The 144,179-nt window shown below is 45.5% G+C and overlaps 2 protein-coding genes across 3 annotated transcripts; one reads left to right on the forward strand and one right to left on the reverse strand.

Annotated features, from left to right (window-relative positions):
- Nucleotides 1-7,945: 7,945 nt before the first annotated feature.
- On the forward strand, nt 7,946-60,788 carry LOC309543125 (uncharacterized protein). Of its 2 annotated transcripts, none has more exons than XM_082242507.1 (8): nt 7,946-8,050; nt 30,199-30,329; nt 31,599-31,828; nt 46,188-46,277; nt 47,918-48,083; nt 51,263-51,436; nt 54,660-55,202; nt 60,455-60,788. In XM_082242507.1, exons 1-8 carry the CDS (start codon nt 7,978-7,980, stop codon nt 60,629-60,631), a joined length of 1,584 nt encoding a protein of 527 aa, XP_082098633.1. In that variant the 5' UTR covers nt 7,946-7,977; the 3' UTR covers nt 60,632-60,788. The 2 variants fall into 2 exon arrangements, with proteins under 2 accessions (XP_082098633.1, XP_082098634.1); XM_082242508.1 differs by lacking the exon at nt 7,946-8,050 and adding an exon at nt 23,311-23,377.
- Nucleotides 60,789-78,110: 17,322 nt separating this feature from the next.
- Nucleotides 78,111-106,413, reverse strand: LOC309569067 (uncharacterized protein; the record flags this gene model as incomplete). The annotated part of the gene is given in 8 exon segments (XM_082274829.1): nt 78,111-78,484; nt 81,065-81,130; nt 81,225-81,368; nt 91,981-92,079; nt 93,952-94,515; nt 99,075-99,122; nt 105,059-106,356; nt 106,359-106,413. Coding segments are annotated over 8 exon segments (2,361 nt in total). The 3' UTR covers nt 78,111-78,397.
- Nucleotides 106,414-144,179: the final 37,766 nt, after the last annotated feature.

Here is a 144,179-nt window from a genome sequence, read left to right on the forward strand (position 1 = left end):
GAGTTCGACCATCCCTGTGCTGCGTTCCTTGGTCTGTACACCTGCTGTGCCCATTATAAGGGGTTCCCGCCATGCCAAGTTCCCGGGTTGTCCTCATTATGAGGGGTTCCCACCATCTCAATGCTGATTTCCTGGGTTGTCCTCAATATGAGGGGTTCCCACCATCCCTCCTATCCTCTGTCTGTTGTAGAAGTAAATTATGAATGTAGCAGTGACAATCTTCGCCAGATATCTGAACACGATTATTTTTATTGGGTTCTGGCAGACAATACGATGTCATAGATGTTCTGTTGGTATTTCCAGTAAAAAAAAGGTATAAAGGAATATTTCTCTCCAAGCCTCAATGTGAGTCTTGCAGGAAGAAGAGCAGGGAACATACAATGAAGAAGGAGGAAATTCCATCATAGACAAGGGAGAATACACAGAAAAAAAATGCTGTGAAGACAGTGACCACATGGTGGCAGTATAACCATAAACTGTGAATTAGATGGAAAGACATAGGCAGTATACATAGATGCTGTAAAAACAGTGACCACATGGTGGCAGTATAACAATAAACTATGTATTAGTTGTAAAGACATAGGTAGTATACATAGATGCTGTAAAAACAGTGACCACATGGTGGCAGTATAACCATAAACTATGAATTAGGTGGAAAGACATAGGCAGTATACATATGGCGCTTTTCCACTGCATTGAACCGAACGGTTTGGCTCACTTTTGTGCTTTTCCACTGCATGGTACCGCATTATACGGTGTTGGAATAGTTCAGTACGGTACGGTACGGCGGCGCTTTTCCATATACAGGTACCATATCCCACAATCCTTTGCATGCAGCCTTGACTGTTTGTCACTACTAGCCACTGATTGGTCAGAGATTCGTTGTTATCCCACCCACTTACTATTAGTGGAAAAGCAAACCGTACCAAACCGTAACAGTAAACTATGAATTAGTTGGAAAGACATAGGCAGTATACATAGATGCAATTGAATTGCCCAAATATTTGCACATCAGCATTGATTGGACTGATCTTTTAAAAATCAAGAGAAGGGGAGGAGTTTCTAAAGAGTTATTTTAAGGCTGTTTGTGGAATCTTGAAATCAGATTTAACCGCTTTAGCACTAGCCACTGTGCTGCTACTGCGGCACAGTGGCTCGTTATCGTCTAGCGACGTAGACCTACGTCGCTAGAATCCTCCCCTGTAGGCAGCGCTCGCGCGCCGCCGGAGGCGCGCTCCCGCTGTTTTCATTCACAGCGGAAGTCGGGCCAGGGGAGGAGCGGCGGCGATCGCCGCTGCTCTGCCCCGATCGTCGGGGAATCCAGTTTGGAGATCCGCCCGCCTGTGTAAACAGAGCGGGCGGATCTCCTAAGTGACAGGGAGTGACAGATCGGAGTGTTCAGCATAGCTGAACATCCGATCTGTCCCTGGCTCACTCAGTCACCTCCCCCCCCCCACACGTTAGTAAGCACCAGGCATACATTAACCCCTCCCTCTCCAATAAAATTAACCCCTTCCCTGCCAGTGTCATTTTTACAGTAACAGTGCATATATATAGCACTGATTACTGCAGTAATGTCACTGGTACCCCCAAAAGTGTCAAAAATGTCAGTCAAGGGTCCGATCTGTCCGCCGCAATGTCGCAGTCCCGCAAAAAAAAATCGCAGATCGCCGCCATTACGCGTTAAAAAAAAACCCACCAAAAATGACATAAATCTTTCCCTTAGTTAGTAAACGCAATAACTTTTGCGCAAACCAATCAAAATACGCTTATTGCGATTTTTTTTTACCAAACATAGGTAGCAGAAAACAAATTGGCCCAAAATTTAAAAAAAAAATAGGTTTTTACATCTTTTTTGGGGGGAATTTCATGTAAAAAATGTTAAAAATATTATTTTTTCAAAATAAACGCACTTTTTTGTTTATCGCGCAAAAAGTAGAAATCGCAGAGGTGATCAAATACCACCAAAAGAAAGCTCTGTTTGTGGGAAAAAAAGGACGTTAATTTCGTTTGGGTACGGCGTCGCATGACCGTGCAATTGTCAGTTAAAGTCGCACAGCGCCGAATCGCAAAAAGTGGCCCAGACGTAAGACAGCAAAATGCTCTAGTGGTAAAGTGGTTAAAGATTGCTCTGATTGGCCCTTGACCATTAGAACAGGATTTAACCCCTTCACTGTTTTTGCATTTTTTTTGCACATGTTAACTTGCAAAATTTAGGCCTGAAGATTAGTCAAACCCCCAACTCCCCCCCGCCCCCCCCGCCCCCCCCACACACACATTACATTTTTAACCTGTGAACACAAAGCTTTCAGTGGTTGGGTATGGATGCGTCTATGGGAAAGAAACGTCTGTGCGCTGAGGGCGTGGGAAAATCGTTCACATCTTTTCTAAGTGACTGCAGCTTTTTAATAACCAACACAGACAAGAAAAAAAAAGGAAGTTTTTTTTTTTCGTTTTACTTAATGCTTCTGCTTTTGGGGTCTCGACATCCCCAGGCAATCTGTCAGCTCCTAAACCAAGCCAAAGTCACGCGTCACATGGGGCCGGGTCCCCACGTTTGCGCATTGGCTGAAGCACCGGCAGGGGTTTTTTGTGATTGCTGGAGGGATATATTTACAGGTGAAGCTGTTACATTCCAAGTGATTTGATAAAGAGTTGTTTGTAGCCCTTTAAATCTGCAGGTCTCTTTAAAATAACCCCTGTTGATCCTGCCATTAAGGATCATTGCTCAGGCACTTCCTGTTATAGAGTGACACCTGTCTCCCGGGTGTTATCCTGTGTTGTCACCTGTCACACGCCCTTATTAAAGACTACAAGCAGACGCTTAAACTGGAGAGTGCAGAATCTAGTGCAGCTGTGCATGGTGGCCAATCAGCTTCTAACTTCAGCTTCTTCAATTGGGCTTTGACAATAAAAGCTGGAATCTGATTGGTTCAATTCACAGCTGCACCAGATTTTGCACTCCCCCAGTCTTGGTAAAGCAACCTCATATTGTCGCCAGCCTAGACCAGTGGTTTTCACCCAGAGTTTCCCTTTAGGGTTCTCCTAGGGTGCCGCAAGCACAAGAATAAATATGCCTTGGATCAGGGATGGATGAGAGAACTCTGTGATCCATGGGGGACTCAGATGTGATAGGGGTGCTCTGTCCTGAGGTACACTGATATGATGAGGGCTGACATGTGTAGGGTGGACTCTGATGTGATAGATGGACTCTGTGATGCAGGTGCTCTGAGGTGATGGGGGGGCTCTGATGTATAGCAGGGACTCTGATATGATGGGGCACTCTGTTGCGGGGGGTACTGTTGTGTATAGGGGGGACTCTAATGTAACAGGGGGGGCTCCTGGCTCTGTGATAGAGACACTCTGTGGTGATGGGGGGCCTCTGATGTATAGCAGGGACTTTGATGTGGTAGGGAGACTCTGATGTGATAGTTGTGCTCTGTTGTGGGGCTACTCTGATGTGATGGGGGCTGACATGTATAGGCGGGACTCTGATGTGATGAGAGGACTCTGATTGGGGGCCTCTGATATATATCAGGGACTCTGATGTGAAGAGGAGACTCTACAGTGATGGGGTATTTTGTTGTGGGGGTACTCTCGTGTATAGGGGGGGGACTCTGATGTGATGGGGGATTCTGAAGCTGTAATGGAGGCACTTTGTTGTGATAGGTGACTCTGTGATAGGGAGACCCTGATGTAATGGGGTACGCTGCTGTGTGGGTACTCTTCTGTTTTAGGGAGCTTTCATTTATAGGGGAGACTCTGATGTGATGGGGGATTCTGACGCTGTGATGGAGGCACTTTGTTGTGATGGGGGACTCTGTGATAGGGAGACCCTGATGCGATGGGGTACACTGTTGTGCGGGTACTCTGCTGTTATCGGGAGCTTTCATTTATTGGGGAGACTCTGATGTGATGGAGGCGCTCTGTGGTGATGGGGGGTCTGTTGTATAGGGGGGTCCTCTGATGTGATGAATGGCTCTTGTGTATAGGGGGGGGGGGTCTCTGATGTGATGGGGGACTCTGACACTGTGATGGAAGCCCTCTGTGGTGATAGGGAGCCTCTGATGTCAGGGGAGATACTGACATGAAAGGGAGACTTGGATGTGATGGGGTACTCTGCTGTGATGGGGGGGGCTCTCATTTATAGGGGACTTTGACTCTGTTAAGATACTCTGTGGTGATGGGGGGGGGGCTCTGTGATTGGGGCTTCCTATGTGAAAGAGGGACTCCCCATGGTGGGATGGGTATACTTTGATTTGATGGCAGTACTCTTTTGTGGGGGTACTCTGCTTTAATAGGGGGCTGTCATGTATAGGGGGGGACTCTAATGTGATGAGAGGACTCTGGCTCTCTTATGGAGGGACTTTGGTGATGGGGGGCCTCTGATATTTAGCAGGGGCTCTGATGTAATGTTGTGGGGGTACTCTGCTTTAATGGGGGCTGTCATGTATAGGAAGACTCTGCCTTCATGATGGAGACATTCTGTGGGGTTGGGGGGCCTCTGATGTATAGCAGGGACTCTGATGTGAAGAGGAAACTCTGATGTAATGGGGCACTCTGTTGTGAGGGGGGGGGGGTGCTCTTATTTATAGGGAGGCACTCTAATTTGATAAGGGACTCTGATGGGATGGGGAGATTCTGATTTGACGGGGGGTACTCTGTTTTGGGGATACTATGCTTTAATAGGGAACTGTCATGTATAGAGGGGGACTCCAATGTGATGGGGGGACTCAGCAGCACTCTATATGGTTAAAGTTAAAGAGAAAATGTCCAGATTGGCCCCAAAGTGACAATATTTTGTGTGGCCGCCACTATTTTCCAGCACTGCCTTAACCCTCTTGGGCATGGAGTTCACCAGAGCATCACAGGTTGCCACTGGAGTCCTCTTCTACTCCTCCATGATGACATCACGGAGCTGGTGGATGTTAGAGACTTTGCACTCCTCCACCTTCTGTTTGAGAATGCCCCACAGATGCTCAATAGGGTTTAGGTCTGGAGACATGCTTGGCCAGTCCATCACCTTTACCCTCAGCTTCTTTAGCAAGGCAGTGGTCATCTTGGAGGTGTTTGGGGTCGTTATGTTGGAATACTGCCCTGTGGCCCAGTCTCTGAAGGGAGGGGATCATGCTCTGCTTCAGTATGTCACAGTACATGTTGGCATTCATGGTTCCCGCAATGAACTGTAGCTCCCCAGTGCCGGCAGCACTCATGCAGACCCAGACCATGACACTCCCACCACCATGCTTGACTGTAGGAAGACACACTTGTCTTTGTACTCCTCACCTGGTTGCCGCCACACACGCCTGACACCATCTGAACCAAATAAGTTTATCTTGGTCTAATCAGACCACAGGAGATGGTTCCAGTAATCCATGTCCTTAGTCTGCTTGTCTTCAGCAAACTGTTTGTGGGCTTTCTTGTGAATCATCTTTAGAAGAGGCTTCCTTCTGGGACGACAGCCATGCAGACCAGTTTGATGCAGTGTGCGGCGTATGGTCTGAGCGCTGACAGGCTGACCCCCCACCCCTTCAACCTCTGCAGCAATGCTGGCAGCACTCATACTTCTATTTCCCAAAGACAACCTCTGGATATGACGCTGAGTACGTGCACTCAACTTCTTTGGTCGACCATGGCGAGGCCTGTTCTGGGTGGAACCTGTCCTGTTAAACCGCTGTATGGTCTTGGCCACCGTGCTGCAGCTCAGTTTCAGGGTCTTGGCAATCTTCTTTTCAGCCTAGGCCATCTTTATGTAGAGCAACAATTCTTTTTTTCAGATCCTCAGAGAGTTCTTTGCCATGAGGTGCCATGTTGAATTTCCAGTGACCAGTTTGAGAGAGTGAGAGCTATAACACCAAATTTAACACACCTGCCCCCCATTCACACCTGAGACCTTCTAACACTAACGAGTCACATGACACCGGGGAGGGAAAATGGCTAATTGGGCCCAATTTGTACATTTTCACTTAGGGGTGTACTCACTTTTGTTGCCAGCAGTTTAGACATTAATGGCTGTGTATATATATATATATATATATATGAGAATTGCTGCGCATCACATATATCATACGCTCGATTAAATTAAATTCATATAGCTGCCAGCATCTAATCCTGAATTAGAAAAAACGGATCAAAAGGATAGTAGTAGTAGTGAATGATGCAGCGCTATAAATACAAGATATATATGAACAGATTGTCCTTCAGTCCATAAAGTAATCAGGCACACTGAGTTAATACATAATCATAATGTTGAGGAGATTCCACAAAAGTGCAGTCCAAATGAAATCATGCAGATAATCCACCAATCCAAGCAAGATGTGATGATAGCCACCACCATGAAGATTAGATTAGCCTCTTACCAGAGCGCCATGATCCCCATTACAGGGATCATGAACAGCGGGAGAAACAAATCCTGGAAACAGCAAGGTATCTCATACCAGCTCCTTCAACCGCCGCACTTGCTCCTCTCATAACCATTACATATAGAGAGAAAAGACGACTTCCATGGTGTAATAACGTCAAAGGACTTTAATTATAAATAAAACATACAGATGGCAACTCACATTTTAAGCTGAGAAGGCAGGCATGTATCGTAGAGGATCCTCAACCCGGTATCCTACCGGAAAGATGGCCGCCGCGTCCCCTCGCTGTTAGCAACGTGACGTACCGCAGGCTTCTCCTACGCGTTTCGTCAGACTAATGACGTCGTCAGGGGGTGAGATACCTTGCTGTTTCCAGGATTTGTTTACAGGGATCATGAACAGCGGGAGAAACAAATCCTGGAAACAGCAAGGTATCTCACCCCCTGACGACGTCATTAGTCTGACGAAACGCGTAGGAGGAGCCTGTGGCACGTCACGTTGCTAACAGCGAGGGGACGCGGCGGCCATCTTTCCGGTAGGATCCCGGGTTGAGGATCCTCTATGATACATGCCTGCCTTCTCAGCTTAAAATGTGAGTTGCCATCTGTATGTTTTATTTATAATTAAAGTCCTTTGACGTTATTACACCATGGAAGTCGTTTTTTCTCTCTATATGTAATGGTTATGAGAGGAGCGAGTGCGGCGGTTGAAGGAGCTGGTGTGAGATACCTTGCTGTTTCCAGGATTTGTTTCTCCCGCTGTTCATGAACCCTGTAATGGGGATCATGGCGCTCTGGTAAGAGGCTAATCTAATCTTCATGGTGGTGGCTATCCTCACATCTTGCTTGGATTGGTGGATTGTCTGCATGATTTCCATTTGGACTGCACTTTTGTGGAATCTCCTCAACATTATGATTATGTATTAACTCGGTGTGCATGATTACTTTATGGACTGAAAGACAATCTGTTCATATATATCTTGTACTTATAGCGCTGCATCATTCACTACTATTAATGGCTGTGTGTTGAGTTATTTTGAGAGGACAGCAAATTTACACTGTTATACAAGCTGTACACTCACTACTTTACATTGTAGCAAAGTGTCATTTCTTCAGTGTTGTCACATGAAAAGGTATAATAAAATATTTAAAAAAATGTGAGGGGTGTACTCACTTTTGTAAGATACTGTATGTATCTCATAGTGGTCAGTTGCTGCCATCTTCTGGTGAAAAATGATACTGTATGTGAGCTGTACCAATCTTATGTAGAAAACCAACTCTGATCTATATAAAACTGCAGGAATGGGAAATCTGTGCTTCTAATAGTAACTCTATATAAATAAAAAACAAATCTCTAAGCAATCCTCGCCGCCTCTGCAACAACATCTTGTTTCAGGAGAAAATTGCCTAATCAACAGCAGCCGCCCAAAATGTGAGAAGTTATCACAAGTGAAAACCTCAGCAGCTCTGAGAAAAGTTTCCAAGACGTCACTTCGTTTTATTTTTTGTACTCAGCTCGGCTGCGTGCCTGCCTGTGTCGCGAGCTGTGGGCTTATTTCCTGTGTGTGTGGCTACGAGCGCCCTGTGCAGCACATCACATTGTAGGCAATCGACAAATGAGACACAGATCGCCGACAGCGTGCAGCAACGACGGGGCCATGGCATATGGGTGCCAGGATTACGAACATGGTAGGTGCCATGAATCTTTTATTATGCTAAACTGCCCCTGGTCATTGCTCATTTTAATAAAAAAAAAAAAAAAAGCTTTAGGAAATATAGAAAATAGGATTTTTTTTCTTCAATTGATTTGTACTATATATATATATATATATATATATATATATATATATATATATATATATATATAAATATATAAATAAAAAATTTTAAATTATATTATTTATTTTTATTAATTTAATATTATTATTATAATTTTTTTATTTTAGTATTATTATTATTATTATTACTTTTATTATTTTAGTACCTTATATATATATATATATATATATATATATATATATATATATATATATATATATATATATATATATATATTTTTTTTTTTTTTTTTTAATTATATTATTTATTTTTATTATTTTATTAATTTAATATTATTATTATAATTTTTTTATTTTAGTATTATTATTATTATTACTTTTATTATTTTAGTACCTTATATATATATATATATATATATATATATATATTTTTTTTTTTTTTAATTATATTATTTATTTTTATTATTTTATTAATTTAATATTATTATAATTTTTTTATTTTACTATTATTATTATTATTATTATTACTTTTATTATTTTAGTACCATATATATATATATATATATATATATATATATATATATATATTTTTTTTTTTTTTTAATTATATTATTTATTTTTATTATTTTATTAATTTAATATTATTATTAGTAAAATAAAAAATAAAAATAATATTATTATTATTATTCCTTTTATTATTTTATTATATAGTGCCAATAATTTACACAGTGCTGTAGCTACTGTACATTTATTTCAGTCCCTTCCCTAAATTTGCTCACCATCTAAGGACCCCCATATCGCCTGCATACATGCACAGAGTAGGGCTAATTAAATCAGGCGCCAATTAACCCACCAGCATGTCTTTGGAGTGGTAGAACAAACCTATGCATGCATGTGGAGAACATGCAAACTCCATGCAGGTAATGTCCTGGTCCTGGAATGTAAGAAGTGTTCTTCCCACTGACCACCAATGTAAGAGGCATTCCTCCCACTGACCACCAATATAAGAGGCATTCCTCCCACTGACCATCAATGTAAGGGGCATTCTTCTCACTGACCACCAATATAAGGGGCATTCTTCCCACTGACCACCAATGTAAAAGGCATTCCTCCCAATGATCACCAATGTAAGGGACATTCTTCCCACTGACCATCAATGTAAGGGACATTCTTCCCACTGATCACCAATGTAAGGGACATTCTTCCCACTGATCACCAATTTAAGGAACATTCTTCCCACTGACCACCAATGTAAGGGAACATTCTTCCCACTGATCACCAATGTAAGGGACATTCTTCCCACTGATCACCAATTTAAGGAACATTCTTCCCACTGACCACCAATGTAAGGAACTTTGTTCCCACTGACCATCAATTCAAGGAGCATTCTTCTCACTGACCACCAATGTAAGGGACATTCTTCTCACTGACCACCAATGTATGGGACATTCTTCCCACTGACCACCAATGTAAGGGACATTCTTCTCACTGACCAATTTAAGGAGCATTCTTCCCACTGATCACCAATGTAAGGAGCATTCTTCCCACTGACCACCAATGTAGGGGACATTCTTCTCACTGATGTAAGGGACATTCTTCTCACTGACCAATTTAAGGAGCATTCTTCCCACTGATCACCAATGTAAGGAACATTCTTCCCAATGACCACCGATGAATTGGTTTAAGTAGAAGACTGGAAAATTATTTTAGGGGCTCTTCTGGGGGGGGGGGGGGGGAGGGAAGGTTGCAGAAGACTGCGCTAAACAGTAATGGAAAAATTTACTATTATATTTTTATAGAAAGATTTAGCCAACACGTAGAGCGTATTTTTATAATGAATATTTTATAGATAAAGATACGTTTAGCTACAATTTCCCATTTTTCCCCATGTATGGGGACTTTTGGGACACCCTGCAATATCTTCTAGCTTAGTTCAATTTTGAGAACATAAAATAAAATAGAGGTGTGGTATTTAGGAAAATAAAAATTTTGTGGGGAAAAGTATTATTACCCGAGAAATAAAGGCTTGCAGTATTTGCCGCATGCAAAGGAATTTCCACATCAACTTGACATTTGGAACGTCAACTGAACATTTTGATGATTATCGTTGGCTAAAATGACGAATGTGTCTCAGATAACTCACATAGCTTTGTGGAATTTTGTCAAGCTAATTTATCGTGGAGACTATGACACCATTTCCAGTCCTTACCATATTTTCCTTAGGGGCTTCAACTTTGCCTCCCTTAGTAGAATGACCTGCTCCTGATTATACACTACTACCAGTGCATAAAATAGGTATGAAAAGTTAAAATGGAGAGCCGGCAGCTCGTTCTTCCAAATGGATTGCTTTATGGTAGCAGGACTTATGATTAAGGCTTATTGACGAAACGCGTAAGCTGCTGTATTTTTTACATTCTGCCTGCTACCATAAAGCAATCTATTTGGAAGAATGAGCTGAAGGCTTTCCATTTTACTGTCTCATGCTACATTTCGGTGTTAGGAAGACACTATGAGCTAGAGCAGTGGTCTCCAGACCGTGGCCCTGAGGCTGATTGCGGCCCTTTAACTTGCCTTTGTATGGACATTGTTGCACTATTCTTCCCACTGAAACCACCAATGGGGTACAATTCCTCCCACTGATACCACCAATGGGGCACTATTCCTTCCACTGACACCACTAATGGGGGCACTATTCCTCCCACTGACACCACCAATGGGGGCACTATTCCTCCCACTGACACCACTAATGGGGGCACTATTCCTCCCACTGACACCATCAATGGGGGCACTATTCCTCCCACTGACACCACCAATGGGGGCACTATTCCTCCCACTGACGCCATTAATGGGGGCACTATTCCTTCCACTGACACCACCAATGAGGCACTATTCCTCCCACTGACACCAGCAATGGGCCACTATTCCTCCCACTGACACCACCAATGGGCCACTATTCCTTCCACTGACACCACCAATGGGGCACTATTCCTTCCACTGACACCACTAATAAGGGCACTATTCCTTCCACTGACATCACCAATGAGGCACTATTCCTCCCACTGACACCACCAATGGGGCACTATTCCTCCCACTGACACCACCAATGGGGGCACTATTCCTCCCACTAACACCACTAATGGGGGCACTATTCCTCCCACTGACACCACTAATGGGGGCACTATTCCTCCCACTGACACCACCAATGGGGGCACTATTCCTCCCACTGACACCACCAATGGGGGCACTATTCCTCCCACTAACACCACCAATGGGGCACTATTCCGCCCACTGACACCAACAATGGGGCACTATTTCTCCCACAGACACAAATGATGGGGCACTAATAACTCCTCTAATACCAAAGATGAGACATTGTTTTCTCCCACTGGCCATAATACAGCCCCCCCCCCCCCCTAAAGTCGGAAGTACAGTAGACTGGCCCTTTGTTTAGAAAGTTTGGAGACCCCTGAGCTAGAGCACTGTTTGTCTGCCTCCTTGGAGAATTCTTCTGGGCATTGTTTCCTTTTCCTCTATCATAAAAAAAAGTACATAGAAGGGATTGATGGGAGTGCTGCCAATAGCTTCTCTAGAAATCCTAGAAGGTTTTTGCTATAAATGGGTTATGTTAAACAAATTAGAAGCAACATTAAACATAAAAGGTCCCTTTTATCGAGGTGTAAAAGACATGTGGTCCATGTTTCAGCTATTCATAGGGGCAGAATTGAAGCCCCTATGGAAATAACTGCAGGGTCAGGAATTGGTGCCATATTCTCTAAGGCAGGGTTTCACAGCCAGGGTTCCTCCAGAGCAACCTTTCTCAACCTTTCCAACACAGAGGAACCCTTAAAATAACTTTCCAGTCTCAGGGAACCCCTGCTAGAAATTACGATATCTACAGCTCATGATACATTATTGTGATGGCCAGTGGGAAGAGTGCTCCTTACATTTGTTGTCATTGGCAATACTTTCCGCCTTATAGATAGCTTAAAAGATCAATAATGTCAGTGGGAATTTATCTGAGATGCAGAAGTTGCCCCTTGCTCAAGGAACCCCTAGTAACCTGTGGTGGTTACCCCCTTACCATTTTTTCCTTAGGGGCTTCAATTTTGCCTCCCTTAGTAGCATGACCTGTTCCTGATTATACACTACTACCAGTGCATAAAATAAGTATGAAATGGTAAAATGGAGAGCCGGCAGCTCATTCTTCCAAATAGATTGCTTTATTGTACCAGGCATAGTGTACAAAATACAGCAGCTTACGTGTTTCGGCCATAAGTTTTAATCATATGATTAAGGCTTATGGCCGAAACGCATAAGCTGCTGTATTTTGTACACTCTGCCTGCTACCATAAAGCAATCTATTCAGAAGAATGAGCTGAAGGCTTTCCATTTTTACTGTCTCATGCTACGATTTGGTGTTAGGAAGACACTATGAGCTAGAGCAGTGGTCTCCAGACTGTGGCCCTGGGGCTGAAGGCGGCCCTTTAACTTGCCTTTGTATGGACCTTGTGGCACTATTCTTCCCACTGAAACCACCAATGGGGTACTATTCCTCCCACTGACACCACCAATGGGGCACTATTCCTCCCACTGACACCACCAATGGGGGCACTATTCCTCCCACTGACACCACCAATGGGGGCACTATTCCTCCCACTGACACCACCAATGGGGGCACTATTCCTCCCACTGATACCACTAATGGGGGCACTATTCCTCCCACTGAGACCACCAATGGGGGCACTATTCCTCCCACTGAGACCACCAATGGGGGCACTATTCCTCCCACTGAGACCACCAATGGGGGCACTATTCCTCCCACTGAGACCACCAATGGGGGCACTATTCCTCCCACTGAGACCACCAATGGGGGCACTATTCCTCCCACTGACACCACCAACGGGGCACTATTCCTCCCACTGACACCACCAATGGGGCACTATTCGTCCCACTGACACTACTAATGGGGGCACTATTCCTCCCACTGACACCACCAATGGGGCACTATTCCTCCCACTGACACCACCAATGGGGCACTATTCATGCCACTGACACCACCAATGGGGGCACTATTCATCCCACTGACACCACCAATGGGGGCACTATTCATGCCACTGACACCACCAATGGGGGCACTATTCCTCCCACTGACACCACCAATGGGGGCACTATTCCTCCCACTGACACCACCACTTACTAGAGACTAGAGACTAGAGAGTGAAGAGGAAAGATAACTTAGCTATACTATTTAGAAGGCACACAAGATAATGTTTTTAATGTTTTTGATCTCAAAGAACCAATAAACATCTCTAGAGTGTTAGATGGTGGCCCCATGAAGTCTGTGGGAATTTCTCCAATAACTATCAGCCTGTACATTGTTAGATGTTGGCTCCGTGAACATCTCTGTGGGTTTCTTCATTAACCATCAGTCTGCAGAGCAATAGATGTCAGCTTCATGAATGTCTGCAGAGGTTTCTCCACTGACTGTCAGTCAATAGAGTATTCCTTGTTGGCCCCAATAACATCTAAGGGGGTTTCTCTATTTAACGTCAGTCTGTAGATTGTTGAATGTTGCCCCCCTGAATGTCTATAGGGGTTTCTTCAACGATCAGTCAGTAGAATGTTAGATGCCAGCCCCATAAACATCTGTGGAGGTTTCTCTATTAGCCATCAGTCTGCAGAGCAGTAGATGTCAGCCTAATGAATGTCTGTGGAGGTTTCTCCATTGACCGTCAGTCTGCAGATTGATAGATGTTGGCCCCATGAACGCCTTTTGGGGGTTTCTTCATTACCTGTCAGTCTGTAGCGTGTTAGACGTTGGTCCCTTGAATGTCTGCGGGTGTTTCTTCATTCATCGTTATTTAATAGAGTATTTGATATTAACCACATGAAAGCCTGTGGGGTGGGGTTTTTCCATTTACCATCAGTCTGCAGAGCATCACATGTCAGCCTCATGATTGTCTGTTGGAGTTTCTCCATTAACCGTCCATCTGTATAGTGTTAGATGTTTGCCCCATGAATGTCTATGGGGGTTTCTTCATTACCATTAGTCTATGGAAAATTAGATGTCAGCCTCATGAATGTCTGAGGGGGTTTCCCATTAACTAATACTCTGTAGAGTGTAAGATGTTGGCCCCATGAAGTCTGTGGGATTTTCTCCAATAACTATCAGCCTGTATATTGTTAGATGTTGGCCCCATGAACGTCTCTTCATTATCTATCAGTCTGTAAAGTGTTAAATGGCCCCATGAACATCAATGGGGGTTACTCTAGTAAACGTCAGTCTGAAAAGTAGTAGATGTCAGCCTCGTGTTGTGAATGTCTTTGGGGTTTCTCCATTCACAGTCAGCTTGTATAGTATTACAGTCTAGATGTTGGCCCCATTTATGTCTATGGGGGTTTCTTCAAAAACCATTAGTCTGCGGAACATTAGATGTCTGCCTCATGAATGTCTGTGGGCGTTTCCCCATTAACCATCAGTCTGTAGAGTATTGGATGTTGATCCCATAAATGTCTTTGTTGGTTTCTCCATTAATCATCAGTATGTAGAGTTAGGTTTCATAGCTCTAAATGTCTGTGGGGATTTCTCCATCAACCGTCATTCTGTAGGGTGTTAGATGTTGGCCCCCATGAATGCCTGTGGGGTTTTCTCCATTAACTGTAAGTCTGTAAAGTGTTAGATCTTGGCCTCATGAATGTCCTTTGGGGCTTTCTGTATTAGCTCAGTCTGTAAAGTGTTCAATATTGGCACCATGAAGGTCTTTGGGGGTTTTTCCATTAACTGTCATTCTGTAGAGGGTTAAGCCCCGTACACACGAGTAGAAATTTGGCAGGGAATTTTCGTCCGACGACCGATTTGCCGATTTTCGGCTTGTTGGTATGTTGCTTCCGACAACCGACTCCGACTTTTCGTCCGAAAAAATCCTGGTGTACAGGCTATATAATTTTTGTCCGCCGTCAAAACACGGCCGATTTTCGTGCAGTCAGTACAGATTTCGACAGGGAAAAATCTAATGAGCAAGACTGGGCATGCTCAGAGAAGAAAGAACACAAAGAAAGCAAACCAACACATGACATCACTTCTGAAGTAGAATTTTGTTGGGCGAGAAAATTTGTGTGCAGTCTAGAGCACATTCCAACCAACAGGCACCACTCTGGACAAAAGACGGACGACCGGTCGGCAGAAATTCGTTGCGTGTGTACGAGGCTTTAGATGTTGGCCCCATGAACGCTTGTGGGGTTCCTCCTCTAACTGTTGGCTGTAAAGTGGCATGTTAGAAGCTAGACAGAGTAGAAGTATGCTGCTGCAAAATAGCAGGCGGTAGGGCTTATGTTGATAGAGAAATGTAGTTGCTTTCAGGTGCGTTTAGCTTTTATTTTTAAGATCAGTTTAACCGGTTGCCGACCGCCGCACGACTATATACGGCGGCGGTCAGCCCCGGCCAGGCAAAGTGACGTATATATACATCACTCGCCTTTCACTTGCTTAGGAGCCAATAGCGGAGGCGCGCTCCCGCCCCGGCTCGTTCCCTAGCAAGTCCGTGCGTGTGAGCGGCGGACCCGATGTCCGCCGGTCACTCGCCGATCGTCGGTGCAGAGGGAGAAAGACAGGCGGCTAATGTAAACAAGCCGCCTGTCATTCTCCCCTGTGTAGGAATGGTGATCATATGATTCTACTATGTAGGACCGTTGATCACTGTTCCTTCACTAGTAGCCACAGCCAATCACAGTAAGAATCACGCCCCTAGGGACACACTTAACCCCTCCTTCCCAAATAAAGTTAACCCCTTCACTACCAGTGTCATTTTGCAGTAACAGTACATATGTATAGCACTGATTACTGCAGTAATGTCACTGGTATCCCCAAAAGTGTCAAAAATGTCAGTCAAGGGTCCGATCTGTCCGCCACAATGTCGCAGTCCCGCAAAAAAAATCGCAGATCGCCGCCATTACGCGTTAAAAAAAAAAACACCAAAAATGACACAAATTTTTCCCTTAGTTAGTAAACACAATAACTGTTGCGCAAACCAATCAAAATACGCTTTTTGCAATTTTTTTTTTTTTTTACCAAACATATGTAGCAGAAAACAAATTGACAAAAAATGTTAAAAAATTTTGATTTTTACATTTTTTTGGGGGGGAATCCATATAAAAAAATGTGAAAAATATTGTTGTTTTTTCAAAATTTACGCTCTTTTTTTGTTTATAGCGCAAAAAGTAATAATCGCACATTTGATCAAATACCACCAAAAGAAAGCTCTGTTTGTGGGAAAAAAAGGACGTCAAATTCGTTTAGGTACAGTGTTGCACGACCGCGCAATTGTCCGTTAAAGTCACGCAGTAAAAAATCGCAAAAAACCCCCTGGTCAGGAAGGGGGTAAAATCTTCCGGGGCTTAAGTGTTTAAGAGGCTTTTGAGATCCTTCAGAGTTCTTTCACAGGTGCATTTGACTCCTTTCTAAGTTGCATCAATCTGCATTTCCATTCTTTATGACTAGTAAGATTACAAACACGTGCCTGTATACACAGCCCCCCGAGGTCCCCTTTGTGCTTATTTATTCTGTTGCAGTGCGCTATTTTGCGGTTTAACATAGGTTGCATTAAGGGAGTCCCATTTATTCAAAATGGCCTTCAAAATGCATGGTATTGGAAGGGAAATCAAACTATGTGATTTCACGGTTGAATGCATGCTTTGCCAGGTCCAACGGCAACTTAAGAAGACTCTTATGGCGCTTTTCCACTGCATGGAACCGAACGGTTCGGCTCGCTTTTGTGCTTTTCCACTGCTGGTACCGCATGGTACGTTGTAGGAACGGTTCGGTATGGTACGGTACGGCGGCGCTTTTCCACTGCATGGAACCGAATGGTACGGCTCTCTAAAACTGTACCACCTCGATTGTGGTTCCAAGAGGTACCATACAGGTACCATATCCCACAATCCTTTGCATGCAGTCACTACTAGCCACTGATTGGTCAGAGAATCGTTGTTATCCCACCCACTTAACTTTAGTACTACTTTAGAGGAAAAGCAAACCATATCGTACCGTACCGAACCGTTCCAACACCGTACCATGCGGTACCAGCAGTGGAAAAGCAAACCGGGCCAAGCAGGGCCGAGTAGAGCCGAGCCGGTACTTGCAGTGGAAAAGTGCCATTAGTTTGCCTGTTCATTGTCAAATGAGAGGTTTCCTTATCAGAACCATCCAGTGATGTGAGTAGGTGGGGGATTTCTTCATGCAACAAGACCATGATCAAAGACACAATTCGGGTCATAACATTCGACTTACAGAAGTTTGCAATCTAGTGGAATAACAGCACACTCACAAAAAAAATAAAAATAAATACTACAACACATAAATGCGACAGTTTATATGGGTTACACACAGCAGAGATATTACATTATGGTTTCCTGTGGTATCAGGAGCTGTGGGAGGCAGGGTAGACAGTCTGTAAGAAGAGATGGGTTACTCACGTCACATCGCCCCCAACACTGGGTATCCCCAAAGTAACGACACCTGTAGAAAGATTTCTTGTGGTTACCAATCCATTTGCAGGCTTGTCAAGTATTGATCTGATGTTTCCAACTACTACAGAAGTGTGACCGCAAATTACATATCTGGAGATGCTCGGGTTTATGCTAATTTTATTTGGTGGAATAGTGGAAGATATTCTCCAGAACGCCAACACTCTGAATTATGTATGTACATGTCTGTCTCCAAAGAAGTCTAAAGCCTAGTACACACGCAACGAATTTCCGCCAACCGGTCGTCCGTCTTTTGTCCAGAGTGGTGTTTTGTTGGTTGGAATGTGCCTAGACTGCACACAAATTTTCCCGCACGACAAAATTCTACTTCAGAAGTGATGTCATGTGTTGGATTGCTTTCTTTGTGTTCTTTCTTCTCTGAGCATGCCCAGTCTTGCTCATAAGATTTTTCCCTGTCGAAATCTGTACTGACTGCACGAAAATCGGACGTGTTTGACGGAGGACAAAAATTTTATAGCCTGCACACCAGATTTTTTTTGGCCGAAAAGTCGGAGTCGGTTGTCGAAAGCATCATACTAACAAGCCGAAAATCGGCAGATCAGTCGTCGGACGAAAATTCCCGGCCGAATTTCGATTTGTGTGTACGGGGCTTAAAGGTTCCTCTAAAGCCAGTTTGGTTAGTAGCTGACTGGGTTGGGTTGGGTTTCATAAAGACTCCATTTTTGCTATTTTAAAAATTGGTTGCACCAGCTTAAAGCAGATCTTGCGCTTAAAAAACCCCAGCACAGAAAAAAGGGTTACAGTACTCAAAAGGTTCCCTTCCAAGATTTCCAGGATTCCTAGGACCTCCATTATCTCCTGGACTTCCAGGGTTCTCAGTAATAATGCAGGGAGTGTTCTCATACCAGGAAGGTATTAAAGCACCAACAGGTTGGTGCTGTGTCTTATCATAAGCTACATGAGAGCCCACAATTTGTCTCTTGGAGCCGAAATAGTAGATGTTAATACATTACACTGTGCCAGCGTCATTTCAAAAAGGGCACCAGTAGAGAGCTCTACATGTGTATGGCCATTAATGCTGTCATGCATGTGCATATCGCTGGGGTTCCGAGATCAGTGCATGGCTTATGTGGATGGGGCCAATGGTCAGACCAAAGGAAATGCTGGTACTTCCCTTTATCAGGGGTGCATGGGACACTCCCCTGTGCCTCTCTACAGAGATCAGTGCACAGCTCATATGGCCAATGGTCAGACCACAGGAAATCCTGGTGCTTCCATGTACTGGAGGAGCATGGGATTCTCTCCTCTGCCTCTCTACAGAGATCAGTCAGTGCATGGCTTATGTGACCAATGGTCAGACTAGAGGAAATCCTGGTACTTCTGTGTACCGGAGAATCATGGGACACTCATTTGCCTCTCTACAGAGATCATTGAATGGCTCATGTGGCCAATGGTCCGACTACAGTAAATTCTGATACATCCGCATACCGTGGGAGCATGGGACTCTCCTCTGCCTCTCCACAGAGATCAGTGTGTGGTTTGCATGGCCAATGGTCAGACCAGGGAAAATTCCAGTACTTCTGTATGCTGGGAGAGCACTGGACTCTCTCCTCTGCATTTCTACCGAGATCAGTGCGTGGCTTACATAGCAAATGGCCAGACTAGAAAAAAATCTAGGTACTTCCATGTACCAGATGAGCAAGGGATTCCCCTCTGCCTGTCTACAGAGATCAATGTGTGGCTTATGTGGCCATTGGTCAGACTGAGGAAATCTTGGTACTTCCATATCCCGGAAGGGCATGAGACTTTCCTCCACCTCTCTACAGAGATCAGCGCATGGCTCATGTGGCCAATGGTCTGGCCAGAGGAAATCTTGGTACTACCATGTACAGGAAAAGCATTGGACATTCCTTTGCCTCTCTACAGAGATCTGTGCACAGCTCATATGACCTATAGTCAGACCACAGGAAATCCTGGTACTTCCATGTACCAGAGGAGGCATTCCCCTCTGCCTGTCTACAGAGATCAATGTGTGGCTTATGTGGCCATATGACCTATAGTCAGACCACAGGAAATCCTGGTACTTCCATGTACCAGAGGAGGCATTCCCCTCTGCCTGTCTACAGAGATCAATGTGTGGCTTATGTGGCCATTGGTCAAACTGAGGAAATCTTGGTACTTCCATGTCCCAAAAGGGCATGAGACTTTCCTCTGCCTCTCTACAGAGATCAGCGCATGGCTCATGTGGCCAATGGTCTGACCAGAGAAAACCCTGCTACTTCTGTATACCTCCTCTCTACAGAGATAAGTGTGTGGTTTGCATGGCCCATGGTCAGACCAGGGAAAATTCTAGTGCTTCTGTATGCTGGGAGAGCAATGAACTCTCTCTTCTGCATCTCTACAGAACTCAGTGCGTGGCTTACATAGCCAATGGTCAACCCAAACAAAATCCTGATACTTCCATGTACCAGAGGAGCAGGAGAGTCTCCTCTGCCTCTCCGCAGAGATCAGTGTGTGACTTTGCCATTGGTCAGACTAGAGAAAATCTTGGTACTTCCATATACTGAAGGAGCATGAGACTCTCCTCTGCCTCTCCACAGAGATCAGTGTGTGACTCACGTGGCCAATGGTCAGACCAGAGAGAATACCGGTTTGCGTGGCCAACGGTCAGACCAGGAAAAATTCCAGTACTTCCATATACTGAAGGAGCATAGGGATCTCCTCTTCCTCTCCACAGTGATCAGTGCAAGGCTCATGTGGCCAATGGTCAAACCAGAGAAAACCCTGGTATTTCCATATACTGGAGGAGCATGGGATTCCCTCCTGGGCCTCTCCACAGTGATCAGTGCAAGGCTCATGTGGCCAATGGTCAAACCAGAGAAAACCCTGGTATTTCCATATACTGGAGGAGCATGGGATTCTCTCCTGGGCCTCTCCACAGTCATCAGTGCATGGCTCATGTGGCCAATGGTCAGACCAGAGGAAAGCCTGGTATTTCCATATACCGGTGGAGCATGGGACTCTCTCCTGGGCCTATCCACAGTGATCAGTGCAAGGCTTATGTGGCCAATGGTCAGGCCAGAGGAAAGCCTGGTATTTCCATATACCGGAGGAGCATGGGATTCTCTTCTGGGCCTCTCCACAGTGATCAGTGCATGGCTCATGTGGCCAATGGTCAGACCAGGGGAAAGCCTGGTATTTCCATATACCGGAGGAGCATGGGATTCTCTTCTGGGCCTCTCCACAGTGATCAGTGCAAGGCTCATGTGGCCAATGGTCAGACCAGAGGAAAGGCTGGTATTTCCATATACCGGAGGAGCATGGGATTCTCTCCTGGGCCTCTCCACAGTGATCAGCGCATGGCTCATGTGGCCAATGGTCAGACCAGAGAAATCCCTGGTTTGCATGGCCAATTATGAGACCAGGAACAATCCCAGTACTGCCATATACCAGGGGAGAATGGCGTTCTTCTCTGCCTCCCCACAGAGATCAGTGTGTGTTCATGTGGGGAGGCTCCTCAGTATTGGCTTCCTCAAATTAATCTTAGATGCTAAGATGTTTTTTTTTTTTATGCCATCTTTTTTTATTTTTGCATGTCACTGACTCAGCTTTGACGAACTGTTTATTAAAAAAGACACCACCACTTCCTGTTTTTGTGCCATCTAATACTTCTTTTGAAGTAGTTGTCACTTTTCAATTCTTAGCAACAAGGATATAAATACGAATCATGGGGCCCCATAGAAAAATGTCGGCAGTACCTGGCAGTTTAGTACCTTTAAGGGACAAAAATATACATTGTAATTTCCCTCTAATTGATCTTGTATGCAGAGCAGCATGTACAGTATCTCACAAAAGTGAGTACACCCCTCACATTTTTGTAAATATTTTATTATCTCTTTTCATGTGACAACACTGAAGAAATGACACTTTGCTACAATGTAAAGTAGTGAGTGTACAGCTTGTATAACAGTGTAAATTTGCTGTCCCCGCAAAATAACTCAACAAACAGCCGTTAATGTCTAAAACGCTGGCAACAAAAGTGAGTACACCCCTAAGTGAAAATGTCCAAATTGGGCCCAAAGTGTTAATATTTTGTGTGGCCACCATTATTTTCCAGCAGTGCCTTAACCCTCTTGGGCATGGAGTTCACCAGAGCTTCACAGGTTGCCACTGGCAGTCCTCTTCCTCTCCTCCATGATGACATCACGGAGCTGGTGGATGTTAGAGACCTTGCACTCCTCCACCTTCTGTTTGAGAATACCCCTCAGATGCTCAATAGGGTTTAGGTCTGGAGACATGCTTGGTCAGTCCATCACCTTTACCTTCAGCTTCTTTAGCAAGGCAATGGTCGTCTCGGAGGTGTGTTTGGGGTCCTTATCATGTCGGAATACTGCCCTGTGGCCCAGTCTCTGAAGGGAGGGGATCATGTTCTGCTTCAGTATGTCACAGTACATGTTGGCATTCATGGTTCCCTCAATGAACTGTAGCTCCCCAGTGCCGGTAGCACTCACGCAGCACCAGACCATGACTCTCCCACCACCATGCTTGACTGTAGGTAAGACACACTTGTCTTTGTACTCCTCACCTGGTTGCCGCCACACACGCTTGACACCATCTGAACCAAATAAGTTTATCTTGGTCTCATCAGACCACAGGACATGGTTCCAGTAATCCATGTCCTTAGTCTGCTTGTCTTCAGCAAACTGTTTGCGGGCTTTCTTGTGCATCATCTTTAGAAGAGGCTTCCTTCTGGGACGACAGCCATGCAGACCAATTTGATGCAGTGTGCGGCGTATGGTCTGAGCACTGACAGGCTGACCCCCCACCCCTTCAACCTCTGCAGCAATGCTGGCAGCACTCATACCTCTATTTCCCAAAGACAACCTCTGGATATGACGCTGAGCATGTGCACTCAACTTCTTTGGTGGACCATGGCGAGGCCTGTTCTGAGTGGAACCTGTCCTGTTAAACTGCTGTATGGTCTTGGTCACCGTGCTGCAGCTCAGTTTCAGGGTCTTGGCAATCTTCTTATAGCCTAGGCCATCTTTATGTAGAGCACTGATTCTTTTTCTCAGATCCTCAGAGAGTTCTTTGCCATGGGGTGCCATGTTGAACTTCCAGTGACCAGTATGAGAGAGTGAGAGCGATGACACCAAAACACACCTGCTCCCAATTCACATCTGAGACCTTGTAACACTAACGAGTCACATGACACCGGGGAGGGAAAATGGCTAATTGGGCCCAACTTGGTATTTTCACTTAGGGGTGTACTCACTTTTGTTGCCAGCAGTTTAGACATTAATGGCTGTGTGTTGAGTTATTTTGAGGGGACAGCAAATTTACACTGTTTGCAAAGTGTAATTTCTTCAGTGTTGTCACATGAAAAGATAGAATAAAATATTTACAAAAATGTGAGGGGTGTACTTACTTTTGTGAAATACTGTATGTTCGGTGTACTGGATACCCCTTTTTGGCTGTACCTTTTTGTACAACATCCTGTTAAATTGTGGTGAATTGAATTTTTGACGTACATTGCTCATCCTTGTAACCTTACATATACGCTGACACTGCTGACCGGGTCGTGACTCTTTTACGTGATGTAACTTTGTGTTCCTGCCGCGCTGGTTGCATGTACAGGAAATGCCAACAACCCTCAACTGCCATCTGCCAGTTTACTGTAATCTCTTGTGCCTGCTACTTTGATGGGAGCTGCCAACTGTTTCCAGAGATAACTTTATATTTACAAGGTTGTAAGGTATATCCCTGGCTGGAGTTTTTTTATTTTGTATATAGTGTACAGTATATTTACGGAATAGTGATTGAAATATATATATACAAAAAAAATGTGTGTGTGTGTGGGAGAGAGAGAGAGATAGAAGAGAGAAAAGAGAGAAGAGAGAGAAGAGAGAAGCGTGAGAGAAGAGAGAGAGAGAGAAGAGAGAAGGAGAGAGAAGAAGAGAGAGAGAAGAGAGAGAGAGAGAAGAGAGAGAAGAAGAAGAGAGAGAGAAGAGAGAGAAGAAGAGAGAGAGAAGAGAGAGAGAGAGAAGAGAGAGAAGAAGAAGAGAGAGAGAAGAGAGAGAAGAAGAGAGAAGAAGAGAGAAGAAGAGAGAAGAGAGAGAAGAAGAGAGAGAGAAGAGAGAGAGAGAGAAGAGAGAGAAGAAGAAGAGAGAGAGAAGAGAGAGAGAGAGAAGAGAGAAGGAGAGAGAAGAAGAGAGAGAGAAGAGAGAGAGAGAGAAGAGAGAGAAGAAGAAGAGAGAGAGAAGAGAGAGAAGAAGAGAGAGAGAAGAGAGAGAGAGAGAAGAGAGAGAAGAAGAAGAGAGAGAGAAGAGAGAGAAGAAGAGAGAAGAAGAGAGAAGAAGAGAGAAGAGAGAGAAGAAGAGAGAGAGAAGAGAGAGAGAGAGAAGAGAGAGAAGAAGAAGAGAGAGAGAAGAGAGAAGAGAGAGAAGAAGAGAGAAGAAGAGAGAAGAAGAGAGAAGAAGAGAGAGAGAAGAGAGAGAGAGAGAAGAGAGAGAAGAAGAAGAGAGAGAAGAAGAAGAGAGAGAGAAGAGAGAAGAAGAGAAAAGAGAGAAGAAGAGAGAGAAGCGAGAGAGATGAGAGAGAGAGGAGAGAGAGGAGAGAGAAGAAGAGAGACGAGAGAGAAGAGAGAAGAAGAGAGAGAGAGAAGAGAGAGAAGAGAGAGAGAGAAGAGATAGAAGAGAGAGAAGAAGGGAGAGGAAAGAGAGGGAGAGGGAGAGAGATTTTTTTTCAGCAGGAACGCAGTTCTGCCACCTTCAGCCGGGGATCAGTTGTCGCTAGTGAGGGGTATCTATTGTTGCTGGTGAGGGATATTTTGTTACTGGGGAATCAATTGTTGGTGGGAGGGATCTACGTTTGAAGGACGGGCCTATTATTGCTGGCTGCTAGGGGATCTACTGCTACTGGTGGGGGTCTCTTGTTGCTAGGGTGGATATATGGTTGTTGACTGAGGGGGGGTATACTGTTGCTAGGGAATCTATCATTGCTGGGGGTTCTACTGTGGCTAGACGGGGTCTATTGTTGCTAGGGTGGATCTATGGTTGTTGACTGAGGGGGGGGGGGGGTATACTGTTGCTAGGGGATCTATCATTGCTGGGGGTTCTACTGTGGCTAGACGGGGTCTATTGTTGCTAGGGTGGATCTATGGTTGCTGACTGAGAGGGTCTACTGTTGCCAGGCATGTCTACTGTTGCTAGGGGGGATCTATTGTTGCTGGGGGTTATACTGTTGCTAGGAGGGGTCTATTGTTGCTGGCTGCACTTCAAAATTATACTTGGTTCTGGATTCTCTAAATGGGGCTGTACTGGGAGGTGGGATCAATGGACGGTGCTCGGAGTTGGGTAGGGGGTGGAACCAAGGGACAGTGCTCAGAGGTGGATTGGGGTGACTCAAAAGTGGGGAATTCCTGCACCTATTCTACAAGGATAAAAGCTAGCAATAGATAGCTAGATATTTGAAATAATATCTATCTATCTATCTATCTATCTATCTATCTATCTATCTATCTATCTATCTATCTATTCCATATCTATCTATCTATCTAATCTAATCTATCATAATATATATAATATTAATTATATTATAATATATATAATATTAATTATAATATAATATATATATAACATTAATTATAATATTAATTATAATATATATATATATATTAATTATAATATAATATTAATTATAAAATATATAATATTAATTATAATATATATTTTTTTTGTATAAATTCATATCTTCCAACTTTCTAAGATAGCAAAAATAGACCCCTTTTAGAGCTAAGTATGCAGGCAAGGGACACACCCCCTGCTACACCCCCCAGAGACACCATAATTTAAGAATAAGTGAATACGTGCACAAAAATATAATTGGTTTTACCCATCATTTTTTTTCAATAATTTTTTATTTTTTTTCCATAATGACCCATAATTATCTATAATAACTATATCCATTAATTTTGGGGTTGTATAGAAGGTTTAAAACAGGCTAACATGTTTAATAGTTAAACAAGGGTGGGGTGTATTTAAAAAAAAAATAAGGCTTAAACCGTGAATCTGCATCTACATTCATTCTGTTGAGAAGGGTCAAAGTTGAATGTTATTAGACTATTTTCTGTCCAGGTCGAGCATTTTTCATTCATAAAAAAATTGAGTGGAATCAATATAGGGTTATATTTAATGAAGGTTCAACATTTAGCAACTCACATGGTTGATGATTAAAAGAGGCACATCTAAGTATGCAGGCATCCGGGGTAAAGCTGTCCACATAGACCAGTGATGGTGAACCTTGGCCCTCTAGATGTTTTGGAACCGCATTTCCCATGATGCTCACCTAGGCTGCAGAGTGCATGAGCATCTTGGGAAATGTACTTCCAAAACATCTGGGGTGCCAAGGTTTGCCATCACTGACATAGACCATCCTCACAGTCGTCAGTCTGCAATCGTGACCGGGAAGACCACCCTGCAGTAGAGCGATCTGAAAGCGAGGCTTGGAGCACTCGTGGAAGGGATGACGTAGATGGCAGTGTGGAGGACGGTCTATGTGGACAGCTTTACCCCAGATACCTGCATACTTAGATGTGCCTCTTTTAATCATCAACCATGTGAGTTGCTAAATGTTGTACCTTCATTAAATGTAACCATATTGCTACACTTAGAGGCGCCTCTCTTCTCTTTTATACTCAGTTGTCACGTGACGTGACGTGACGCTACTTGTATATCAAGACATCGCTTGTTTATCAAGTCAAAGTTTTTCAAAAAATTTTGCTTGTCTTGAAAAACGCTCTCATACCAAGTTACTCCCAATCCAAGGTTTTACTATATTTTATGTTTAAGACCGACCTAAAGTTGCGATTGGGAATTAACCACTTGCCGACCGCCGCAAGTACATATACTGCGGTGGTCAGCTCCCCTGGGCAAAGTGACATACCGATACGTCACTCGCCCGCGAGCCGGAGGCTCTCCCTCCCCCGCTCGTTCACTGGGATCCCCGCGCGAGTGACCGGTGGCTCCGATGTCCGCCGTTCACTCGCGATCTCCCACTGTAGAGGGAGAAAGGCAGGCGGCTGATGTAAACAAAGCCGCCTGTCATTCTCCCTGGTGTAACTGCAGAGATCATACGATCCTGCTATGTAGGATCGTATGTCTCTGTGGTTACATGAAAAGCCACGCCACTTGACAGTTAGAATCACGCCCCTAGGGACTCACTTAACCCCTTGTTCACCAATAAAGTTAACCCCTTCCCTGCCAGTGTAATTTTTACAGTAACAGTGTATATGTATAGCACTGATTACTGTAGTAATGTCACTGGTCCCCCCAAAAGTGTCAAAAATGTCAGTCATGGGTCCGATCTGTCCGCTGCAATGTCGCAGTCCCGCAAAAAAATCGCAGATCGCCGCCATTACTCGTTAAAAAAAATGACAAAAATCTTTCCCTTAGTTAGTAAACGCAATAACGTTTGCGCAAACCAATCAAAATACGCTTATTGCGATTTTTCTTTTTACCAAAAATATGTAGCAGAACACAAATTGGCCTAAAATGTTAAAAAATTTTGATTTTTACTTTTTTTTTGGGGAATTTCATATAAAAAAATTAGAAAAATATTGTTATTATTTCATGATTCTCGCTCTTTTTTTGTTTATAGCACAAAAAGTAAAAATCGCACAGGTGATCAAAAAGCACCAAAAGAAAGCTCTGTTTGTGGGAAAAAAAGGACATCAATTTCATTTGGGTACAGCGTCGCACGACCGCGCAATTGTCCGTTTAAAGTCACGCAGTGCCGAATCGCAAAATAAGCTCTGGTCTTTGAGCAGCCAAATCCTCCGGGGCTAAAGTGGTTAAGCTTATATGAGATTTTAGTGATTGGGTGTACATATGGTTTAGGGACTAGTGGACATGGGCTTCTTACTCAAAACCACTCAAAGTTGGGCTTTAAAGTCTACCTAAACCCAAAACCAAAAATGTAATTTTTAAGAAATGATTTATTATTATTTTTATTATTGGTAGTATTACATCTTACCGGTCTTTGGTGACTGCATACTTTTTGTTTTTTCAGGCTTTTCCCCCTTTATTTCCACCTGGTATTCCTGCTAAAAACACTTCTCCTGTCCCTGGGTACGCTCAATCCTCCACTATATTTATGGAGGAAGCCATAGTTGCCACCCAGACTGGTGTGAGAACACCTCAGCTTTTGTTCATCTCTATTATATGGAGTTTGATAAGATTACTAAGTTTATAATAGAAAGAGAACATTGTTTTGCTGTCTGTTCAACCCACCGGAAGTGACAAGAACGCGGCATTTTTCAATCGTTTTTTTTCTGTAAATTTTCTTAGTCTGAAAAAAAGAAAACAATTGCAGCCACTACATCTAAAAACTAGTAAGCTGCAATAGATGAAATTTTTTGTTTTTGGGTATCCTTAAGTGCCGGTTCACACTGAAGCGGCATGACTTCGGGGGCGACCTGTGAAGTCGCGTGCACCGCGACTTCGGCACGACTTGCACGGACTTCATAAAATGAATGTCTATGCAAGTCGCTCCAGGTCGCCCCGGAGTAGTACAGGACCCTTTTTCTAAGTCGGAGCGACTTGTGTCGCTCCTATTAGAACCGTTCCTGTAGCAGTCAATGGACCACGACGGTGCGTGACTTGTCAGGCTGACCAAGTCGCCTGACAAGTCGTACTAGTGTGAATGGAGACTTAAGGTCATCTTTTTTTAGAACAAGTTATCTGCACAAAGTCTCTCGCTCTTGGTGAAGGAATCCTTCTTGAAAGACTGGCGGTCTTGGGAGTACACAGCTTTGTTTTGTAGAACTGAAGACAAGGTCCACTTCCCTATTTAAAAAATGCTCAGATTTATTGGTATGCTCTCTTTAGGAGTGTGTGGTTTAGCAGTGTGTCTATGGGAACGTTTGACCATTCTTCCAGAAGTGCATTTGTGAGGTCCGGTACTAATGTGGACAAGAAGGCCTGGCTAGTGGCTTGCAGTCTCCACTCTTATTCATCCCAAAGGTGTTCTATCGGGTTGAGGTCAGCAGGACCAGTCAAGTTCCTCCACCCCAAACTCACTCATCCATGTCTTTATGGACCTTGCTTTGTGCACTGGTGCGCAGTCATATTGGAACAGGAAGGGGCCATCCCCAAACTTTTCCCACAAAGTTGGGAGCATGAAATTGTCCAAAATGTTTTGGTTTGTGGACACCTTAAGAGTTTCCTTCACTGGAACTAAGGGGCCAAGCCCAACCCCTGAAAAACAACCCCACACCATAATCCCCCCCTCCACCAAATGATTTGGACCAGTGCACAAAGCAAGGTCCATAAAGACATGGATGAGTGAGTTTGGGGTGGAGGAACTTGACTGGCCTGCACAAAGTCCTGACCTCAACCCGATAGAACACCTTTGGGATGAATAAGTGTCTAGACTGCTAGCCAGGCCTTCTCGTCTAATATCAGTGCCTGACCTCCCAAAAGCCCAACCCCTGAAAAACAACCCCACACCATAATCCCCCCCTCCACCAAATGATTTGGACCAGTGCACAAAGCAAGGTCCATAAAGACATGAATGAGCGAGTTTGGGGTGGAGGAATTTGACTGGCCTACACAAAGTCCTGACCTCAACCTGATAGAACACCTTTGGGGTGAATAAGAGTGCAGACTGCTATCCAGCTCTTCTCGTCTAACATCAGTACCCGACCTCACAAATGCGCTTCTGGAAGAATGGTCAAACATTCCCATAGACACACTCCTAACCCTTGTGGATAGCCTTCCCAGAAGAGTTGAAGATGTTATAGCTGCAAAGGGTGGGCCAACTCAATATTGAACCCTACAGACGAAGACTGGGATGCCATTAAAGTTCATGTGCGTGTAAAGGCAGTTGTCCCAATACTTTTGGTAATATAGTTTGGATTTACCCTCCTTACTGCCTATTGTAACCCAGCAAATGACAACCCAATGTGCCGGGATTGCAGAGCCGCCTCATTCACTTATAGGGTGCCAACCCCGAATGCAACACGCTGCCTAATTTTTGCCACGATTCTGTAGATGTGTACAGGTCTGAGCGGCCGCATGCCCTTGTTTATGTTACCATCAATGTACTGGTAATGCAGGAGGCCATGGTGTTACCACCTTAGGGGTTGGCTCCAAGACCCCCCCTGAATTTAATTAAAGTATGCCTTTAGTCTTCTGACACTGGGCGTCATTCAGCCTGGTAAAATGAGAACATCTTGTGGCAGAGAAGTGCTACTGATAGGAACAACTCAAGATTAAAGGTTAGGATTGCTGCTAAAACAGCTTTTTTTTTAAACCTTAAAGGGGACTTAAAATACAAAACTTAGTCTGGAGATGGGCTTTATCCTCTATCCTACAACTTAACTCTAATCCTTAACCTAACCATAACTCCAGACCTAATCCTTGGTCAAACTCCTCACCCTAAATCTAACCATAACCCCCAGCTCTAACCCCTTAATCCTTCAGTCTATCTTTAACTCTTCAAACAAATTGCAACAAAATTAACCATTATGGATTATTGGTTTCCTAAAATTTATTAATCCTCATTTGTTTTTTGCAGATTTTCCTCCTGTACTCTTCAGCACTTTCAGGCCTCTTCCTCAGAACATGGAAGAACCGACAAGTCTTGGTACCAGCGACACCACACTCAAGCATGCAGCAGAGCCAACGCCTGAGGCCCCTAAAGACAAGGTACACTAGCGACTCCTTTGGTGCAGAAGCCATAATAATGTTAGAATAATATTATAATGATATTATCTGCTGTTACCTATACACCTCATCCGTAGCTATTCGTAGTTCCTCATTGCAGCTGTTTACTACGAAACCTTTACCAGTTGGTGCCCCGTAAAGGAACCTAAAGTCAAATGTACCAACCACACATACAGGCTAACTGATGCCAACTATAAATTGTAGGCAGTTAGTCTGTCAGTCTGCTCTTGGTGGCAGGGGCGTAGATGGAGGGGGGGTTGGACCCCCCTGACCCCCCCCCCTTTATCTACGCCCCTGCCACCAAGCAGGGGGCGTAGATAAAGGGGGGGTCAGGGGGGCACAACCCCCCCCCCCCCCGAGCATCGGTCAATTTCACAGCAGCTAGGCTAGTGTAGCCTATCCGCTGCGGGAGCTGCACTGCCACTGGGAAGACCACCTGTCTCATCCACGAGGCTGAAAGGCAGGGCCCGGCTAACATTGAAGCCATGTTTACTTTTTGCTTCACTAAAAGGTGGGCCTGATGGGGGTGCTGTATATACTGTATATATACACACCGCCGCCATTTGTCACTGCGTGGCAGGCGTGCTAATTATTGTTCTCTGGGTACTCAAGGCTGATCCCCCCACAGGAAAAAAAATGATCTACGGCCCTGCTTGGTGGATGGTTATGGTGGAAACCAGAGAACTCTAAGCAAATCAAAAGGAATATACAAACTCAATGCAGATAGTGTACTTGGAGACACATGAACCCAGAACCCAGTCGGGTTTCAGTGACGGTTCATACGTTGGAGTTATTATATCCAACATCTTCCATTGGGTAAGAGTCAATGGTTGTAAAATGTGGTCACTACCGGAATTCTGGCTACAGCATGACACACATAATATTACGGGGTTAGAGGGCAACTTCACACAAATAAATAAATAAATAAATATATATATATATATATATATATATATATAATTATATAAATATATAAGCTCTGACTGGTTGCAAGTAGGGTGAATAACAAGCTTTCTCTACTATCTCTCAATTGTGACCTTCTCACCAAAATGGCAGCCACTACAAAGACAAAAGATGGCATAAAACTTCCATGATGTCCTTGTGGGGTTGCAGAGATGTACATTTCTTTGGAGAAATCTAAAAAAATCACAAAAAAATTAAGCCCGGCTTTGTCTTTCTAATGGATCCTCCACGTTCGATGCTTCTTGATGTGAATATGAGACTGACTGGTATGTCCTATTCCTTGCTTAGGATAAACACGGGACCCCTAAGAACACACCACCCATAGATATAACAGTAAAGCCAGGAATGAAGCAGGAAAAACATGGGACCTCTAAGAATACACCAGCTAAAGACCTAACAGTAAAACCAGGAGTGAAGCTCAAAGAACATACCTATCAGTGGTTTGAGAAGACTCAGAGGAAGAAGCTGGTCAAGATGGGTCAATTTCCGGAATGGTTCCATGGGTTCGTCACACGCAAGTAAGTGACTGTCTTTTAAAGTAACATAACTATAAATGGTCCACAAGTAGACACCACATCCTATATACAGTACATTTGCTAGGATAAAGAGTACCACTGGTAGGTAATTAAAAGTATTTTATGGTATGAATTGGATATTTTCTGTAAATTGGTAGAACATTTATTAACCACTTAAGCCCCGGAAGATTTTACCCCCTTCCTGACCAGGGGGTATTTTGCGATTCGGCACTGCGTGACTTTAACGGACAATTGCGCAGTCGTGCGACGTTGTACCTAAACAAATTTAACGTCCTTTTTCCCCCACAAACAGAGCTTTCTTTTGGTGGTATTTGATCACCTGTGCGATTTTTTGATCATGCGCTATAAACAAAAAAAGAGCGTTAATTTTGCAAAAATAACAATATTTTTCACATTTTTTTATATGAAATTCCCCCAAAAAAAAAAGTAAAAATCTAAATTTTTTAACATTTTTGGCCAATTTGTTTTCTGCTACATATGTTTGGTAAAAAAAAATCGCAAAAAGCGTATTTTGATTGGTTTGCGCAAAAGTTATTGCATTTACTAACAAAGGGGAAAGATTTTTGTCATTTTTGTTGTTTTTTTTTTTAACGAGTAATGGCGGCGATCTGCGATTTTATTTTGCGGGACTGACATTTTTGACACTTTTGGGGTTACCAGTGACATTACTACAGTAATCAGTTCTATACATATGCACTGTTACTGTAAAATGACACTGGTAGCGAAGGGGTTAACTTTATTTGAGAGCGAGGGGCGGTGTGTGTCCCTAGGGGCGTGATTCTTACTGTGATTGGCTGTGGCTTGAAGTGTAGGAACAGTGATCAACGGTCCTACATAGTAGAACCGAATGATCCCTGTTCATACACAGGGGAGAATGACAGGCGGCTTGTTTACATCAGCCGCCTGCCTTTCTCCCGCTGTCATGGACGATCGCGAGTGGCCGATGTTCGCCGGGCACACGCGCGGGGGGGCCCGTGACCGCGCGGGAGCGCGCCTCCGGCGGCGCGCGCTCGCTCCCCAGAGCCTCACAGGCTAGTGATGTACCCATACGTCACTTTGCCTGTGAGGGGCTGACCGCCGCAGTATATGTACTCAAGTGGTTAACCTCTAAAGTGGTTCTCTTTGTCTTGAAAAGAAAAATTGGGATAAGAGGAGACAGGTTGTCTGACCACACTGCTCAGCAACCACAGGACAGATCAGAATGGGGCCAAGCGCTACATGCACGCTGCTCACAAGGAGAGGCATACTTAGTGATGGCTGAATGACAGCACTCATCCCTAGCAGCAGGCCCACAGTGATGGGCCGAACACCCCCCTGTTCAGTTTGCACCAGAACATCTCAAACAAGGGACCCATTGCTATACCATCATCCCTCTCAGTGCAGGTTTTTGAGAAGACTTGAGGTATAGTAGGGGAAGAGATCCCAGATGAGGAGCAAGGAGAAGTCTGCATTTTATTATGATGTGGGTCTTATATCTTGTCAAGCATGTGGTGCCCAAGTGGCTGGTGTTCTGGCCACACTTGATCTGCTTCAGACAGAGATTGCAAACTGCAACGCTGTGGTCTGCTGCACATGTGTTGAAAAAAGCCCACACCAATGAACTTTTGGAAGTCAGAGGGGAGTTAGCAGCGCCCTGCACCTGTGAAGCCCCGTGGTGTGATGCAATAGGGTGACTGCCCTTAAGCCGGCCCCTGGAGGACATCTTGTCTCGTTGGAGTTGTGCCGCCTCCTCCTCCTCACTTTCCTCCTCTATTCTCTCAGGCACCCAAGTATGGTCAGTGACCTCATCATCCCCTCCCTCCTCATCACTGGAGCAAACTGGGCAGTATGCTGCAGCTTTTGGAACATAACTGCTAGTTTCTTGTCCGTCATTGTCACCCCCCTCTCTCTAGGCTGACGTTATTCCCTTCCTCAACCTGGGAACCAACATCGGTGCATTCAAATTGCTGCGCATCCTCCAGCATCATGTAACTGACACTATGAATGAATAATTCAGGTGACTCCTCCGTGCAAGATGGTGAGGCTATAGAAGGAGTAGCTATAGACAAGGAGCCTATGGAACGGGCCTCTTTGGCAGCTGTGGTGGAAGGCAAACTAGTATGAGCCTGGGTGACAAAGGATGAGGAGGATGAGGATGGCTTAGTTATTCACTCCACCAACTCTTCTGCATGTTGTGGCTCAATAACACGGCCAGCACCGGAAAAAAAGGACAAGGGTTTCCCCCGCCTGCAGAGGATGCACCATGTCCGTGAGCACCACTTTTCACTGTGGACACAGAGGCTGCTTGCCCCCTTTTAGTGGCCTGTGAGCATCTGCCTCTCCTTGTTGGCCTTTCGGACACGATGGGGATTTTTTTTTGGGGGTGGGGGTTATAACTTTTTATTTTAGAATGTGGGATGGAAAAATGATACTTGGGTGCAATACCTTTTGTGATTGGTGCACTATAAACTGTTTTATTATTTTTTTTTATTTTTTGGGGGTATTTTTATAACTTTTTATTGTAGAGTGTGAGAAGGGAATATGGTGCTTGGATACAATACTTTTGTACTTGGTGCACTTGTTTGTACTTGATGTTTTATTATAGTTGTTTTTTTTTTTTATAAAGAAAAACTTAATTAAGCCAAAAAAAAAAAAGAAAACCCCTGCTGATGCAGAAGGAATAGCACCTATGATGCAAAAGGGGGGGGGGGGCAGCAATTATGCCCTAAATAAAATTGGCGCTGCTGCACTGCAAAAAAAAACCCCTGCTAATGCAGAAGGAATAGCACCTGGCGGGACAGCAGAAGGTGGGGCAGCAATTATGCCCTAAATATTATTCGTGCTGCTGTGCCACGAAAAAAAAAATAAACCAATGCTGACGAAGAAGGAATAGCACCTGCGATGCAGAAGAGGAGACAGCAGTTATGCCCTAAATAATATTAGTGCTGCTGTGCCACAAGAAAAAAAAAACACTGCTGACGCAGAAGGAATAGCACCTGCAATGCAGAAAGGGAGACAGCAATAATGCCCTAAATATTATAAGTCCTGCTGTGCCACGAAAAAAAAAACTCACTGCTGGCACAGAAGGAATAGCACCTACAACACAAAACTGGGGGACAGCAATTATGCCCTAAATATTATTAGTCCTGCTGTGCCACGAAAACTCCCAAAAAATCATTGCTGACGCAGAAGTAATAGCACCTGTGACACAGAAGGGGTAGTACTAATATTGCAGCAACAGAACCTGATGCTGCTAAAAAAAAAAAAATCAATGAAAAGAAAATGGGATCAGTGGGGTGACACAGACGTGTTGTATACACCAACATTCAGTGGCCCCACTACACTGTGTTACACAAGAAGCGCAGCGCTACACTGACTGCAATACACTGTGTTACACAAGAATCAGCACAGCACTACACTACACTCACTGCAGTACACTGTGTTACACAAGAATCGTCCCTACACTACACTGCACTGACTGCATTAAACATCAAAGCAAAATCCACTAACTACCTGCCTAATCTCCACTCCTAACACACTACACACGACTGCAATGTAAGCAGCCTTACAGTATATAGTGTGGGGCATGCACTTGCCCGTGAGCTATGATTGGCTAAAGGCACCCTGCCTTTGGTAATCATGGCTTTGACAGGACATTGTGCTGTGATTGGCCAAAACATACAGGTCAGGTGCATGCTTTGGCCAATCACAAGCAATTAATGCACTGCAATCGCTCAGTGCATTATGGGGCGTTCATCGGTGGGCCAACTTCTGGCCGAGCGCCCCATTTGTTAGTGTATTCAGTGAACACACGAACACCTGATGTTCAAGTCGAACTTACGTTTGACTTGAACGTTAGGCCCATCACTACAGGCCCACTGTAGAGTTGAGCACTGTGATTAAGCACAGCAGGTTAAGGCTCCATTCATAACAAGCCACTAGTAAAAGATCAGTCAGTGTTGCAGGACTGTGTGATATATCTGCAATATGCTAGTAAATATCCACTGCACTAGAAGATAGATCACACAAACCCTTAGTGTTGACTGATCTTTGATTTTGTAATTGAACAGTCAGAACTGGCGGGGCTGTGTGACATATCTGCCCATGCAGTGGATGGTGGACAAATCATGCAGCTTTGCAGTGCTGGCTGTTCATTCACAATAGTAAATGATCAGTCCGGTGGCAGTGCCTAGGGCTGTTCTGTAGCTCCCAAAAAGAACACTCATAAATTGGGCTTCAGCCTGGGGTGGAGCTACAACAAAGCACAAGCAAAAATTAAAAATGTAATTTATATGCACACGGGCCACAGATCACTACTTCATGTACCTGTCTCATGGAGGGTTCAAGAAGGAATTTTAATTAGTGCCGATTACTTCTTGCTCAAAGTGTAGTTTTCTGGCGCCTAGCACATCTACGTCCACCAATACCATTTCATCACCACGGCTAACATGAAGCACAGGAAGAAAATCTCATACTGGTTTAAGGAAACACAGCATTTTTTTGGTTCCTGATTCAGTTACAAACAAGGTGGATTGGCCACCCGAAAGCTCCTAATTTGTTTGAATTCTTTCACCAGCATATGACTGTTTGAGAGACATTTTCTCTTCTCATATTAAAAAGGATACTGTTTTCTGGAAATGACGCCGGCATCATGTATGTGGCCAGTTTAGGTACAGATAGCGCAGAATTTATCTTTACTTAACAATCTGCATTCTTTTAATCAGGGGAACGCTAGTCGAGTAATTTTGAATGTGCTGGCAGTGGCCGATGGGCAGAGCTGAAACTTTTGTTACATTTAAAAGCCTACAATAGAGAACTTGCAAGCTTCGACAGGATGTAACTGCGGTTTTTCAAAGGTTTCTAAAAACAGTGGTAGAGTCATAAAGATCTGGTACCCTGTGAATAGATAGTCGAGGAAGATAATGCTATTTTAGTGACATCTTGAAAGTTGCGGTGAACACAGAGCTGTGTTCTCGGGGAGTAGAATTTTGTTATAGAAGCACTTCCATTGTACCCTCGCATGTGAGAAAAACAGGAAATGAAATGTGTTTGTAGAAATATATTTTGTATATGTTCATACACATAGACTGAGTAATGTGTTAGGATCTATACTGGTATGGACTGGGTAATGTGTTAGAATCTATACTGGTATGGACTGGGTAATGTGTTAGGATCTATACTGGTATGGACTGGGTAATGTGTTAGAATCTATACTGGTATGGACTGGGTAATGTGTTGGAATCTATACTGGTATGAACTGGGTAATGTGTTAGGATCTATACTGGTATGGACTGGGTCATGTGTTAGGATCTATACTGGTATGGACTGGGTCATGTGTTAGGATCTATACTGGTATGGACTGGGTCATGTGTTAGGATCTATACTGGTATGGACTGGGTCATGTGTTAGGATCTATACTGGTATGGACTGGGTCATGTGTTAGGATCTATACTGGTATGGACTGGGTCATGTGTTAGAATCTATACTGGTATGGACTGGGTCATGTGTTAGGATCTATACTGGTATGGACTGGGTCATGTGTTAGGATCTATACTGGTATGGACTGGGTCATGTGTTAGGATCTATACTGGTATGGACTGGGTAATGTGTTAGGATCTATACTGGTATGGACTGGGTAATGTGTTAGGATCTATACTGGTATGGACTGGGTCATGTGTTAGGATCTATACTGGTATGGACTGGGTCATGTGTTAGGATCTATACTGGTATGGACTGGGTCATGTGTTAGGATCTATACTGGTATGGACTGGGTCATGTGTTAGGATCTATACTGGTATGGACTGGGTCATGTGTTAGGATCTATACTAGTATGGACTGGGTCATGTGTTAGGATCTATACTGGTATGGACTAGGTCATGTGTTAGGATCTATACTGGTATGGACTGGGTAATGTGTTATTATCTATACTGGTATGGACTGGGTAATGTGTTAGGATCTATACTGGTATGGACTGGGTAATGTGTTAGGATCTATACTGGTATTGACTGGGTCATGTGTTAGGATCTATACTAGTATGGACTGGGTCATGTGTTAGGATCTATACTGGTATGGACTGGGTAATGTGTTATTATCTATACTGGTATGGACTGGGTAATGTGTTAGGATCTATACTGGTATGGACTGGGTAATGTGTTAGGATCTATACTGGTATGGGCTGGGTAATGTGTTAGGATCTATACTGGTATAGACTAGGTAATCTGTTAGGATCTATACTGATATGGACTGGGTAATGTGTTAGGAATGAAAGGACGCCACATTAATTGATGGAAATGAAAATGATCACCATACAGAGGGCTGAATTCAAAGAAACCCGAAAATCAAAGCGAAAAAAAAACAAAAAGGATGCAGCAGGCTCGTCCATTTTGCTGAAATTTCTTTGCAGCAACTCAGAATGGTCCTCAGTAGTGTGTATGGCCCCCACCTGCTTGTTTGCATGCCTGACAACTTTGGGGCATCCTCCTAATGAGATGAGGGATGGTGTCCTGGGGTATTTCCTCCCAGATCTGGACCAGGGCATCACTGAGCTCCTGAACAGACTGAGGTGCAACCTGGTGGCGTCAGATGGACCAAAACCTAATGTCCCAGGGGTGTTCTATTGGATTTAGGTGAGGCGAGCATGGGGGCCATTCAATGGATTCAATTCCTTCATCCTCTGAGAACTGACTGCATACTCTCACCACATAAGGCCGGGCATTGTTGTGCACCAGAAGGAACCCAGGACCCACTGCACCAGCGTAGGGTCTGACAATGGGTCCAAGGATTTAATCCAGATACCTAATGGCAGTCAGAGTTCCATTGTCTAGCCTGTATAGGTCTGTGCGTCCCTCCATAGATATGCCTCCCCAGACCATCACTGACCCACCACTATACCGGTCATGCTGAACGATGTTACAGACAGCATAACATTTTTCCACGGCTTCTCCAGACCATTTCACCTCTGTCATATGTGCTCAGGGTGAACCTGCTCTCATCTGTGAAAAGCACAGGGTGCCAGTGGCAGACCTGCCAATTCTGGTGTTCAATGTATGTATGCATGTATGTTCAGGGCTGTCTTTAACACAGGGCAAAAGGGGCAGCTGCCCCGGGTCTAGTCATTGTTGTGGGGCCCAAAGCAGCTTCCCCTTGAGCCCCCAAATAGTTGATAAGTGGATTCAAGAGGGCCCAAGAAAATGTTTGCCCAGGGTCCAATCAAGAATAAAGACGGCCCTGTGTATGTATGTATGTATGTATGTGTGCATCTCATAAAATAAGAATATCATCAAAAAGTTAATTTATTTCAGTAATTCAATTTAAAAAGTGAAACTCATATATTTTATATAGATGCATTACACACATATTGATATAGTTCAAGCATTTTTTTTCTTTTAATTTCGTGGAGTATGGCTTACAGCTAGTGAAAACCCAAAATTCAGTATTTTGGAAAACTAGAATATTACATAAGACCAATATAAAAATGAATTTTTAATACAGAAATGTTGGCCTACTAAAAAGTCTGTCCACGTACAGTATAGTATGCACTCGATACTTGGTCGGGGCTCCTTTTGCATGAATTACTGCATCAATGCGGCGTGGCATGGAGGCGATCAGCCTGTGGCACTGCTGAGGTGTTATGGAAGCCCAGGTTGCTTTGATAGCGGCCTTCAGCTCATCTGCATTGTTGGGTCTGGTGTCTCTTATCTTCCTCTTGACAATAACCCACAGATTCTCTATGGGGTTTAGGTCAGGTGAGTTTGCTGGCTAATCAAGCACAGTGATACCATGATCATGTGACCAGGTATTGGTAGTTTTGGCAGTGTGGGCGCTGCCAAGTCCTGCTGGGAAATGAAATCAGCACCTCCATAAAGCTGGTCAGCAGAGGGAAGCATGAAGTGTTCTCGAATTTCCAGGTAGAGGGCTGCGCTGACTTTGGACTTGATAAAACACGGTGGACCAACACCAGCAGATGACCTGGCTCCCCAAATCCTCACTGACTGCCATTTTCTCTACATAGACCACCACCCTCCACCAGATTCATGAAATCAGTGCTGTTGGTCAAGAGTAGCCCTCCACCAGATTCATAAAACCAGTGCTGTTGATCAAGAGTAGCCCTCCACCGGATTCCTGAAACCAGTGCTGTTGGTCAACGTTAGCCCTCCACCAGATTCATAAAACCAGTGCTGTTGATCAAGAGTAGCCCTCCACCAGATTTGTGAAACCAGTGCTGTAGGTCAAGAGTAGCCCTCCACCAGATTCATGAAACCGGTGCTGTTGGTCAAGAGTAGCCCTCCACCAGATTCATGAAACCAGTGCTGTTGGTCAAGAATAGCCCTCCACTGGATTCCTGAAACCAGTGCTGTTGGTCAAGAGAAGCCCTCCACCAGATTCATGAAACCAGTGCTGTTGGTCAAGAGTAGCCCTCCACTGGATTCCTGAAACCGGTGCTGTTGGTCAAGAGAAGCCCTCCACCAGATTCGTGAAACCAGTGCTGTTGATCAAGAGTAGTCCTCCACCAGATTCATAAAACCAGTGCTGTTGGTCAAGAATAGCCCTCCATTGGATTCCTGAAACCGGTGCTGTTGGTCAAGAGAAGCCCTCCACCAGATTCATGAAACCAGTGCTGTTGGTCAAGAATAGCCCTCCACTGGATTCCTGAAACCGATGCTGTTGGTCAAGAGAAGCCCTCCACCAGATTCATGAAACCAGTGCTGTTGGTCAAGAGTAGCCCTCCACCGGATTTTCTTTTTGCTCTGGTGACATCCTCTCATTTCTTGTCCTGGTGTCCCCAGGACAAGAAGTGGGAGGAATACACCCTTATAGAATAGTGCTTTAATATTGTATTTCATGAGATAAGGGTGGGCCATCTCTGGTGAAGGAGAGGCTCCAGGCCTTGAATGGGCAGTATCATTTTAGGAGACATAACATGGAAGTCATTTTTTCAAGATGTGCTCATTGAGCCTAACACCAAAAGGTCTGGGTGATTCTGTGCAGACACTGAGGATTACTGCAGGGGAGACTGAATACTGGTATTCTGCAGGGAACCAGATCACTAAAAATGTAGACAGTACGTTTCCTCCTGTCTATGCCAAACTTCCTCCCCTCACACAAGAGCATAGAGGCATACCACTATTAGAGAATATTATAAGAACAGCTAAAACCTCTTCCTGTCTCTTGAAGTGACATAAATGGCTATCTGGCAGCTTGATTGTCACGGGCATAAAAGCAACACAACCATACTGATCAAGCCAAACCACCAATTATTTCTCTCGAAACTCAGAAAAAATAAAAATTTCTAATGCTGCATTGCCTTGATCCATCCATTCATTTTTCTAAAAGGTGAAAGTAGTTGGAAGCACCTGAATATACTAAAAAAGAAGGATGGCGCTCTCTGGCATATATATAAGAAATAGCTATATGGATGACAGACTGGAGAATGTCTCTGGCTGACTATAAAAATTTAATGAAATCATGTGGTAAAAATAAATGAACATATAAATTAAAAAGTCTGCCAAACCAGTCCCAGAACTTCCGAATCTCCTTAAGGTGCTGTGGGAGTCCCTGGTGGTGAAGGAAGGGAAATCCCGTAACATCAGATGGTACCAAATACAGGGAAGCGATCCTGTGAGGCCCAATGTGTCACCGTGGTGATCACCGGCTAAACGGGTACTGTGTGCGGCCGCTACACAGACCGAGAGCCGAGTTGTCCTCCGTCGCCGGATCTTCCGCGGTAACCGGAAGTGATCCATGGATGACGTCACTGGAAGTGACCGCCAAAAACCAGAAAGCTTGCGAGTCATTGCTCATAACCAGCCCAGCATCCTATCGAGTTTTTGGCCGTCACTTCCGGTTACGTCATCCGTGGATCACTTCCGGTTACCGCGGAGGATTCGGCGATGGAGGACAACTTGGCTCTCGGTCTGTGTAGCGAAAAGACCGCCAGTGACATATTGTCTATCTCTGACATTGAAGTACAATACACATTATCCGAAGTGTAAACACAGAACCCATTTGAAGCAATCCAAACCATATTCTCAGTGTCCATTAAGTATCTATCTTTCACTCCCAGTGACGGTGAGTACCGTTACACCCAACATGACGTGACATTTATCTTTTATTTTAGCATAGAAAAATCTGATTAGACTGAAAAAAAAAAAAAAACCACTCTATTGTCTTTAAAAAAACATGGAATCCAAGATCTGACCAAAAATGTAGATCTGGAAATAAATAAAATGTGAATGATTTCGACACCTTCAATAAGTATTTCATCCTCGATTTATTATCTGTGTGTTTTGGCACCTATACATGGATTTGTAAGGCTGTGAAAAGATATGACATGCGACCTCATATGTGATTACTTAGTATTATGCAAGGTGGGACTGGGGACATTTGATCTAGGAGGCAAACCCAACCAACTAGCCCTTTCAGGAAAATCATTTTAGATACATTTAAGATGTCTTCATGCAAAGAGGGACTGGGGAAAATTGGCCTAGTAGGCCATCTCAACCAACTATCTTTTCAAGAAAAAAAATTTGGATACATTTGAGATACCTTTACATAAGATAGGACAAAGACATTTGACCCAGGAGGCAAAACCAACGGCCCCTTCAGGGAAAAAGCTTTGGATATATTTGAGATGCTTTCATACATGGAACGACTGGGAGCATTTGACCTGGGAGGCCAAATGAACTGGCCTAATGAGACGTAATGAACTGGCCTTTTCAGGGCAACCGTTTTTGGATACAACTGAGATGCCTCAATGCAAGGGGGAATTTGGCCTAGAGATCAAACCCAACCAACTGGCCCTGTCGGTGAAATAAATTTAGTTACATTTGAGGTGCATTTTATGCAAGGTGGGACTGGGGACATTTGGCCTAGGAGGCAAACCCAACCAACTAGCCCTTTCAGGAAAATCATTTTAGATACATTTTGCAAAGAGGGACTATGGAAATTTGGCCTAGTAGGCCATCTCAACCAACTATCTTTTCAAGAAAAAAAATTTGGATACATTTGAGATACCTTTACTTAAGATAGGACAAAGACATTTGACCCAGGAGGCAAAACCAACGGCCCCTTCAGGGAAAAAGCTTTGGATATATTTGAGATGCTTTCATACATGGAACGACTGGGAGCATTTGGCCTGGGAGGCCAAATGAACTGGCCCTTTCAGGGCAACCATTTTTGGATACAATTGAGATGCCTCCATGCAAGGGGGAATTTGGCCTAGAGATCAAACCCAACCAACTGGCCCTGTCAGTGAAATACATTTAGTTACATTTGAGGTGCCTTTATGCAAGGAAGGACTGGGGACATTTGGCCTGGGGGGCAAGTTCAATGACCTGGTCCTTTCATGGTATTGAAAGTGTACTATGCAAAGTGTGCTGTGTTTCTGCAGCAATTGGTGGTAATTGTGAATTTTGGGCGTTTTTCCTAAGGAACATTTTTATTTTTTTGTAACAAAATGTTTCAGAAACACAAAAGAATTTTAGAGGATGAATCTATAAAAAAAAAGGCTTTAAGAGCTGGAAAAGATGACTGGTGCTTTGTGATGTGGACTAATCTAAATAAAATTGTATACTATGTTAATATACCCAAAATTCCTGATCATTCTGCTTCCTTTAACCACTTAAGCCCCAGAGGATTTGGCTGCTCAAAGACCAGGGCCTATTTTGCGATTCTGCACTGCGTGACTTTAACGGACAATTGCGCGGTCGTGCGACGCTGTACCCAAATGAAATTGACGTCCTTTTTTTCCCACAACCAGAGCTTTCTTTTGGTGGTATTTGATCACCTGTGCGATTTTTACTTTTTGCGCTATAAACAAAAAAAGAGCGACAATTTTGAAAAAATAACAATATTTTTCACATTTTTTTTATGAGATTCCCGAAAAAATGTAAAAATCCAAATTTTTTAACATTTTAGGCCAATTTGTTTTCTGCTACATATGTTTGGTAAAAAATATTGCAATAAGCGTATTTTGATTGGTTTGCGCAAAAGTTATTGCGTTTACTAACTAAGGGAAAGATTTTTGTCATTTTTTTTTTTTTAACGAGTAATGGCGGCGATCTGCGATTTTTTTTTTTTGCGGGACTGCGACATTGCGGCGGACAGATCGGACCATTGACTGACATTTTTGACACTTTTGGGGGTACCAGTGACATTACTACAGTAATCAGTGCTATATATATGCACTGTTACTGTAAATATGACACTGGCAGGGAAGGGGTTAACTTTATTAGAGAGCAAGGGGTTAAGTGTGTCCCTAGGGGCGTGCTTCTAACTGTAAAGGGGCGTGGTTTTTGATGTAACCACAGAGACATACGATTCTACATAGCAGGATCGTATGATCTCTGCTGTTACATCAGGGAGAATGACAGGCAGCTTTGTTTACATCAGCCGCCTGCCTTTCTCCCTCTCTAACGGGAGATCGCAAATGACCGGCGGACATCGGACCCGCCAGTCACTCGCACGGGGATGCCCGTGAAAGAGCGGGGGGTGCGCTCACCTTCAGCGGTGTGCGCTCGCCCCCTATTGGCTCGCAGGCGAGTGACGTACCCATACGTCACTTTGCCTGCACGGGGCTGTCAGCAAGTGGTTAAAAGACAGGCAAAGCACATTTGCATTCTTCCAGCATTGATCTACTTTGCATCTCTTGTCCTACTTTGCAGCTCTTGCCATTTGGTCACATAAGACTTAAAAACCACAAAGGAAGCCGATGTGTGGAAAGTTCACAGGTCTGAACCAGAAGCTGATAGATATATAACTCCCAATATCTGTCCCCAACTGCAGGTCCTGCATACCTCCCAAATTTTTGAGATGGGAACGAAAGACACCTATTCGCAAAATTATGTAGGCATAGGACACCCTCCGCCTGCTTAAAGGAGAATTATCCAAAAAAATTGATTTGGTAACCCCACAAGTGCTTTTTTTTTTTTTTTTTTTTACCGCTACTATTTCCTTATGCTGGCTTTTGAAATTTACAAATGCAGCAATTTAGAAATTGGATGAAAAGTTTAGCACTGGGAAACACTTTTTGAAAAATAGTGCATTTTATGTACAACTATATAAATCAAACCAAAATGAGGGATAAATGAAGAGGAAAGGGGGACAGAGGGACTTTGTTCCAAATCAGAGACAGTCCGTTGAAATCAAGGACAGTTGGGAGCTATGGGTCTTGCTCCTGATTGACTCCTGAATGGTATTTCCCCTCTTTAGGACCATAACTTAAATGACCTTCGTCTTACGGTGCTGATGGTTAAGTTTAAATCTCAAAAAGAGAGATTGGAGTGGAAATGCAAATTCACAGGAAAATTTAGCACTCTCTGGAACATGTCCTAGAAACTGAAATTGTATGTGCCATTATGTCTACTGTCTGCAGGTGCCCCAAAGGCTCCACAGTATGTGCCAAAGGGCCAAGTGTGGCCCGTGGGGCTCACATTGGGCACTAGGATTCTAACATTTAATAATGTTCCCAGTGTAACGGAAGCAGAACCATGACCCACACTGTTTGTGGGCTTCCGTCAGTATATGGCTTCCTTCAGTCTTGAACATAGATATCAGATTTTCCAGTCGCCCCCATACAAAGCTAGCCAACAACTTAGCTTGTACTGGAACCTTCTTCTTTTTTGAACAGTCACACAGTTTATATACAGCATGGACATCCCCCTCCTGATCAGATTGCCTCACACAGGTCAGGGGTTGCCTGATTAGATTATCATTTGCAGATGAAATTGTATACAGAAATAGAATTAACCTGAACTCATTATCTAGCCACCTGGACAGAAACAATATGTAAGTTCATTAACAATTAACAATGGGACAGACAATTAACAATGGGACAGACAGGCTTAACAGAATCCACATCACACCTCAATACACAGACAATAGGAAAAGACCGCCAGTGACAGATTATCTGTCTCTGACATTAAAGTAAAATACACATTATCAGAAGTGTAAACACATAACCCATTTGAAGCAATCCAAACCATATTCTCAGTGTCCATTAAGTATCTGTCTTTCACTCCCAGTGACGGTGAGTACCGTTACACCCAACATGATGTGACATTTATCTTTTATTTTAGCATAGAAAAATCTGATTAGACTGAAAAAGCAAACCACTCTATGGTCTTTAAAAAAAACATGGAATCCAAGATCTGACCAAAAATGTAGATATGGAAATAAATAAAATGTGAATGATTTCGACACCTTCAATAAGTATTTCATCCTCGATTTATTATCTGTGTGTTTTTGCACCTATACATGGATTTGTAAGGCTGTGAAAAGATATGACATGCGACCTTATATGTGATTATTTAGTATTATGTATATTTCTGAAAGTCACAATATGTCATATCTGTCTCTATCACAGCCGAGCGGAGGACATGCTGCAGGACAAGCCACTGGGATGCTTCCTGGTTCGTTTCTGTGAGAGTCGTGTCGGATTTGTCCTATCTTACAGGTAAGGAGGGTATCTCTGATTGTTAAACTCAGCTGTCAATTGCAACCTATCAACTGCTGCCTTAGGTTTTCTTGCTTGCATTAGAACAATGACCATTGGGATCTGATTGGTTGTGAAATTCCACCTATTGCTGAAATTCACAATACACATCAACCTACAGGGCACATGTCCATAAAAATCATAATTTCAAGTAAAAAAGAACCCATTGTTTGCTGGGGATACAAAAATGCCTTTGATCATCAGGAGCACTGTGAGCATTTCATGTCGTTAGAGTTTGCAGAAAATCTGTTTTTGGTCAGACAAAGCCTGTCTGGTGGGCTTGTGGTGCCTTACCAGGATCAACAAGCCCCAATCAGGAAGCAGAGCCTGCTCCCACTGCTGTATTTTGGCCTAGGCCAACAAGGCCCAGGCCTAGGGCAGCACTTTGCAGGGGGGCAGCAAAAAAGCCACCCCCCCTCCACCTGAGACTTTATTGTCCACTGGTTGCTAGAGCTGCCTCTCTCACCCCCTCTCTCACCCCCTCTCTCTCATCCCCCCCTCTCATCCCCCTCTCTCTCAAACCCATCTCTCATCCCCCCTCTCTCTCTCTCTAATCCCCCCTCTGTCTCATCCCCCCTCTCTCTCTCTCTCTCATTCCTCTCTCTCTCTCATCCCCCCTCTCTCTCTCTCTCTCTCATCCCCTCTCTCTATCCCCTCTCTCTCTCTCTCATCTCCCCCTCTCTCATCTCCCCCTCTCTCTCTCTCATCTCCCCCTCTCTATCATCCCCCTCTCTCTCTCATCCCCCCTCTCTCTCTCATCCCCCCTCTCTCGCTCTCTCTCTCATCCCTCTCTCTCTCATCCCCCCCTCTCTCTCTCTCTCATCTCCCCCTCTCTCTCATCTCCCCCTCTCTCTCTCACTCCCCCCCTCTTTCGCGCTCTCTCTCATCCCCCCTCTCTCTATAATCTCCCCCCTCTCTCTCTCTCATGCCCTCTCTCATCATTTCACTCTCTGATCCCCCCCTCTCTCTCTCTTTCTCTTACCCCCTCCCTCTTTCATCCCCCACCTCTCTCTCCATCACCCCCCCCCCTCTCCCACCCCCTTCTCTCTCTCCCCCCCCCCCTTCGTGAGATCTCAGAGGTTGGTGCTGGTACTTGTAGCCCTTAAATTTTGGAGGGAGTCCAAAAAAGGAGTGGGGCAGATTTACATGGGGGGGCGCCCAATTTTGGTCTTGCCTAGGGCAGCACAAAACCAAAATACACCACTGCCTGCTGCTGTAATGAACAAATATGACTGCCCCATGTACTTATAAAATTACAAACTACACATAGAAGCAAAGGTATTTAAAAGGCCATACTTCTCTTTAAATGAAACCTGTCATTCTAGCACTTGCATGAGCTTAAATCCAGTGCTGAAGGCTACCACTGACCAACTCCTGGAAACAGTGCTGGTCTTGTCCTTGGGTAGAACAGGTTTCTGTGTGTAAAGCAGAAAAGTTATGTTCTGCCAAAAAGTTAGCACATTTCTGGGAATCTGACATTGGTGCCCATCAGAGTTGGAAAGGAGCTTTGGTTGTGATACAGTACATATCAAGTGTCCAGACAGATATATATTAGAGAACAACATGGCCACTTTATATTTCAGTTTCCTCCTTTGTTTCAGGGGTGTCGAGCGCTGTCGTCATTTTGTGCTGAATCAGCGAGATGATGAGATGTATGTGATCGAAGGGGAGACCCGTGCCCACCCTCAGCTAGAAGACCTGATCAACTTCTACTGCACGTACCCTGTGGAACCCTACAAAGAACTGCTGACCACACCCTGTTCTAAGGTGACCACAAGATCTCTATGTAGATATGACTAAAGCCTCGTACACACGCAACGAATTTCCGCCGACCGGTCGTCCGTCTTTTGTCCAGAGTGGTGTCTGTTGGTTGGAATGTGCTCTAGACTGCACACAAATTTTCCCGCACGACAGAATTCTACTTCAGAAGTGATGTCATGTGTTGGATTGCTTTCTTTGTGTTCTTTCATCTCTGAGCATGCCTAGTCTTGCTCATAAGATTTTTTCCCATCGAAATCTGTACTAACGAGACGAAAATCGGACGTGTTTTGATGGTCGATAAAAATTATATAGCCTGCACACCAGGATTTTTTCAGCCGAAAAGTCGGAGTCGGTTGTCGGAAGCATCATACTAACAAGCCGAAAATCGGCAGTATGGTCGTCGGACGAAAATTCCCGGCCGAATTTCGACTCGTGTGTACGGGGCTTTAGACTTAAAAGGAATCGGTCAAGAGCTGATGGTGGACCAAGGATAGAGAAAGCAGAGTGAGAGCTGATTGTTGTCCAAGAATAGAGAAGGAAGACAGAGAACTGATTGTAGACTAAAGATAGAAGAGGCTAAGTGAAAGTTCATTGTAGACTAAGAATAGAGGAGGCAGAGTCAGAGCTGATTGTAGACCAAGGATAGCGGAAGTACAGTTGGAGCTGACTGAAAGCCAAGATAGGGGAGGCAAAGTGAGAGCTGACTGTAGTCCAAGGACAGAGGAGGCTGAACGAGAACTGACTGTAGACTGAAGATGGAGGCTGAGTGAGAGCTGATTGTAGGCCAAGGATAGAGAAGGAAGAGTGAGAAATGAATGTGGACCAAGGATAGAGGGAGAGAGTGAGAGCTAATTGTGGACCAAGAATAGTGGAAGTAGAGTGAAGGCTGATTGTAGACTATGACTAGAAGAGGAGGTAGAGTGAGAGCTGACTGTAGACCAAGGATAGAGGAGGTAGAGTGAGAGCTGACTGTAGACCAAGGATAGAGGAGGTAGAGTGAAAGCTGATTGTAGACCAAGGATAGAGGAGGTAGAGTGAGAGCTGACTGTAGACCAAGGAAAGAGGAGGTAGAGTGAGAGCTGATTGTAGACCAAGGATAGAGGAGGTAGAGTGAGAGCTGACTGTAGACCAAGGATAGAGGAGGTAGAGTGCAAGCTGACTGTATACCAAGTACAGAGGATTGGTGTGAGAGATGATTGTAGGCAAAGGATAGAAGAGGGAGAGTGGAGGTAGAGTGAGAGATGAATGTAGGTCAAGAATAAAGCAGGGAGTGTAAGAGTTGATTGAAGCCCAAGAATAGCGAAAGTTGAGTGTGCATGGTGAAAAAGAGCCTCCAATCCCCGCCAATTTATTTATGTCTCAACTCCAATGTATACAATTGATCTGTGTATTCTGATTCTTTTTTTTGTTTAATCCACTAATTGAACAAAAAAAAAAAAACTGAATTATCTATGGTCAGCTTGAGTAAGAGCTGATTGTAGGCCAAGGATAATGGAGGCTGAATGAGAGCTGCTTGTATGCCAAGGAGAGAGGAGGCTGGATGAGAGATGATGGTAGGCCAAGGAGAGAGGAGGCTGAATGAAAGCTGATTGTATGCCAAGGAGAGAGGAGGCTGAATGAGAGCTGATTGTAGGCCAAGGAGAGAGGAGGCTGAATGAGAGCTGGTTGTTGGCCAAGGAGAGAGGAGGCTGAATGAGAGCTGGTTGTTGGCCAAGGAGAGAGGAGGCTGAATGAGAGCTAGTTGTTGGCCAAGGAGAGAGGAGGCTGAATGAGAGCTGATTGTATGCCAAGAAGAGAGGAGGCTGAATGAGAGCTGGTTGTATGCCAAGAAGAGAGGAGACTGAATGAGAGCTGGTTGTAGGCCAAGGATAGAGGAGGCTGAATGAGATCTGGTTGTATGCCAAGGAGAGAGGAGGCTGAATGACAGCTGGTTGTATGCCAAGGAGAGAGGAGGCTGAATAAGAGCTGATTGTAGGCCAAGGGGAGAGGAGGCTGAATGAGAGCTGATTGTATGCCAAGGAGAGAGGAGGATGAATGAGAGCTGATTGTATGCCAAGGAGAGAGGAGGCTGAATGAGAGCTGATGGTAGGCCAAGGAGAGAGGAGGCTGAATGAGAGCGGATGGTAGGCCAAGGGGAGAGGAGGCTGAATGAGAGCTGATTGTATGCCAAGGAGAGAGGAGGCTGAATGAGAGCTGATTGTATGCCAAGAAGAGAGGAGGCTGAATGAAAACTGGTTGTAGGCCAAGGGGAGAGGAGGCTGAATGAGAGCTGATTGTATGCCAAGGAGAGAGGAGGCTGAATGAGAGCTGATTGTATGCCAAGAAGAGAGGAGGCTGAATGAAAGCTGGTTGTAGGCCAAGGGGAGAGGAGGCTGAATGAGAGCTGGTTGTAGGCCAAGGAGAGAGGAGGCTGAATGAGAGCTGGTTGTAAACCAAGGAGAGAGGAGGCTGAATGAGAACTGATTGTAGGCCAAGGGGAGAGGAGACTGAATGAGAGCTGGTTGTAAACCAAGGAGAGAGGAGGCTGAATGAGAGCTGGTTGTAGGCCAAGGGGAGAGGAGGCTGAGTGAGAGTTGGTTGTATGCCAAGGAGAGAGGAGGCTGAATGAGAGCTGGTTGTAGGCCAAGTGGAGAGGAGGCCGAATGACAGCTGGTTGTAGGCCAAGGAGAGAGGAGGCTGAATGAGAGCTGGTTGTAGGCCAAGGGGAGAAGAGGCTGAACGAGAGCTGGTTGTATGCCAAGGAGAGAGGAGGCTGAAGGAGAGCTGGTTGTAGGCCAAGGGGAGAAGAGGCTGAACGAGAGCTGGTTGTATGCCAAGGAGAGAGGAGGCTGAATGAGAGCTGGTTGTAGGCCAAGTGGAGAGGAGGCTGAATGACAGCTGGTTGTAGGCCAAGGAGAGAGGAGGCTGAATGAGAGCTGCAGATCAACAGCGGAAGCATTACAAAGTAGGAAGCAAAGTCTCCAAATGTATTACACAAATGAGGTTTCCCCATCTACATATAGAAGTACAAGTTATGCAAAGAAATATGACTTTTAAAAATCCTAACATACTGTAAAGTAAAGAAATTATTTGCACCAAGCTGATTTCTTTTACAGTTCATCTAAAAAAGAAACGTCTGTACATTCCCTTTTTAAAAGCTACACTATATTTAATAACATGCAGGATTTCTTTTCAATAACCCTTAGAACCCGAGGAAGTCTGACTCTCCGGGCACATCAAGAAACTCTCCCAGCTCACCTACGGCTGGTCCCATGTACGGGAAGATCACCAAACCAAGCAGAGAGATACTGGATGCTGGTACGGCTTTGGCCACGTCACCTAAAGACAGGACCAGGCACGTCTCAAATGGAAAATTACAGGTATGGCTTGTAACAAAAAATAGAAAATTCCCCTCAACCTTGTTTAGACTACAAGAGATCCAAATCAACCTTGCTGTTTTTTTCTAATACTGGCAAAATATTCAATGTTTTCAATAAGTCTTGCTTGCATCAAGACACGAGAACCTTAATGAAAATTCTCAGATGAGTTGCGCTTGCAATTGCTATATGCAACTTTACAGGAGGTAAAGTAAAAAGTACCCCAATGGAGAACATTTATTAGTGCAATATGTATTAGCAGGGCTTTTTTTCTCCAAGAATAGGTGCAGGTACTCCTCTCTTCTGAGTCACCCCTTGAGTCCACCCCCTACCCACCTCCGAGCACTGTTCTTTGGTCCCACCCTCTACCCACCTCCCAGTACCCCCATTTTAGAGAATACAGAACCAAGTATCAAGTTGTGGTTCTAGGTAATTTGTATAGAATTTGTTAATGATAACTAGAAAAGCAGTAAAATAGATCCCCTGGAATCAGCAGCAATAGACCCCCCCCCCCCCAACAATAGATCCCCCCATCAACAATAAATCTTCCCCTGCAACAATAGAAAAAAAACAGTAAAATAAATCCCCTGCAATCAGCAACAATAGCCCCCCCCCCCAACAATAATAGCCCCCAAGCAACAATAAATCCTCCCCTGCAACAATCCCCCCCCCCCCAATAAATCCTCCCCTGCAAAAATAGACCCCCCCCCTGTTGGAGATACAACAGCTTTCAGTTTAGCAGATTAACTGCAGTTCACAAATAGGACACTAGATGTCGCTAATGCAAAGTGATATGCTATGCATTTCTATGATGTGTTGTAATATCCTGTACACTGTACTGAACTTGTTGGTTGTCTCTTCCTGTTCTGTTGTTCTTATTACAATGAGGTGACATCTTTGATTTCTGTGTTATGTTCCAATAAAGAAGCCAGTTCCTGTTTACTCCACAATGTCTGATCTGAATGGACTCCGCTGCACCCAGTGATCGCACTCTGCAACACCCCCAACAACAATAGCCACTCAGCAACAAAAATTCCCCCAAGCAACAATAAAACCTCCACTGCAACGGTAGCCTCTCCCCCCCCCCCCCCACCCCCCCAAAACAAAATGCCCTCCAGCAACAATAGATTCACCCCAGCAACAATAGATTCCCCAGCAGCCAGCATCAATAGACCATTTAGCTCACCCCACTGACCCCAGCACCCCTTTGCCATTGCATACATTCAGACTGGAGGTCCCGGAACTGCGTTCCCCCACGTTACCGCTGAAAAAAAGCCCTGTGTATTAGTACAGGACAAATAGAGAGGGTGAATCTCCCTGATGGGGCACAGCAATAAAAAACCTCTTAGGGCCTCTCATCTCTGCTCTATCCAAAACCAACAAAAATGCCTTTAGTTATACTTGGCAATAAATATAAAATTGCACTTTAATATTTAAACCAAAACAGTCTTTGGTGGGAGGTTTCCTGTAAATTCCTGCACCAGGGACACAACATAAAGTGAGAAGAAAATATCTTCTGTTTGAGTGAAAATCCCCACATAGTTGTCAACAGAACGGCAATCCCACTGGAAAATTACCACTCGCATCCTATGACTTTCTGGTGACCATGGCTAATAGAGAGGTTGAGTCTCCCTAGCTGGAGACACAGCGGACGGCAATAAAAAAAAAACAAGGTTCTAACCCTCTCCTATTCTAGTAAAAACTTCTGAACCAACTACAATATGAAAACTAAAATGTTCTCCCATTGTTCTAGGGCATAAGTCTCCAAACTGTGGTCGGTGGGCCAGATGCGGCCCTTTGCTTGCCTTTATCCAGCCCTTGGGGCACTATTCCTCTCACTCATATCACCAGTGGGGCAGTATTTCTTCCACTAACACCAATGATGAGGCACTATTTCTTTTCACTTCACAAATGATGGGGGACTATTCCTTCTACTTCACTAACAATGGGGCACTATTCCTCCCACTGATATGAGGCACTATTAGTCCCACTGTTATTAACAGTGGGACACTATTCCTTCCACTATCACCAATGATGGGGCACTAACCTTCCACTTCACCAATGATGGTGGCACTATTCCTCCCACTGAAACCAGCTATGGGACACTATTCCTCCTACTAATACCAATGATGGGGCATTATTTCTCCCAGTCATACCAATGATGGGCCACTATTCTTTCCACTTCACCAATAGTAGGGCACTATTCTTTCCACTTCACTAATGATTGGCCAGTATTCCTTCCACTAACACCAATGATAGGGCACTATTACTTCCACTATCACCAATGATGGGACACTATTCCTCCCGCTAATACTAATGATGAGGCACTATTACTCCTACCGATACCAATGATGGGGCACTATTCCTCCCATTGCTATCAATAATGAGGCACTGTTCCTCCTACTGATATCAATGATTGGACACTATTCCTCCCACTGATACCAATGATGGGGCACTATTCCTCCCATTGCTATCAATAATGAGGCACTGTTCCTCCTACTGATATCAATGATTGGACACTATTCCTCCCACTTATACTAATGATGAGGCACTATTACTCTTACCGATACCAATGATGGGGCACTATTCCTCCCATTGCTATCAATAATGAGGCACTATTCCTACTACTGATACCAATGATGGGGCACTATTCCTCCCATTGCTATCAATAATGAGGCACTATTCCTACTACTGATACCAATGATGGGGCACTATTCCTCCCATTGCTATCAATGATGGGGCACTATTCCTCCCATTGCTATCAATGATGGGGCACTATTCCTCCCATTGCTATCAATGATGGGGCACTATTCCTCCCATTGCTATCAATGATGGGGCACTATTCCTCCCATTGCTATCAATGATGGGGCACTATTCCTCCCATTGCTATCAATGATGAGGCACTAACTATTCCTACTACTGATATCAATGATGGAGTGCTATTCCTCCCACTGAAACCAATGATGGTGCACTTTTCCTTCTCCCGCTGACCACAGGCGCTATGTAATCTTTTTTTACTCCCACTGACTATCAAGTCTGAGACATTTCCACTCCCACTGATGGTGGGGATTTTCTACTCCCATTGGCAACAGCCTGGCCTGCCTAAAGGACAGTAAACTGGCCCTTTATGTAGAAAGTATGGAGACCCCTGTCCTAGGGAAACCAAATTATATTTGATATACAGTACATTGGCCCATCTAATTAATATATTTGCATTTTTCCTTAGGCTGAACATCAGTCCTCTTTACTAGGATGGAAACTTCCAGCGTTTCCTGAACCAAACTTTATTTCAAGTCAAGAAGACCCGGAAGACCCAGTAGTGGACTACACACCATTCAGTAAGCCCTCAGAAAGCCCCGAAGGAACTGATGATGAAGAGAATCCGGCGAGAGGTCCTACCTATGCCTCAGTAGATGAATTCAATCCATACTCAGAGCCTGCCCAGTGGGTCACACCTGCAGGGAGTAACAGTGACAATGGACATGAAGACATAGCCTTTTATGCTATGGGCCGTGGGTCATGCCGAGGCAACCTGGATAATGTATATAGTGAGGTGGATGTACATTCCATGCCATCTTACGGCTCCAAAGCAGCCAAGAGTGCCAATACTAACTTTTCTACCCTTCCTACTGCTATCAACAAAACTTCACGTGCTCAGAAACCTTCAGCTTTCCATTCTTCATTCCGTTCCAACAAGATGTCAGGTTTCCCACAAGAAGAAATACCCATAGCACAAGGGAAGCCTGCCAAACAGGCCTCCAAGCTAAAGGTAAGAGTTGTACGGGACTTAGAAAACCTACAAAATTATGTCTCCAGCATGGGCGTCCGCAGAACTTTTTTCAGGGGGGGGGCATCATTTTAACCACTTAAGCCCCGGAGGATTTGGCTGCTCAAAGACCAGGGGGTATTTTGCGATTCGGCACTGCGTGACTTTAATGGACAATTGCGCAGTCGTGCGACGTTGTACCTAAACGAATTTGACTTTTTTTCCCACAAACAGAGCTTTCTTTTGGTGGTATTTGATCACCTGTTCGATTTTTTGATCATGCGCTATAAACAAAAAAAGAGCGTAAATTTTGCAAAAATAACAATATTTTCACATATGAAATTCCCCTCCCCCCCAAAAAAAAGTAAAAATCAAAATTTTTTAACATTTTCGGCCAATTTGTTTTATGCTACATATGTTTGATAAAAAAAATCGCAAAAAGTGTATTTTGATTGGTTTGCGCAAAAGTTATCGCGTTTACTAACAAAGGGAAAGATTTTGGTCATTTTTGTTGTTTTTTTTTTAACGCGTAATGGCGGCGATCTGCAATTTTTTTTTTGCGGTACTGCGACATTGGGGCGGACAGATCGGACCCTTGACTGACATTTTTGACACTTTTGGGGTTACCAGTGACATTTCTACAGTAATCAGTGCTATATATATGCACTGTTACTGTAAAAATACACTGGCAGTGAAGGGGTTAACTTTTTTTGAGAGGGAGGGGCTGTGTGTGTCCCTAGGGGCGTGATTCTAACTGTGATTGGCTGTGGCTTGAGGTGTAGGAACAATGATCAACGGTCCTACATAGTAGAACCGTATGATCACTTTTTCTACACAGGGGAGGATGACAGGTGGCTTGTTTACATCAGCCGCCTGCCTTTCTCCCTCTCCCCCAACGATCGCAGAGTGAGCGGCGGACATCCGGTCCGCCGGTCACACGCGCGGGGGGGGTCCGTGACCGCGTGGGAGCTCCCCAGAGCCTCACAGGCTAGTGACGTACCGATACGTCACTCTGCCTGTGAGGGGCTGACCGCCGCAGTATATGTACTTGTGGCGGTCGGCAAGCAGTTAAGGTCACCCATGCCCCGCCCCTTTTCAACTATGTCATGAAGGGGAGGGGCTTAGTAATCCTCTCCTCACAATTTTTATTTTTAAAATAAAATGTATACCATAAATTTAACCCAAAATATATTATTTTAATAAATCAAACTTTTTAATATTTTAAAGACTTTTATAGTGTAATAATAGGAGTTATCAGTTTATATATTTTTTCTGCTGATGGACATATATTTACTGACATGTTTTCTAGTTTAATTATATATACATTGAGTGATTTTAAAGTAACAGCATATTCTTACAATTATTTACTTATTCATTGATGGTTTTTTGATATTTATAGGATACATTATGACATATACAATACTTCACTTCCGGGTTCGGGATTTTAGGATGCATTCTTATAGTTTTTTAAAAAAAAATTTCCAACTTATAAATAATCAGCAATTTTAAAAGTGAAATTATACTAAGTAACAGCATATTCTTAAAATTATTTACTTATTCATTGATGGTTTTTTGATATTTATAGGATACATTATGACATATACAATACTTCACTTCCGGGTTCGGGATTTTAGGATGCATTCTTATAGTTTTTTAAAAAAAAATTTCCAACTTATAAATAATCAGCAATTTTAAAAGTGAAATTATACTTGGACCATAGTAATATGGCTGCTGGACTCTCTGGCTTGTCCCAGAATGTAGTAAATACGAAGCTGAATATTGATAATATGGTTAGGGAGATTTTCAAAGATGGCTTCCTGGCCATTTCCGGTTAACATACTCACGTGACCCGCCGCCTCTCCCCTCCTCTCCCCCTCCCCTCCTCTTCCCATCCCGACTGACGACAGCGAGGAATCCTCGGCCCCACCCGCTGCAGGCAGCTGTCAAACGGGGAGAGAAGAGAGCCAACGGGTCACGTGAGCAGCGCTCAGCGCTCTGAAAACTGGTAAAGAACGCCTTATTTTTTTAAAACACATACACAGACACAGGGGCACACAGAATTATTAAACAGACCAGACAGGATGGTATAAAGTGGCTTAACAACCACTTTAAAGGGGAAGTTGAGATTCCAGGGGGGCATTTGCCCCCCCCCCCCTTGCCCCTTCCTGCGGATGCCCATGGTCTCCAGGTCAGGAGTTTAGCTTTGGTTAAAGCGGGGTAATAAAATAGACCATCTTTCAGGGTAATATTGCCCACTGGGGAGATTTTCCATCACTTCCTGTTAGAACAACGTTTTAGTAGATTGAGAACGGGTTATAACTCCTGGCAATGTTTTTATTGATATCCTCCTTTTCCTGATGACAGCCACCACTCCTTCCCTTATTTATTGTACGGGCTTTATAGAGATAGGGAGTAATGGGGATTTACAGAAATTGTAACTCTTCCCCGTTCCATGCAAAACAAATAAGAAAAATTGGCTGGAGTAATGCCTCGTACACACGCAACGATTATCAGCCGACCGATCGGCCGACTTTTGTCCAGTGTTGTTGTGTTGGTTGGAATGTGCTCTAGACTGCACACGAATTTTCTCGGCCAACAAAAATCTACTTCAGAACTGATGTCATGTGATGGTTTACTTTCCGTGTGTTTTTTCTTCTCTGAGCATGCCCAGTCTTGCTCATCAGATTTTTGTCTGCCGAAATCTGTACTGACTGACGGAAAATCGGCCGTTGTGTTGATGGCCAACAAAAATTTTATAGCCTGCACACCAGATTTTTTTCGGCCGAAAAGTCGGTGTCGGTTGTCGGCAGCATCATACTAACAAGCCGAAAAACGGCCGATCGGACGTTGGCCGAAAATTCACGGCCGATAATCGTTGCATGTGTATGAGGCATTAGGCTTTCAGGGAGTGGGAATGTTATGTCATCCTAGAGCTCCGGTCCAGTGACTTTACCTAGGCTGAGACAACGCCATCAGTCTGCCGCAGGCAGGAGGAAGCATTTTCCCAGTCTCTTCTACCCCAGTGATTACTCAGGCAGTACATTGCAACTTTGTAGCAAGTCCCAAGATGAGAGGCTGCAGCAGGGGATGATCTGTGTCAGAAATTTGTGAACAGACAAGAACTGCAAAGGAACCAGTATTTACATAGCTGTCACCTCAGAGACTGGCATCTCAGTCCAGGAAGTAGCTGCTGACCCTGGATCATGCCTGAACAAAGATGGCTCTGTCCTTCTGGGTAGAAAAGCAGATATACACTGTTTCCCAGTGTCATTCAACCTGGGTGATACTGGACAAACTGTGCATCATGGGCCTGTCCCTTTAAGGCAGTGGTCTCCAAACTGTGGCCCAGGGGACCAGAAGCAGCCCTTTGTTTGCCTTGGGGCACTATTCCTCCCACTGACACCAAGAATGAGGCACAATTCCTTCTACTGACACCAACAATGGGGCATTGTTATTTCTACTAATACCAACAACGAGGCACTATTCCTCCCACTGACACCAATAATGGGGTACGATTCCTCCCACTTACACCAATAATGGGGTACGATTCCTCTCACCGATACCAATGATGGGGTACGATTCCTCCCACTGATACCAATGATGAGGTACTATTCCTCCCACTGATACCAATGATGAGGTACTATTCCTCCCAATGATGGGCCACTAATACTCCCACTGACACCAACAATGGGGCACCATTTCTCTCACTGACACCAATGATGGGGCACTATGCCTCCCACTGACACCAAGAATGAGGCACAATTCCTTCTACTGACACCAACAATGGGGCATTGTTATTTCTACTAATACCAACAATGAGGCACTATTCCTCCCACTGACAACAATAATGGGGTACGTTTCTTTCCACTGATACCAATGATGGGGTACGATTCCTCCCACTGATACCAATGATGGAGTACAATTCCTCCCACTGATACCAATGATGGAGCACTATTCCTCCCACTGATACCAATGATGGGGTACGATTCCACCCACTGATACCAATGATGGGGCACTATTCCTCCCACTGATACCAATGATGGGGTATGATTCCTCCCACTGATACCAATGATGGGGTACGATTCCTCCCACTGACACCAAGAATGAGGCACAATTCCTTCTACTGACAGCAACAATGGGGCATTGTTATTTCTACTAATACCAACAACGAGGCACTATTCTTCCCACTGACACCAATAATGGGGTACGATTCTTCCCACTGATACCAATGATGGGGCACTATTCCTCCCACTAAAACTAATGATGGGGTACGATTCCTCCCACTGATACCAATGATGAGGTACGATTCCACCCAATGATGGGCCACTATTACTCCCACACCAGCAATGGGGTACAATTTCTCTCACTGACACCAATGATGGGGCACTATTCCTTCCACTGACACCAGCAGTGGGGCACTATTCCTCTCACTAATACCAATGATGGGGTACCACCATTCCTCCCACTAACACCAGCAGTGGGGCACTATTTTACCTACTGACACCAACAATGGGGTATGATTAGACCCACTCGTTCCAACGATGGGGCACTATTCCTCCCATTAACACCAGCGATGGGACACTATTCCTCCCACTGACACCAACGATGGGCACTATTCCTCCCACTGACACCAACGATGGGCACTATTCCTCCCACTGACACCAACGATGGGACACTATTCTTTCCACTGACACAAAGGTTGGAGCACTATTCCTTTCCTTAATACCAAAGATGGTGCATTGTTTACTCCCATGGCAGGACATTTTATACTTCCACTGGACTCACTCCGCTCCCCCCCCCCTCAAAGTCTGAAGTACAGTAAACTTGGCACTTTGTTTAGACAGTTTGGAGTGGAGACCCCAGCATTAGGGGGTGCTGCCATGGTACCCTGTACTCCATTTAATCATGCAGAAATTGGCTCTACCATCAACACTCCAGAGTTTCATTCTGCATCAATGAGGACTGCCAAACCTACAGAAGAGATCTTCTCTTCTCCAGGTTTGGCAGTCCTCATTGATGCTGAATGAAACTCTGGAGTAGACGCTGCAAATTACATGATCAGCATGTAGACATCTGGAAAAGGTAAGTATAAAGAAAAAAAAGAACGTAAAAGGACATTGTAGGGTGAAGTGGTCCTCGGGGGTGGACTTGGGGGCTTGGAGTTGGGCTTCAATTATTCACCACACTGCAAAACTGAAAAATAAAACATTTTGGTTTGAGATATACTTTAATTATTTTTTTTTTTTTTCTTTTAGACCAAACCGCAGATTCCTGTTCAGTTTGATGACCCATCATATGGAAAGACCACCGTCCATCACATAAATTCTTCACATCCTCCACTCCTGGACGAACAGGAGAACATCTACGAGAGGATCCCAGAAAATTACCCAGTCAAGGTGAAAAATATTCGGCCACCAAAGAAGGCCAGCTGATATCGATGCAGCCTGATCTTCATAAATCAAATGGACCGACAGGCAACTAAGAGTTACTTGGGCTGCATTAAAGTGACTGCAAACCCGATATGTGGTAAACAAAAAAAGGCACTTTTGAGTCTGACCCAACAAGAACACGCAGGTCAATGTATCAGTACCTAGACAAGCAGTGGTACGCTGGTTCTATGGTTAGCGTTCTCGCCTACCATTAGGGGAGCCCCGGGTTCGATTCCTGGCTACTGCACCAAAAAAAAAAAAAGAACCTAGACAACATAAACTATATCGGCAACAGTATGTGGACAACTGACCATCAAACCTACATGAGCCTAATGGATATCCCGTCTCAAAATGATGGACATTAAAATGAAGTTGGTCTCCCTTTGTTGCCATAAGATTTCATAGTGTGTCTGTAAGATTTGGGCCGTTTGGCCACAAGAACATTTGTGAGGTTGGGTACTGGATGGGAAGACCTGGCTCACTATTGGTATTCCTATTTATCCCAAAGACTTCCAGTAGAGTTGAAGTCGAGGGTCTGTGTAGGCCACTGGAGTTCCTCCACTCCATGTCATCAAATTATATTTTTATGGAGGTGATTTGGGGAACAGTCAAAATGGAATATTAAAGGGTTGTTCCTTTGGAAAGTTGGGAGAGCACAATGCAGTGGTGTATTTTGGTTTTGTGCTGCCCTAGGCAAGACTAAAATTGGGCACCTATGTAAATTTGTCCCACTCATTTTTAACGGATATGACTCCCTCCAAAATTGAAGGACTACAAGTCCCAGCATGAACCTCTGAGATCTCCCGAGGGGGGGGGGGTGAGAGGGGGTGGGAGAGAGAGAGAGAGAAGGGTGAGGGAGAGAGAGAAGGGGGTGGGTGAGGGAGGGAGGGAGAGAGAGAGGGGGGATGAGAGAGAGAGAGGCAGGGATGAAAGAGAGGGGGGTGAGAGAGAGGGGGGAATCAAAGAGTGAGAGAAAGGATAATAGAGAGAGGGGGGATGAGAGAGAGTGGGTTGAGAGAGGGGGATGAGAGAGAGAGGGGGATGAGAGAGAGAGAGGGGGGTGAGAGAGAGAGAGAGGGGGGTGAGAGAGAGGGGGATGAGAGAGAGGAGGGGTGAGAGAGAGGGGGGGAGAGAGGCGGCTATAGCAACCAGTGACCAATAGAGTCTCAGGTGGAGGGGGGGGCAGCTTTCTTGCTGCCCCCTTGCAAAGTGCCGCCCTAGGCCTGGGCCTTGTTGGCCTAGGCCAAAATACAGCACTAGCACAATGGTCTAACTTGTTGTTGTATGCTGTAGTATTAACTGTACCCTTCACTGCTAATGCCTGAACTCATTTGGAGGGGGGTCCAAATACTTTTGGTCACCTAGTATTATTGATGCAAGAAGAGACAACCTTTATGTTATCTAATTTTCATGAATATGAAGTCTGTTGGCTTACTGCAAACTAATGATTTCACTGAGATAGAAAGTGAGATCACCAGGAACAAGACAATTTATTGGCTCAGTAAGGACCTTTAAATACGAATTCTGCAGGGTTGTCAGATATTTAAAGAAAATCACTAAAAGTTAATTGTAGCTTTAACATGCTAATGTAAATAAAAATGTTTTTGACCTATTAAAAATTGCCATTTTTCTTTAAAAGAAAACCTGGTGACCCTGCCATGATGTTCTTTGTTTAGACACTTCCTGTTATGGGTTGACAACTGTCTCCCAATTGTGGTCCTGGTGTGGACTACTAGCAGCCGTGGTGACAATATGCTCAGCAGAGTGTACAATTCTAGCATCTGCTGAGTCCCAGGAATGATCCTCCACTATTCCTTCCATTGACACCAATATTGGGATACGATTCCTCCCACTGACGCCAATGCTGGGGCACTATTCTTTCCACTGACACCAATGATAAGGTACGATTTCTCCCACTGACACTAACAATGGGGCACTATTCCTCCCACTGCTATCAACGATGGGGCACTATTCCTCCCACTGACACCAAGGATGAGGCACTATTCCTCCCACTGACACCAATAATGGGGCACTATTCCTCCCACTGACACCAATGATGAGGCACCATTCTATCCACTAACACCAATGATGAGGCACTATTCCTCCCACAGACACCAAGGATGAGGCACTATTCCTCCCACTGACACCAAGGATGAGGCACTATTCCTCCCACTGACACCAATGATGGGGCACTATTCCTCCCACTGACACCAATAATGGGGCATTATTCCTCCCACTGCTATTAACGATGGGGCACTATTCCTCCCACTGACACCAATAATGGGGCATTATTCCTCCCACTGACAGTAACAATTGGGCACTATTCCTCCCCCTAATACCAAAGATGGGGCATTGTTTACTCCCACTGATATCAGAAGATTTTCTACTTCCACTGGCCAAACTCCGTCCCCCCTAAAGTCTGCAGGACAGTAAACTTGGCCCTTTGTTTAGAATGTTTGGAGGCCTCTGGTCTAGGGGAAAGAAGAAAGGGCTTTAGTCTAGCTATATACTAGTAGATCTATGAATGAACATTCATGCTAAAATATTTTGTATATTCGATTACTGGACAGATGTTGTTCAAAAGTACTTCAAGATTTTGTTTGTTTTTAGCATTCGATTTTGGATTGATAGTAATTTCCCAAATGAAAACCACATTCACTGTTAGAATTGTATTAGTTCAAGAAAAAATTCTTCAATTTAATATTTTCTCATCACTGCAGCCAAAAATTGTCGATTTGACCCCATGAATGATTAGACAATTGAAGGAACATTCTGAAAAAAATTTTGCTGAATTTTTTACTTGCGTATAGCTAATTTTACTTACCTGATCCTGCACTCCGACAGGCAGTGTTCCTTTTTGATCTGTGGACTGTCCCTCAGTGTCCTCATGCCCAGTGTAGGGCTATGAATCTTGTTCTGATATTGATGGTGTCAGGATCCTAGGCTGCTAGAGCATTGGGGAGAAGACACTGCAGGGAGGACTGGATAAATAAACCTTCTATTGTTCCCTAGACCTAAATGAGTAATCAACCCTTGGAGTGAGGGTACTACATCCCCACTAAAAGAGATCATTTTTTAGTTCTCTGAGCTAGGCTTTGACATGCCGTGTGGCCACTGGTGTGAACGAGCCCTAGATCCCTACAGATGCTGGTATTCCTATTCTCAGAGTATTCTCTGAACCTGCAAAAAAAGTGCTAAAAGCAGACACAACATGAAAAGTTAAACTGCAGTGCCACCTTGTGTTCTTTCAGTGATACTACATTAACAACAACTGAACGACTATATGTGAATCTGATCTGTTTAAAGGGTATCTGGTTATTTTTTTAAGGGGCATCTACGTCATTTTATTTTTTATAGAGTAGGAAGATTTAGAAGCTCTGTTAGATTTGTATTTCTGTGTCCCTATTGGGCAGATTCACCCTATTCATTGTGGTGGCCATTGTAACAGGAACAGAAAGTGATGGAAAAAAATTCAAAATTTAAGGCCCCTTTCACACAGATTGTCCGTTTTTTTGGCAGATCTGAACGGTCCCCCCATGCATCTCTATGGGGCATCGGATGTCAGCGGAGACATGTCCACTGACATCCGATCCGTCAAATCTGGACAGATGGAAACCCTATTCTCCGTCCGTCCAGCGGATCGGATCGGATGAGAACGGACCGACGGTCCGTTCCCATCCGATTTCCCCCATAGAGATGAATGGGGAACTGACAGCTGTGTCTCCGCACACAGCGCAGAGACACAGCTGTCATCCTCCTGCTCAGCGGGGGATCGGCGGATCGATCCCCCGCTGTGAAAGGGGCCTTAAAGTTGTTTCAGAACAGGAGGGGAAGGAAAATCTTCCATTGTGGACACCTGTTCTGGTGAAAAATAGATTTCCCCTCACTTTAGAGAGATTTCCATTTGCTTCCCAATTTGTTTCTGGTACAGGAAGTAAAGTAATATCTCCCCAATAAAAAAATAAATACATATATGCCTTGATAACGGAGGACTGGGCTCCACTAAAATGTTGCCATTGGACTGGTTTGCTCTCCCTTAGCTCTGCCGATTATGGCCCAGAGTATGCTGCCATGATGTGCCAGGAAACTGTATAATAACCTTCCGTAATTTATTTTCCCTGGAGCATCTTCATGGTAGCATACCATACTTATTACATAGTACATACATAGTTACATAGTAGTTGAGGTTGAATGAAGTCAACAGTCCATCCAGTTCGACCTGTGCAGGGGTGTGTGTCAGTGTCATATTCATTTCCCATAACCCTGAATGTTGTGATCTTTGAGATACTCCCACCCAAATTCATGGCTTATAATAGTCATTAGGGTGAGGCCATCTTGGGTGCGGGAGAAATGAGCTGGTTCTATGGGTTTGAGGGGAAGAACCTAACCTGGAGTATGTTGCCATGAAGATGCTGCCATGATGTGCAGGAAAACGTATACTCACCTTCTGTAAATTTTCTTTCATGGGGCATCTTCATAGCAGTATACCATACTCCCACCCAAATTTAAGGCTTGTAATAGTCATTAGGCTGAGGGAGAATTTTAGTTAACTGGTTTTATGGGTTTTAGGGGAAGAACCTAACCTAAAGCATGTTGCCATGAAGTTTAAAGGGAAAATACTCCCCTTAGATTTTTCTTTCATGGGGCATTCTCATAGCAGCATACCATACTCCCACCCAAATTAATGCCTTGTAATTCGGCGGAGGACTGGGCCAGGGGGCAATTGCCCCCTGGGCCACTCTGATACACTGTAAAAAGGCTGCTCTACTTCTGCCACAGACATCTTTAAAGGATTCCTGGTAAAGTGAAGTAAAAAGTCCCCGCTGCTGACCTACTGAGTGCAGGATGAAGACCAGGAAAGAGCGCAGCATGGATGATGTAAACTGTGTCTGAGCAGAGGCCAGTTCCATGCCCCTCTGGAGACTCTCCCCAGGCAAGCCCCAACCAAGCTTATCCCAGCTTCCCCCAACCGCCCCCTGCTGGCCAGGTTGGGAACCCGGAGTGGGCCGGTGGGTAGAGAGTATCTGGAGCAGAGCTTGGAATAGGGGTCAGAAGGAGGCCGGGAAGAGGAAGAGTGGGAGGGGGGGGGGCCAAGTCCCTGCACCATGGACCTCTGGATTGTACTTGCCCCCTGGGCTGAAAGTTGCCAGTCAGCCCTGCTTGTAATAGCCATTAGGCTGAGGCCATCTTGGGTGGGGTAGAACTTAACTGGTTTCTTTGGGGTTGAGGGGAAGAACCTAACTTGGATTATGTTGCGATGAAGATGCTGCCGTGATGTGCCATGAAAACCGTATACTCCCCTTCTGTCATGTCTCTTAACTGGAACATCTTCATAGCAGTATACCATACTCCCACCCAAATTCATGGTTTGTAATAGTCATTAGGCTGAGGCCATCTTGAGTGGTGGAGAAAAATAGTTAACTGGTTCTATAGGTTTGAGAGGAAGAACCTAACCTGGAGTAGGTTGCCATGAAGATACTGCCATGGGGCATCTTCATAGCAGTATACCAAACTCCCACCCACTTTCATGGCTTGTAATAACTAAAATTCTCCCTCAGCCTAATGGCTATTACAAGCTACGAATGTGGGTGGGAGTTTGGTATACTGCTATGAAGATGCCCCATGGCAGTAGCTTCATGGCAACATACTCCAGGTTAGGTTCTTCCTCTCAAACCTATAGAACCAGTTAACTAAAATTCTCCCTCAGCCTAATGGCTAACTGGTTCTATGGGTTTGAGGGGAAGAACCTAACCTGAAGCATGTTGTCATGAAGTTTGAGGGAAAACGGTATACTCCCCTTGTAAAAGTCATTAGACTGAGGCCATCTTGGGTGGGGGAGAAGGTAACTGGTTTCTTTGGGGATGAGGGGAAGAACCTAACTTGGATTATGTTGCCATGAAGATGCTGCCGTGATGTGCCATGAAACCCGTATACTCACCTTCTGTCATGTCTCTTAACTGGAACATCTTCATAGCAGTATACCATACTCCCACCCAAGTTCATGGTTTGTAATAGTCATTAGGCTGAGGCCATCTTGAGTGGGGGAGAAATATAGTTAACTGGTTCTATAGGTTTGAGAGGAAGAACCTAACCTGGAGTATGTTGCCATGAAGATACTGGCATGGGGCATCTTCATAGCAGTATACCAAACTCCCACCCACATTCATGGCTTGTAATAACTAAAATTCTCCCTCAGCCTAATGGCTAACTGGTTCTATGGGTTTGAGGGGAAGAACCTAACCTGAAGCATGTTGCCATGAAGTTTGAGGGAAAACGGTATACTCCCCTTGTAAAAGTCATTAGACTGAGGCCATCTTGGGTGGGGGAGAAGGTAACTGGTTTCTTTGGGGATGAGGGGAAGAACCTAACTTGGATTATGTTGTCATGAAGATGCTGCCGTGATGTGCCAGGAAAATCGTATACTCAACTTCTGTCATTTGTCTAACTTTATAGCAGTATACCATACTCCCACCCAAATTCATGGTTTGTAATAGTCATTAGGCTGAGGCCATCTTGAGTGGGGGAGAAATATAGTTAACTGGTTCTATAGGTTTGAGAGGAAGAACGAGTATGTTGCCATGAAGATAGTGCCATGATGTGTCAGGAAAACTGTAGATTCATCTACCATAATTTTTTTTTTTCATGGGGCATTTCATAGCAACATAGGATACTCCCACCCACCCAAATTCATGGCTTGTATTAGTCATTAGTCAGAGGCCATCTTGAGTGGGGGAGAATTATAGTTAACTGGCTCTATGGGGTTGAGGGGCAGAACCTAACCTGGAGAATGCTATCATGAAGATGCACCAAAAAAGGAAAATTACCGAAGGTAAGCGTCCAGCATTTGTTTTTCTAACGTATAATGGCAGCATACTCTGACATACAGGAACTAGCAGAATGCGGCTGTCTTGGGTGGGGAAGAAATTATTAGTTAACCCTTCCAATTGGATTACCGAGAGTTCACTACCATGACACATGGTTCCTTCCTCCGACCCCTATGTAACTGCTGAGTCCTGTAGAAATTTGGGGATTGGAGGAATCAAGAACAGCGTGTGTTGGGGAACACAGCTATCCAACACTACCAAAAATATTGAATGCCAAAAGGTTTTCAGCCTTAGAATGGCCCAGAGGCCAGGGACATGAGGGTTTTATATCCTTATAGACCTGGTAGGGCATCTTTAACCACTTGCCGACCGCCGCAAGTACATATACTGCGGCGATCAGCCCCGGCCAGGCAAAGTGACGTATATATACTTTACTAGCCTGTCACAGGCTTGTGAGCCAATAGCGTGCGAGCGCGCGCTTGCTGAGGCGCGCGCCCGCCCCGCCGCGGCTCCTTCACTAAGGAGTCAGTGCGTGTGACCGGCGGACCCGATGTCCGCCGGTCACTCGGCGATCGTCGGTAGAGCGGGAGAAAGGCAGGTGGCTTATGTAAACAAGCCGCCTGTCATTCTCCCCTGTGTAAAAATGGAGATCAGACGGTTCTGTTATGTAGGACCGTTGATCTCTGTTTTTACAATAGTAGACATGTCCCATCACAGTTAGAAACACGCCCCTAGGACACACTTAACCCCTCCCTCTCCAATACAGTTAACCCCTTCCCTGCCAGTGTCATTTTTACAGTAACAATGCATATGTATAGCACTGATTACTGCAGTAATGTCACTGGTAACCCCAAAAGTGTCAAAAATGCCAGTCAAGGGTCCGATCTGTCTGCCGCAATGTCGCAGTCCCGCAAAAAAAAAAAAAAACGCAGATCGCCGCCATTACTCGTTTAAAAAAAAACACCAAAAATCTTTCCCTTTGTTAGTAAACGCGATAAATTTTGCGCAAACCAATCAAAATACGCTTTTTGCGTTTTTTTTTTACCAAACAAATGTAGCAGAAAACAAATTGGCCGAAAATGTTAAAAAATTTAGATTTTTACATTTTTTTTTTTTGAGGAATTTCATATAAAAAAAATGTGAAAAATATTGTTATTTTTGCAAAATTTACGCTCTTTTTTTGTTTCTAGCGCATGATCAAAAAGTCACACAGGTGATCAAATACCACCAAAAGAAAGCTCTATTTGTGGGAAAAAAAAGGACATCAAATTCGTTTAGGTACAGCGACGCACGACCGCGCAATTGTCCGTTAAAGTCACGCAGTAAAAAAAAAAATCGCAAAAAAAAAACCCCTGGTCAGGAAGGGGGTAAAATCTTTCGGGGCTTAAGTGGTTAAAGGATAGAAAGTCAAGGTCTAATCAAGTCATAAGCCCAGTTGTGAATAGATTTTTAAAATACAGTACGGTCTCAACAATCATAGAAGTTTTTAATATTTTGGCATTGGATCAATCTCTTCCTGATCGATTAGAGTCTTTCTCCAAATGTTCATGGGGGACACAGATTACCTCTGGGGTGTCAGCCCTTCCCTAGAGGTCTGCTATGCTCCCAATAATGAAAAGTATATTAAGGCGAGTACAAAAATCCTGTTGTCTCCAAACATTTAATGAGGACTAGAGAAGACCTCTAGAGAAGGGCTAAAACCCCAGATCATCATCATTTATGGTGAGTACAAAAATCAAATTTTCTCGCATGTGGCAGACTTGTACTCCTGCTCCAATCAAATTTAAAAAATCTAAGTTACAGTTAAAGAGGAACTTCAGTTCTTTGGGTTTTTGGTAATAGGTGGTTACAAATACAGTAGTCGCTGACCTTTAAAAATAAGGGACTTACCAATACCTGGAGTCCAGCTCTCTCTGTCCCCGCAGCCAGTTCTTATTGCGGGTCCTCGGCTCTGCCATCTTGGATGTGGAAGACTGCTGTGACTTCCTGAGGTGGCACAGCTAGCTCACCACCCTGCATGTGCGAGCTTAGGCAACAGGAAGGGTAGAAACGGGACAAGGGACAATATTCTCGCCAAAGCGAAGATTGCGCGAAAAAAAAAATTGGTAATTGCTCCACCCCCCTCTCCAAAAAGGAAACCTGTCCGTTACAGGCTGGGGGAAGAAAGAAAAATCAGTGGGACTCCACTTTTCGGATGAAGTTCTGCTTTAAGCTCTAATGGTTCCTTTCCACTGAGCGGTGTGGTTCGGTTCGGTACGGATCGGAACGGTACACCTTGAGTTTCCGCCGCCAACAGAACACTTACATCATGATAGGCGCGGTGTAGCCGGAAAGCAGTGATCAACGTCACTTGATAGGCGTAGTGAACCAATGGTCAACCAATTAACGTTTTGCAGAGTGTAGCTTTACCCTGTTGGTACGGTACGATTGTGCTTGGTACCCCAACGAAAGGGTCCCAAAAAAGCGGTACTGTACAGTTCGGAATTAGGGTACCATTCACAACTTTTGACAATGGAAACGGCAAAAATTGCATACCGAACCGAAATGTACCGCTCAGTGGAAACGAGGCATACGGTTTTTCCCCACAACCCAAAAATAAACGGATGCTTTAAAAGAACCACTTTTATTCATCAATTTATTGGTTTTTGCTAACCTTCCTAAAATTTTACATTAACGTTGAAAACCACATGGAGTTTTGGCGATTTAACTCGCCTTAATAAAACAAAAGTTACAGGAAAGAAAGAAAGAATAAAGTTTTAACTCGAAAAATAATATATACAAGTTTGATTATTTACAAAAGTTAACACCACAAAGAAGAGACAGCTTTGCAGTTTGGGAGCCGTGTTCCAATCCGTACTGAGCGCCCTCTGCGATGAATCCTTCCGCTGCGACACTGGCATCAAAAAATGGATTACAGGGCATTCTGGGTAACGAAAGATGCTACCAAAGTTAAGCCACTCCTAAAGTTTATGTAAAGCCAGTTTGGATAGAGTAGGGGAAAGGTAAGAGACCTCTGCCAGGTTTTTCCTTCTTTCTATTGGGGGAGATTTTCCATCACTTCCTCCCCTGGAGAAATAATAGGAACCCAGAGGAAATCTCTCCAAATTGAAGGGACTCTCTTCGACAGCCAGCACCAGAACAGGTTCCTCTTAAGGCCCCGTTCACAATTTCGAATAGCAGAAACGAGTGTTCCCGACGTTTTAGCATATTCACTTGAATGGACTGCCCTATGCGCGTTTTTCCCCCCGAAAATAAACTCCTGTTCCATTTTGGGTGACAAGCTTCACGTGATTTTTAAAGGCATGGTTGGCCATGTGACAATCACAGTGGGGTGCCTTTGAAGCTAATAAAACAAGTTTTAGCTTTACATACACATTAAAGTACAGTTACACTTTTGCTACTAAATAAACCCCCACCCCTCAGTTAATCCATCCTAGAATGCCCATATCTCCCCAGTGCCAACACCCCCTTCAATTAATACAACCTAGAATGCCCATATCTCCCCAGTGCCGACACTCCCTTCAATTAATACAACCTAGAATGCCCATATCTTCCCCAGTGCTGACTCCCCCTCCATTAATCCATCCTAGAATGCCCATATCTCCGCAGTGCCGACTCCCCCTTGTTAATCCATCCTAGAATGCCCATTATCTCCCCAGTGCTGACTCCCCCTCGGTAATCCAACCTAGAATGCCCATATCTCCCTAGTGCTGACTCCCCCTCAGTTAATCCATCCTAGAATGCCCATATCTCCCCAGTGCCGACTCCCACTCAGTTAATCCATCCTAGAATGCCCGTATCTCCCCAGTGCCGACTCCCTCTCAGTTAATCCATCCTAGAATGCCCATATCTCCCCAGTGTCGACTCCCCCTCAGTTAATCCATCCTAGAATGTCCCTATCTCCCATGTGCTGACTTCCCCTCAGTTAATCCATCCTAGAATGCCCGTATCTCCCCAGTGCTGACTCCCCCTCAGTTAATCCATCCTAGAATGCCCATATCTCCCCAGTGCGGACTCCCACTCAGTTAATCCATCCTAGAATGCCCGTATCTCCCCAGTGCTGACTCCCCCTCAGTTAATCCATCCTAGAATGCCCATATCTCCCCCCAGTGCGGACTCCCCCTCAGTTAATCTATCCTAGAATACCCATATCTCCCCAGTGCTGACTCCCCCCTCAGTTAATCCATCCTAGAATGCCCGTATCTCCCCAGTGCTGACTCCCCCTCAGTTAATCCATCCTAGACTGCCCGTATCTCCCCAGTGCGGACTCCCTCTCAGTTAATCCATCCTAGAATGCCCATATCTCCTCAGTGCTGACTCCCCCCTCAGTTAATCCATCCTAGAATGTCCGTATCTCCCCAGTGCTGACTCCCCCTGTTTCCATCCTAGAATGCCCATATCTCCTCAGTGCTGACTCCCCCCTCAGTTAATCCATCCTAGAATGCCCGTATCTCCCCAGTGCGGACTCCCTCTCAGTTAATCCATCCTAGAATGCCCATATCTCCTCAGTGCCGACTCCCCCCTCAGTTAATCCATCCTAGAATGCCAATATCTCCCCAGTGCTGACTCCCCCCTCAGTTAATCCATCCTAGAATGCCCATATCTCCTCAGTGCAGACTTCTCTCTCCATGGCGGTGTTGTCTACCTCATTGCAGAAAACATGTCCAGTGCTACACAATAACGGATTCAATTAAAGCCATATATCTGCCAAAAAGATGCTAGGAGAACACCTCCCTTCATGCCCATGCTGAGTTACATGTGCAGCCATGTGCAACCAGCAATGGAAGCTTTAAAAGGCAACCACCATGGAGAGGAAAGTGTGGGTCTCAGGATTTTAGGTTAGTTTATTTTACAAGGTTTGGGGTTTTTGTAGCAAATGTGTAATTGTACTTGTGCTGAGCCAATTTTTGCTGTGTGCATCCAGAGGCGGGACAAGGCGTGGCTAGGAAGGGAGGCTGCCCTGGGCACTGTGGTATTATGTGAGGTTGGGGGGAACCACAAAGATATTGGGGGGGGGTTGGTGTTGGGAGGAGGAACTTGGAGGGCAGCAGTGGAAAAGAATTGTTCTAGGAGGAGGAATTTGAGTGTTAGTTCTAGGAGTGGTGTATCAGGGGGATTTGTGCTAGAAGAGGTAATATGGTAGATGGGGGAAGGGATTTGTGCTAGGAGAATTTTTTTTTTCTTGGGAGTTGGGCAGATTTGTGCTAGTAGGGATGATTAGGGGGTGTTTGTGCTAGAAGAGGGGGATATTTGTGCTAGGAGGGAGATTTGGACTGGGGGGAGGGAGAGAATGTGTGCTCAGAGGTGAAATTTAAGGGGTGGAGAATTTGTGCTATGAGGGGGTGATTTTTTTGTTGGGGGGGCATTTGTGCTCAGGGGACTTGGGGGATGGAGGGGGCAGAGATTTTCACTTGCAGGGGGGATTTGTACTAGGAGGAGGGGGAATTTTATGCTTAGGGGGGTCATCATGCAGGTACCCAATTTCTTTGTGGTGGAGGTTTTGCTGACACATAATGCTCATTATGGGGGGGGGGGGAGGCGTAGTTTGGCATTTTCGCCCCAGGCTCTAGGTGACCTTGTCCCAGGACTATTTGTCAGACGGGGCAGATTCCGTTTATACCAGCAGGGGATATGTCCACTGATTGGAGCAGAGTGGGCGAATGACAGGTCTGTGTTCTCCCAGCCTATGCAGAGCGGACACAGACCCCCCTCTGCTCTATGGACTGGCAGGTCTAAACCGACTCTGCTTGTTACACCCCAATGCCCTCTGATCCGATCCACCTAGACAGGGGGGGGGGGGGGCAGATCCCCTTCCGTTTTTCTTTTTCATTTTTTTTCTTTTGCTTTAAGCCTACTATGTAAATGCTTACCAATAGAGGAAGTATTATACTCACCTCTACAGTGGCCTGTCCCTCCTACCTCCCCTCCTTCCAGTGCTACAGACCCTGTAGGGGCTGTGCCGGTTGCCAGTGTCCCCCGCCACGCTGCAGTTGCTTCTACCAATACTTCAGGACACAGTAGTGATGTAGATGTCAAAGGAAGCAGCAAGTTACAGGCATCAGACACTCGTGGAAGAGGCTGAAACACTGGAACAGAAGAGTGGCAGGAGATATGGGTCAGCAGAAAGGTGAATATAAGACCCAACTATTGCAAAGAACTAGGTTTTGTTTTGGATGGCGTAGGGAAGAGTTAGAACCCATCAGACATTTATTGGCTGCCTATCTTGTTTAGACGAGGTCTCTGTGTCTGACACTACACTGGTCCAAATGCCCCCAACAGCACACGCGTTAAAGAGGAGCATGGCCAAAGTTAAAGCTCACTGTCAGCTGACATCACAGATCCTGTCTATGCTCTGCACGGGTCCCGACGTTAATGTCGGGATCCACCCAGAGCTAGCGACCCCCTACCCAGACCATGCCTCAGTAAGAGCTGGGGGGGCAGACCCGAGAGCAGAGATTGACAGTCACCGCTCTTCACTCAGTGAAGGCCCGAGAACTTAGCGCTCATGAGATCATTTGGTTCTCAGTCTTGGAGCTGGCAGGGGACAGATGCAGTGAGTATTTATTTTTCACTTCCCACACTTGTCCTTTAACACAGTGTTCTATTTTTACAGACTGATGAAATGGGGCGATGTTGGGCACTTGAAACTCGTTGGCTTTTCTCATTTGCTCCTCTATCTGACCTTACATTGGAATAAAAAAGGAAATGATCTATTATCTTGGGGTGTGTGGCACTTCTAGCTCAGATCCATTGCTGTACACTATAAACTCAAAGAAACTGTGAAGGTGGCGGTAAGGGTTAGACAGAGGAGACACAGGAGAGGGTTTTGACTCAGGAAATGGGTCATGGACCCACCACAAAGGTCAGGAGGTGTGGCCTCGGAGGTCAAAGGTCACAGCTCCTCCTAATGTTGGACACAGCTGGTGGCGCTGGCAAAGTTAGGCGTAACCCAAAGAAACTGTGGACATCCCTTGGGTGTGTGCCTGTTGGGGAGATTGTCCTGAGACCATTATGAAGGGGACTGAAAACAGAAATTTAAATGTTAACCTCTTACCGCCTACGTAACACACCACGTGCGTCGGCAAAGAGGGTGGGCTTTAACGCCCATTTGCATCCACGGACGTCCCAGGCTCCTGTGCTGAGAACTTTTTGACATCTCAGTCACTGTACTGGGAGCGCTGAGTCCGTAAACAGCTACCGGTCTCTAGTAAACGATCAGAAGTCAGTGGTATGGGCTCCTGATCATGTGACCAATGCGACATCCAATCCGTGATCAAGCCATCCTTCTCAGACCATAAAGACCCAGTTAACAGGCTGGCATTAAGCTAGCCATACATTATACAATCTCAGATACCAAAACTTTGTAATATGGAGGCAGAACTTTGATCCATCTTTGGCCAGCTTGGCCTGGGTATGCTCCAACTGGTTCTGGTCAGAAAATACAAAGGGTTAAGCATTCTCTCCTCTCCTGCATGTGATTATCAATTGTGCCTGGCGATTGGCTGCTCTGAGATCTAATGCAAAGCCATAGAAGGGTAAAAGACTCACATGCCCCCAATACTCTGGGTCCGGGTATTTCCTTTCACAAAAGGGATAGTGAGGGTAAGAGGACCAGGCCCGACTGTCACGATGATAAATAAAAAAAATCAAAGCATTCCCTGCAAAAGACAAAACCGAACTGCATCTGACACTTCCGGGTATGTCAGATATTTGTTCCCTGTTGCACCTTCTGCTGATCCCTAGATCACTACAGGAAACAGTACTGACATAAGGGCCGGCAGGAGGGACCACAGTGTGTGATGGGGGACCAGATACCCAACGTGCCCAGAAATATGTCCCACGCCTGAAGATTCTTTGGCAGCAGTAGACAGTGAAAATCGTTCATTTCTAGAGATTACTAAAAAAAACAAAGCAAAGTGACAGAGCTGCTTTCAGTGTACCTTTTACTTTTGCCCTGCAAAATCGGACTCACTTTACCCCTTTGGGACCTTTAAGAGTTTTAAAGTTGGGAGCCGGGCATTTGGGTCATGTGACCACTGTGAATGGCTGGCACAGCAGTCACATGATCGGAAAACTCCGGATTGCAAGTATGCATAAGCAGCTTACCGATCTCCCGCCTGTTACTGTGCTGGGATCATGCTCTCAGCATGGTAAGTTGTGTTAAGTCGGCCGCATACAGCCGGCGTTAAGAGAATCCAGCGCTGAGGGGAGTGAGTGAGCTTCCATCTCCTGAAAATGCCCGACTGATTTCTCTTGTAATCACTGATACAGAGCGAGCACGCAGGTTGGGTATTTTGATTTCACTTGCAACATGCTTGTTTGGAATCAGCGACTTATTGTACTAAAGGCACTGATAGCCAGGCAAAGAAAGAAACAGGAGTGCTCCCAGCAGGGGGAGGCTCCTGGTAAATCCGAAGTGTCTTTAAGTAGGTGCCCTGGCTGAAACGGCCTCCATCCATTGTAGTAAATGTCTAAAAAGAAGTGTAGCCGGCGACTCCAGAATCCAAATATCAAGTCTTTATTGCTACATGAAGGTAGGTTTAAAGATAGCTTTACGCGTTTCGTCATAGAGCCTTTAACACTTCTGGAGCGGAAGGTTTTGCCCCTTAACGACCAGGCCAATTTTTTTTGCGATTCGGCACTGCGTTAATTTAACGGAAAATTGCGCTGTCATGTGACACTGTACCCAAATAAAATTGATGTCCTTTTTTTCCCCACAAATAGAGCTTTCTTTTGGTGGTATTTGATCACCTGTTTTATTTTTTGCGCTATAAACAAAAAAAAAAAAAAAAAGGGCCACAACTCTGGGGAATAAAAAAAGAAAAACAATATTTTTCACATTCTGCTATATAACAATATAAAAAATATTTAAAAAAATAAATAAAAATTTATATTGTATTCTGCTCCATATTTTTGGTAAAAAAAAAAAAAATCCCAATAAGCGTATTTTGATTGGTTTGCGCAAAAGCTATCGCGTCTACAAACTAGGGGAAAGATGTATTTATTTATTTTATTTTTTTTACTAGTAATGGCGCCGATCTGCGATTCTTATCGGGACTGCGACATTGCGGCGGACAGATCGGACCCCTAACTGACATTTTTGACACTTTTGGGGGGACCAGTGACATTACTACAGTTATCAGTGCTAAAAAATATGCACTGTCACTGTACTAATGACACTGGCAGGGAAGGGGTTAACCTAGGGGTGATCAAAGGGTTAAGTGTGAGCCTAGGGGAGTGTGGGGGGGCTTGTGAAATGACCATAGAGACCTGTGATCCTATATAGGAGGATCACAGGCACTCTGTGATCATTCCAGAGAGAAGAACAGTCGGCTGTGTTTACAACAGCTGACCGTCCTCCTCTCTCAGCGGGGAGCGATCGAGGGTGCCCGGCGGCAACCGTGCTTGCCAGCCCCATGCATCGGCATCCCTGCTACCTAGTGGGGGCCGGAGCACGCCAGCGGTGGCGTGTGATAGCCCCCCAGCCTCAGGCGTGCGACCGTCATAAGGTTACATCGGTTCGCGCAGGAGAGGGTGCCTGCCGCAAGTAAATGTGCGGCGGGCGGTCTTAAAGCAGTTAAACACAAACGCGCAAGCCATTTTTTTTTTTTTTTTTTTTTTTTCAAACCTACCTCCATGTAGCAATAAAGACTTGATATTTGGATTCTGGAGTTGCCAGCTTTTTGGACATTGATAGCCAGGCAACAAGCATTTTTAGGAGGTCTGTAATGGTTTCCACTTAGGAATCTGGCATAAAAATAAAATCTGCACTGCTGTTTCTGCCCTTGTAAAACAAAAACCCAGAGAAAATGTTACTCATCCCATATACACACACCCTGTAAGGGTATATACATATTTTTCCTATTTCAATGGCACCTGCAAATCCATTGTCTGCAGCTCCCCCTGCAATAAAAACTTGGCATTGCAACCCAGCTGAAGCAGCGCTTGGGCCCGAATTGACACTTTGCAAATGGGGACATTAGCAATTCCATGCAGCAGACCCAGAGCTGGTGATTAGCCGTGGGCAACAGCCTCATAGTAAGCAATGAAAGGCTGATCGCTCCTGCAGCTAATCGCCGCTGCTGGCCTGTGGCAATTACCTGCAAATGATTGGCTCTGGACAAAGACTAGGAGGAGGACAAAAGAACGCTCAGCCTGGAGTAGTCTCATATTTACGGAAGTGGGGACCTATGAGGTAGGAGTGGGAACAGAGCTGCCATGGTGGTAAGTCAGGAAATGAACCTTCTCTTTTTCATCATTTTATTGTCTGCAGCTCCCCCTGCAGGTAAAACTTGGCATTACAGCCCAAACATTGGTATTTAAAGGGCCCTTTCCCAGCTTACTATACCAGAAAGGATGATGCCCCGGTGTTTGCTTATAAACAGAGCGAAGGGGTTGAAAATTCTATTATATATGGTAACGCCCTTCCAAAAAAAAAAAAAAAAAAAAACAACGCTGACATACAATGGTGCCCATGTAGCAGCAGCACTCAACCTTCACCCTAGAGGGAGCCACCAATGCCTACCTCCATGCTATGTCATCTACAAAGGTTTCATTGTACAACAGCAGCGAGTGACGAGTAAGAAGGGGGGGTTGTTTTTTTCGGATGAGCGTTCTGCACTAGAAGTTAGACGTAAAAAGCAGGGGGGGGGGGGGGGCAAGTCTACAAACAAACGTACGTGAAAAAGTCCCATGTCCCCTCATTCACATATTTTACAGGGAAAAAAAACGATTCCTTATCCGTCCCAAGCAGAAAAAAAACGGCAAATCTGGCACTGCAGAGTCACAGATAATCACATTAATACGGAGCAAGAGTTTGCGGTTAAATAACACAAGTGGCGGCGTTGGCCAATCTGTGGAGTCGTTCTTTGGATTCTCAACCACGGTGCGGACAAAAAAAACTTTGTGTGATCGCTGGAAGTCACCCGTCGCTGCGCACGCTCCGCTAGAAACCGTACTTGGCTTGTGTCTGTCGCCGGCTCATCTTGTTGTCGGACCAGGCGTTCTTCAGTTCCAGCTCCCGCTCTTTGGCCTGAGAAGGAAAAAAAAACAAAACGGAAAGATATTGAAGAAGCAGCGGCCGTAGTTCAAAGTTCTGCTGCAGTAATGGGTGTGGGGTATCATGGAGAAACATCATACATATGGCTCCGGCGACCATGCCACCTTGCCACTCTTCCCACCTTTATATAACCACTTATCCACCAAGACACATTCATAAATGGCATGGTAGACAAGTGTTTAAATGCCAGCTTTAAGAGCTAACAAACGGCTCACTTTTATGGGGCACCCAAAGGTGCTCTATTGGATTAGGATCTGGTGAGTGTGGAGGCCATTGGAGTACAGGGACTGGATCTGGTGAGTGTGGAGACCATTGGAGTACAGTGACCTGGATCTGGTGAGTGTGGAGGCCATTGGAGTACAGTGACCTGGATCTGGTGAGTGTGGAGGCCATTGGAGTACAGTGACCTGGATCTGGTGAGTGTGGAGGCCATTGGAGTACAGTGACCTGGATCTGGTGAGTGTGGAGGCCATTGGAGTACAGTGACCTGGATCTGGTGAGTGTGGAGGCCATTGGAGTACAGTGACCTGGATCTGGTGAGTGTGGAGGCCATTGGAGTACAGTGACCTGGATCTGGTGAGTGTGGAGGCCATTGGAGTACAGTGACCTGGATCTGGTGAGTGTGGAGGCCATTAGAGTACAGTGACCTCATTGTCATGGTGAAGAAACCAGTGGTGAGATGATTGGAGCTTTGTGACATGGTGCATTATCCTGCTGGAAGGAGTCATCAGAAGATGGGTACACTGTAGTCATAAAGGGATGGACATGGTCAGCAACAATACTTAGGTAGGCCGTAGAGTTTAAACGATGCTCAATTGGTACTAAGGGACCCAAATGGGGCCCAAAGCCCTTCTGTTTACTGAACACAGGAGGTCGCCAACTTGGCATAGGTACCTCACAGAGAACGGTTTCAAATTTCTCAATTATTGCAAAGTGTCTCTGATTACAGGAGGTGGAGATTGTGATGTTTTAACTCCGCATCTACACCTCATCCAATCAGAAGACGCTTTGCTTTCACTGGATGAAATGCAAAGAGTTTTGTGAATGGTGGCTATACCAAGCAAGCGACTCCGTCTTCATAATGCAGCAGAGCAGCCCCTCGGCATGGAATGCGGAAGCTAGTGGAGATCACGGTGGTTGCGCTGCCTACTAAAATTATTGTTTAGCTTCCGCAGAGATCCCACAGGTATGGTACAAACATACTTACAGGTCCAAGCTGGACCAATGTGATTATGTAAAAATTCCCATACCTGAAATTCAGCTTTAAATTGGTTCTATAGGCAGAAGGTTTTTTGCAGCCCCCCTTCATACTTACCTGTATGTATGATCCAGCGATGTGCACGAGAGGCACGGATTTCAGGGGACTCTTTCTCATTGGCTTAGGCAGTAGCAGATGCCACTGGTTCCTGCTGCAGTCGAAGTCTGGAAGAGAGGGGGTGGGGCTAAGCCGCTGCTCCATGTCTGAATGGACACACAGAGCAGCAGGTTGGGGTGCCCCCATGGCAAACTTCTTGCTGTGGGACCACTAGGCAGGGGCAAGGAGCGTCGGAGAAGGACAAGAGAAGAGGAAGATCCGGGCTGCTCTGTACAAAACCATTACACAGAGCAGGTAAGTATAACTGTTTTTTTTTTTTTTAAAACAAACCAGACTAACCGCTTCCGGACCGCCCGCCGCAGTTATACTGCGGCAGGCAGCCCTTCCTGCGCGAACCTACATAGGGATACGTTGGTCGCGCACCTGCAGCAAGGGGGCGAGAGCGCGTGCCGCCGGCGGCGTGCTCCCGCCCCCGCTCGTCAGAGAGGACTCCGACGCCCGGGGCAGGCGGCTCCAATTGCCGCCGCCACCCGCAATTGTTCCCAGCTGAGAGAGAAGAACGGTCGGCTGTTGTAAACACAGCTGACCATTCTTCTCTCTGGAATGAGACATCAATTTTATTTGGGTACAGCATCGCACAAGCGTGCAATTGTCCGTTAAAGTAACGCAGTGCCGAATCGCAAAAAATGGCCTGGTCATTAAGGGGGCAAATCCTTCCCCGGCCCAGAAGTGGTTAAAGGAATTGTAAAGTCAGGAAGGTTTTTCATCTTAATGCATTAAGATAAAAAAAAAACCTTCTGTCTGTCTAGCGATGTCCACGAGTCCCTCGGCCGTCCTGGGACTCTACCTATTGATTGGCTGCGACACAGCCACAGCGCCATTGGCTCCCGCGGCTGTCAAAGTCAGTGAACAAATCAGGAGAGAGAGGGGGCGGGGCCGAACAGCAGCTCCGTGTCTGAATGGACACAGGGAGCTGCGGCTCGGCTCAGGTGCCCCTATAGCAAGCTGCTTGCTGTGGGGGCACTCAATAGGAGGGAGGAGCTAGGAGCAGGAAGAGGAGTATCCAGGCTGCTCTGTGCAAAACCAACTGCACAGAGGAGGGAAGTATAACATGTTTGTTATGTAAAAAAAAAAAAGACTTTACAATCGATTTATTATCACTTTAACTTGTGATTGTATTGTGCATTGCTTACCTGTACAGGTGTACGAAAAAGTCAACCTAAAAGTCTCTAACTCACCTGGTGGATCAGGTAGGTGATCTGATGTTTCCGCCGTTGTTGTCCGGTTGGCTGATCCCCTTTTTTCTAAATAGGTGAAAAAGATAAAGAACAAATCAGCAAATCCGAGATGAATACCATTCGATGTTGTCTCCGTCTTCACATTCACTAAGGATGTTACCTTGCTGAAGGACTTCATGTTTTTCTCCTCCGTCAGGGACTTGGTCAGCCACTGCTGGTTGCCGCTGAGCTGGTCGTCACCTTTAATCTCTACAAAGTTAATCTCCTCCCTCCCCCGATTCCGCTTTCCTTGTAGACGCTTGAACTGTAATTAATCACAAAGACCCACAATAAGTATCTCTGAGGTAGAGCTGCAATCGCAATTCCCCCCCTCACAATCCTAATTTGGCATTTCCTCGATTCATACAGATCAGAGCCGTTCTCTGCTCACAGTGCCGGTTCACACATATGCAATATGGATGCCCCGATCCGATATTCGGATTGGATATCGGGGCCGATATGGCCATTATAGCTGGATCGGGGGGGATCGGTAACATTGACCGATCCACTGGCCGATCCGTTTTTTGCTGAGTAACGGCTCAGCCATCCCTTACTAGGTGCAGTTAGTAGTATGGGATGGGAGCCGCTACTTCCTGTATAGGTCCAGGTCACAGGCGGAGTGATATCAGATGCACTCCACCTGTGAATGGAGGAGCCGTACACATGAAGCAACGGCTTTGCTCTGTACTGCAGCCGCTTGCTTTATGTGTAGCATACGGATCCGTTCCGGTATCGGCGATTTCACAACGCCAGATATCGGTATCGGGTCCAAAAAAGTCGGATCGGTGCATCCCTAATATGCAATATCAGACATCGCATGTGATTCGGTGCACACTGCTCTGCAAATCACACGCGATGTCTGTGCATTGCCAATTCAGCCATACAGATTGCATGGCTGAATTTACATCGCATTCAAACCAAAGTCGCACAGGACTCTTTTTTTTTTTGGTCCGCACCAGAATCGGATTGCATGGGTGCGATCTGATTAATCTGCGAACTGACAGTTCGCACTGCGATATGCAAATTAATCTGGGGGTGTCAATAACTTTGTATTGACACCCCCAGCGATTCGCATATGCCAGTGTGAACTGTCTGCGAGTCAAGTGTGATGTAGGAACCCGGAGTGGATTCGCAGGATTCCCGCATTGCATGTGTGTTCCCCATCGCACGGCAAAAAAAAAAAAAAAAAAAAAAAGCCTCGAGCAATTTTTTAACATAATTTATCATTGCCCGCTTAAAATCTAATACAAGCAGAGCTCCCGAGGTAGACATGACTGGATAGGATTCTATTACACCGATTCATTTAGTCCTGCCTAGCGTCAGTGTAGGTATCATATTGACTAGGGATGCCCCGATCCGTTATTAGGATCGGATATCGACGCCGATACTGCCAAAAATAGCTGGATCGGGGGGAATCTGTAAAATTAACCGATCCGGTTTTGCTGAGTCCAGGGTCAGCCATCCCTTACTAGGTGCAGTAGTAGTATGGGATGGGAGCCGCTACTTCCTGTATAGGCCCGGCTCACAGGCGGAGTGATATCAGATGCACTCCGCCTGTGAATGGAGGAGTCATAAACAGGAAGCAGTGGCTTTGCTCTGTACTGCAGCCGCTTGCATATTGTGTAGGTGTGTCGTTCCGGATCGGTTTCGGCAGATACACAAAGTATGGTATCTGTATCTGGGCTAGAAAAGTCGGATCGGTGCACCCCTAATATTGACATCACCTCAAAGACTACAGAAGGAAGTCTAAAGCCGGCCATAAATGGATGAAATCTTGGCTGGTCCCTGCTTAACCAGCTAAGATCCTATCCATCTTTGGGCAGGTTGGTTGTACTGAAGTCGATTGAAGCCTGTTGGATTTTTTGCATGCGAATACTGCGGGCAGGTACAGCTGCCAGCGATAATCATAGTGTTTTGCCGGAAGGGAAGGCTCCCCGTGGCAGAACACAATAGCGCTGCGGAAGGGATTCCCCCATCAACACTGACAATGTTGATGGTGGAATCAAGCGATTTTCTTTCCTGCAAAAAATAAATAAAAAAATTGCATCACCTATGGCTTGCCTAACTGATATGGATCCTGCAGGTAGTGACCGTGCGACAAAGGGCATTCAGTAGAAGGGGGAACCTGGGACAATCTGCACTAGGGGGGGTCGACTAGTTATTGAAGCGGCCGAATAATATGGCTGATATTCGAGAATTTTCAAAGTATTGGTATCAGCCAGAAACGTTACCGATATTGCTTCAAGGGGTTGTACCGGGGTAATGCCTGCAGCTGCAGGCATCACCTTGGTACCGTTTTTCTTTTTTAGAGCGGATGATCAGCTTTCTTCTAATAACAACCAATGCAGCCAAGCAGCCGCTTGGCTTTTATTACAAGCAGCGGAAGGGGAATCCCCCGTCTCACCACGAGGCCCAATCGATCAGCCGGCGCGTCCGCCAGCTGGCCAGAGCCCCAAACAAAGCCGAACCCGGCTTTGATCAGGTCTCGGATCTAGTAACCCAGAAGCGATAGCACATCACCACTTCTGGTTTACTGGCATCCTAAAGGCACCAGTTTTAAAAAATAGAACGTATTAAAAACGCTGATCTTAATGTTTTGAATAGGTTTTGAGTGCAGAGGAGGGGTTTGGGGTCTTATAGACCCCAGATCCCTCCATAAAGATGGGACCGGAGAGCCAGGGAGAGGCAGCGGTGGCAGGAGGGGGGATGGGTGGGACCAACGGCGCTGATTTAAAAAATTGACAGTATTCAAAAATACTTGTAAGCTTGTAATGCTAAACTAAATAATATACCTCAGAAAGTACCCCCATGGCTAACAGAAGATAGACTTAGAATGAAACTAGAGAAACTTAACATAAATAAATCCCCGGGACCGGATGGCTTGCACCCGAGGGTTCTTAAAGAGCTCAGCCAGGTGATAGCCAGACCATTATTCTTGATCTTTAAGGATGGTCTACAGACGGGTATGGTGCCAGCTGATTGGAAAAAAGCCAACGTGGTACCAATATTTAAAAAAAGGGCCGAGATATATCCCGGGTAACTATAGGCCGATCAGCCTAACATCTGTAGTCTGCAAGATTTTGGAGGGGATGTTAAGGGACCACATACAAGACTTTAGTAATGAAAACGGTATTATTAGTAGTAATCAGCATGGATTCATTCTTGCCAAACCAATCTATTAACCTTCTATGATGAAGTGAGCTGCCACCTAGATAAAGGAAAGCCTGTGGATGTGGTGTACCTGGACTTCGCAAAGGCCTTTGACACCGTTCCCCACAAACGCTTACTGTACAAACTAAGGAAGGTAGGTATGGACCATAAGGTGAGTATCTGGATAGAGAACTGGCTCCAGGGGAGAGTCCAGAGGGTGGTGATTAATGGGGAGTACTCAGATTGGGTGGGTTTGGAAAGTGGGGTCCCCCAGGGTTCTGTCCTGGGGCCAATCCTGTTTAATTTATTCATAAATGCTCTAGAGGAGGGGATATCTAGTACAATCTCCGTATTTGCGGATGATACTAAACTAAGCATGCCAATATCTTCTATGCAGGATGTGGAAACCTTACAAGCGGACCTGAACAAAATAATGGGGTGGGCAACTACATGGCAGATGAGATTTAATGTGGAAAAATGTAAAGTAATGCACTTGGGGGCCAGAAACCAGAAAGCAAGCTACTCACTAGGGGGGGAACCTCTGGGTGATTCTAGGATGGAAAAGGACCTGGGGGTACTGGTAGACAACAGGCTTGGCAGTGGCATGCAATGCCAAGCCGCTGCAAGCAAAGCCAACAGAATACTGGGATGTATAAAAAAGGGGATTCACTCCAGAAATAGAGAGATTATTCTCCCACTCTACAAGACTCTGGTCCGGCCACATCTGGAGTATGCTGTCCAGTTCTGGGCACCGGTCCTCAGGAAGGATGTGCTGGAACTGGAGAGAGTCCAGAGAAGGGCAACAAAAATAATTAGGGGAATGGAGGACATCAGCTATGAGGAAAGACTACAAGCACTGAACTTATTCTCTCTGGAGAAGAGACGATTGAGGGGGGATATGATATCAATGTACAAATACTGTATAGAGCTGCACGATTAATCGTTCTGGGATCGCGATCTCGATCCACCCCCCTATGCGATCTCCATCACGAATATCGGCGATTCTGGGGGTGGGGTTATTTCACGGCCGCACCTCCGTCATGCCTCCTCTATGACGCGGCGGGCCGCACCTCCGTCACGCTTCCTCTATTCAGCGCTCTGCAGATGACGAGGCAGGCCGCACCTCTGTCACGCCTCCTCAATTCAAGTCTGCAGATGACGCGACGGTGTCTTCCGTCCCACCTCAGCCCCGCCTGCTCTGTCCCCGGAAGTGACGAGGTCCTATTTATTCACGGGTCCGAGAAAATTATGGCATGAAGAGCATTCCATGAGGTAATCAAGGACAGAGGAGGGGGGGGGGGGGAGAGAGGGGAAAACCCTAAAAAATAAATAATTAAATGTATATTGTAATAAATGAAATATATATATATATATATATATATATATATATATATATATATATATATATATATATATATATATATATATATATATATATATATATATATATATTTCATTTCATTATAATATACATTTATTTATTTTTTATTTTTTTAGGGATTACATTTTCTGCACATAACACTACCTTTTCAGCATTTTTACTTGTGAATTATCAATATAATAATTAATGAAATTATTATTTTCATTATATTATTTATTGTATTATATATAAAATATAATGAAAATAATAATTTCATTAATTATTATTATATTGATAATTCACAAGTAAAAATGCTGAAAAGGTAGTGTTATGTGCAGAAAATGTAATCCCTAAAAAAAAAAAAAAAAATGTATAAATATACGTGGTGCTGAGAATCGTGAGTGAATCGTGATCTTTATTCCAAGCAAAAAAATTGTTATTCTCATTTTAGCCAGAATCGTGCAGCTCTAATACTGTACTGGCGACCCTAGCATAGGGAACAAACTATTCAGAGAAAGGGAATACAGTAAGACGCGTGGCCACGTAAGGGGTTCTTCACTGTCAGAGCGGTAAGGATGTGGAATTCTCTTCCACAAGCAGTCGTATCAGCTGGGAGCATTGATAGTTTCAAAAATTCAAGTTAGACTTACCGGTAACTTGTTTTCCAATAGTCTTTCAGGACAGCACCTTAGAGAGATGGCTCCTCCCTCTCCTCATCAGGAAACACCCCATCCACCAGAATTTAAAAGGAGGCTTCTCCCACCATTCGTCAGTTTGTAGAAGAGTACCTCCGGCCCATGCTGGAACACATAAACAGATATGGTTAATCACAGCAATACATTTTATACAATAGGGCGGGATCCTCCTGCTGTCCTGAAAGACTATTGGAAAACAAGTTACCGGTAAGTCTAACTTGAATTTTCCCTAAAACGTCTTTCAGGACAGCACCTTAGAGAGGATTATCGAGACTTACTCAATTTAGGGAGGGACCACAGCTTGCAGGACCTTTCTGCCAAAAGCCTGATCTTCAGCTGCCAAAAGGTCCAACCTATAGTGTCTTGCAAATGTAAAGTAGCTTGACCACGTAGCCGCTTTGCAGATTTGATCTGGAGTGGCACCAGCTTTCTCTGCCCATGTAGTGGCTAACGCTCTAGTAGAGTGAGCTCTGATCCCCTGCGGGGGAGACAATTTCATTTGGGAGTAAGCCTCTGAAATAGCGGATCTGAGCCATCTGGCTATTGATCCTTTTGATGCCTGGCGACCTTTTTTGTTGCCAGAGAAAAGAACAAAAAGAGAGTTTGATGATCTAAACTCTTTAGTAACCTCCAAGTAGTGTATAAGAACCCTTCTTACATCTAGGTAGTGAAAGCTTTCTTCCTTATCTCCTGATGGATTAGGACAGAAGGTAGGTAACACAATTTCTTGTGATCGGTTTCTCGTTGAAGCTACTTTTGGGAGAAACCCTGGATCCGTCTTGAGAATTATCCTATCTGGATATATGGACAAGAAAGGTTCGATAGCTGATAAAGCATGTAATTCACTGATTCTTCTTGCTGATGTTATTGCCACCAAGAAGACCGTCTTGAGGGTAAGGTTTTTTAGTGTAACCGTTTCTAGTGGTTCAAAAGGTTCCTTTGTGAAGGCCTGAAGGACCACCGACAAGTCCCATTTGGGGAAGCTTCTGATAGGCACTGGTCTGGAGCGGGTAAGGGCCCTGAAGAATCTGATGATTAAAGATTCTGAAGAAATGGGCCTTTCCAAGAATACCCCCAGGGCTGTAACTTGTACCTTGAGGGTACTTACTGCCAAACCTTTTCCTGCGCCCTCCTGTAGGAACTCCAAAATTGAAGTAATACTGTCCAATTTTTGATCTTTCGATTCACACCAGGTATTATATGTCTTCCAAACTTTTGCATATATATTCCTTGTGACTTTTTTCCTACTGGAAAGTAGAGTAGCAATTAATGCGTCTGAAAATCCTTTCCTTTTCAGCAGTTGCTCCTCAGATACCAGGCGGTGAGCTTTAGCTTTTCCACTTCTGGATGATAGACTGGACCTTGAAGCAGTAGGTCTTGACGAAGAGGGAGCTGAAAAGCAGGTTTGACTGATAGTTGAAGGACAGTCGAAAACCAAACCCTTTTGGGCCAATAAGGAGTGATCAGGATCACTGAGGCTCTTTCCATTTGGATTTTTCTCAATGCCAACGGAATGAGCTGGAAGGGGGGGAAGGCATACCCCAGCCTGAACCTCCAGGGATGTGCCAGGGAATCTACTCCCAGAGAGTTGTCGTTTCTGTGGAGTGAGAAGTAAAGTGGAAGTTTTGCGTTTTCTTTCGTTGCAAACAGATCCACCTCTGGCTTTCCCCAAGTCTTGGTTATCAACATAAAGACTTCTGGGTTCAAGCTCCATTCTGCTTCTCGGATCTTCTGCCTGCTTAAATAATCCGCCACACTGTTTAGTGTACCTTTTAGGTGGATTGCTGACAAGGAAAGTAACTGACTTTCCGCCCATTGCAGAATTTCCGTTGCCAAAAGCTGTAGGGTTTTGCTTCTTGTGCCCCCTTGCTTGTTTAAATATGCCACTGTAGTGGCATTGTCTGAAAGGACTTGAACATGAGTCCCCTGAAGATTTTGAGAGAAGGCAGCTAGGGCTAGGCCGACTGCCTTCAACTCCTTCCAATTTGAGGATTTCCTTGTCTCGGTGTGAGACCAAACCCCCTGTGCCAGGTTTTGGTTCCAGTGGGCTCCCCACCCCCATCTGCTGGCATCCGTTGTTAACCTCTGGTCTGTTGGGAAGGACCAGGCCAATCCCTGGGACAAGGTTATCTGATTTCTCCACCACCAAAGGGACCTCTTGACCTTGGTGGGGATCATTACCTTTAAGTCCAAAGTCTCTGGATTGTGATCCCAGATTCTGAGGAGGAAATATTGGAGTGGTCGAAAATGAAGCCTCGCCCATTGGACGGCTGGAATTGATGCAGTCAGATTTCCAAGGACTGACATGATCTCTCTGATCGACCACCACTGATTTGTTTGTAGCCTTGCTACCAAATTTTGTATTTTGACCTGTTTGTCTTCTGGTAGGAAGATTCTTTGTTCCACAGAGCATATCTGAAACCCTAGGAACTGAACCCGTTGAGCCGGTGTGAGATTTGACTTCTTGATATTTACTATCCATCCCAGAGACTCTAGATGACCTCTTGCCTTGTGCAGGTCCTCTTGAAGTTTTTCCTTTGACGGGGCAAAGAAAAGCAGGTCGTCCAGGTAGGGCACCACAGAGATTCCCTGAAGGCGGAGGGGGGCTAAACACTCTGCCATAACCTTCGTAAAAATACGAGGGGAGGATGATAGCCCGAAAGGGAGTGCTTTGAATTGGATGTGAAGCATTTCCTTTCCCAGATTTACCGCCAACCTTAGGAATTTCTGTGAGCGAGGGGCAATAGGGATATGTAGGTAAGCATCCCTTAAATCGATTGATGCCATGAAGCATCCTTTTGTTAACAGGGTTCTGACTGTAAGAATTGAGTCCATTCGAAACTTTTTGTACAGAACTGACCTGTTTAGTGGTTTCAGATTCAATATAAGACGAAAATCCCCCGATGGTTTCTTTATCAAAAATATGTGGGAATAAAATCCCTGATGTTGTTCCTCCACTGGTACTGGACAGACAACTCCCTGTCGCCTCAGGTCCTTTAGCAGGTCCATCATAGCCAGGGCTTTTTCTGCATCTCTTGGGAGGCTTGTGACAAAGAACCTTTCGGGTGGCGTCTCTGCAAACTCTATGTTGTAGCCTTGTGACAGCATATCCAGAATGTATTGACTTTCTGTCATGGCTGCCCAATAGGGGAGGAATTCCCTCAATCTTCCTCCCACCGGCAATGCTTTGTCATTGTGTTGGTTGACACAGGAGGATGGAAGAGAACACCTCCTTTCCCTTTGGGTTTTTGTGTCGACCAGTTTCTTCTTTTCTCCTGGGGTCTGCTATTTTGCTGAGCTTTTTGAGGTCGAAAAAGCTTCTTTGCTGCCTGTTTCTTCTTCACAGGAAAAGACTTCTTTTTGTCCGCTGTTCTATCTAGAACAGAGTCTAGCCCAGGCCCGAATAGTAGGTCCCCTTGAAAAGGAAGTCCACACAGCTTATTTTTAGAAGCCGTATCTCCAGGCCATGTCTTTAACCAAAGAGCCCTTCTGGCTGAGTTGGATAAAGCTGCAGATCTTGCTGTCATCTTCACTGACTCTGCTGAAGCGTCAGCAATGAAGGCTATGGCCGTGGAGAGCGTGGAGAAGGAATCTAAAATTTCCTGTTTAGGTGAATCTGCTGTGATGTGTGCTTTTAGCTGGCTAAGCCAGTATTCCAGATTCCTGGACACACAGGTTACTGCCATGGCAGGTTTCAGATTCCCCATGATGGTTTGCCAGGATCTCTTAAGTTGCTGGTCCATCTTCTTATCCATGGGATCCCTCAGGACTCCCATGTCTTCAAATGATAGGTCTGTTGACCTAGAAACCTGGGAGAAGGCTGCATCAATCTTTGGCATCTTATTCCAGGGAGCTCCTGGGTCCTCATCAAAAGGAAATCGCCTTTTAAAGGCTTTAGGGAAGAAGGTTTTCTTTTCCGGGTCAGTCCACTCATGTTTTATTGCATCTGAGATGGTCTGATGTACTGGAAAGATACGGCCCTTAGGCTCTTCCAAGCCTGCATACATTTTATCATGCAGGGACAGTTCCTTCTTATCCTCTTCTAGACCCAGGGTGATGTAAACTGCCCTCAGAAGCCCATCTACTTGCTCTAAGGATAGTTTGTATTTAGTGGGCCTACTTTGTGCCCCTCCCTCCTCTTCTTCCTCTGAATCCTCTTTGGAATGTGAGGGGAAATGATCTCCTTGGGTGGAAGGAACCCCTTCTGTCCCCACCGAAGGAACCAATTGTGAACCCTGAGAGGACAGTGAGGCTGATGGCTGACTCAGGGCAGGATCCTGCAGGGATGACCGAAAGGATTGGATGGTAGCATCCATTTCCTTCCTCACAGATGCGACTAAGTCGCCACAAACTGCCGATGCTTCTTCTTTGACTAGTGCATCGATACACCCCTGGCAAAGTGTCTTTTTCCAGCTTTCGGACAACTTTGCTTTACATGAAGGACACTTTCTCTTGAAACCAGTTTCAGAGCTTTTAGCCTGGAAGACATGAAATGGGAAAACATACACATGCTTCTTAAGAGTCAGCCTGATTCTCAGGGCCACCAAAGGTGCACAGGAAGACATTTTAAGGGAAGTCCCATGTGCCCTGACAGGCCCCCAGCCACCGGGGGGGAAAGTAAAAGGGATGGAGAGAGACCCCACAGTAAGATAGGCCATAATAAAGATACCCCTTACCTGGGCCTTACTGGTGCCTGTGCCTGTCCCACTCGCTGATGAAGCTTCCATCACTTGGCAGCGGTATCACCCGTGGCTTCGGTACCGGTTCCGGAGACCAAAGCGCACCTGCACTGGACCGGATCCGGAATAAGGCACCAGCTTGCTCCTCCCTTCTTCCTCTGCGTCCGGCGGAAATGACGCCATACGCCCCCTGCAGAACGCTGCCCTTTCCGGAACCTCACTTCCGGTCCGGACGAGCGTCACTCGATCCGGAGAAATGGCGGCAAAATTGAAAAAGGCGGCGGAAGCCTAAGAAAAATCGTTCCGCTCCTCCAAGATGCCTTCCCAGGGCTGTGCTCTGCGGGGTCCTGACTCAGCCTAGAGCACTGAAGAGGAAGAAGGAGCCCATGCACTGCAGTCGGTCGCGTGAATGGGAGAAGCAATCGTCTCCAAAAAAGGGTAGGTGGACGTAGGAAGCCCGGTCTCTCAGGATAGCACCTTAAGAGCCCAGCTCCCCACAGAGGTGTTCCTCGGCCGGAGGAAACACAAAAACTGACGAATGGTGGGAGAAGCCTCCTTTTAAATTCTGGTGGATGGGGTGTTTCCTGATGAGGAGAGGGAGGAGCCATCTCTCTAAGGTGCTGTCCTGAAAGACGTTTTAGGGAAAAACTATTAGATGGGCACCTTAAAGACCACAACATACAGGAGTATACAATGTACAACATACAGGGGTATACAATGTACAGCATACAGGGGTATACAATGTACAACATACAGGGGTATACAATGTACAACATACAGGGGTATACAATGTACAACATACAGGGGTATACAATGTACAACATACAGGGGTATACAATGTACGGTTAACAGCAAACACACACATCATAGGTTGAACTGGATGGACTGATGTCTTTTTTCAACCTCACTAACTATGTACTTTCATGAAAGAGTTTGAGAATGTAAAAAAAAAATCTCCTTCCCACAGCTAAAAGTAAAAAAGGTAAATCTCACCGCTTCATCATCCATGAAAGAGTCGCTTGTTGCGGAGTCCCGCTGGGGGGCTGAAGACTGCTCTGCCTCCGGATAATATCCACTACTGTAATAATCCTGCTGTAGAAAAAATAAAGAAGTTGAACAGAATCAGAATTGAACCATACTGTCTAAAAACACAACATAAAAGAGGGCTTTGTATTGCGTGTGCTAGGCTCAAAAATGCCTATAGTCACCAGCCTACAGGCTCCCTGCAGATGATCTCTTCCCCATTACCAGCCTTCTGCACTGCGTCTCTGTATGGCGGCGGCCATCTTGGTAGAGACTGTGCTTTGCTTCCTCATGTTAGTACTGGCCCTCTGAACACAAGTCCATAAATATTCAGGAAGCAATAGAGGAAGCAAAGATCTACAAAATGGATAGAGCAGAAGCAGGGAGATCCTTGATCTACAACTTCTCGGGTAAATCCCCCTCCCCAAAACAAATAAATAACAGCGCTTGCTACATCTATGTGTACATAATGACTAAAATGCTAGAAATGCTAAATAATAAAGTGCCGCACTTATACTGCGGCAGGTCGGTCTATTGCGCGAACTGACGTACCTGTACGTCATTTTGTGCAATAGCCAGTGGTGCGCATGCGCCAATTGGCCAGAGGGGGAGCCAGTCAGCGGGTCCGGCGGACACGATGTCCGCCTGCCACCTGCAATCGCTCCCCATAAAGATAGAACGGTAAACAAGGCAGACCGCCGCTCCGTCACAGATGAACACAGGGATCTTGTGTTCCTGCTAATCAGGAACATGGATCTCTATGTTTATCTGGTGAGTCCACCCCCCACACAGTTAGAAAGCATCCGCTAGGGACACACTTAACCCTTTGATCGCCCCTGGTGTTAACCCCTTCCTTGCCAGTGTCATTATTACAGTAACAGTGCCTATTTTAAGCACTGATTAACCACTTGCCGACAGCCGCGCGACTATATACTCCGGCATTCAGCCCCCCACAGGCAAAGTGACGTAGGGGTACGTCGCTCGCCCACGAGCCTGAGGGGGGCGAGCGCGCGCTCCCGCCCGTTCCCTGCCTACCACGCGCCATGTGACCGGCGACTCCGATGTCCGCCGGCCACTAGCGATCTCCCTCAGGAGAGGGAGAAAGACAGACAGCTGATGTAAACACAGCCGCCTGTCATTCTCCCTTAGATCATGACCGAGGCTATGCGATCCTGCTATGTAGGATCGTATGTCTCTGTGATGATCTAACAAGCCACGCCCTTTTATCTAACAAGCCACGCCCCTTGACAGTTAGAATCACGCCCCTAGGGACACACTTAACCCCTAGATCACCAATAAAGTTAACCCCTTCCCTGCCAGTGTCATTTTTACAGTAACAGTGCATATGTATAGCACTGATTACTGTAGTAATGTCACTGGTACCCCCAAAAGTGTCAAAAATGTCAGTCAGGGGTCCGATCTGTCCGCCACAATGTCGCAGTCACGCAAAAAAGAAAAAAAACCCAGATTGTCGCCATTACTAGTTAAAAAAAAAATAATAATTACATAAATCTTTCCCGTAGTTAGTACAGTAAGTCAATCAAAATACGCTTATTGCGATTTTTTTTTTACCAAAAATATGTAGCAGAAAACAAATCGGCCTAAAATGTTAAACAATTGATTTTTACATTTTTTTTTTGAGAATTTCATATAAAAAATTTGAAAAATATTATTTTTTCAAAATTGTCGCTATTTTTTTGTTTATAGCGCAAAAAGTAAAAATCGCACAGGTGATCAAATACCACCAAAAGAAAGCTCTGTTTGTGGGGAAAAAAGGACGTCAAATTCATTTGGGTACAGCGTCGCACGACCGCCCAATTGTCAGTTACAGTCACGCAGTGCCGAATCGCAAAATAGGCCCTGGTCTTTGAGCAGCCAAATCCTCCGGGGCTTAAGTGGTTAAGGGGGTAAAACCTTCAGCACTAGAAGTGGTTAACCTACCTGATAGTATGGAGCAGCTTGTGGGTTGCTATACTCCTGATATTGGCTGTACTCCTGGCCGCTGTAGTCTCCCGTAGATGTGGCTGACCACTGTTGGTTTGGGCCAGCTGCTGTCTTGAAGTCCAGTGGAGCATTTGCTGCATCGTTCTGTAACTGGCCAGGATCGACCCCAGGAGGGCCATCATCATTCACTGGTGGAAGCGGATATGTATAGCTCTCAGTAGGAGCCATAGCAGCCTCGTTGTTGTCCGACAGTGAGAAGAAGTTACCTTGTTGGAACTCTTCATCACTTTCCTCCTCCTCCTCCTGCGTGATCTGCTTGGTCACCTGCAGGGCGGCGTTCTTGGCTGCCGCTTTGATGGCCGATGGAGACGGCGTGTGGGACACCTCGGGGCTAGCAGTGAGCTTGGGCTTGGATATCTGCTTGGGAGGTTTTGATTCGCTGGAAGAGTCAGGTGGTTTCCTTGTGAAGTTGTAAGGGAGGAGAGGGCGTTTGGAGTCTCCCCCGGGGGCATTCCTCGGTTGAGGGAGTATTGAAGACAATCCCAACCCTTCTTTGGATACCTACAAAAATCAGACCCAAGCACAAGGAAAAAGGTTTAGTCAACTTAGTATAATGTTTACGAAAACTTCTTGATCTGTTTAATGGGCATGGATGCCAACAAGTACTCACAAGGCCCCCAAACAATATTAATATATAGATAGAGTGGAGAGGGATTAGAACACCGGTCAGTTTTTATTGCTGTCTGTGCCCCCATTGGGGAGATTCACCCTATTAGTCCTGTTTACCATCATCAAAAAGGGGAAGAAAATCCCCAAATTTTGGGTTGACATTAAAACAGGAAAAGGGGAAATCTTCCAATCAGAACATCCCAGAACACTTTGGAGGGATTTCCTTTCACTTCTCATTTCGGCTTTGGGTCAGGAAGTGAAATCACCCCAACTGGACACAGATTGGGGAAAAAACTGACAGAGGTTATAACCTTCGCTTACTTTATCCAAATTAAAAAACAAAATTTTTGCCTTTAGTAACAACTTTAAAGCTGAACTCCAGGAATTCAGCTACTTTGTAAAAAATAAAATGCAGGTATACCACGAGTTAAGTCCAACGAGGTGCCTGCCGCCTCATAGCGTTACCTCTATTATTTACATCTGACAGGTTTATTGTGCTCCAAGAAGATAACTTCTGGAGCTCCTTCAAGAGCAGAGTGGCTGGAACTGCTATGCCAGCTCCTCCCCCCTCCTTCTGCCCATTCACAGAAGCCTTTGTATTATGTGAACTCATTCCTGACATACAAAGTCTTCTGTGAATGGGCAGCAGAGAGAAGGGGTGGGCATAGCTGCTCTGTGTGCGTTTCTCCTTTCACAGCCCTCCCGGGAGTGTAATAAACCGGTCACATAACTAATAAGAGAGAAGTCCCAGAGGAGACATGCACCTAACTAGACTTGAAACTCATTGTGTGCCTGCACTTTTTGCAAACTTGAATTCCGTTTTAGAGATCATTCTATGGAAACACAAACCTTTTCATAAAGCTGGACTTCAGACAAACCACCAAATACACAGAGAAATACATACATGGGATCTTTTACTTCCCATTTCTGTTCATCCAGATTGCATATTTACACAGCTCTGTCCCCAGAGGTCAAAGCTCATGTGGGACTTTATCCGGTTTGGACTGGTGCTGTGGATCTTTGCAGGATCAACAAATTGCCCCCCCTCTACCCAACGCTGTCCAGCCATGCTGCTTAGAAAGAGTTGAATTCCAGGTATGGATATTTACTATATCGCTACGTTGGTCCTACTTGGCACAGGTCCCATGCGGGTGACCTTCCGTGTTTACAATGCAGCCACTCAACACAGGACCCGGAAGCTAGTAGAGAAAAATGGAGTAGCAGTGATTTCCAGCTTCCTGGAGCATAGCCTAGGTAAGGTATATGCATAGTTACATCAGTCCAGCTTGGACTATGTATAAAATATACATACCTGGAATTCTTGGGGCTGAGTGGCAATGCTAGATACAGGCACCAGACACTTGCCTGAGACCAGCGCTGTCACAATGCAAGCAAAAAGAGGGGATATCAGAGAAACTGCCTCCGCAGGAACATTCAAAGAAGATGTAGGGAATATTTCTCCCACTGATATGAGACACTATTCTGCCAACTGACACCAATAATGAGGCACCATTTCTCCCAGTAATGGGGCACTATACCTCCCACTGACACCAACAATGGGGCATTATTCCTACCACTGACCCCCAACAATGGGGCACTATTCCTCCCACTGACCCCCAACAATGGGGCACTATTCCTACCACTGACCCCCAACAATGGGGCACTATTCCTCCCACTGACCCCCAACAATGGGGCACTATTCCTCCCACTGACCCCCAACAATGGGGCACTATTCCTCCCACTGACCCCCAACAATGGGGCACTATTCCTCCCACTGACCCCCAACAATGGGGCACTATTCCTCCCACTAACCCTACAATGGGGCACTATTCCTCCCACTAACCCAACAATGGGGCACCATTGCTCCCACTGACCCCAACAATGGGGCACCATTGCTCCCACTGACCCCAACAATGCGGCACCATTGCTCCCACTGACCCCAACAATGGGGCACCATTGCTCCCACTGACCCCCAACAATGGGCACTATTCCTCCAACTGACAACAATGGGGCACTATTCCTCCCACTGACCCCCAACAATGGGGTACTATGCCTCCCACCGACACCAACAATGGGGCACTTTTTCTCTTACTGACTCCCAACAATGGGGCACTATTCCTCCCACTGACCCCCAACAATGGGGCATTATTCCTCCCACTGACCCCCAACAATGGGGCATTATTCCTCCCACTGACCCCAACAATGGGGCACTATTCCTCCCACTGACCCCAACAATGGGGCACTATTCCTCCCACTGACCCCAACAATGGGGCACCATTGCTCCCACTGACCCCAACAATGGGGCACCATTGCTCCCACTGACCCCCAACAATGGGCACTATTCCTCCAACTGACAACAATGGGGCACTATTCCTCCCACTGACCCCCAACAATGGGGCACTATGCCACCCACCGACCCCAACAATGGGGCACTTTCTCCTACTGACTCCCAACAATGGGGCACTATGCCTACCACCGACCCCAACAATGGGGCACTATTCCTACCACCGACCCCAACAATGGGGCACTATTCCTCCAACCGACCCCAAAAATGGGGGACTACTCTTCCCACTGACACCAATGATGGGGCACCATTTTTCCCACTAATACCAACAATGGTGCACCATTTTTCCCACTAATACCAACAATGGTGCACTATTCCTTCCAATGATAGGGCACTATTCCTCCTCCTTTAACCAAATGTGGCAATGTTTACTCCTGCTGGCCACAGTCTGGCCCCCCCTAAAGTCTGAAGGACAATAAAATGGCCCTTTATTTAGAAAGTTTAGAGACCCGTAATATAGATAATCAGATGCAGAACATCTGTGTTTCAGGAAGCTTCCCTGTTTACATCAATGCAGCCACAGCAGGAGGACTGGAAGTAACAGAGCTCCGCCAAGTTAGCTAACAAACGCCCACTAATCGGGCTTCAGGCAGGGAAGGAGCTGACAGGCATCAATAGGAGAAAACAGAACGGATTTACTGCACAATCATATGTTTCCTCACATATGAGTATTGGTTTGATGGTTCATGAAACATCTTTTTTCACATCATTAACCAATTAGTCATCTGTGTGCCCAGGGAGCCCGAAGACACAGACACAAGGTGTATATAGGAGCAACTTCAGCCTCCAATAGACAAAGTCAAACGTGTAGGATCAGAAAATTCCTGGATTGATAACATTACCCGCAAACAATATGCAGTGACTACTTTGTTGTGATCACAACACATCCCACCGCTACAGAAACTGCCTTTGTCGTCCTCAGTCTCACAGACCAGCCAGGTGCCAAAGTCCAGGAGCCCACCCATGCTCCACACTGCACTTCAGGGAAACGGGCCACACACACCAATGACATTTTATAGAATTCAAATTGTTTTACTGAGCAACCAAATAACTTTCAGCACTCTGTGAGCCTTCAACCTGTAGTGACACACTCAATGCGTTTCAAGTGTAACAGGGCTACGTTCACATGTGGGCGCAGCGGATCACGGGCCGAATCACCCGGGATCCAGAAATCATTGCAAATTGCGGGATGCCTGTGCGATGCCCGTGATTTGCAATGGCGCCCCAAACGCTGTGCGATGTTGTCGTGATTTCCGCCTGCCGAATCGCGGGACGCATGACGCACAAAAAAAGCTCTTGTACCTTTTTTGGGCGTCATGCGTCCCGTGATTCTGTTTGCGCGATGTTACCGCGATTCGGCAGGCGGAAATCGCTGCAACAGCATTTGGGGTGCATTGCAAATGACGGGCATCGCACAGGCATCCTGCGATTTGCAATGATTTCTGGATCGCGGGCAGAATTGCGGTGATTCTGCCCAGGATTCGCTGTGCCCACATGTGAATGTAGCCTTAAGGAGAAGTAGGGCCAATGGAGTCACAGGAAGGTACTTAGTGCTGCACTCCTGTGACCGAGATTCAGCCAACAACGGGCAAAAGTCAATGGCATCAGGCTACGTTCACATGTGGGCGCAGCGGATCACTTGCAGAATCACTGCAATTCTGCCCGCGATCCAGAAATCATTGCAAATCACGGGACGCCTGTGCGATGCCCGTGATTTGCAACGGCACCCCAAACGCTGTGCGATGTTGCGCTATTTCCGCCCGCCGAATCGTGGGACGCATGACGCACAAAAGAAGCTCTTTTTTGGGCGTCATGCGTCCCACAATCCTGTTTGCGCGATGTCACCACGATTCGGCAGGCGGAAAATGCGGCAACATTGCACAGTGTTTGGGGTTCCATTGCAAATCACGGGCATCGCACAGGCGTCCCGCGATTTGCAATGATTTCCGGATCGTGGGCAGAATTCGCGGTGATTCTGCCCGTAATCCGCTGCGCCCACACGTGAACGTAGCCTTAATGTGCGACACATTTTCATGAATCGGTGTGCTTTGTTGGGCTGCTCTAACATTGGCTGGATCCCTTTAATAGTCGCTTGAAGGAATCTTACCTGACTTGCTGCTTTCTTCCGGAATGGTTCATCTTCCTCCGAGTCGGACTGCAAAATAAATAACAAAAGAACAAATTACTGATAGATTAATCCTTGTAGCGGAAACATATATGCAATGACTTTCCAAACACAAAGATAACATTGGCGAGGCTCGAGGTCAGTGTAGTTGGCACAGGTGGTCCCATGTATATTCACATGGAATAATTGTGTCACCTCCGCTGACTCTTTAACCACTTGCCGATTGCCACACGACTATATACTGCGGCAGTCAGCCCCCTACAGGCAAAGTGATGTACTGGTACGTCGCTCGCTCACGAGCCTGTAGGGGGCAAAAGCGCGCCGGCGCACTCCCGCCCCGCTCGTTCCCTGCCTACTCCGCGCGCGTGACCGGCGGCTCTGATGTCCGCCGGCCACTCGCGATCTACCTCAGGAGAGGGAGAATGACAGACGGCTGATGTAAACACAGCCGTCTGTCATTCTCCCTTAGATCATCACAGAGGCTATGCGATCCTGCTATACAAGATCGTATGTCTCTGTGATGATCTAACAAGCCACGCCCCCTAACAGTTAGAATCACGCCCCTAGGGACACACTTAACCCCTTGATCACCAATAAAGTTAACCCCTTCCCTGCCAGTGTCATTTTTACAGTAACAGTGCATATGTATAGCACTGATTACTGTAGTAATGTCACTGGTACCCCCAAAAGTGTCAAAAATGTTAGTGAGGGGTCCGATCTGTCCGCCGCAATGTCGCACTCCTGCAAAACAAAAAAAAACCAGATCACCGCCATTACTAGTTAAAAAAAAAAACAAACCAATAAAAATGACAGAAATCTTTCCCGTAGTTAGTAAATGCAATAACTTTTGCGCAAACCAATCAAAATACGCTTGTTTCGATTTTTTTTTACCTAAAATATGTAGCAGAAAACAAATTGGCCTAAAATGTTAAAAAAAATTAGATTTTTACCTTTTTTTTTTTTTGAGAATTTCATATAAACATAAATGTGAGAAATATTATTTTTTCAAAATTGTCGCTCTTTTTTTGTTTATAGCGCGAAAAGTAAAAATCGCACAGGTAATCAAATACCACCAAAAGAAAACTCTGTTTGTGGGAAAAAAGGACATCAATTTCATTTGGGTACAGCGTCGCACGACCGCGCAATTGTCCGTTAAAGTCACGCAGTGCCGAATCGCAAAATAGGGCCATAGTTGCTGACCCAGATCAATGGCATCAACATTCTTCCCACTGATCACCAATGTAAGGGACATTCTTCCCACTGATCACCAATGTAAGGGACATTCTTCCCTCTGACCACCAATGTAAGGGACATTCTTCCCTCTGACCACCAATGTAAGGGACATTCTTCCCACTGACCACCAATGTAAGGGGCATTCTTCCCACTGACCACCTATGTAAGGGACATTCTTCCCACTGACCACCAATGTAAGGGACATTCTTCCCACTGATCACCAATGTAAGTGGCATTCTTTCCACTGACCACCAATGTAAGGGACGTTCTTCCCACAAAAAGTCTGGTCTCTACTAACCAACCAGATCATGCGATCTGGTGGACTAATTAGAAACCAATCAGCATGGCTCTGGATCATGTGACCACCAGGTCAGCTATGACTTGGTGAGCACATGAGCTTTGTTAGTAAACAAACCTATTTGTTCTAGTTGTCAGTCAGGGATGAGCTCAGTCGTGATCAGACACGAGTCCCAACCCGCCTGAGCTATCCTGCCAGGAAGCGGGACCTGTATACCTGAATCCTTCTACCACTTATAATTGGCTGTCAACAGTAACATCCAACCTATTTTAGGTTTTCTTTCATGCTAAAAGGGTACAGCTGTGCACACTGCTTACCTCAAAAGTTTCTGGTCTCTACTAACCAACTAGATCATGCGATCTGGTGGACTAATTAGAAACCAATCAGCATGGCTCTAGATCATGTGACCACAAGGCCAGCTATGACTTGGTGAGCACATGAGCTTTGTTAGTAAACAAACCTATTTGTTCTAGCGGTCAATAAGGGATGAGCTCAGTCGTGTTCAGACAGGAATCCCAACCCGCCTGAGCTATCCTGCCCGGAAGCGGAACCCGAAAATCTTCTGGTCTCTACTAACCAACCAGATCATGAGATCTGGAATACTAATTAGAAACCAATCACCATGGCTCTGGATCATGTGACCACCAGGTCAGCTATGACTTGGTGAGCACATGAACTTTGTTAGTAAACAAACCCATTTTTTTTATAGCTGTCAATCAGGGATGAGCTCAGTCGTGGTCAGACACGAGTCCCAACCCACCTGAGCTATCCTGCCCGGAAGCGGGACCTGTATACCTGAATCCTTCTACCACTTATTATTGGCTGTGACCACAAGGTCAGCTATGACTTGGTGAGCACATGAGCTTTGTTAGTAAACAAACCTGTTTGTTCTAGCGGTCAATAAGGGAGGAGCTCAGTCGGGTTCAGACACGAATCCCAACCCGCCTGAGCTATCCTGCCAGGAAGCGGGACCTGTATACCTGGATCCTTCTACCACTTATAATTGGCTGTCAACAGTGAGAGCTAACCTAATTTACATTCCCTTTCAAGCTAAGAGGATACAGCTGTGCACACCGCTGACCTCAAAAGCTCCTGGTCTCTACTAACCAACCAGATCATGCGATCTGGTGGACTAATTAGAAACCAATCAGCATGGCTCTAGATCATGTGACCACAAGGCCAGCTATGACTTGGTGAGCACATGAGCTTTGTTGGTAAACAAACCCATTTGTTTTAGCTGTCAATCAGGGATGAGCTCAGTCGTGGTCAGACACGAGTCCCAACCCGCCGGAGCTATCCTGCCAGGAAGCGGGACGTGTATACCTGAATCCTTCTACCACTTATAATTGGCTGTCAACAGTGAGAGCCAAACTATTTTATGTTTTCTTTCATGCTAAGAGGATACAGCTGTGCACACTGCTGACCCCAAAAATTTCTGGTCTTTACTAACCAACCAGATCATGAGAACTGGTGGACTAATTCCAAACCAATCAGCATGGCTCTGGATGATATGGCCACCAGGTAAGCACGTGAACTTTGTTAATAAACAAACCCATTTGTTTTAGCCATCAATCAGGGATGAGCTCAGTCGTGGTCAGACACGAGTCCCAACCCACCTGAGCTATCCTGCCAGGAAGCGGGACCTGTATACCTGAATCCTTCTACCACTTATAATTGGCTGTCAACAGTGACAGCCAACCTTTTTTACAATTTCTTTCATGCTCAGAGGATACAGCTGTGCCCCCAAAAATGTCTGGTCTCTACTAACCAACCAGATCATGCGATCTGGTGGACTAATTAGAAACCAATCAGAATGGCTCTAGATCATGTGACCACAAGGCCAGCTATGACTTGGTAAGCACATGAACTTTGTTAGTAAACACACCTGTTTGCTCTAGCGGTCAATAAGGGATGAGCTCAGTAGTGGTCAGACACGAGTCTCAACCCACCTGAGCTATCCTGCCAGGATGCCAGGAAGCGGGACATGTATACTTGAATCATTCTACCACTTATAATTGGGTTTCAACAATGACAGCCAACCTATTTTACATTTTCTTTCATGCAAAGAGGATACAGCTTTGAAGATCTAGTATACTAATTAGAAACCAATCAGCATAGCTCTGGATCATGTGACCACCAGGTCAGCTATGACTTGGTGAGCACATGAACTTTGTTAGTAAACAAACCTATTTTTCTAGCTGTCAATCAGGGATAAGCTCAGTTGTGGTCAGACGAGTCCCAACCCACCTGAGCTATCCTGCCAGGAAGCGGGACCCCAAAAACTTCTGGTCTCTACTAACCAACCAGATCATGAGATCTGGTGGACTAATTAGAAACCAATCAGCATGGCTCTGGATCATGTGACTACAAGGCCAGCTATGACTTGGTGAGCACATGAACTTTGTTAGTAAACAAACCTGTTTTTTCTAGCTGTCAATCAGGGATGAGCTCAGTTATGGTCAGACACGAGTCCCAACCCACCTGAGCTATCCTGCCAGGAAGCGGGACGTGTATACCTGAATCCTTCTACCACTTATAATTGGCTGTCAACAGATAGAGCCAACCTATTTTACATTTTCTTTCATACTAAGAGGATACAGCTGTGTACACCGCTGACCTCAAAAGTTCCTGGTCTCTAACCAACCAGATCATGCGATCTGGTGGACTAATTCCTAACCAATCAGCATGGCTCTGGATCATGTGACCACCAGGTCAGCTAAGACTTGGTGAGAACATGATCTTTGTTAGTAAACAAGCCCATTTGTCAGGGATGAGCTCAGTCGTGTGCAGACACGAGTCCCAACCCACCTGAGCTATCCTGCCAGGAAGCGGGACCTGTATACCTGAATCCTTCTACCACTTATAATTGGGTTTCAACAGTGACAGCCAACCTATTTTATGTTTTCTTTCATTCTAAGAGGATACAGCTGTGGCACACTGCTGACCTCAAAAGTTCCTGGTCTCTACTAACCAACCAGATCATGCGATCTGGTATACTAATTAGAAACCAATCAGCATGGCTCTGGATCACGTGACCACCAGGTCAGCTATGACTTGGTTAGCACATGAGCTTTGTTAGTAAACACACCTGTTTGTTTTAGCAATCAATAAGGGATGAGCTTAGTCATGTTCAGACAGGAATCCCAACCCGCCTGAGCTATCCTGCCCGGAAGCGGGATGTGTATACCTGAATCATTCTACCACTTATAATTGGGTTTCAACAGTTACAGCCAACCTATTTTATGTTCTCTTTCATGCTAAGAGGGTACAGCGGTGGCACACTGCTGACCCCAAAAATTTCTGGTCTCTACTAACCAACCTTAGAAACCAATCAGCATGGCTCTAGATCATGTGACCACAAGGCCAGCTATGACTTGGTTAGCACATGAGCTTTGTTAGTAAACAAACCCATTTGTTTTAGCTGTCAAAATCAGGGATAAGCTCAGTCGTGGTCAGACACGAGTCCCAACCTGCCTGAGCTATCCTGCCAGGAAGCGGGACATGTATACCTGAATCCTTCTACCACTTATAATTGGCTGTCAACAGTGAGAGCCAAACTATTTTATGTTTTGTTTCATGCTAAGAGGGTACAGCTATGGCACACTGCTGACCCCAAAAGCTCCTGGTCTCTACTAACCAACCAGATCATGCGATCTGGTGGACTAATTAGAAACCAATCAGCATGGCTCTGGATCATGTGACCACCAGGTCAGCTATGACTTGGTGAGCACATGAGCTTTGTTAGTAAAAAATAACCCATTTGTTATAGCTGTCAATCTGGGGTAAGCTCAGTCGTGGTCAGACACGAGTCCCAACCCGCCTGAGCTATCCTGCCTGGAAGCGGGACATGTATACCTGAATCCTTCTACCACTTATAATTGGCTGTCAACAATGACAGCCAACCTAATTTACATTCCCTTTCAAGCTAAGGGCATACAGCTGTGCTGAGCCCAAAAGCTCCTGGTCTCTACTAGCCGACTAGATCATGCGATCTGGTGGACTAATTAGAAACCCACCAGCATTGGTCCAGGACATGTGATCACCATGCCAGCTGTGAATTGATCACATGAGATTTGTTAGTAAACAAACCCATGTGCTCTAGCGGTCAGTCAGGGATGAGCTCAGTCGTGTTCAGACTCGAGTTCCAACCCGTCTAAGGAAACTGTCACTGCAGGTGGCCAATCAGAAGTGGCAGATGCATTTCCCACCCGGATGCCACGCATGTACAATGGGCATGAATGGCTCCGCCCCTTATGATTGGCTATCCAGAATGACAGTTTTTTGGCAGGTTGGGACTCTGAATATTCCTGAGCTCATCCCTACCATCAACAGATTTCCTTCTCTGTGCGGAAAATGATGCTGGCACCGCCCACTTACAGCGCTGCCGTCTGAAGCCTCATTGGTGGACACTGCCAATTTCTATCGGAATACTCACATCTCCGCTGCGGAGCTCCGGGACGCTGATCCTGACCGGCTCCGATCGCTTCTTCGGCTTGGAATTCCCCAAACTCTCGCTCTCTGGGGGCGGAAGGTTCAGCCCGTGGCTGGTGGATTTCGGGGGCTGCATACGCTGCTCACCTCCGGACGGCGACGTCGGGCTCAGCTGTGGAGGGGGAATGTTCATCGCTGGCGGGAGGCCCATGCCGGTCTGCGGAGGTGGAAGGTTCATACCGTGTGCGCCCATCGGGGGAGGCAAGCTGAGTCCGGTGGGACTGGACTGTGGGGGAGGAAGATTCATTCCGTGGCCGCCCTGGGAGGGAGGGAGGTTCAGTCCGTGCCCGCCTTGCGGGGGAGGGAGGTTCATGCCATGTGTGTTCTGGGGAGGGGGCATGTGTAGTCCAGAGCCACCCTGGGGGGGTGGCAGATTCAGTCCCGAGGTACTGTGTCGGGGCGGAAGGTTCATATTCGGGCTGCCGGGGGGAGGGGGCAGGGTCATGCCAGGCCCGCTGTGCGGGGGATGGAGGTTCATTCCTGTGGACCCCTGTGGATGGGGCAAGTTCATACTCTGGCCAGCTTGTGGCGGGGGCAAGTTCATACTCTGGCCAGCTTGTGGCGGGGGTAGGTTCATGCTCGATGCCCCTTGAGGCGGGGGTAGGTTCATGCTCGATGCCCCTTGAGGCGGGGGTAGGTTCATCCCCGATGCCCCTTGCGGCGGGGGTAGGTTCATCCCCGATGCCCCTTGAGGCGGGGGTAGGTTCATCCCCGATGCCCCTTGCGGGGGTGGAAGGTTCATCCCCGATGCCCCCTGCGGGGGCGGCAGATTCATCCCCTGTGGCCCTCCATGAGCTGGGGGCATGTTGACCCCTGGCGCCCCCTGTGGTGGAGGCAGGTTCATGCCAGGTGGGGGGTACCCTGCAGGACTGTACCCCATGTTGGGGTAGCTGGCAGCCCCAGGCCCCTGGCTGTTATAGGCCCCATACCCTGGGGGCCCCGGACTGGTAGGGTAGGCAGGGGCCCCGTAGCCCGAATGGCCATAGTTAGGCGGGGGCCCGTATCCAGGCGGGTAGGGCAGACCGTACACCCCTCCTGGGTGCCCATAGTACCCGGGGCTGTGCTGTTGCTCCTGCTGCTCCCCCTGGCGGCTGTAGGGCGCAGGATAGGCCGCGGCTTCGGCCTGGGCCGGAGGAGGGGGGAGTGCCGTCTCCATCCGTGGCTCCTGTGCAGTCTCCGAGTCCGAGCCGCTCTCCTCGCTGCTAGCATAAGCCACAAGAGACATGGCTACCACCGCCGCGCCTCCCGCTCACCAGCCCTGAGCAACGTGACGCCGGTCTCCGGCACTACAACTCCCATCATGCACAGCGGTGCCGCGCCCACATCCCGGCCGAACGGAGGGGCGCGGGGCATTGTGGGAGTTGTAGTTCCTCGGGTCTTGAGGCCTTGCAGAGGGCACTACAAATTCCAGCAAAACTTGCCAATGCCCTGAAAGTTGATCCTAATTTTTCCAAAGACAGTCAAAGCATTCATACATTTGTTCTTGGACATAGCCCTGACCTGTAAAGCCTTTCATTTTATTTACAATAAAAATGTTACAACAAAATAAAAGTTTTCCCTGAAATTTTACATTAAAAAAGGAGTTTTAGCTTTGTTTTAAATCCTATGTGATTTTTTTTTTGTTTTTTTGTTATCTATAGCCACTTGGGGAACTTTCCCTTCACTTCCTGTCATGGAGACAGAACAGGAAGTAAGCAGATATTACTACTACGGTCTCATTCACAGGGGCCTACGCTGTGGTTTTTCAATAGAGACTGTTTCCATAACAACAGTCTAAAAGGGGAACCCACCTTCACTTGGGCCTTGTTTACAGGGGGCGTACTGCAGCGTGTGTCTGTGCAGGGGCCGCCTTTTCCCGCACAGGAATGCCCAGGCGTTCCATGCATCCCTGTACAGGCAGTCCCATTGGTGTCATTTGGAGCGCAGCAGCCATTGCTCCAAAATCGACAGTCGCGTGGGCCGTGAGGGCACGACTCCAAACACAGATAGTGTGCATTCAGGAGCCATGTCCCCACACGGCTGTCAAATTTGGAGCAGCGACTGCTGAGTCCCAATTAACTTGAATAGGACAGACTGTACAGAGATGTACGGAACTCCTAAGCATCCCCGTGCAGGAAAACACAGCCCTCATAGTAGTACACCTATGTGGAGGAGGCTTAAGAGGGGTTGCCCTTCATGGAAACAGTCTTCATTTGGAGTACTACAGCATGAGGACATCACGGAGCTGGTGGATGTTAGAGACCTTGCGCTCCTCCACCTTCTGTTTGAGGATGCCCCACAGATGCTCAATAGGGTTTAGGTGTGGAGACATGCTTGGCCAGTCCATCACCTTTACCCTCAGATTCTTTAGCAAGGCGGTGGTCATCTTGGAGGTGTTTGGGGTCGTTATCATGTTGGAATACTGCCCTGCGGCCCAGTCTCTGAAGGGAGGGGATCATGCTCTGCTTCAGTATGTCACAGTACATGTTGGCATTCATGGTTCCCTCAATGAACTGTAGCTCCCCAGTGTCGGCAGCACTCATGCAGCCCCACACCATGACACTCCCACCACCATGCTTGACTGTAGGCAAGACACACTTGTCTTTGTACTCCTCACCTGGTTGCCGCCACACACACTTGACACCATCTGAACCAAATAAGTTTATCTTGGTCTCATCAGACCACAGGACATGGTTCCAGTAATCCATGTCCTCAGTCTGCTTGTCTTCAGGCGGGATTTCTTGTGCATCATCTTTAGAAGAGGCTTCCTTCTGGGACGACAGCCATGCAGACCAATTTGATGCAGTGTGCGGCGTATAGTCTGAGCACGGACAGGCTGACCCCCCACCCCTTCAACCTCTGCAGCAATGCTGGCAGCACTCATACGTCCATTTCCCAAAGACAACCTCTGGATATGACGCTGAGCACGTGCACTCAACTTCTTTGGTCCACCCTGGCGAGGCCTGTTCTGAGTGGAACCTGTCCTGTTAAACTGCTGTATGGCCTTGGCCACCGCGCTGCAACTCAGTTTCAGGGTCTTGGCAATCTTCTTATAGCCTAGGCCATCTTTATGTAGAGCAACAATTCTTTTTTTTCAGATCCTCAGAGAGTTCTTTGCCATGAGGTGCTATGTTGGACTTCCAGTTAACAGTATGAGAGAGTGAGAGCGATAACACCAAATCTAACACACCTGCTCCCCATTCACACCTGAGACCTTGTAACACTAACGAGTCACATGACACCGGGGAGGGAAAATGGCTAATTGGGCCCAATTTCGACATTTTCATTTAGGGGTGTACTCACTTTTGTTGCCAGCGGTTTAGACATTAATGGCTGTGTGTTGAGTTATTTTGAGGGGACAGCAAATTTACACTGTTATACAAGCTGTACACTCACTACTTTACATTGTAGCAAAGTGTCATTTCTTCAGTGTTGTCACATGAAAAGAAAGAATAAAAAATGTACAAAAATGTGAGGGGTGTACTAACTTTTGTGAGATACCTGTACGTCATTACTTTGACGTTAAATACAGGGGTTATGGCAGCTAGTATTTTTTTAAACAGTGGGCGATTCTGCATCCGATTAAAAGCGGTCCCGGTGGCGGATTCGCCAAGTGATCACTTTTGTAGGCAGCAGGAGAGGTTTCCATAGATTTTGTATTGGATTCAAGTCAGGTGATTGGCTGCGCCATTCTAGCAGCTTCATTTTCTTTCTTTGAAACCGATTGAAAGTTTCCTTGACTTTGTAAAATATAAAACTGTGTTGCGCAGAATAAAAATCAATTAAATATGATAAATATCCTCAATAAATATACTGGTGCATATACAATTCAAATGGATAAATCCCTAATACTCTTCATCAATAAAATATGTCTGATATAAATAATGATCAATATAAAATGTGCAAATTGTCCAGTGAATAATTCAGAAAAAAAGATAATATAAAATATACTCTCAATATATCCAGTGAAATCCTCATATAAATGCGTAGTGCAAATGCTGTGTAAAGTGCGTCAATATATAAACCAAAGTGCTAAACAAGTCCTAATATAGTACAGCACAAATTAATCCAGTGTTAAAGTGCAAAGTAAATAGAAAAAATGTGGTCTATTTTGGTTTTGAGCTGCCCTAGGCAAGACTAAAATTGGGCGCCCCCTCCCCCTCCTATATAAATTTGCCCCACCCATTCCTGTTTAACGGGTGTGACTCCCTCCAAAATTGAAGGAGTACAAGTCCCAGCAAGAACCCCTGAGATCTCACGAGGGGGGGGGGGGGTGAGAGGGGGTTGGAGAGAGATAGGGGGGTGGGTAAGGGAGGGAGAGAGAGAGGGTGTTGGGGGAGAGAGAGGGTGATGGGGGGGGGGGAGAGAGTGGGTGTTGGGAGATAGAGAGAGCGTGTTCGCAGAGAGAGAGAGAGAAAGGGGAATGAGAGAGAGGAGGGGGATGAGAGAGGGGAGATGAGAGAGAGAGAGGGGATGAGGGAGAGAGAGAGGGGAAATGAGAGGGGGTGAGAGAGAGAGGAAGAATGAGAGAGAGAGGGGATGAGAGGAGGAGAGAGGAGGGGATGAGAGGAGGAGAGAGGAGGGGATGAGAGGAGGAGAGAGGAGGGGATGAGAGAAGGAGAGAGGAGGGGATGAGAGAAGGAGAGAGGAGGGGATGAGAGAAGGAGAGAGGAGGGGATGAGAGGAGGAGAGAGGAGGGGATGAGAGGAGGAGAGAGGAGGGGATGAGAGGAGGAGAGAGGAGGGGATGAGAGAAGGAGAGAGGAGGGGATGAGAGGAGGAGAGAGGAGGGGATGAGAGGAGGAGAGAGGAGGGGATGAGAGGAGGAGAGAGGAGGGGATGAGAGAAGGAGAGAGGAGGGGATGAGAGGAGGAGAGAGGAGGGGATGAGAGGAGGAGAGAGGAGGGGATGAGAGAAGGAGAGAGGAGGGGATGAGAGAAGGAGAGAAGGAGAGAGGAGGGGATGAGAGGAGGAGAGAGGAGGGGATGAGAGAGAGAGAGGCGGGGATGAGAGAAGGAGAGAGGAGGGGATGAGAGAGAGAGAGGCGGGGATGAGAGAGGGGGAGCGGGGGGTGGGAGAGAGGGAGGGGGTGGGAGAGAGAGAGGGGGAATAGTGAGAGGGGGAGAGAGAGAGGGGGGGTGGTGGGAGAGAGAGGGGGGGTGGGAGAGAGAGGAAGAGGGGGTGGGAGAAGGTGTGATGTCCCTGGTTGCTAGACGCCAGGCGGCTCTAGCAACCAGTGGGGCTAATAGAGTCTCAGATGGAGTTGGGGGTGGCTATTTTGCTGCCCCCCTGGAAAGTGCCGCCCTAGGCCTGGGCCTTGTCCGCCTAGGCCAAAATACAGCACTGTATAAAATTAGTGTCCAAAAATAGAAAATTACAGTCCTTGTGAATCAGTGCAAATAACAATTCCTTGCAGTGCTCAAAACCACCAAAAGGTGGCAGGTGCTCCCCAAGATAGTGAGTGACCAGAATGTCACAGATCCTTGAATCACTGTGCACCCCCTTGTGTGAGTGGGCGCTCACCTTAAAAACGATTATATCAGACTCATCTATAGGGGCTCCTTCTCAGGGATGACCCTTCCAATGGTCCGTGGCTCAAAACACGATATAAATAAGCTCTTATAACGGGAATCAGGTAAATCACTCCATCAAACCCATGATATTCCAATACCGAAGTGTAACCGTGTTATATGCAAAAAAGGAAATCTCCAATAGCGCTTATACCATTAAAACATTTATTTCAAGCAGAATTAATATAAACTCACATTCTTCGGTGCATCCATGCACCTTAAATAAGCAGTGTACAGTTAATCCATGCAAGCCGCAATGGAAAAGCGGGAGACGCGGTGGCTGTGTATCCTCTCCTCTGCCAAAACAGCCCGACAGTCTCACAATCTGTGAAGCGCTCCGTCCATCCTAGCCCCTCCCCTATGCGTGACGACACAGGGACCTTGTGTCTTCCTCAGGGGGAAGTTGATGGAGTGATTTACCTGATTCCGGTTATAAGAGCTTATTTATATCGTGTTTTGAGCCACGGACCAATAGGAAGGGTCATCCCTGAGAAGAAGCCCCTATAGATGAGTCTGATATAATCGTTTTTAAGGTGAGCGCCCACTCACAAGGGGGTGCACAGTGATTCAAGGATCTGTGACATTCTGGTCACTCACTATCTTGGGGAGCACCTGCCACCTATTGGTGGTTTTGAGCACTGCAAGGAATTGTTATTTGCACTGATTCACAAGGACTGTAATTTTCTATTTTTGGACACTAATTTTATATCAACATTTTTTCTATTTACTTTGCACTTTAACATTGGATTAATTTGTGCTGTACTATATTAGGACTTGTTTAGCACTTTGCTTTATATATTGACGCACTTTACACAGCATTTGCACTACGCATTTATATGAGGATTTCACTGGATATATTGAGAGTATATTTTATATTATCTTTTTTTCTGAATTATTCACTGGACAATTTGCACATTTTATATTGATCATTATTTATATCAGACATATTTTATTGATGAAGAGTATTAGGGATTTATCCATTTGAATTGTATCTGCACCAGTATATTTATTGAGGATATTTATCATATTTAATTGATTTTTATTCTGCGCAACACAGTTTTATATTTTAGATTATTTACACTTTTTATGAGAAGTGAGGTGTTTGCGGCATTTTAAAAATCTAGTATTGAGAGGTAGCTCGCAGGAACTCTTTGGTTCCTTGACTTTGTGTTTTTTTTTTTTTTGCCTTCAACGTAATGGTTTTGGAAATGACTGAATTGAAATTTATCTCTATAAGGGCTCTTTCACACGGTCCGGCTACGTAGGCGGATCCGTGTTGCTCAGCGGGGATCGATCCGCGATCCCCGCTGAGCCGACGGATGACAGCTCCGTCTCCGCTTGCAGAGCGGAGAGGGAGGTGTCTCAGCCCCTGCTGCCCTCTATGGGGGATCGGATGAGAGCGGACCGCCTGTCCGCTCTCACCCGATCCGATCCGATTACTGAACGGATGGAAAAATAGGGTTTCCATCCGTCCAGATTTCACGGACACAATCAGATGCGGATGGCAGCGGGTGTCAGCGGAGGTGTCTCCGCTGACACCCGCTGCCCCATAGAGTTGCATGGAGGATCCGATCAGATCCGCCTAAAAAACTGACAGGCGGATCTGATCGGATCGCCCGTGTGAAAGAGCCCTTACTTTTTTTTAGTTCTGTGCCTGCTGCTGTGAACGCTTCAGACAATGATAGATAAGAGCTGAAGGTCCATACTTGCCAACTGTCCCGTTTTTGCCAGGACAGTCCCAGCAAATAGAAGCCTGTCCCGGGTAGTTGACATTATCCCAGGAAGCGCCCGGTAATCGGGCTGCCCGTAAATGCCCGTTACGGGCAGCCGGTGCCTGTAAAAAAAAAAAATGGTTGTGCGCCGACACATCGTAACAGCGCATGCGCCATTCTGATGCCTGCCGGGCTCAGGAAAGCTCGTACAAGCTCGGCTCGGGGGGGGCGCATGCGCAGTTATGTAATGGCACCATTTTTAAATCAAAGGCACTCGTTCTCAGCAGCGCCGCGCCGGCCGCCACAGCAGAGCAGAAAAGGACCCCTGGAGAGTGAAGACACATTCACAGTCATGAAGGTAGGTAGAATGAAAGCAACAATCTCAAAACATGTGTATTATCAGCGCATACGAAAATAATTGCTACTGTATGTATAAATAAAAGCTGCATTTGAAATAATAAAAAACAATATGATGTTCAAACTTTTGACTTCTTTCTTGAATAACTACATAGCACAGTACTTGTACTTTTACTTTCAGTACTTGAGTAGCAATTTTTTTTTTCAAAACTACTGGTACTTTTACTTTCAGTACTTGAGTAGCAAAATTTTTAAAAAAACTACTTGCAATACTTAAGTACAAAAAAAGTTGAATACTTTAGTACTTCTACTCAAGTCACTTTTTGATCGAGCACTTCCACTTCTACTCAAGTCACTTTTTGATCGAGCACTTGTACTTTTACTCAAGTATGGGTTTCGAGGACTTTATACAACTCTGATTTTAGCTGCTACCCACACTGTCCATGCATTATATCTGACAATTGCAGGAACATCAGTGTATGCTGTGACATACAGTTTCCCTGCCCAGCTGATCCAGTCTTTTTTGGGAATTAGGAAGCCCAGAAATCCACTGTGAGTTGTATGGCCATCTAAGGGCTGACACCACGGCAGTTACCCAGGACTCCTTCAAACCCCACACACCCTGCTTTTCATTCTTGAGCTGGCATAGTCGGTACCCCGGATCTATGTGGTATTACAGTGTGCTTGGTTTTGGATGTGGCTGTACATCCGGGCATGTCTTTTATGTATGACAATGTTGTAGACTTTTAATAGTTGTCTATTACCTATTAACTGTGATTATAATTTTTCTATATACTGATCAATAAAGTTTTTTTCAAGGAGAAACCGCTGGCTGCCCTATTCCCTCTTTACACTTTTTGAAATACTTAGGGTCCTTTCACACGAACGATCTGATCAGATCCGCCTGTCAGTTTTTCAGGCGGACCTGATCGGATGCTCCATGCATCCCAATGGGGCAGCAGGTGTCAGCGGAGACATCTCCGAAGACACCCGCTGCTATCCGCTTCCGATCCTGTCCGTGAAATCCGGACGGATGGAAACCCTGTTTTCCATCCGTCTGGCGGATCGGATGGGAACGGATGAGTCCATTCTCATCCGATCTCCCCATAGAGGAGAGCGGGGATCTGACAGCCCCGTCTCTGCACACAGAGCGGAGACGGAGCTGTCATCCGCCTGCTCAGCGGGGATCGGCGGATTGATCCCCGCTGAGCAGAATGGACTCCGTCGGCAGATGCGAACCGTGTGAATGGACCCTTATACAGTAAGTTCTTCCTATTTTCTTTGTTACTATATGGATATGTTCATGTGAAGTAGGGAGGTGCCCCACCTCTCATCCGGGGTGAATCGGTACTCCTCACCTTACCAGTGAGACCCCGATGCTCTGGTTTTTATCTCAGTTACTAATTGAACAGGTGTACCTAATAAACTGTCCAGTCAGTGTATATTGAAAATACGAACAACAACCTATAAAGCCAAATGATTGAAATAAGGTATATATAATAGAAAGACATATATATCATAAATAACAGTAGCGCAAGGATGGTGGGAACCCCTCACCACCACACAGGTTTTCACAAACCCGGTGCAAAGACTAAAGGCCCGTACACACGTACCGATCGTCGGCATACAAACGTCGGTGGACGAAGGATCTGCCGATTGTACGCGTGTTAGTATGGTGCCTCCGACAGATGTCTGCGCACAATCCGCGGACAAAAGTCTTTCTTGCAAACATGAAAATTTTTGTATGCCGACACCAGAACGGACGATTGTTCGCCTGTCAGTACACAATTCGGCCGACACACAGCTACAAATCCCAACACGCATGATCAAACCAAATGAGTTCCCGGAAGAATTTTCTCTAGTAAACTCAACATTTTATTCAGAAAGAACTTTCGGCTCGCGGAAGTCCAAGAAATATGTGAAATGCGGAGCACATGCTCATCTTGATAAATGTGAGAAGAAGGAAGATGCTGCTCATAATGCCATACTTTTCTAATAAAAAGGCATGTGTTCTGTTATGATGAAGATAATGTTTGTCTATTCTATCTGTTCTATCAAATTTTAGAATTAAATAATTTGAACTCTTCACCATTATTTTTGTATTTTCACACCAAAGATCTAACTATTGATATGACCCTTTATTCTTGTATGAATTAATGTCTAAAACATATTTTTCAGGTTATGCACAATATTAAACATGTTAACAAATTCTGATAGGCCATTTTTTATTTTCATTTTCTTTATTTTTTGGATCTCAGCAAAAAAAAAACAAAGCAAACATCAATACTTTCCGTATAATAAACTAAACATAAAAAAGGTCCATTTGGACAAAATTAAACTAGAAACTGGCAAACAGGGGTAAAATAAATAATAGGGGGTTGCAAAAATTAAAGTTGCTGGTAACTGAAATCAGGTTGCCATGAGGGCAGGTTTGGATCCTGCTGGCCATATTGCCACTGGCCATGTGGCATTTGGCGAGGTGGTGGGTGTTGTGGAGGTGGAGGTGGAGGTGGAGGGCACGGGTGCTCCTGGCATGCATGGCTGTGCTCAGTAAGTATGCCGTTTTCAGCCTTTTGCAGCACATCGAGGATGATTTTTCTGGCATACTGACACTGCCTGAGGTCCACCTTATCCAAAATTTTTGCCGTCATGTTGCCGAAGGACTCATTGGCCTCCGGTTTCCGACGTAGGGCTATGGTGGCCTCCTGGATAAACTCGTCGGTGATGTCATCCACGTGCTTCCTCTTTTGCCTCCGTTTGGCAGGAGGAGGTGGTGGTGGAAAGAGTTCCACAGGCTCCTCAGGCTCCACAGGCTCCCCAGGCTCCTGGCTGCAACCTGGCTCCTCCTCAGTGACACTTCCCTGTTGATGAAATGAACAATTGATTAGAATGTTATAGTGTATATCAAAATGCATGTTTGTTATATTATTGTGAACAAATAGCAGACTTTACATACAGTGGCGTATCTAGGGTCTCCAGTGCCCTTGTTGAGGAGCTGTATTTGGCAACAACCCCCCCCCCCCCAAGATCAATGTAAAACTGTAACCCACCCCCCCCAAAAAAAATTTAAGGGCATTAAAAGTTTCTAATTTGCCCCTTGTTTGCCCAGTGTAGAGCTCTCTAGTGGGCAATCATTGTCTCAGGTGTGAAAAAGAAAGAGAGGGTTGAGAGATAGAGAGAGGGAGAGAAAGAGGGGGTGTGAGAGAGAGAGGAGGGGGTTGCAGAGAGAGAGGGGCCTGAACTTGCAGAGGGCTTGATGTAGGGCATTGAGGGTGAAGCAGTGCAGGGAAACAGGAATAAGGAAGCCACCTGCCTTGCTGACCCAGAGTGAGAGACCAGAGACATGGAAGCAAGGATGGATGTATCATTTGCAGGAGCTGTTAGTTTTGTATTAAAAAAGGTTGAGCCAGAGGAATGCTGAGGCTACAGCAGTGTTTGTTAGGACCAGAGGTGTGCTGGGGATGCAGCAGTGTTTGTAAGACCGGAGGGGTGCTGGGGATGCAGTGAGAGGCAGTCTCAGTCTCCTGGTCTTTTGGCTCAGCTGCTCTCAATGTTTTACACCTGCATGAAGCAGCTCTCAATGTTTTACACCTGCATGAATCCGCCTGCAAACTGGGGGTTCTGGGGTGTGCAGGCTGAGTGGATTGTTAAAATAAACAATAAAACAATGCCAATGTTTTTGTGACCCACCCCCCTTGGCCTGCGCCCCTGGCGGTTGCCTGTCATGCCAACCCCTTGCTATGCCCGTTTACATAAAGGGTCAATTATGGTTTAGCTTATAATTTTGTTACATGATTACATTTTAGCAGACAATATATTGTGAAATGCCATACCTGAGTAAAACTCTCCTCCAGGAAATCCTCATCCTGGCTTGGATCAACCGACACTGAGCCCTCTGCCGATGTAGAAGGCAGTGTTGAAATTGACGGCCTGGATTCCATGGTGTCTGCCAGGAATCGCATGTTATCATAGTACCACAGCCGTGGTACATATACATTCCGTGCACCTGCTCCAGACTGGGTGGACTCCTCTATTTTTTTTAACTCCCGCCTGTAGGCAGTGCGAATACTGTTTATTTTTTTGCGGATATAAGTAAAATTTGCCCCAGGACAGACGGGCTTGTAGAAGGCCACCAAATGTTCCATGGCCTGTTTTCTGAGTTTTCTATTTTTATAATCTGCGGACTTGACTTGCCACAAACACGGCAGTTGCCTGAATTCATCAATGAAACTGATGAGAAAGTTGTGGGTGGTGAAATTGTCCACCATATTGCAGGACAGTATATGCCTGCAAGACACAAAACAACACAAAACATATTAAAATAGCATGTATTTTGGCACATAATAAAGATATTCCTAATAAAAGCTGTATAGGGCCCAAAACACACACTTTCTATTAAAAGAGTCGTACCTTTGTTTGTGGGGAAAAGTCGTGATTCGCCGCTCGATCGTGCTCCAACTCTCGATATGTCCGCTAGCGAATCGTCGGCCGAACGATCTGGCGTCCTTTAAATACAGCGCAGGCGTCAACTCCTCCTCCAGTGGCGGGCTTGTGCAGGGGTGTGTACGTGCCGAAGATCAGGCCTACATGCGGCACTCACACCTGAGGCAGTGGAATAATCATTGTTTAATTACGAACCATGTCTCAACAATCTGGGAGCTCAATTAGTGGGGGCCGAAGTGATTGGGCCACCCGAAAATCAAGGGCTACACCCATGTCAAAGCCAGAAATGGTGGAGATGGTCTCCATTTTAGAAAAAATGGATTACGATGGAAAGTTGGCAAATTACGATCGGCCCAATGCCAGGAAAGATGGCATCATGGACAAGGTGGTGGCCTGTTTGGTCAAAAAATTCGGTGTCGAGCGATCGAAAGATCAGATTCGGAAACGGTGGTCTGACCTCAAACACCGTGAGCAGGATCAGCTTTCCCAAATCCATCGGATTTTGAAAAAAAGTAAGTTTTTTTTTTTTGTTTTTTTTTTAATCATGCAATATGTTTTTTATAATTTTGTGTATGTTGTATTAACATGTCTAGATTATAATGTCTATGTAAAAAGTTAGATTACTCATTTTAGTTGTCATGTCGTGATTTGATCGATCTATTGTTGATGTTTTAGTATATGACATTAAAAGTCAGGAAGCCATAGTTAAAAATATATGTATTGTGTTGCAACGAACGTTCTTTCCTGCACGAATCTTCTCAGCAAACATTCCTATTAATCACAGATTATTATTCAAACCTTTAAATAGGAGAAAAACGTAAACTCCGTGCCAAACTATGGGAAAGGAGGAGGAGAAGTTTGGCAGCTCCATCGGCAGTTGTGGAAGAAGAGGAGGACATGGGCCCAGATGGTGGCACAGATTCGACTAAAGGTAATTGGTTCCTATGCACTGTCAAACATTAATGTACCATATTTTTCGTAGATAACCATGTACATGTCTTCATATTTGTTACTAAAAGAGCTATCAAGCAGGGCACCATGTCCTAACAAATGTACCTCTTGTGACTTTTATGATATGGCCAATGTTTTGTATTATGTAGATGAAGACATTATGCCTGAGGTGATTCTGGTGGAGCCAACAAGTGACCAGACACCAGAGCAACAAGAAGGTTGGTAGTCACAGATTTTTGTGTAGTGGGATCATAGAAATATGTGTATTTGCAATGATTGTTTAACCTTATATTCTTGTATTCCCTTACAAATTTACATTGCAGATGTTGCATCATGCCAGGATGTGGCATCCCCAGCCAGGTCAGAACCCCGATCTCCTGGCAACTTGCCAAGCAGCGTGGAAGCCAGTTCCGAAACTGTGGAGGAACCAGGACCAAGTGTCCAAGAGCCAATTGTGTGCCCACGTAGGTTTTTGCAGAATGATTTTTATCAGTGTTATTTTTAGCCTCCAATTTACAACACTAGTTCCCTATGGGAGCCTCTTTATTTGAATGGAAGTCGCACCGTAAGTCGGATCAGGATGCTCTGACTTGCGGGGCCACTTGCGTTGTGAAGATTTTTGAGGGGGAACTACACCAAAAAATTGAACAACCCACCGTGGGTGTCCCCCCAAGTTCACAACCAGGCCTTTTGTGTGTGGTATTGAGTTTGAGGGTATGCCCACAACAAAAAGACAGCGTGGGTTACCCCCAAAACCCCTACCAGACCCTTATACAAGCATGCAGCTTGTCAGGCCAGGAAAGAGAACGAGCAAGCGGACCAAACACCCCCTGGACCACAGCAGGACACATGCCCTCAACATGGGGGGGTTTTGTTGCTTTGGGCCAGGGGGCCTCTGCACCGCACACCCAAAAGCACCTTACTCCCATGTAGAGGAGGACAAGGGCCTCATCCCCACAACCCTGTCTGGTGGTTTTGGGGGGTCATGCGGCCAGGGGGTTCCTAGGACTTTGGAAGCAACCTTTAACAAAGGGTGGCCCCCAGATCCCAGACCCCAATCACTATGTGAATGGGTATGGGGTACATAGTACCCCTACACATTAACCACATAAATTGAAGTGTATGTGAATAACGACAGGAGACGTTTATGAAATGTTCTTAAAGATCTTCATCCGGTCTTCTCCACTCTGCTCTTTGGATCTTCTCCTCTCCAGTCTTCTGCTGTCCAATCTTCTGCTCTTATGTTGTCTGCTCTTTTGCCCTAGGCTCTTCTTCTTCCTCCTGTCCTCCTCCAATGCTGTTGCCGTGCATTCTGCCCGTCTCTGGTCTCTGCATCTTAATATATATACATTACAACCATGCCCTCACAATGACGTCATCATGCGTTCACACCCCTAATGAATATATAGTAAGCTCAGGAGACCGGCAGAATCATCAGCAACAGCATTGGAGGAGGTCAGGAGGAAGATGAAGAGCCTAGGGCAAAAGAGCATAAGAACAGGGTAGGTATTAACTCGAGAGGAATTTAAAGATTACCTGCACACCAAATGTTTCTATATTATGACCTCATGTAGGTGATTCACATTGACTCCGTTGTATTTTATTTTCCAGATCATGTATTACATACTTGCACATTGGCCAAATTGACCCGTGAGGCTCTTCAATGCTGCTCAGACCTCGAGCAAATAAAAGAGACTGCAACGGCATTGCAAGGAAAGATGCGTGATTTTGTGGACATGCTTGCCAAATTTTAAAAAAAATTATTTAAAAATTTTTTACTGTTTGTATTGGGATGTTCCCATTTTTATATAATATTTTATGCCAGTTTTATGACACTCAGATGTTAAAGAGTGTACCCAAGTTTGGGAAAAGCACTTTCCAACACCCTAACCCTAACCCTAACCCTAACCCTAACCCTGTGAATGTTTGATACTAAAACATTTTTACATTCAACAATGTGTGTTCAATTCTTTATTAGACTTTCGTTGGGGGGTCGAGGTCTAAAGCTGTGTAAAGAAGCACTAAATGTATGATGGCTGTCCTATTCACATATTTACATGTTAATGAAAGCATTTTGGACACTGCCATATGCAAGTTGCTGGAGGTGTCAATGAAATGTTAAAGATACCCCCAGTTTTAACGCATATCACAGTGCGATCTGACATTTCACACAGGATCGGATCACACAAGTTTGAACGACTGTGCGATCCTATCCTGATGCGGCTGAATAAATGCATCATGTGCGACTTTTGTGCGAGTGCAGTGCAAATTGAGCCATACAAACTGTATAGCTGATTTTCGCATGAACATCTGATCGCATGTAATAAAGGAGCAGTGCGCTACGATATTACATGCCATCAGATGTGCAGTGTGAATTGAGACATACACTTTGTATGGCTACATTCGCACTGAACACGCATACAAGTCGCACATGACCCTTTATTTCTGATGTATCTGGATTGGATCGCACAGTGCTTAACACTTGTGGAATACAATCCTGTGGAAAAAGTAAGTGGCGGGTCACCCTTATGCAATGCTGGAAGGCTGCAAAGTCGCAGACTTCCCGCATCGCATAAGTGTGACTCAACACTCAAGGTACTAGCAGTCCTAGGATTCAATATGGCATTGATATTGCCAGTAGCAATCAGTGTAGGGAGATCAGTGTAATCTATAGTGTATTGCTTGTTCGTTGCTCTAGTTCACTTTCCATTACCTATATATATACAACACTTTGAGATGAACAATGATCAAGTTTCACATAACACTGACATATCCTAACATTGGTGGGCAGTGAGAAGGATGTCATAAATGAACACAACATAACAGATGTAGGTACTTTGTTAATACCCTAATGTATTATCTGAAATATATAGTATGGGCAACTTCTGGACAATGAACACCAATGTAAGGTGACATTAGATGAACCTTGGGTGTGACCTAGTTCTCAATGTGACAGGGTTTGTGTACATTTTGTGGGGTGCAGAAGGCCCTTGTATTTACACCACTGGCTAAAAAATAACACATGGCCATCATCACTTTGGATCAGCTGGTGAGAGACTACAGTCAAGAAACACACTGATGAATGTATTAACCCTTCCAAAGTCACACATATATAACACATGATTAACCCAAATAATTGTGTTTGGCATATGTGCCCAAATGATTATAATCCACAATACAGAATCATTGCAATTTTTGTTTAATGTGTTGAAAAATAATATATCTCTGACATTTATCTTGTGTGTCCAATCTTTAACAAGATTAATGTGTTTGTGACAGTGATTGCTGCCAGGACACAGCTCCTCTCCCCACGAAATAGTCCAGATATTCCTGGCGGATCTGATGGGCCCTGTGTGATGCCAATGCTGACCGTCCAACTTCCATTGACGGCATGGACTCCACTTGGTTAGAAGGTTGGGCCTCTCCACTTGTACCTGGCATAGCAGGGTCAGTATCCAGTTGCTGCAATACATAATTTTGTGCATTCCTGCGTAGGAAGTTGTGCAAAATGCAGCAACACAAGACCACATTATCCACTTTGTACAGTGCCAGGTTTATGGACGTCAGGAATATCCGGAACCGGTTGGCCATTATCCCGAAAGCATTCTCCACAACTCTGCGAGCTCTGGACAACCGGTAGTTGTAAATCCTTTGGTCTGGGGTGAGGTTCCTCTGAGGGTAGGGCTTCATGAGATGCTCCCCAAGCGCAAAAGCCTCATCTGCGATAAACACAAAGCTCATACCCTCAACAGTTTGCTCCCTGGATGGCAGGTTCAGAGTGCCGTTCTTTAGACGACGAGCGAACTCCGTCTGATCAATAACTCCCCCATCCGAATTGCGGCCATTTTTGCCAATATCCAAAAAAATAAACTCATAGTTTGCATTAACTATGGCTAGCATGACTATACTAAAAAAACCTTTATAATTATAATAAAATGTGCCGGAATTCGGAGGGGGGACAATGCGGACGTGCTTCCCATCAATAGCACCCCCACAATTGGGAAAATTCCACTTCTCCAGAAATTGATCAGAAATCTCCAGCCATTGCTCTGCGTTTGAAGGAAACTGTGGGGAAAAAATACAAAAAATAAAATTAGTGCTTGAGCACATCACATTATTAATTACACACACAGTTGTCTGTTAAATGCTTATGCAACTTGCTAAAAAAATATACAACAGGAAGGCAAAGGTTTGGATATGGGGATGTAACATCTACATACATTTATTTTCAACCTCCTATTGTTCTTATATTGTAAAGGGCCATACACACTAGAAGATTCTCTGAAGACTTTTTCGTGCAGATATACCTTTTCTATGTAGTGCAAGGGCCTACCAGATTGCATAGGATTTGAAAGTGTTTGTTGGACCTCATATTATTTGGTTTTGGTAAATCGGAAGGATAAATTGTTCTGACAATCTTCTAGTGTGTATGGCCCATTATACTCACCAGCTAGAGCTGAGATTTACAAACTACGGCCATCCAGCTGTTGCAGAACTACACATCCCATGAGGCCTTGTAATTCTCTGACATTCACAGACATGACTAGGCATGATGGAAATTGAAGTTCGTGAACAACTGGTGGGCCATAGTTTGAAGACCTCTGAACTTGAGCTTTGGTATATGCTGACTTTGAGATTTAGCATGTGGGTGGGGGATGGGTAAGTAAAACTGGGCATTTATACATCAATAAGGGCTTGTGGTCAGTGAAGGTTTTAACATCATTACATAAACATACAGAATCATAGGTGGGAATGGATGGACTGATGTATTTTAGATAAATCATTAACTAGGTACTAAAACATTGGCCAAGGAATAATTGTTTGAGGGAAAGCAATAAAATTAGATAAATTCGACATACTGTTAACAGGCAATGCGTTTAGGGACACATAGGAGAGAATGGTGGGGTGGTTAGTGGGTAATTTTACAAATGGTTAAAGATAATCTACATCTTTACTACTATGTGCATGCGGACAGAGGGTAGTTTACAAATAATGGCCTGTGTCAATTGCTGTACATCCAAAAACATCATAATTCAGGTGAAACTAGTAATACATGTAATGTAATGTAAAAAATCAAACATACCTTGATATAGTCCTTCTGCAAGACCTTGATGATGGCAGAGCAGGTCTCAGGGATGATGACTCCAAGTGCTTGGGGGGAGATGCCTGTGGTGAACTTCAGATCCTGCAGGCTTCTCCCTGTTGCAAGATACCTCAACGTCGCAATTAACCTTTGCTCAGGAGTAATTGCAAGCCGCATACAAGTATCCTGCTTCAGAATATAGGGGGACACCAGGGCAAGAAGACGGTAAAAGATGGGATCCGTCATCCTCAAATAATTCCTGAAGTCATCAGGATTATTTTCCTGGAGCTCCCTCAGCAAGGACATATGAGAAAATTGATCACGGTTAAGCAACCAATTTTTCGTCCAGGAGGTCCGCTTCTTCTTCCTATTGCTCGTACGTCGTCTCAGAGCCAAAACTCCAACACTAACGACAGCAACGGACGAATTCACGGTCGCCATAATAAATTCTCGAACGATGTCTCGGAAAATAGCGAAATGTCGTCAACCAAACAAATGCTACCGAAATCAGCGCGAGATGCCCAGAAGGGTCACGGCCAAACACTCACTTCCTCTTTTGTAGCGGCGAACGTGCGTGGAACGTAGTGACGTCATTTTCTGTCGGAAGACAAATGTCCTGGGCAAGTTTAGAGCACTTTTCAACAGACAAACAACAAACACACCAGCCGCGAACATTTGTAGGACGTTCTGTCGGCCGACGATCGGTACGTGTGTACGGGGCTTTATTTTGTTTATAGCGCATGAGCAAAAAATCGCACAGGTGATCAAATACCACCAAAAGAAAGCTCTGTTTGTGGGAAAAAAAGGATGTCAAATTTGTTTAGGTACAGCGTCGCACGACAGCGCAATTGTCCATTAACCACTTGCCGTCTGCTCACTCGAGCACTACTGCGGCAAAGTGGTTGGTTATCGTCTGGTGACGTAGACCTACGTCGCTGGACACCCCCCTTTCTCGGCAACGCGCGCGCGCCGCCGGAGGCTCGCTCCCGCTGTGTTCAGTCACAGCGGGAGTCGGGCCAGGGGAGGAGCAGCGGCGATCGCCGCTGCTTTTCCCCGATCGTCGGGGAATCGAGTGTGGAGATCCGCATGCTTGTGTGAACACAAGCGGGCGAATCTCCTAAGTGACAGGCAGGGTCAGATTGCAGGGTTCAGCATAGCTGAACCCTGGATCTGTCCTTGTGTCACACAGTCCCCTCCCCCCACACACGTCAGTAAGCACCAAGCATACATTAACCCCTCCCTCGCCAATAAAATTAACCCCTTCCCTGCCAGTGTCATTTTTACAGTAACAGTGGATATTTATAGCACTGATTACTGTAGTAATGTCACTGGTACCCCCAAAAGTGTCAAAAATGTCAGTCAGGGGTCCGATCTGTCCGCCACAATGTCGCAGTCCCGCAAAAAAAACGCAGATCGCCGCCATTACTCGTTAAAAGAAAAAACACCAAAAATGACAGAAATCTTTCCCTTAGATAGTAAACGCAATAACTTTTGCCCAAACTAATCAAAATACGCTTATTGTGATTTTTTTTTACCAAACATAGGTAGCAGAAAACAAATTGGCCAAAAATTTTAAAAAAAAGTTTGATTTTTACATTTTTTTGGGGGGGAATTTCATATAAAAAAAATGTGAAAAATATTGTTATTTTTTCAAAATTGTCGCTCTTTTTTTGTTTATAGCGCAAAAAGTAAAAATCGCACAGGTGATCAAATACCACCAAAATAAAGCTCTGTTTGTGGGAAAAAAGGACGTAAATTTAGTTTGAGTATGGCGTCGCACGACCGCGCAATTGTCAGTTAAAGTCGCACAGTGCCGAATCGCAAAAAGTGGCTCAGACGTAAGACTGCAAAATCCTCTAGTGGTAAAGTGGTTAAAGTCACGCAGTAAAAAGTCGCAAAAAAAAACCCTGGTCAGGAAGGGGGTAAAATCTTCCGGGGCTTAAGTGGTTAAACCCGTCTTAGAGCAGATGCAAAAACAGGAAATTCAGTATAGCTGGGGCTTTCCGGCATGCCTGTGTAGGGGAAACCCCAGAACCCATGGGTTTCAGTAACATTTGACTGTTGAAGCCAGATTGAAAATTATTTATTAGACAAACATGTAGGTAGACAGACATCTTTCGAGAGCAATTCAGTCAGATACGTCACGTGCACCAAAGACTGGGAAGTGACAACTCAGAAGGGTAAAAAAGGAATTATATAAATGTCAGCTGGCAGACGCATGGAGGGTACAACACCCTGAGATAAGGGATAACACATTCCACTCCTCGGTATAATGGTAGAGCACAGATTGCTGGAATCAGTGATAAACTCATCCATAGAAATAATGTCTCAATCACATCATGCCCCAGTAACAATTACAACTAAAAATAGCGGGAAGTAGGGACAAGATAAATATCTGGAGACTAATGTACAGTATCTCTCTCCTCCATTCACAAAAAACACAGGGGCGGGCTTCAAAGTGACTGATCACTGTGATAGCCAATCAGAGACTATCACAACGATCAGATGACCCTGAATCGAGAGTTTTGGGTTTCGATCGTTAGTACGGGGGCCCTGGACTCCAGCTGAGACCCTGGTTTCTGTGCTGGGAGATACCCAAATATGCAGCCCCTCTGAAAAAAGCCCAGTCCAGTGGGGCCACATATTTGCATAAGCTTGGCATGAAGGGGTTAAAGAAAACATTGGTGCCTATATCCTCCACAGTGAAAACAAATTGGAACCACTGGGCTTTGTAGTTCTCCACCACTTGATCTCATATTCTCATGGTTATTGCTCACATATGGAACAAATAGTAAAAAGGGCAGCCATAGTGTGACTCAATTTATTAAAAACCTTTACAAAAATTGGTTTACGATCACCTAAAAAAACAGATATTCAAAAGCATGTGTGCCAAACCAGAAGTATCGCCGTAACCTGTTCCCCACAGGCTGGATGTGACCTCAGCAATGGTCTTCACCTAACGCGTTTCCCCCCTCCCACAGGGCATCATCAGATGTGTCACCTCTGTGGTTCTTATATTTAAAAAGGGATCAAAGTCTTTACCAAGTAACTATTGACCTGTTAGTTTAACTTTTAGTTGGAAAAACACTGGAGAATTTAATAAAAGACCACATAGATGAGTTCTTGCTGGAAAAAAAGTATTTTAAGCAACAGACAGCATGGATTCATGAAAGACAGAAGTTGCCAATGGCTAACAGAGGCTGTAGTGAAGAAAAGACTATAAAAGCTTCACACAAATAAATCACCAGGACCGGATGGCTTACACCCAAGAGTCCTCAAAGAACTCGGTCAGGTTATAGCTAGACCATTATTCCTAATCTTTGCGAACAGGATACTGACAGGAACTGTGCCAGCTGATTGGAGAAAAGCCAATGTGTACCAGGGCACATCAGGGCAGAAACATATTCCTGGAAACTACAGGCCAGTCAGCCTAACATCAATAGTAGGTAAATTATTGGAGGGGATGATAAAGGACTATATCCAAGAATTTGCTGATAAAAACAGTATCATTAGTAGAAATCAGCATGGGTCGCTCCTGCCAGACCAATCTGGTAACATTCTATGAGGAAGTGAGCTGTGATCTAGATGGGGGGGGGGGGGGGGGGGATATGGTGTATCTAGATTTTGCAAAAGCATTCGACACAGTTCCCCATAAACGCTTAATCTACAATCTGAGGTCTGTAGGCATGGACCATAAGGGTTGTTCTTGGATGGAAAACTGGTTACAGGGGCATGTCCAATGGGTGGTGATTGAAAATGTGTACTCAGACTGGTCTGTAGTGGTAAGCGGGGTATCCCAAGGCTCTGTCCTGGGACCAATTTTGTTTAATGTATTCATAAATTATATAGAGGATGGGATACATAGCTCAATCTCAGTTTTTGCAGGCAACACAAAAATAGGCAGGGCAATCATCAGGATATAGAAGTTTTACAGAAAGACCTGAACAAAATAATTGAGTGGGCAACTACATGGCAAATGAGGTTTAATGTGGAGAAATATAAAGTAATGCACTTGGGGGCTAAAAACACAAAAGCAAACTACTCATTAGAAGAGGAACCTCTGGAGGAATCAAGGATGGAGAAAGATCTGGGTGTCCTAGTAGAAGACAAACTGAACAATAGCATGAAATGTCAAGCTGCAGCTACCAAAGCAGGCAGAATTTTAGAATGCATAAAAAAGGGGATATACACCAGAGATAAAACTATAATTATGCCACTTTTTAAAACTCTGGTTAGACCACATCTGGAGTATTCTATCCAGTTCTGGTCACCAGTCCTTAGAAGGGATGTGCTGGAGCTGGAGAGAGTCCAAAGAAGGGCAACAAAATTAATAAGGGGATTAGAGGACCTCAGTTACGAGGAGCGACTACAAGCACTTAATTTATTCTCGCTGGAGAAGAGACGCTTAAGGGGAGATATCATAGCGAATTACAAATACTTCAACGGTGATCCCAGTGTAGGAAAAATACAATTCAGTCTCAGAGATTGTAAGAGGACACGTGGCCATACAATGAGATTGGAGGAGAAGCTGTTTAACCCTAAGCTGCTGGAAAATGAAAACGTTACGGGAATCTGTTCGGAGGAAAAGACTGGAGCTCTGGCCTGACTAGTGGATTCTCCACCACAAAGATGCTCCTGCACATGATGCATTAAGTGTTCGCGAGTTCCTGGCTTAGAAATCCATTCAGAAACTTGACCAGCCACCTTATTCTCCTGATTTAGCACCCTGGGACCAGTGGCGGCCCGTGCATAGGGGGCGCCAGGGCGCCGCCCCCCTACCCTTAAAAAAAAGAAAAAAAAAAGAAAAAAAAAATTACAAAACGTACAAATAAAGTTGTACAAAAAAAAAAATTGGGTTCGCCGGCCTCGCCTGTAGGAACTGGTGGCTAGGGGGGGGGGGGGGGTGGGGTTACGTTCCAGAAGAGGCACCGATTGGCTGCCTTCTGAAGTTCTGGGGCGTAACCTGGGCGCAAGTGTTTGCGATTGGACACCCCCACTTTCTGATATCCTGGCTGTGATTGGTCCAGTCTACAGCCTGGACCAATCATCATCCAGGACATCCGATCGTGACGTCACAATGGGGGCGGTGCCGGTGTGTGCATCCGTCACTCACCGTCACCGCCGCTCGGAGGACCGCCGCCGCAGAAGAGGACGAACAGATCGAGGAGGAGAGAACCTGCCGCCGCCAGGTAAGTGTAGATTGAAGGGAGCACGCACGCTGGTCTCTGCATTGATTGGGGGACAATGCTGACTGTGGCACTCTGCAATCATTGGGGGACAATGCTGACTGTGGCACTCTGCAATCATTGGGGGACAATGCTGACTGTGGCACTCTGCAATCATTGGGGGACAATGCTGACTGTGGCACTCTGCAATCATTGGGGTACAATGCTGACTGTGGCACTCTGCATTGATTGGGGGACAATGCTGACTGTGGCACTCTGCAATCATTGGGGGACAATGCTGACTGTGGCACTCTGCAATCATTGGGGGACAATGCTGACTGTGGCACTCTGCAATCATTGGGGGACAATGCTGACTGTGGCACTCTGCAATCATTGGGGTACAATGCTGACTGTGGCACTCTGCATTGATTGGGGGACAATGCTGACTGTGGCACTCTGCAATCATTGGGGTACAATGCTGACTGTGGCACTCTGCAATCATTGGGGTACAATGCTGACTGTGGCACTCTGCAATCATTGGGGTACAATGCTGTGGGCACTCTGCAATCATTGGGGGACAATGCTGACTGTGGCACTCTGCAATCATTGGGGGACAATGCTGACTGTGGCACTCTGCAATCATTGGGGTACAATGCTGACTGTGGCACTCTGCAATCATTGGGGTACAATGCTGACTGTGGCACTCTGCAATCATTGGGGTACAATGCTGTGGGCACTCTGCAATCATTGGGGACAATGCTGACTGTGGCACTCTGCAATCATTGGGGTACAATGCTGACTGTGGCACTCTGCAATCATTGGGGTACAATGCTGTGGGCACTCTGCAATAATTGGGGTACAATGCTGTGGGCACTCTGCAATCATTGGGGTACAATGCTGTGGGCACTCTTCAATCATTGGGGTACAATGCTGTGGGCACTCTGCAATCATTGGGGTACAATTCTGTGGCACTCTGCAATCATTGGGGTACAATTCTGTGGCACTCTGCAATCATTGGGGTACAATGCTGTGGGCACTCTGCAATCATTGGGGTGCAATTCTGTGGCACTCTGCAATCATTGGGGTACAATGCGGTTACGTTCCAGAAGAGGCACCGATTGGCTGCCTTCTGAAGTTCTGGGGCGTAACCTGGGCGCAAGTGTTTGCGATTGGACACCCCCACTTTCTGATATCCTGGCTGTGATTGGTCCAGTCTACAGCCTGGACCAATCATCATCCAGGACATCCGATCGTGACGTCACAATGGGGGCGGTGCCGGTGTGTGCATCCGTCACTCACCGTCACCGCCGCTCGGAGGACCGCCGCCGCAGAAGAGGACGAACAGATCGAGGAGGAGAGAACCTGCCGCCGCCAGGTAAGTGTAGATTGAAGGGAGCACGCACGCTGGTCTCTGCATTGATTGGGGGACAATGCTGACTGTGGCACTCTGCAATCATTGGGGGACAATGCTGACTGTGGCACTCTGCAATCATTGGGGGACAATGCTGACTGTGGCACTCTGCAATCATTGGGGGACAATGCTGACTGTGGCACTCTGCAATCATTGGGGTACAATGCTGACTGTGGCACTCTGCATTGATTGGGGGACAATGCTGACTGTGGCACTCTGCAATCATTGGGGTACAATGCTGACTGTGGCACTCTGCAATCATTGGGGTACAATGCTGACTGTGGCACTCTGCAATCATTGGGGTACAATGCTGTGGGCACTCTGCAATCATTGGGGGACAATGCTGACTGTGGCACTCTGCAATCATTGGGGGACAATGCTGACTGTGGCACTCTGCAATCATTGGGGTACAATGCTGACTGTGGCACTCTGCAATCATTGGGGTACAATGCTGACTGTGGCACTCTGCAATCATTGGGGTACAATGCTGTGGGCACTCTGCAATCATTGGGGACAATGCTGACTGTGGCACTCTGCAATCATTGGGGTACAATGCTGACTGTGGCACTCTGCAATCATTGGGGTACAATGCTGTGGGCACTCTGCAATAATTGGGGTACAATGCTGTGGGCACTCTGCAATCATTGGGGTACAATGCTGTGGGCACTCTTCAATCATTGGGGTACAATGCTGTGGGCACTCTGCAATCATTGGGGTACAATTCTGTGGCACTCTGCAATCATTGGGGTACAATTCTGTGGCACTCTGCAATCATTGGGGTACAATGCTGTGGGCACTCTGCAATCATTGGGGTGCAATTCTGTGGCACTCTGCAATCATTGGGGTACAATGCGGTTACGTTCCAGAAGAGGCACCGATTGGCTGCCTTCTGAAGTTCTGGGGCGTAACCTGGGCGCAAGTGTTTGCGATTGGACACCCCCACTTTCTGATATCCTGGCTGTGATTGGTCCAGTCTACAGCCTGGACCAATCATCATCCAGGACATCCGATCGTGACGTCACAATGGGGGCGGTGCCGGTGTGTGCCTCCGTCACTCACCGTCACCGCCGCTCGGAGGACCGCCGCCGCAGAAGAGGACGAACAGATCGAGGAGGAGAGAACCTGCCGCCGCCAGGTAAGTGTAGATTGAAGGGAGCACGCACGCTGGTCTCTGCATTGATTGGGGGACAATGCTGACTGTGGCACTCTGCAATCATTGGGGGACAATGCTGACTGTGGCACTCTGCAATCATTGGGGGACAATGCTGACTGTGGCACTCTGCAATCATTGGGGGACAATGCTGACTGTGGCACTCTGCAATCATTGGGGTACAATGCTGACTGTGGCACTCTGCATTGATTGGGGGACAATGCTGACTGTGGCACTCTGCAATCATTGGGGTACAATGCTGACTGTGGCACTCTGCAATCATTGGGGTACAATGCTGACTGTGGCACTCTGCAATCATTGGGGTACAATGCTGTGGGCACTCTGCAATCATTGGGGGACAATGCTGACTGTGGCACTCTGCAATCATTGGGGGACAATGCTGACTGTGGCACTCTGCAATCATTGGGGTACAATGCTGACTGTGGCACTCTGCAATCATTGGGGTACAATGCTGACTGTGGCACTCTGCAATCATTGGGGTACAATGCTGTGGGCACTCTGCAATCATTGGGGACAATGCTGACTGTGGCACTCTGCAATCATTGGGGTACAATGCTGACTGTGGCACTCTGCAATCATTGGGGTACAATGCTGTGGGCACTCTGCAATCATTGGGGTACAATGCTGTGGGCACTCTTCAATCATTGGGGTACAATGCTGTGGGCACTCTGCAATCATTGGGGTACAATTCTGTGGCACTCTGCAGTCATTGGGGTACAATTCTGTGGCACTCTGCAATCATTGGGGTACAATGCTGTGGGCACTCTGCAATCATTGGGGTGCAATTCTGTGGCACTCTGCAATCATTGGGGTACAATGCTGTGGGCACTCTGCAATCATTGGGGTACAATGCTGTGGCACTCTGCAATCATTGGGGTACAATGCTGACTGTGGCACTCTGCAATCATTGGGGTACAATGCTGTGGGCACTCTGCAATCATTGGGGTACAATGCTGTGGGCACTCTGCAATCATTGGGGTACAATGCTGTGGGCACTCGTCAATCATTGGGGTACAATGCTGTGGGCACTCTGCAATCATTGGGGTACAATTCTGTGGCACTCTATAATCATTGGGGTACAATTCTGTGGCACTCTGCAATCATTGGGGTACAATGCTGTGGGCACTCTGCAATCATTGGGGTACAATTCTGTGGCACTTTGCAATCATTGGGGTACAATGCTGTGGGCACTCTGCAATCATTGGGGTACAATGCTGTGGCACTCTGCAACCATTGGGGTACAATGCTGACTGTGGGCACTCTGCAATCATTGGGGTACAATGCTGTGGGCACTCTGCAATCATTGGGGTACGATGCTGTGGCACTCTGCAATCATTGGGGTACAATGCTGTGGCACTCTGCAATCATTGGGGGACAATACTGTGGGCACTCTGCAATCATTGGGGTACAATGCTGTGGCACTCTGCAATCATTGGGGTACAATTCTGTGGCACTCTGCAATCATTGGGGTACAATGCTGTGGGCACTCTACAATCATTGGGGACAATGCTGACTGTGGCACTCTGCATTGATTGGGGGACAATGCTGACTGTGGCACTCTGCAATCATTGGGGTACAATGCTGACTGTGGCACTCTGCAATCATTGGGGTACAATGCTGACTGTGGCACTCTGCAATCATTGGGGTACAATGCTGACTGTGGCACTCTGCAATCATTGGGGTACAATGCTGACTGTGGCACTCTGCAATCATTGGGGTACAATGCTGTGGGCACTCTGCAATCATTGGGGACAATGCTGACTGTGGCACTCTGCAATCATTGGGGTACAATGCTGTGGGCACTCTGCAATCATTGGGGTACAATGCTGTGGGCACTCTGCAATCATTGGGGTACAATTCTGTGGGCACTCTTCAATCATTGGGGTACAATGCTGTGGGCACTCTGCAATCATTGGGGTACAATTCTGTGGCACTCTGCAATCATTGGGGTACAATTCTGTGGCACTCTGCAATCATTGGGGTACAATGCTGTGGGCACTCTGCAATCATTGGGGTACAATTCTGTGGCACTCTGCAATCATTGGGGTACAATGCTGTGGGCACTCTGCAATCATTGGGGTACAATGCTGTGGCACTCTGCAATCATTGGGGTACAATGCTGACTGTGGCACTCTGCAATCATTGGGGTACAATGCTGTGGGCACTCTGCAATCATTGGGGTACAATGCTGACTGTGGCACTCTGCAATCATTGGGGTACAATGCTGTGGGCACTCTTCAATCATTGGGGTACAATGCTGTGGGCACTCTGCAATCATTGGGGTACAATTCTGTGGCACTCTGCAATCATTGGGGTACAATTCTGTGGCACTCTGCAATCATTGGGGTACAATGCTGTGAGCACTCTGCAATCATTGGGGTACAATGCTGTGGCACTCTGCAATCATTGGGGTACAATGCTGACTGTGGGCACTCTGCAATCATTGGGGTACAATGCTGTGGGCACTCTGCAAACATTGGGGTACGATGCTGTGGCACTCTGCAATCATTGGGGTACAATGCTGTGGCACTCTGCAATCATTGGGGGACAATGCTGTGGGCACTCTGCAATCATTGGGGTACAATGCTGTGGCACTCTGCAATCATTGGGGTACAATTCTGTGGCACTCTGCAATCATTGGGGTACAATGCTGTGGGCACTCTGCAATCATTGGGGGACAATGCTGTGGGCACTCTGCAATCATTGGGGTACAATGCTGTGGGCACTCTGCAATCATTGGGGACAATGCTGTGGCGCTCTGCAGTGATTGGGGACAATGCTGTGGCGCTCTGCATTGAAAGGGGCACGCACGCTGAACTCTGCATTGATGGGGGCACAGCACATTGTTCATTGCATTGAAGGGGGCACAGCACAGTTGCATTGAAGGGGGCACAGCACAGTTGCATTGAAGGGGGCATGCACGCTGAACTCTGCATTGTGGGGGCACAGCACAGTGTTCATTGCATTGAAGGGGGCACAGCACAGTGTTTATTGCATTGAAGGGGCCACAGCACAGTGTTTATTGCATTGAAGGGGGCACAGCACAGTGTTTATTGCATTGAAGGGGGCACAGCACATTGTTCATTGCATTGAAGGGGGCACAGCACAGTGTTTATTGCATTGAAGGGGGCACAGCACAGTGTTTATTGCATTGAATGGGTCACAGCACAGTGTTTATTGCATTGAAGGGGTCACAGCACAGTGTTTATTGCATTGAAGGGGGCACAGCACAGTGTTCATTGCATTGAAGGGGGCAGGCACGCTGATCTCTGCATTAAAGGGGGCATGTACGCTGGTCTCTGCATTGAAAGGGGGCATGTACGCTGGTCACTGCATTGAAAGGGGGCATATACCATCTCCTGTACCATGACCTGTGACATGCCTATACCATATCTGTGCCATGCCTGTACCATATCTGTGCCATGCCTATACCATCTCCTGTACCAGCACCTAAGCCATGCCTGTACCATGACTTCAAAGTCACGCAATTTTTTACTGCGTTTTTTGGCGCGAAGCAATACCTATTACATTTTTCTTTTTGCGCCCCCCCAAAAATTTTGAGCACCAGCCGCCACTGCCTGGGACCTTCGGCTGTTTCCAAAATCCAAAAAATGCCTTAAAAAGAACACCAATTTGATGATATCCCGCGGACCGTGACAAGGATACTACGCAGCGTTCTGGAAAACAAATTTCAGGAAAGTTTCTGGCAGTAGCACCATCAATTCCGGGAATTCAGTTGTCACATCTCGTATACTCCAGGGTAGCAAACACCAGAAACACCCATTATAACTAATGCCCTCTTCAGGCAGGTGAGTTCAGAGAGGTCCTAGCCCATCTTCAAAACAATATTTCAATAAAAAAAAAAAAGTAATTCATCAAAACCAAAGTGGGTGATGAAAACGTTTGCTATGAAAAGTTTGTCCAAATACAATTCACTATGTGGCGCTGCAAAAAAGAGAAGAGCATCATCTAGTGGAAAAAATCTATATCACAAGTTGCCTACAAAAAAAGAAATAAACAATATTAATATATAATATTAGAATATAAAGTGTATATACACTATATTACCAAAAGTATTGGGACACCTGCCTTTACATGCACATGAACGTTAAAAGCTATAACACCTTCAACTCTTCTGGGAAGGCTGTCCACAAGGTTTAGGAGCGTGTCTATGTGAATGTTTGACCATTCTTCCAGAAATGCCATTTGGTACCATTTGGTCCGAGATAACTGATTTTACTGCTACCCACTTGGCTTTACGCAAAATTTGCAACTCCATTTGGTGCTCCTGGTGAAGACTTGGACTGCACTAAACTCCTTCTTCACCTAACATTTTTTTTAATGAAAATAAACTTGGAAATCTTCTGATCTGCCTACACTCAACTGGCAAGCTGGCAAAGGCTTATAAACTAAGGGCTCCCATTCTGTAAACTAACATTTGAGGCGAGTGATGCCTATGCAAAAGCAGACGGTCTGGTCCCCCTGGATGGACCCATAAAACACGATACCTCTGGAATACTATCTGTTATTACAGATACACTTCTCAATCTGTAAATATATGTTCGTGTACATCCAAGGAGAGACATCATAGACAATTAAGACGCTGTGATGGGTTTCATGTATGGCTTAATTGTATCATATGTGGATTACATGTTAGTTATTGCAATTGTTCCGGTTTATTGTTGCACTATATTGAATCCACCAATGTTAATTAACTTCATGACTTGTATAGACTATTGCTTTATGTGTTTGCGAAGGTTCTCATTCATCTAGATCAGGCAAGTCCAACCTGCGGTCCGAGGGCCGAATGCGGCCCGGAACCGCAGGCAATGCGGCCCACTGCCCCCTGACAACTATTCTTTTTTTTGCTGGGGAGGAAGGAAGTCGAGTCGGGGGCACAGCCACAGTGGCTTCCAACTAACTGTAGGCAGAGGCTGACTCGGAGGGGAGGGAAGGGGGAGCGCTGCCGGATTAAAAGCAGATCGGGATCTCCTGCTTACCCAGGGGGGGTTATAAGAAGCCCCGCTTCCTGGACCGGCTCCTATGATAGACGGGGGGGGGGGGGGGGGGCGGCGTGGGAAGGACGTAGCGGCGTTTTATTACTTACGGTATATACCTTACCATAGTATATATTTTATATGCGGCCCGAGAAAATTTCTCTACACTCAATGTGGCCCAGAGAAGCCTAAAGGTTTGACACCCATGATCTAGATCATGGTATATCTAGTAATAGTTAGTCATATTCAACTTGGACTTGTTCTGTAATGTTGAAGATGTTGCGTAGCTTCTCCAAGATGCTTCTTCAGTTCTAATGAGCATCAGGAAGATACCCTAACCTTTATAACTACACATGAAACACTGACACCTTGGTCTATTCACCGTGTAAAGGCAACTTTTATGGTCTATGGACAGGATGGGAGGTGTGGAAGTTGAGGAACCACCCTATCTTAGATACAACAATCCCAACCTTGATCTCAGGAAGACTTCATAAATGTTATTACCTTGATTTACATGGCTGGAGGTGTAAATTGCTGTCAAAATGCTGGTCTTTTTGGTGCAAAAATCTTTATAAATGATATGAGGGCAATTTGATGGGAATATATAGACTCTAATTTTTTTTAGGTGTTGCAAGGTTTGCACAGCTATTGGTTTAATTTTTTTAATTGATTTTAAATGATCTAGGGGAAGTAAAAGGTACTCTCCTAGGGGTTAGTCGGCTAGGGGTTAGTCGGCTAAAGGCAAAATGTTTTTTAGTTTTGGAAAGAGTGGAGAGGGATAGGAACCCCCTGTCAAGTTTTGTTGTTGTCTGTGCCCCCATTAGAGAGATTCACCCTCTCTGTTTGTCCTGTTTATGGCTATCATAGAAAGTGAAAGTAACAGAAAATCCCAAATATTAGGGTGATAACAGAACAGTAATAAAGGGAAAATCCTAAAATGGGGTTCTGGGGACCCTGGGGACACCATGGGATTCCCTCACTTTGGATGGATTTTTTCTCATTTCCTGTTTTGGCTATGGGACAGGAAGTGAAGAGAAATCTCCCCAATGGAACGCAGATGGCAAAAAAAAAAAAAAAAAAATTACGGGGTTTAAAACCCTCCCTTATTCTATCCAAAAATGAAAAAAAAAAAATGTTACTCTTTAGTAAAGATCTGTGTTGATCATGTTTATACCACTGTGGCAATCTTTTGTTTCATTTTCAAAAAATGTTTCTTTAGAATGAGAAAGCACCCGAAGCTCTCTCTGTGAATATTGTTTCTAGTAATAAAAACATGACAGGGGTCCTAACACTAACCCTTTCTCGCTCCATCCAAACCTCTAAAACAAAGGAAATGGGCTTTGAAGCATTCGGGTGGATAAAGGACAATAGGAGGGCTGCAGAAAATGCCGTGCCAGGCATCCACTTTTGTGGTTGGCTAGAAAGATAAAGGCCAAATCATGAAATCTCTGGAGAAGGAGTAGATAAGGATTAGGTTTGGCTGATATTCCTCATCAGAAGTGCCTAGGCCTTGAGAAGTTACATAGTTACATACATAGTTACATAGTAGGTACTACTATGTTAGGCCCCTTTCACGCAGGCGGACCATTCAGATCCGCCTGTTCGTTTTTTTGGCGGATCTGAACGGTCCCCCCATGCATTCCTATGGGGCATCGGATGGCAGCGGAGACATGTCCGCTGACATCCGACCCGATCCGATCCGTCAAACCTGGACGGGTGGAAACCCTATTTTCCATCCGTCCAGCGGATCGGATGGGATCGGATGAGAACGGACCGACGGTCCGTTCCCATCCGATTTCCCCCATAGAGATGCATGGGGAACTGACAGCTGTGTCTCCGCACACAGCACGGAGACACAGCTGTCCTCCTGCTGCTCAGCGGGGGATCGGAGGGCTCAATCTCCGCGACCGCAATTTCCAGGACATGGTCCAACACACGGGTGACGGGAATTTGCAATACGATTTTAATTCTTCATGTTTGTGAGTATGCATTCAGCATTTTATTAAATAATTTTAAACAGTACCACGGGTAATGCACTAGGTGTTTGAGCCTCCTTTTCCTTTCTTTTATGCATCCGTTTGGAGTTCCCTGCCTGAGGAGAGCAGCACGCCAGTCTTCCCCTTCGGAGTGAGCGCTTGGCTGATATATTTGTTTAGAGTTCAAATATTGCCTTAACCACTTACCGCATACTAACGTAGGTCTACGTCAGTAAACTTTGCGGTAGTGTACCGGGATGATGCCTCTAGCTAGAGGCATCATTCCGGTACCGTGGTTTGAAGCCGGCGGTTGGCTTTCCGTCGGTACCGACCGATGCGGCTCGGGAGCCGCTCGATCGGTACCCGGGGGGGCGGGAGGGGACGTCCCCCCCCCTCCCGCCGCCTTCCGTGGCTTTGCTCGGGGCTCCCGTCCCACCGGGAGCCCCGAGCACCCAGCCGGCACGTCCGCCGGCTGGATGGAGTCCAGATGAATGCCGGAAACAGCATCGATCGGGGCTCTGTTGACGTAACCCGGAGGCGGCGTCCATGACGTCACTTCCGGGTTACTGTGCCGCAAAAGGCGGCAAATTTGAAAATCGGCTGTATGCAAAAACGCCGTTTTTGGCGTTTTGCATACAGGGAAGTGTAGTGGAGGGGTCTAGGGTCTTTTAGACCCTCGATCCCTCCATAAAGTGTACCTGTCACGACATATTGCTGTCACAAGGGATGTTTACATTGCTTGTGACAGCAATAAAAGTGATCAGATTTTTTTTTTAAAACTGTAATAAAGTTAAAAAAATAAATAAAATAAATAGGAAAAAAAAAAAAAAAAAAAATTTAGCCGCCCCCGTCACCGTTAGCTCGCGCACAAAAAAAAATGTATACGCAAGTCGAGCCGCAAATGAAGTCGCTGTTCAAACCACACATGTGAGGTATCGCCGCGATTGCCAGAGTGTGAGCAATAATTTAAAAAAAAGAGCTACACTCTAACTCTAAACTGGTAACCGTTAAATAAATTTAAAGCGTCGCAGATTGAGATCTCTATTGACCGTAGTTTGTCGACATCCCACGGGGGGGCGCAATTTTAAACCGTAACATGTTGGGTATCTATTTACTCGGCGTGACATGTTCTTTCACAATATACAAAAAAAATGGGCTAACTTTACTGTTTAGTATTTTTTAAATGCAGTGAAATGTGATTTTTCAAAATTTTTCCAAAAAAATGGCGCTTTATAGACCGCTGCGCAAATACCGCGTGACAAAAATTATTGCAATGACCGACATTTTATTCTCCAGAGTCTTTGCTAAAATAATATATATAATGTTTGGGGGTTCTAAGTTGTTTTCTAGGAAAAAATACTGATTTTAACTTGTGAACAAAATGTGTCAAAAATAGGCTCGGTCCTTAAGTGGTTAAAAGACTCAAATCTCCTTCTTGCATTGCTGTCCAGTCAAGCTGCATACTATTTTCTCCAGCCACTGTGCCATTTTTCTGCCTACTATTGCTGTCATTTTGTTTTTTGTGGGGGGGTGTTGTGTTTTTGATGTGTTCTTGTGCACTCTGTGTTCATTTATCATTAAACTTTACAGACAGTAAAGTGTGGGTGGTACTGCATTAGAAGAAGACAAGCTACGCTATAAAACATGGTTTGGCCCTGATTGGCAATTCCTAGGATGTTGAAGGCTTTTAGCTTCTTTTCTTTTTTGGAAGGGTAAATCTTCTGATAGCTTTTAGACCTGTCATGTCTGATCATTTTGATTCTTCAATTCTGGCATATTACTGCTAGAGAAAAAAAAAATCAGGTGTCACAGCAAAAAATACCTAATAAAGTTGAAATTAATCAGATTGGAGTGAATAACGTAAACGTTAAAACAATGTCTTACACATGGAATTAATGTGAATAAACCAAAATAAAATGTCCCTGTTGCTTTTCAGGAGAATCATACTGCACTGGAATACCACATATAGCTTACAGACTATTCCCAAACATGTAATTTAAAGAATTTGTGTTTTTTTTTCTTTTCATCCTCAAAATCCCATAGCAGCGCACATCCCCATTGCCCTTTTTTTAACAATCCCCTTGCCCATTAGTCTATACCAGTGTTTCTCAAACTTTTTTCAGTCAAGGCGCCCTTTAAAAATTATGGACAGCCTCGCGGCACCCTTTAAAAATGATAGACACTCTCAAAGGGCACCCTTTAAAAAGTATGAACAGTCTTGAGGCACCCTTTAAAAATGATAGACGCTCTCGAGGCATCCTTTAAAAAGTATGAACAGTCTTGAGGCACCCTTTAAAAATTATGGACAGCCTCGTGGCACCCTTTAAAAATTATAGACACTCTCAAAGGGCACCCTTTAAAAAGTATGAACAGTCTTGAGGCACCCTTTAAAAATGATAGACGCTCTCGAGGCATCCTTTAAAAAGTATGAACAGTCTTGAGGCATCCTTTAAAAATTATGGACAGCCTCAAGGCACACTTTAAAAATGATAGACACTCTCGAGGCACCCTTTAAAAAGTATGAACGGTCTTGAGGCACCCTTTAAAAAGTATGGACAGCCTTGCGGCACCCTTTAAAAATTATAGACGCTCTCGAGGCACCCTTTAAAAAGTATGAACAGTCTTGAGGCACCCTTTAAAAAGTATGAACAGTCTTGAGGCACCCTTTAAAAATGATAGACGCTCTCGAGGCACCCTTTAAAAAGTATGAACAGTCTTGAGGCACCCTTTAAAAATGATAGACGCTCTCGAGGCACCCTTTAAAAAGTATGAACGGTCTTGAGGCACCCTTTAAAAAGTATGGACAGCCTTGAGGCACCCTTTAAAAATTATAGACACTCTCAAGGGGCACCCTTTAAAAAGTATGAACGGTCTTGAGGCACCCTTTAAAAATTATGGACAGCCTCGCGGCACCCTTTAAAAATTATAGACGCTCTCGAGGCACCCTTTAAAAAGTATGAACAGTCTTGAGGCACCTTTTAAAAATTATAGACCCTCTCGAGGCACCCTTTAAAAAGTATGAACAGTCTTGAGGCACCTTTTAAAAATTATAGACCCTCTCGAGGCACCCTTTAAAAAGTATGAACGGTCTTGAGGCACCCTTTAAAAATTATTGATGCTCTCGAGGCATCCTTTAAAGTATGAACAGTCTTGAGGCACCCTTTAAAAATTATGGACAGCCTCGAGGCACCCCATTCTAAAATTTAAAAACTATCCTAATAGTTTTGCACAACGCAGAAACATCCACACATGTAGGACGCCCAACGTTAGAGGTGATTTATTCATCCCAAGCAAATACACTTTTTCAAACTGGTACTGACTACTATTCCATTATTTCGCTTTTCCCTCAGTTCTCTCCATCACTCAGCTAAGGTGGAGGGTCAAACAATGCTGATGGAGGGGGGGCAGGGGAGGGTCAAACAAGGATGTTTTGCAGGAGACTGACATCCTCTTATTAACTGGTGATGCCATTGGTCATTAGAATGCCGGTGGCTAGAAGGTTGTAATGGTGCACAATGAAAACAGTGGCTTTGTGTCCACTAAAAGGCAGGCTTTATCCACACACCGGCTTGTATATAATTTTTGGGCAATTTTTAGGCATTTTGCCAAGGCACCCCCAAAGAAACCTCAAGGCACCCCAGAGTGCCTGGGCACCTTGGCTGAAAAAGGCTGCTCTATACACTGGTCAGAAATGATTTTCACGATGTACCCCCTTTAGCTTCAAAGGAGTTCAGATTAAAGTTGATATTTTTTACATAATTCTGTAGTGCATTGATACATAATGGTACATATTATTTTTTTACAGGGTTGAATTTTGTTTCTAATTTTACTAATGCACATTATAATTAAGCAATGCTGCTTTATATTGTAGACTTCCACTCAGGGCCAGTGCTAGACTATTTTACGCCCTAGGCAAGACCAGCTATTTGCGCCCCCCCCAAAAAAGTGAAGGGGTTAAAAACTCCTCTATGTCATACCTAGTAACCCTGATCTGATGGCTCCTCCATGTTATGCTGTCATACCCAGTGACCCCCATATTCCTCCATGTCACACCTGGGGACCCTAATGTCCCTCCATGTCACACCCAGGGACTTTGATGTTTTTCCATGTCAAACCCTGGGACCCCAATATTCCTCCATATCATGCTGTCATACCCACTGACCCTGATGTTCCTCCATGTCACACTCAGGGACCCCCGTGTTCCTCCATGTCATGCTGTCATACCCAGAGACCCCAATATTTCTCTATGTCAGACCCTGATGTTTTTCCATGTCACACTTGGGGACCCTGATGTTCCTCCATGTCACACCTGGGGACCCTGATGTTCCTCCGTGTCACACTTGGTGACCCCAATCCCCCATGGCACACCCAGGGACCCCAATTCCTCATGGCACACCTGGTGACCCCGAACCCCTGTTACACCCGGTGACCCCTATCCCCCATGTCACACCTGGTGACTCCGATTCCCCATGGCACACCTGGTGACCCCGATTCCCTTTCATACCAGGGATGCTCCTAAGGGATCAATACTTTACTAAATTATATAGATTTGAGTGTAATAGCCCAGGCCCATTTATTTCACAAGCAATGTAGCACAATATCACCTGACCCCTGAGAAGGCTCATACTGGCCCACCAGAGGACCAGAGGATCCACCATTGAACCCATGCTGCATTTGTAAAAAGAAGTGCAGTTGTGTTACATGGTTTCATTGTGTTGTGATGAGGGATCTCCTGCCCAATGGTTTATATTATAGTTCTGGCTCCAGCAGAGAGCCTGAGGCAGCAGAGCAGGAGAAAGGCAGCATTGTGGTGTAGCTGATACTTAGGTAACCAAACCTGCTAAACACAAAAGCTGCATTTAAATGCAAAAGAAATAAGACTGAGCTGCAAGTGCTGCACCCATTGACACCAATTTCAACACCAGGGCTTTTTTTCAGTGGGAACGTGGGGGAACTCAGTTCCGGCACCTCCAGAACTGAATGTATGTAATAGCAAGGGATGCTCGGGTGTGCTGGTGGGTCTGTTGATGCCTGGGTAATAGGCAATCTATTGTTGCTAGAGGGGATCTATTTTTGCGGAGGATGGGGGTCTATAGTTGCTGGGGAGGTCTTCTGTTGCTCATGGGGGATGTATTGTTACTGGGGTGGGTCTTATGTTACTGGTGGGTCAGTTGTTGCTGGGAGGTATTTATTGTTGAGGGAGAGGTCTTTGCCGCTTGCTGCTGGAGGGTCTATTGATGCTGGCTACTGGGTAATCTAGCTGGAGGGGATCTATTTGCGCAGAGGATCTATGGTTGCTGGGGAAGTCTGTTGTTGTTGGTGGGGTATCTATTGTTGCTGGGGTGGGTCTTATGTTGCAGGGTATCAATCATTGCTGGGAGGGATCTACTGTTGAGGGAGGGGTCTAATGTTGCTGGCTGCTGGAGGGTCTATTGATGCTGGCTGTTGGAAGTCCATTGTTGCAGGGGTGGATCTATTGTTGCTGGGGTGTCCATTGTTTCTAGATCTATTATATTGCCTTTCTTGTTATTGTTAATTCTCTAAAAGTACTGGGAGGTGGGTAAGAGGTGAAAACAAGGAACGGTGTTCGGAGGTGGGTAGGGGATGGAGTCAAGGGGTGACTCAGAAGGGAGGACTTCCTGCACCTATTCTCTTAGAAAAAAAGCCCTTTTCGACACCAATCCTGGGGGTTTCTTCCCGCACCCATTGACTCTAGTGAAGGGGTTTATTTATTTCAACAAAGTTCATTTTTGATTTATAGAGGGAAGATGTGGGACAGACGTATCTTCTTTGGAGGTGCCACCTTACCTGCTGTGAGGAGCGATCTTGCCTCCTGAAGTTGCTGTAGTAAGATGTATGGACAATTCGGTTCTGATGGTTGGGTGGTGGTTAGGATCTCTGACAAAACACATCATCCCAATCACAGCAATCCCAAACACAATATTGTGCGAATGGGGTCCATGTTACCATTTCGGTGGACCTTAGGATGTTCCATAGGCCAGGATATTCCATATTGTAAGTAGCCCCTAATGTGTACTATCAGAAGGAATCATGTGCATCTCTCTACAGCTAATAGTTTGGATTTCTATTTACACATGGAACATAATTCCCCTGATTGTTATATGAATAAACCCGGCACACGAAAAGTCTTCTTCCATGTAAAATTCTTTATTCCAACATGGATAGCGGTGACAACATGACAAATGCTGACGCGTAGCATGCTATGAGGAAGGCGTAAAGCCGTAACGCGT

The sequence above is a fragment of the Pelophylax lessonae genome (assembly GCF_965119305.1).
Source record: "Pelophylax lessonae genome assembly, chromosome: 13".
Taxonomy (NCBI): domain Eukaryota; kingdom Metazoa; phylum Chordata; class Amphibia; order Anura; family Ranidae; genus Pelophylax; species Pelophylax lessonae.

Excerpts from the sequence above, each read along its gene's own strand:
- LOC309543125 (XM_082242507.1), top strand. The coding sequence starts at position 7,978 with ATGAGACACAGATCGCCGACAGCGTGCAGCAACGACGGGGCCATGGCA. Across the intron at positions 8,051-30,198 it reads GTGCCAGGATTACGAACATG|ATTTTCCTCCTGTACTCTTC; the intron begins GTAGGTGCCATG and ends TGTTTTTTGCAG. Across the intron at positions 31,829-46,187 it reads CATGGGTTCGTCACACGCAA|CCGAGCGGAGGACATGCTGC; the intron begins GTAAGTGACTGT and ends TCTCTATCACAG.